This window comes from Ranitomeya imitator, chromosome 6 (genome assembly GCF_032444005.1).
Source record: "Ranitomeya imitator isolate aRanImi1 chromosome 6, aRanImi1.pri, whole genome shotgun sequence".
Lineage (NCBI taxonomy): Eukaryota > Metazoa > Chordata > Amphibia > Anura > Dendrobatidae > Ranitomeya > Ranitomeya imitator.
In genome coordinates this window covers 336,979,326-337,123,504 of record NC_091287.1, presented here as the reverse complement: position 1 = coordinate 337,123,504, position 144,179 = coordinate 336,979,326, and the positions used below count along the sequence as shown (strand labels likewise).

Sequence of the window (144,179 nt, the reverse complement as noted above, 5' to 3'; positions counted from 1 at the left end):
TGCACACTGGGGCAACGCATCCGAGTTCCAGCACCGCCAGCTGGTTCTCGGCAGTGTTCTTGTCACAGGTACTCCCTCGTGCCAAGCCTGGTTTCAGCACCGTCAGCTGTTTCCGGGTTGTGTCAACTTCACTGAGACGCCTATGCTTGCCCCGTCGTGGGGCGGTCGAGTTAGCCAACTCCAGGGTGCCTCCAGTTTAGGAGCTTCCTATGTGGGCTGCGTGAACTGGTAGTCAAGGCTGGTTCTGTAGTGCCAGTAGGCCCAGCTCCCCCTGTAGGACTGTTGGGGTTCGGTAACTGCGGCTGCCTCGCGGCCTAGCTGTTCTCTCCTCTCCTGTGGGCCTTGGGGTCCACCACCTGGTTCCAGCACCGTCAGCTGGTTCCGGGCCGAGCCTTTGGCTAAGGTGCCTCCTCCTGGGTATCCGAGTTCCGCCAACGCCAGGCGGTCCTTGGTAGTGCTTTTAAGCGCGGGCACCTACAGCTTAGTAACCGGGTTCCAGCACCGTCAGCTGGTCCTCGGTCGTGCCATTGGCTCTTGCACACTGGGGCAACGCATCCGGGTTCCAGCACCGCCAGCTGGTTCTCGGCAGTGTTCTTGTCACAGGTACTCCCTCGTGCCAAGCCTGGTTTCAGCACCGTCAGCTGTTTCCGGGTTGTGTCAACTTCACTGAGACGCCTATGCTTGCCCCGTCGTGGGGCGGTCGAGTTAGCCAACTCCAGGGTGCCTCCAGTTTAGGAGCTTCCTATGTGGGCTGCGTGAACTGGTAGTCAAGGCTGGTTCTGTAGTGCCAGTAGGCCCAGCTCCCCCTGTAGGACTGTTGGGGTTCGGTAACTGCGGCTGCCTCGCGGCCTAGCTGTTCTCTCCTCTCCTGTGGGCCTTGGGGTCCACCACCTGGTTCCAGCACCGTCAGCTGGTTCCGGGCCGAGCCTTTGGCTAAGGTGCCTCCTCCTGGGTATCCGAGTTCCGCCAACGCCAGGCGGTCCTTGGTAGTGCTTTTAAGCGCGGGCACCTACAGCTTAGTAACCGGGTTCCAGCACCGTCAGCTGGTCCTCGGTCGTGCCATTGGCTCTTGCACACTGGGGCAACGCATCCGGGTTCCAGCACCGCCAGCTGGTTCTCGGCAGTGTTCTTGTCACAGGTACTCCCTCGTGCCAAGCCTGGTTTCAGCACCGTCAGCTGTTTCCGGGTTGTGTCAACTTCACTGAGACGCCTATGCTTGCCCCGTCGTGGGGCGGTCGAGTTAGCCAACTCCAGGGTGCCTCCAGTTTAGGAGCTTCCTATGTGGGCTGCGTGAACTGGTAGTCAAGGCTGGTTCTGTAGTGCCAGTAAGCCCAGCTCCCCCTGTAGGACTGTTGGGGTTCGGTAACTGCGGCTGCCTCGCGGCCTAGCTGTTCTCTCCTCTCCTGTGGGCCTTGGGGTCCACCACCTGGTTCCAGCACCGTCAGCTGGTTCTCGGCAGTGTCTTTTGCTCTTGTACCTTCTGCTCCCCATCCTGGTTCCAGTACCGTCAGCTGGTTCCGGGCAGAGCCTTTGGCTTAGGTGCCTCCTTCTGGGTATCCAAGTTCCACCAATGTCAGGTGGTCCTTGGTAGTGCTTTCAGGCACGGGTACCTCCTGCTTAGTAACCGGGTTCCAGTAACGTCAGCTGGTCCTTGGTAGTTCCATTGGCTCTTGGACATTCGGCTACCCATCCGGGTTCCAGTACCGTCAGCTGGTTCTCGGCAGTGTCTTTTGCTCTTGTACCTTCTGCTCCCCATCCTGGTTCCAGTAACGTCATCTGGTTCCGGGCAGAGCCTTTGGCTTAGGTGCCTCCTTCTGGGTATCCGAGTTCCGCCAACGTCAGGCGGTCCTTGGTAGTGCTTTTTAGCACGGGTACCTCCTGCTTAGTAACCGGGTTCCAGTAACGTCAGCTGGTCCTCGGTAGTTCCATAGGCTCTTGAACCTTCGGGTAGCCATCCGAGTTCCAGTTCCATCAGCTGGTTCTTGGCATTTTCTCAGCCTTCTTGTACCTTCTGCTACATTTCCAAGTTGAAGACCCTAACGTCGACAACCCGGAAGACCACCCCGATGACGACGACCCGGAAGACCACCCCGATGACGACGACGACGACGACGGCGGAGACGACGACGGCTGAGACGACGACGGCGGAGATGACGACACTGGAGACGAAGACCCTGGAGACGACAACATGGAAGACCGAGAAGCAGAAGAACAAGAGGCTGCAGAACAAAGAGCAGAAGAACATTAAGCATAAGACTTAATATCAGAGCAAAAGATATTATCTAAATTATATGCAGAAGAAGACTAAGCAGTGTATGGGGGTGAGTCCGTTCCTCCTCGTGGTGCCCCTGGATAAAGCCTGATGCTGCAGGCCAAACTGAACGCGGACAAATGTAACTTTTGTGACTGGCAGAACGGAAGGTGTAATCTTCCAACTTTTATAGATAACAACTACGGGAATGCCTGTCACAAATGAGAATATGATGAAGAAGTAGAATAGGAAGAATAATAACAGTGGAATAAAAAGAATATGTAGAATAGGAAGAATAATAATAGTTGAAGAAAATGAATATGAAGAATGTAATAAAAAAAAAAATAGGTAGAAGATGAAGAAGAAGATGAATAAGGTGAAGAAGTTGATGTCAAGGATGCTGATGATGATGAAGATGAAAGTGTGGGAAAAGAAAAAAAAAAAAAAGAAAAAAAAGAAGGGGAAGGGCGTGGAATAGTGAAACATCAATATCTGACAAAATAAAAAAAATTTACATACTCAATATCTTTTTCAATCCGAACTTCTTTAAAAAAAAAAAAAAAACATGCTATTCTATTTGATTGGACTAATCCTCATTGCCTTTAATGTCTCCGCCACCTCCCCCATACATCCTACATTATTCTTAGTTGTTTTCCTTCAGGTAGAATGAACCTACAAGGAAAGAAAGGGTTTATTTTAATTCCGATATTTTGGTCCCATTGACTTGCATTGGGATCGGGTATCGGTATCGGCGATATCCGATATTTTTTGAATATCGGCCGATCCAAACCGATACCGATACTTTCCGATATCGGAAGGTATCGCTCAACACTACTGGTTACCCGCCAAAATCAGTGGCTGCTATCGCTGTGGTGATTGTATGGCCTGTGAACATATATTAGTGGGTAAGAGATTTGAAGGTGTTGATGAGTCATTTGAGATCAGGGACTTTATCAATTGCAGGACCAAGGGCGTCATTTATCGGATTACGTGTAAATGTGGAAAGGCCTATGTAGGCAAAACCATAAGAGAATTAAGGAGGAGGATAGGAGAGCATCTAGGCGATATTCGGAATAAAAGAGATACACCTGTGGCCAGACATGTTAATGTAATGCATAATGGGGATCTGAAGGCCATACAGTTTATGGGTATCGAGAGAGTCAGACCACCAAAAAGAGGGGGTGACTTTGATAGGATGTTGCTTCAAAAAGAATCAAGGTGGATTTTTCGTCTTCAGACCTGTCATCCGCAGGGTCTGAATGAACAATTGAACTATAGCTGCTTCCTCTGAAATTATGAGGAATATATATACATTTCCTTTTTTTTCCCCAGAAATTGGGGTTTATTGCTGCTGTTTTTAAAGAGGTTGGAATCTAGGTCGCCGCTTCTCGGGGGCTTTAAGCCAAAAAAACAGGATGTTTATTATCCATCAGGATCTTTAGGATATGAGCCACTGCCATATCTCATGGCTATATCTATATCTCTGACCCTACTAAATTGGGTACCAAATGGAGATGTTTTGGATTTTTTATGGATTTTATCAGAGGGACACGCCTCCATCTGACTAGTCTCTTCTCCTCTCATGATAATATCTAATAATATAATTTGCATGTCGGCATAGTGAGTTTGTTCTTTTACAAGAAATGAACCAGTGGTATAAGCAGTTTTATTACCAGTATGAGGATCCGGGTTGTTATAACAGGGTATCAACATATATCTGCTGATACATCTGCTGGCGTAATAGCAGAGGCACTGGGGAGTTCAAGTGCCTGCCTATATAGCGCATAGGAGCGGACAAAAAGGCCGCATGCGCGCTGGCATAGAACATCGGACAGATGTGGGTAACCAGGGAAACAGTGATGCAGGTAAATGACAGACCCGGCCAGGATCGGCATTGCGCAATAGCGGACATACTGGGAAGTATGAACCGGAAATGGAGGATGGTGAGAGCACGGACCCAATGGTTGTGTTGAGTCCGCATGCGCAGTAGCAATTAAGACGGACCCGGAAGTGAAGGCCGGTGAGAGCACGGGCCCAAGGGTTGTGTTGAGTCCGCATGCGCAGTGGCAATGGAGACGGACCCGGAAGTGAAGGCCGGTGAGAGCACGGGCCTGGTAGCTAGGTGCTACGTAAATGTCCGCATGCGCAATGGCGGTGGAGACCGATCCATATCCCGGAGAGGCACCCACATGGCAATACAATGCCAGGGATGTCCAATAGGCGAAGCGGTCATAATGACCGACCGGAAATGAGGTAAGACGCCATGCAATTAGGTGGAGAGGGGGAAACACTATATGAGGGAGTGCGGTTCCGCTATTCATCTCACCCTACCATAGTCCACACCCAAAGTCAGGTGCACTGGACACATAGGAGCCACCTGCCAATGCAGGGGCTCGATCTTACAAAATTATATCTATACCCCCGTTTTTCTGTTCCCCTGATGAGTCTCCCCTATGGGAGAGGAAACGCGTAGGGAATTTAACTTGGTTGTGGTGGGTACAACAACTTAGCCTGACTTGGGGACTGCCCTTGTCAGGGCGGGAGCAACACAGGGGCACGACTGGGTAGCATAGTTTTTGCTTATTTCCCCCTCCCCCTAGAACATACAGGAGGATGCTCCCGCGAAACGACTAATGTGGTGAGATAAAACCATTTTTTTATTGAGCACTGGTTATTTTGAGCACTATATGCACCTTCTTCACTGCTTTGTCCATAAAAAATCATTTTAAAGGATACTATTAAAGGTTATGTTTTAGATTTATTCATTAGGTTTCTCCTTGCTTCATACATAAACATTGAAACCTCCCACAAGTGACACTATTTTGGAAAGTAGACCCCCTAAGGAGCTTATCTAGATGTGTGTTGAGCGCTTTGACTCACCAAGTGCTTCACAGAAGTTTATAATGTAGAGCCATAAAAATAAAAAATCATATTTTTTCACAAAAAAGAACCTTTCGCCCCCAATTTTTCATTTTCCCAAGGGTAACAGAAGAAATTGGACCCCAAAAGTTGTTGTGCAATTTGTCCTGAGTACGTTGATACTCCATATGTGGGGGGAACCACCGTTTGGGTGCATGACAGAGCTCGGAAGGGAAGGAGCGCCATTTGGAATGCAGACTTAGATGGATTGGTCTGCAGGTGTCACGTTGCATTTGCAGAGCCCCTGATGTATCTAAACAGTAGAAACCCCCCACATGTGACCCCATATTGGAAACTAGACTCCCCAAGGAACTTATCTAGATGTGTTGTGAGAACTTTGAACCCCCAAATGTTTCACTTCAGTTTATAATGCATAGCCGTAAAAATAAAAATTCTTTTTTTTTCCACAAAAATTATTTTTTAGCCCCCGGTTTTGTATTTCCCAAGGGTAACAGGAGAAATTGGACCCCAAAAGTTGCTGCCCAATTAAACCCCTGTCTGGGCGCACGGGAGAGCTCGGAAGGGAAGGAGCACTGTTTTACTTTTTCAACGCAGAATTGGCTGGAATTGAGATCGGACGCCATGTCGCGTTTGGAGAGCCCCTGATGTGCCTAAACAATGGAAAAACCCCAATTCTAACTGAAACCCTAACCCAAACACACCCCTAACCCTAAACCCAACCCTAGCCATTACTCTAACCACACCCCTAACCTATACATGCCCCTAGCCCTAATTCCAACCATACCCCTAACCCCAACACACCCCTAACCCTAATCCTAGCCCTAACCACACCCCTAACTCCAACACACCCCTAACCCTAATCACAACCATAACCCTAACCACACCCCTAACCCTATTCCCAACCCTAATTCCAACTGTAAATGTAATCCAAACCCTAACTTTAGCCCCAACCCTAACCCTAACTTTAGCCCCAACCCTAACTCTAACTTTAGCCCCAACCCTAACCCTAACTTTTGCCCAACCCTAACCCTAACTTTAGCCCCAACCCTAACCCTAACTTTAGCCCCAACCCTAACCCTAACTTTAGCCCCAACCCTAACTTTAGCCCCAACCCTAACTGTAGCCCCAACCCTAACTTTAGCCCTAACCCTAACTTTAGCCCCAACCCTAACTTTAGCCCCAACCCTAACCCTAACTTTAGCCCCAACCCTAACTGTAGGCACAACCCTAACTGTACCCCCAACCTTAACTGTAGCCCTAACCCTAACTTTAGCCCCAACCCTAACCCTAACTTTAGCCCCAACCCAATGGAAATAAATACGATACGATACGATACGATACACTTTATTGATCCCGTGGGAAATTATGGTATCACAGCAGCACAACTTAAATCATAAAAATCATAAAGGAATTCCATAGTTGACATGACAGTTTGTTGACAGAAGAACATTATACATTAGAATAGGACATACACAACGAGTGAACTGAATGTAGAGAAATAAGTAGACATTCACCTTGGTGGTTTAACCCTAATGTTATTGTTGTACATTCCCATGGCAGTTGGCACAAACGATTTCCTATATTTTTCCTTCTTACACCTCAGAAGTATTAGCCGGTTGCTGAAGGTGCTCTTCTGTCTCATGAATAGCTCATATAATGGATGTGCATTATTGTTCATAATTGCCATACACTTTTTCAGAGTTCTTCTCTCCACTACCTCCCCAAAAGAGTCCAGATTGTAGCCCACAGCAGAACTTGCCTTCTTAATAATCTTATTCAGCTTATTAGCATCAGAGGCCCGCACACTACTACCCCAGCACGTGATTGCAAAAAAGATGGCACTTGCCACCACAGATTGGTAGAACATTTCTAACATTTTGCTACACACATTAAAAGACCTCAGTTTCCTTAGGAAATACAGTCTGCTCATCCCCTTCTTGTAGACAAACTCTGAGTGGCATCTCCAGTCCAGTTTGCTATCCAAATGGACCCCCAAATATTTGTAACTCTCCACCTGCTCTACCTCCTGACCAGCAATAGTGATCGGTAAGCATTCCAACTTTATCCTGCTATAGTTGGCCACCAACTCCTTGGTTTTCTTAACATTTAGCTGCAGATAGTTACCATTGCACCAATCCACGAAATTCGACACCACCCTTCTATATTCCTCATCCCCCTGATCTCCCCTAATGCATCCCACAACCACAGAGTCATCCGAAAATTTTTGAAGATGGCAAAGTTCAGATTTATACTGAAAGTCTGAAGTATACAGTGTGAATAGAAAGGGCGCAAGCACCGTTCCCTGGGGGGCACCTACACTGCTCAATAATCTGCTTGACACCACTGCTCCCATCTGTACAAACTGTGGCCGATCTGATAGGTAGTCAGTTATCCAATTTCTCATCCCCTCCTCAACCTTCATATCAGTCATCATTTTGTGTAGTAAAAGTGGCTGCAGGGAGTTAAATGCACTCGAGAAATCGAAGAACATCGAAGATCGAAGAAAATAATTTTTTTTAAATTGTATTAGTTTTCCCTCACTAAGGGGGTGAGGAAGGGGGGTTTGATTTACTTTTATAGCGGGTTTTTTAGCGGATTTTTATGATTGGCAGCCGTCACACACTAAAGACGCTTTTTATTGCAAAAAAGTTTTTGCATCTCCACATTTTGAGAGCTATAATTTTTCCATATTTTGGTCCACAGAGTCATGTGAGGTTTTGTTTTTTGCGGGACGAGTTGACGTTTTTATTGGTACCATTTTCGGCCACGTGACATTTTTTGATCGCTTTTTATTCTGATTTTTGTGAGGCAGAATGACAAAAAAACAGCTATTCATGAATTTCTTTTGGGGGGGCGTGTATACCGTTCCACGTTTGGTAAAATAGAGAAAGCAGTTATTTTCTTCAGGTCAGTACGATTACAGCGACACCTCATTTATATTTTTTTTATGTTTTGGCGCTTTTATATGATAAAAACTATTTTATATAAAAAATAATTATTTTTACTTTTTTACATTGCCCCAGGGGGGACATCACTGTATAGTGACAGATTGCTGATCTGACACTTTGCAGTGCACTGTGTTAGATCAGCGATCTGACAGGCACTGCAGGGAGGCTTCCCGGTGCCTGCTCTGAGCAGGCGCTTGAAAGCCACCTCCCTGCAGGACCCGGAAGGCCCCCCGTAGCCATTTTGGATCCGGAGCCTGCAGGGAGGAGGTAGGAGACCCTCGGAGCAATGCGATCACATTGCGTTGCTCCGAGGGTTTCAGGGAAGCACGCAGGGGTCCCCTTCCCTGTGCGATGCTTCCCTGTGCCGCTGGAACACTGCGATCATCTTTGATCGCAGTGTGCCAGGGGTTAATGTGCCGGGAGTGGTCCGTGACCGCTCCTGGCACATAGTGCTGGATGTCAGCTGTAATAATCAGCTGACACCTGGCGCCGATCGGCTGCGCTGCCCCCGTGAGCGCGGCCGATCGATTATGACGTACTATCCTGTCACTCGGAATTAAGTCCCAGGTCACCTCGACGGGTCGTACGTCATATGGGATTAAGGAGTTAAAGGGAATCTGTCAACAGGTTTCTGCTATGTAATCTGAATACAGCAGAAGTTAGGGACTGAAACACAGATTTCAGAGATATGTCACTTTTTTGGTTGTGTTCTGTTGTTTACTTACAGGTTTTATCACGAGGAGATTTTCACTGCCAGGACTACAGCTCACGCGACTGTTAGACTGACCACATCCCTTCCTGAGATAAGCAGCTTACTGTCGATAGACAATGTACAGTGGGGCAAAAAAGTATTTAGTCAGTCAGCAATAGTGCAAGTTCTACCACTTAAAAAGATGAGAGGCGTCTGTAATTTACATCATAGGTAGACCTCAACTATGGGAGACAAACTGAGAAAAAAAATCCAGAAATTCACATTGTCTGTTTTTTTTAACATTTTATTTGCATATTATGGTGGAAAATAAGTATTTGGTCAGAAACAAACAATCAAGATTTCTGGCTCTCACAGACCTGTAACTTCTTCTTTAAGAGTCTCCTCTTTCCTCCACTCATTACCTGTAGTAATGGCACCTGTTAAACTTGTTATCAGTATAAAAAGACACCTGTGCACACCCTCAAACAGTCTGACTCCAAACTCCACTATGGTGAAGACCAAAGAGCTGTCAAAGGACACCAGAAACAAAATTGTAGCCCTGCACCAGGCTGGGAAGACTGAATCTGCAATAGCCAACCAGCTTGGAGTGAAGAAATCAACAGTGGGAGCAATAATTAGAAAATGGAAGACATACAAGACCACTGATAATCTCCCTCGATCTAGGGCTCCACGCAAAATCCCACCCCGTGGGGTCAGAATGATCACAAGAACGGTGAGCAAAAATCCCAGAACCACGCGGGGGGACCTAGTGAATGAACTGCAGAGAGCTGGGACCAATGTAACAATGCCTACCATAAGTAACACACTACGCCACCATGGACTCAGGTCCTGCAGTGCCAGACGTGTCCCACTGCTTAAGCCAGTACATGTCCGGGCCCGTCTGAAGTTTGCTAGAGAGCATTTGGAACATCCAGAGGAGTTTTGGGAGAATGTCCTATGGTCTGATGAAACCAAACTGGAACTGTTTGGTAGAAACACAACTTGTCGTGTTTGGAGGAAAAAGAATACTGAGTTGCATCCATCAAACACCATACCTACTGTAAAGCATGGTGGTGGAAACATCATGCTTTGGGGCTGTTTCTCTGCAAAGGGGCCAGGACGACTGATCCGGGTACATGAAAGAATGAATGGGGCCATGTATCGTGAGATTTTGAGTGCAAACCTCCTTCCATCAGCAAGGGCATTGAAGATGAAACGTGGCTGGGTCTTTCAACATGACAATGATCCAAAGCACACCGCCAGGGTAACGAAGGAGTGGCTTCATAAGAAGCATTTCAAGGTCCTGGAGTGGCCTAGCCAGTCTCCAGATCTCAACCCTATAGAAAACCTTTGGAGGGAGTTGAAAGTCCGTGTTGCCAAGCGAAAAGCCAAAAACATCACTGCTCTAGAGGAGATCTGCATGGAGCAATGGGCCAACATACCAACAACAGTGTGTGGCAACCTTGTGAAGACTTACAGAAAACGTTTGACCTCTGTCATTGCCAACAAAGGATATATTACAAAGTATTGAGATGAAATTTTGTTTCTGACCAAATACTTATTTTCCACCATAATATGCAAATAAAATGTTAAAAAAACAGACAATGTGATTTTCTGGATTTTTTTTCTCAGTTTGTCTCCCATAGTTGAGGTCTACCTATGATGTAAATTACAGACGCCTCTCATCTTTTTAAGTGGTGGAACTTGCACTATTGCTGACTGACTAAATACTTTTTTGCCCCACTGTACATAGAGAGCTTGGTGTACAAAGGGGCAGCTTTCTGAGCTCTACTACATGAAACATCTAAAAACTCTGATTGTGTCACAGCTGATGCATCCAGGAAACTAAGTCACACATCACTGGAACTAGGGTCTATTTCCCTACAGTATGATGCTTTTAGAGGAGGTAGCAAAAACCTGGTGACAGATTCACTTTAAGATTTTTTTTATCATTATCTCTCTATTGATCAGCTTAATTTTATATATTTATAGATCGGACTTTAACAGATGATGACATATCATTGATGTGTATGTCTAAAAAAAATTGATTTTTAATAGTGGAATAGAGTGATTCAAACCTTTTTTTACATTATTTTTTCACTTTTTACTGTACTTATACCATATACAGCAATAAAACAGTATTGTTGTGTTTAGCATAGAGGCATGCATAAATATGGGGCACCAAAGTAGAAGAAGTTATAATCCCCACCTCAATTTCCCGGGTAAAGTATGGTGACCCCAACACAGTACGATGCCCCAACTGTGACTCCCACATAACTCTCCATGCAGTATAATGGGCTTACATACAGAATAATAGCTCCACACCTTGTGAAGGAACAAATTATGAAAGATTCTCCATTTTGTGCTTTGACTCCATTTTCTTGTTGGTTAAAGATAAATTCTGTTATTTACTTAGGTAGAAGGTTACAGCTGCTATGAAGTAACTCTGTCCTGTTTCTCACGAAGATAACATTTTGTTATTCAACTAGGCTATGATTTATAATTGGTATAAAGACCTTGAGTGTTCTAACTCGAGCCAGATAAGAGACTCGTGGGTGTATCGCTATACAAGACTGAGGCATCTGTTAAAATCTTTTTTATGCCAAAAAGACACGACCATATCTGTAGTTTCCATTTTTCCTGTATCCTCATGGGTTAAGTTTTTCCTGTATTCTTATAGGTTAAGAACTGTGAGCGTGTTCTTATGCTGATTGGTTGAAGTATAATTTCTATGACTATGAAAACTCATACACAATAAACGGGGGCCCAGAGATCTGCTCGATCCCCCATACAGAGGCACGAGTCTCCGTCTGGTCATTTTCAGTTGCCGGCAACGCCCTGTAGATTAATCTGGAAATAACTAGATCCTCCCTCAACAGCTTGGCGCCCGTAACGTGGGGCCCCAAACAGGAACGCCTCTGCCCCCCGGAGAACAACCAGACAAAGGACCCTCGGAGCGGACACAGGCACTGGAAAATTGGGACTGATCATCCCCCACAACAACCACGGTAAGTTTTCAGTTATACTGTCCAGACTGACCGTTTGGTGTGGTTTTCCTGTGTTTGTGCTGCAAAGAGGATCTGAGGTTTGTCCCCGATGGTGGGGTGATTTTGGGGAGGAATCATATAGAGGTGTAGTTCCGTTGGGAGCCCAGTGCTCGAACCGTACCTCATAAGGGACGGACACCCCGGATTGACCAGTGATTGTAATTCTCTTTATAGTCAAAATATCCTGAATTCCTGATCATTGTTAGAATCAGGCGCGGTGAGGTGATTGAAGATTGGGTAGGATACGTAACTCAGGAATATATAGAAGTATACAGTATATATCCAGAGGTGTCCGGAGGGAAGTTTAAGACGCCCTCCTCCTTTCACTGAGTACCGCGTTTTTGGGTTGTCCCAGTGGGGGACAGAGAGACCCGTGAAACAAACCGTAAGGCCGCTCGGTATTGTGCACAAGTAAAGTAAGGATATTTAGCTCTAAAGGAGAATCATGTTTCCATGGAAGTAAGAGAAGACTTTGAATTTGTGTGATGAATCTGATATTGTTAGCCCAAAGATGCGGAAAATATTCTCAATCATTGGTTTTTCTAAGGTGTTCTGGCATGTGAATTGTGTAATGAAGGTTTTGTAGAAATTAATTAAGTCTGAGAACTGCTGTATTCCGTTTCTGTGTGAAATTTCCAAGATGGGAGGGGTCAAACATCTGCACTATTGCTTTCTTTTGTGTTGAGGAATGCTGTGATGTTCTTATCTGTTCTGTGTCTCTGGTATGGAGGGGGCACAATGCTGCATCCTCTCTGAATTTTCTATCCTTGTGTAGTATGTGCTGGGGGGAGATCTGTGTTTTGTTTAAAACAACAATATTGTATTGAATTAGAAAGAAATATTGTAAGTTTAAAGTAAAAAATGGCGCCTAGTTTTAGAAGGAAACTTGTAATAGATTGTTTGGTTATCAGTGTAATTGAAAGATTGGTAAAAGATTCATCTGCTTCAAGTTGAATGGTTGATATATAGCAAATTAAGGATTAACAGAGGAAATGAATTCGGATTTGTTTTTGTTACGTTGAAAAAGGAAAGTTGTCTATTACTATGACAAAAACTGGATGTTTGTGGTACAAGAAGGAACTGAGAAAGTGATTGAGGGTAATGTGTTAGAAAGACAAATAATTAAAAATAATAATCTGAAACAGGGGGGCTCCCTGTTAGGTAATATGGTCCCTCCCCAGGAAATCAAGCCTCTTCTCCCGACTGTAAGCTCTGTGCCCCTTAACCCCAAAGCTTCAATATATCCTGGGTTGCCAAAACTCAGTGCGCCCCCACCCTATGATCCTGCCGGGTGGATTTGTGATGTATGCAGAGTTACTAATTCTCAGTGGAGACAGGTCTGTTACAATTGTGAAGCAAGAAGACCTGGAGTTGTAGCCCCCACCTTTCCCTTGCTAAACGCTGACGGCACTTATTATCAGCCACCGCCAGCACCAGTCCCTGGTATGCTTAGTATTGCTAGTGGTTATGAGTATCCACCCCCTCCTACTTTAGTTACCCGATTCAGAAACATCCCCCATGGCCTTCTATAGACAAATAGCAGCGAATCGAGAGATTTATTCCACTCCCCGGAGAGATCTGTAACACTCCATGTGAAGGCTGGAGAGGGGTATTTTCCAATTATTGAGGGTGGCATAAAGTATAATGTGAATGGGGGAACCTATGAGAGTGATGTTGATTTCTGTAATGCTTTAAAGGTTTGGGCACAAGATAGACTAGCGGACCAAGCTACCTCCCTCACAAATGTCACACAGGACAAGGGGGAGACTGCCGAGAAGTTCTATGGTCGTCTTATGGTAGTATTTAAAGATTTGGGGTTTTCACTGTATAATAAAGCCTATACACACCTTTTTGCAGTAGCTTTGATGTCCGGCCTTAAATCTGAATTGAAAGAGGCAATAATGTCAATGAGACCCTATACTGAGACTTCCATTCTGGACGATGCATTGAAAAAAAAAAAAAGTAGTACAAAGTTTCCAGAAGAACTTAACCCATTCTGTATCAGCAGTGAAATTAGAGGTTAAATCAGCAGCTGCAGTGATTTTTTACTCGCTCTCTAGCCCCAACCGCAGCCTCAAGGACACAGCTCCGTTCCTTATCAGTGGCCCAAGCAAAAGACTTTAGCTCCTGCCCTCCTCCCACCTTACACAAATCCAGTCCCATACTCCAATATCCATTTTAACCCTATGTCTGGGAATCTCCCTCCCAAGCCCCGCCATGTCAATTCTCAGATCAAGAGTTTGTTTTAACTAGAGGAGATGGCAGACCCAATAAATATACTCTCACAAAACCCATCCCTGTGGGACCCTTCCCTGAAGTTACTGCTAAGTTCATAATCTCTCCCTCATGTCCGGTAAATTTACTGGGGGCAGATTTATTATCACAGTTCCGCTCCAGAATATAATTCCAAGATGATGGTCAGATGGTATTTACGTTATATAACCCCTATGCAGATGAACATAATGAGATGTATATCTTACATGCCCTTTCCACAGTGATGATGGCCCTGATAGGCCCGGATCCACCCCCAATAATGCCTGTAAAACCAGTAAAAGTGTTTCTCAAACCTGGTGCCCCTTTTCCCAAAGTCCATCAGTACCCTTTGAAATATGATCAGGAGCAGGGCCTCAAGGGGCAAATACAAACGTTACTCGATAATGGTGCCCTGGTACCCTGTGTTTCCCCATGTAACACGCCCTTGTTTCCCATTAAGAAAAAGACCCCACCCGACCAACCCCCTGTGTACCGGCTACTACAAGATCTACGGGCAGTTAATGCAGCTACTGTTCTGGAAACTCCGGTGCCTAATCCATATACTCTCTTGTCCCAGATATTTCAGGATGCTGCTTGGTTCATAGTCATCGATCTCGCCAATGCCTTCTTCAGCATTCCATTACACCCAGATTGCCAGTTTCTGTTTGCATTCACTTATCAGTGACGACAATTGATGTGGACAGTTATGCCACAAGGGGCCCAAAACAGTCCCAATCAGTTTGCAAAAAATAGGGGCCAATGTCTTTTACCCTGGCAGTTAAATGACCCCTATGTCACGCTGCTTCAGTATGTGGCTGATCTTTTGTTGTGTGCACGGACAGAGCAGGAAGCCATTGTTGCCACTGTTAGCCTCCTCAAGTATCTGGCAGATCTGAACTGTCAGGTTTCAGCCTCAAAACTTCAGTTCTGCCTTGGTTAAGTGATATTTTTGGGTCACTGTCTCCTTCAGGGTGCCAGACACCTCACAGAAGAAAGAAAAATAGCCGTCAGCTCCCTTCCTTTCCCAAAAGATGAGACTGAACTCCAGCGTTTTCTTGGACTATGTACTTATTGTTGTCAGTCAATACCGGATGCATCCCGCATAATGTAACCTCTCTACAATGCCCTGAAAGACTGTTCAAGATATGGTGATGATTTGGGCAGATTCCACACCGGACACACTGTTACTACGGAAGACACTGTAGTGCACGGAGCTGCACTCAATCCCTCACTGTCAGCACAAGAAGCAGAACTTCAGGCTCTGTCTACTGCATGTGTTCTGGCCAAAGACAGGCGGGCTAATATATACATGGACTCACAGTATGCATTTGGTATTGCTCATGATTTCGGAGCCCTATGGGCCAATCGAGGGTTTGTTACTACTGCCGGGACTCCAGTGAAGAATGCTGAAGCTGTTAAAACCCTCATGGACTCAATCAAATTACCTACCCAGGTGGCCATTATCAAAGTTAAGGAGCATGGTACTATGGAACAGTCCACAGACTGTTGGTAACACCTTTGCGGATATGCAAGCAAAAGCTGTTGCTCTCCTACCCGTTGAACCGCCCATACCAGCTATGGTGACCACACGCTCTCAGCGTAAACAGTTACAAGAAACACTGACTCTACAGGAACCTGATGATCTACGACAGACTGAGGTTTTCTGCCGGACCCCGCGAGACCGGTTAATGACGATGCAGAGAATGTCCCAAAGGAAGAAATGAAACAGTGGAAGGCTGATGGAGCATGTATGGACAATGGTCTCTGGAAAAAGGACCAACTTGTGTGTTTCCCTAAGCGGATGTACCCTGCTATTGCCACGTGGGCACATGGGCCCACACATCGAGGAAAAAAAAAACAGGCCCTTGCCCTGGTACAAAAATTCTACTGGACTCCAGGTATTTCTACAGTCCTGACAGCACTCAACCGTGCATGTAACATCTGTCAGACCTGCAATCCCGGTCAACTTCAACGTGTACCCCCGAAGCACCTTGCTAAGCCCGACTATCCTTTCCAAAGGCTCCAGGTGGACCACATCACGTTGCCTAAGTCTGGAAGGTATGAATATTGTCTGGTGGTTGTCGACATGTTCTCCAGTTGGCCAGAAGCATTCCCCGCTACCAACATGACTGCAAAAATCACAGCAAAGAAACTGGTGATGGAAGTTATATGCAGATATGGTGTTCCAGAAGTTGATGAAAGTGACCAAGGCCCGGCCTTTTCTTCTCATGTATATCAGGAGGTTCTGACAATGCTTGGAGCCACTGTAGCCCTCCATACTCCATACTCCATCCACAATCTAGTGGGAAAGTTAAGAGGCTGAACGGCACACTGAAGGGACAATTGACCAAAAATGATGCAGGAGACTACGGCTCCATGGCCAGAGCTCCTACCCATTGTACTGTACCACATTTGTACTGCCCCTGTTGCAAAACATGGCCTGTCCCCATATGAGATATTGTTTGGTGCTAGGCCCTCAGTTGCAAATTTCAAGCCTCAGTAGTTATCGAAGAAACTGACCGTGCTGTTCAATATGTTATTCAGCTTAGTAAAAATGTTGCTAACACCCATGTTTTAGTTTCTTCTTCCCTTCCAGATTCAGCAGAAACCGACACTTGTCACAATTTGAAGCCTGGTGGTTTTATGGTCGTGAAAAGCTATGTCAGAAAACACGGACTAGAACCCTTGTATGACGGTCCCTACCAAGTCCTCCTCATTACTCCTATGTCAGTAAAGCTGGAAGGAAGGCCGACGTGGATGCACGTATCGCACTGCAAGCTGGTCAAACAAACTAGTAGCAAATAAGGGAACATAATGTTTTGGTTTTTCATATTGCTATATAATAATATTGAAAACCGAATGGGACAGTCTAAATTCCCCAACATCCTTGAATAATAAGTTTGTACCATATCATGAAAGATTAGTAGTACAGATGGGTATAGCCAATAAAATTGTCAGTTCTATTTCCATTTACCCTATGATTACACAAATGTGGGATAAATTGGTTAGGGCCGCAGACTATCTAGATGATCAAATTTGGGGATATATTGGATATACTTAATACTACTGTTGCTGTCCAAAACTAACTTATCATAGTCACTAATCAATATACTGTAGTACTGGACTACTTAACAGGAGCACAGGGTGGTATGTGTCAGATTATTGAACCCGCATGCTGTTATTATACAGATCCCAATAGTACTCTAAAGTTAAAGTTAGAAGATATTCAAAAAGTCAGAGATCAATATGATAAAGACAATGACTGTAATAAGGACAGTTGGTGGGCAGACACCTTCTCCTTTCTTAATCCAGCCAATTGGTTTGAGGGACTTGCGGCTGGATAGCTGGAATCTTGCAAAGTTTGTTACACATCGCTGCCTTTATCGTTGTTATGTATGTAATAGTAAAACTTGTTCTTTGGTGTATTTCTGTATGTATTAGAAAATTCTGCACTAAGACAACTAATGATGAAACCAAAAGCGTTGTCACCCCTGCTCTTCTCTACACCGATTTCACAAAGTTACCTGATGAAGATGTTGAAGCCAAGCGTATGGCTATCTTCAAAAGATCCTCACCACAGTTATCAATAATTGTTATTCGTAAATTCTAGTATACAGGGGGGATGGGTACGCCGCAACAGCCATGGCTGGTAACATGGCACCAGTCATGTGAAGACCAGTACCCCTCGAGCTTATAGCTTGGGATAGTACCTCTGATGCTGGACATTAATTAACAAAATTTATCTAGGGGGGAATGTGAAGGAACAAATTATGAAAGATTCTCCATTTTGTGCTTTGACTCCATTTTCTTGTTGGTTAAAGATAAATTCTGTTATTTACTTAGGTAGAAGGTTACAGCTGCTATGAAGTAACTCTGTCCTGTTTCTCACAAAGATAACATTTTGTTATTCAACTAGGCTATGATTTATAATTGGTATAAAGACCTTGAGTGTTCTAACTCGAGCCAGATAAGAGACTCGTGGGTGTATCGCTATACAAGACTGAGGCATCTGTTAATATCTTTTTTATGCCAAAAAGACACGACCATATCTGTAGTTTCCATTTTTCCTGTATCCTCATGGGTTAAGTTTTTCCTGTATTCTTATAGGGATCCGAGCCCTGTCACAGGGAGATAGAAGGGAAGGAAGCGGACAGCCGCCATTGTGAGAGGATTTTCATTGCATTTCTAGGAAGGCAAGTTGCCTGAGAGAAGAAAACAGCTTTGCCACTGAGGTGTAACTGAGTGAGGGTCTCCACAGAGAGAGAACCTGAAAGCAGCAGCTATCACACTGAGAAACTGCCTGTCTGCAAATGTTCATCTGTAAGGAATAGGCTTACCTGTTTACCTCACAACTGTATATAGTTATCTACCAGATTACCTCCAGTAAAATCTAAATACAAGCTGCCTCAGTCATCTCTGGGGAAATATCTACATATAGTCGGTCGGCTCATCGCATTTTTTTTTTTAGTTTGTCACCACCATTGAACTGAACATACTCTACTGTTTGATCTGATTTAAAGGAGAAAAATGCCCCGACAGTGTATCAGTCATCCAAACAGAGTTTGCTATGTGTGTGGTTCTTTTACACCAAAAAGCCAAGTACATTCAATCACTCATGATATTAAAAAGATGTATCAGATGTACTTTAAGTGTCCACTTGGTGATCAAGAAAAGCTGGGCCCCTCATGTGATATGCTCAAGTTGTTCAAATGGTCTTCGAGACTGGTGGAATATGAGGAAAGTGGCTATGCCATTTGCAGTTCCCATGATTTGGAGAGATCCCAAAAATCACAGTGATGACTGCTACTCTTGTTTTGTCAAACTGAAGGGCTTTTCTACAAAGAACAAACATAAGATCAATTACCCTTAACTTGAATCTGCGATTAGGCCAGTTCCATATAATGGTACCTTGCCAGTTCCTGTACCACCATTGTCTGGATTGGATGAAAATGAAGTAGATTATGAAGACTATGGAGCTGAAGCTAATGGCGAAGACATGGAGACCTCAAGTCAAGATGAGTATGTAACCGATGGAGCAGCCGAGCAGCCAGAATGCGTTAAGGTACCATCACACTCAGCGACGCTGCAGCGATATAGACAACGAGCTGAAACAAAAGAAAAAAAAGCGAAGGTCATACAGATGGGGATCACCACGCATTGGATTTAGCAAAAATAGAACAATTTTTATTACACTGCAATATACATGAAACAAGCAATACAGAAAACAGACAATTTAAAAACAATTAAAAAAGGCAACACACTTGTTCCTTAGAAACAGAGCCCATAATAAGGCCTACACCTGCGCTAAAGCAAAACAGGCTATACCCAATAGGAAAAATGCCTATATGGACACCACTGTGCATACACTTGTAATACAACTGAATAGACCCATAGGTATGTATAGATGGACAAAATAAAGGACAATCCTATAACATAATCGCACTTGCACGTTTTTCACCACAAGATGCTGCCGTAAATACAGCCATAAATGCTAACCCTCATGTCGGCATGTCCCTTGCTTTGGCATACACAGAGGCAAAAAGCCTCACTCATATCACCAGATAAGACTGCAGGCAAATAAGCCTGCACAAAGTCCCATGTGCAGCCATGTAATACAATACCAATAACGTGTATGACGCAGTCAAAAGCGCAGGTGAAGCGGAGACCCAATGCGTGTCGCCCTACAAAGGAGGCTTCGTCAGGGGAAGCCTCCTTTGTGGGGCGACACGCGTTGGGTCTCCGCTTCACCTGCGCTTTTGACTGCGTCATACACGTTATTGGTATTGTATTACATGGCTGCACATGGGACTTTGTGCAGGCTTATTTGCCTGCAGTCTTATCTGGTGATATGAGTGAGGCTTTTTGCCTCTGTGTATGCCAAAGCAAGGGACATGCCGACATGAGGGTTAGCATTTATGGCTGTATTTACGGCAGCATCTTGTGGTGAAAAACGTGCAAGTGCGATTATGTTATAGGATTGTCCTTTATTTTGTCCATCTATACATACCTATGGGTCTATTCAATTGTATTACAAGTGTATGCACAGTGGTGTCCATATAGGCATTTTTCCTATTGGGTATAGCCTGTTTTGCTTTAGCGCAGGTGTAGGCCTTATTATGGGCTCTGTTTCTAAGGAACAAGTGTGTTGCCTTTCTTGATTGTTTTTAAATTGTCTGTTTTCTGTATTGCTTGTTTCATGTATATTGCAGTGTAATAAAAATTGTTCTATTTTTGCTAAATCCAATGCGTGGTGATCCCCATCTGTATGACCTTCGCTTTTTTTCTTTTGTTTTTGTTTGATATACTTGGTTGTAGGTCAGGGTGATCCCACTGTATAGCCCGCGGTGCCCCCTTCTTATTTATTTTTTATAGACGAGCCGATCGCTGCAGCGTCGCTGTTTAGGTCGCTGTAGAGACGTCAAACACAGCAGCTCCAGAACGATGCAGGAGCGATCCAGTGACGTAACGGCGACTCACTTATCGTTGTAGCTGGTTGTTAGCTCCATGTAAAACATTGCTGGCATCATTGCTTTCGCTGTCAAACACGACGATACACGACGACCTGATGACCAAATAAAGTTGTGGACTTCTAGCTCCGACCAGTGATATCACAGCAAGATCCAGATCGCTGCTGCGTGTCAAACACAACGAGATCGCTATCCAGGACGCTGCAACGTCACGGATCATTGTCGTTCTCGTTGTAAAGTTGCTGAGTGTGAAGGTACCTTTACTCACCATGAATTAAATGATCTCATCAGAGACATTTCATTGTCAAAAGATAAAGCTGAGCTTTTTGCATCTAGGTTGAAACAGAAGAATCTTCTTCATTATAATGTCAAAGTGCGTTATTACTGAAACAGAAGTAACACTTTAACACAATTTTTCACAGTTGATGGACCAATGGTGTACAGTAACAAGGTGAATGGCCTCTTTGAAGAACTGAATCAAGAGTATTTTGTTGCAGATTGACGATTGTTTATTGACTCATCCCAGAGAAGTTGGAAAGCAGTGTTGCTTCACAATGGAAATAGGAAACCATCAATCCCTAATGCTCTCTCATGTCATCTAAAGGAAAGTTATGAAAATCTTTCAGTTGTTTTGGATGATATACAATATGGAATAAATGACGCTATAACAATAAATAATAATAATAAGCATCATCAATGGATTATCTGTGGAGATTTGAAAGTGATTGGCCTGCTAATCAGAATGCAAGGAGGTTTCACAAAATATTGTTGATTCTTGTGTTTATGGGACAGTTGAAATAGAGTAGAGCATTATGTTCGTCATAATTGGGGACAGAGAAACATCTGTGCTTCAGGTAGAGACAATGTTCAGCATAATTCTTTAGTTGCTCCAGCAAAAATCTTTCTTCCTCCACTACATGTAAAGTTGGGATTGATTAAAAACTTTTTGAAAGCCATAGCAAAGACAAATTGACAAGGGTTGCAGGACATTTCACACATTGCATATTAAAGGGACACTGTCACCTGAATTTGGAGGGAACAATCTTCAGCCATGGAGGCGGGGTTTTTGGGCTTTTGATTCACCCTTTCCTTACCCGCTGGCTGCATGCTGGCTGCAATATTGGATTGAAGTTCATTCTCTGTCCTCCGTATTACATGCCTGCACAAGGCAATCTTCCCTTGCGCAGGCGTGTACTATGGAGGACAGAGACTGAACTTCAATCCAATATTGCAGCCAGCATGCAGCCAGCAGGTAAGGAAAGGGTGAATCAAAAGCCCAAAAACCCCGCCTCCATGGCTGAAGATTGTTCCCTCCAAATTCAGGTGACAGTGTCCCTTTAAATTTCCCAGAGGAGCATTGCACGGCGAATAAGCCTCCTTACCTTGACAAGCCAGAGCTGGTATGTCACTCTCCATAAGGAGAAACCTTACCCCTTAGACCCCAGTCTAGAGCCTCTCACCTAGCCAAATCAGTTCTCATGCTTCGTACTGACGAGGGCCAACAGCCCGAAACACCGTGTCTGCGAATTGAGATACTGATTTGGCTTTTATCCTAAGTCATATTGCAAGACTCGTTAAAGAGTTGATTGTGACTTGTAGGATCGCTACTTTGGACAGGTGCCGCTATAGAGTTCAAGTCCTCTTTTTCTCTGAAGAGGCAATTTGCATAGTACATTTCACAGAAATTCTTCAGCATTTCACCAGCAAAACTGAAGGAAGTCCTCAGATCAGAGAGCTTATGAGAGATGATGTGTTTGAAGGAACTATGAATGATAAGCGATTGAGATCTTGGAAAAGCTTCAAGTGGATCTGTGAAAACTTCTTAGGAAAAATAAAACCTCCAGAATAGGTTGAAGGTATTGAGGAACTGCTAAATGCATACCAATGTCTTGGATGTCGCATATCTCTGAAAATGTACGTTTTGCATTCATTTTGCATAAGTATTGAGGGAGTATTTGTTGCATGTGATTTTCTAATATTTTTGTAGCAATTTATAGTTATAGTTTCATAGGTTTATATTGCTGTAGGAAAGTGGATCTGTGGTGCCATTGTCTGAAGCTGTTACTATTTAATATTGATGTAGTTTGTATGCAATCATACGACTGTATAAATCAATAATGGTCTCTTAGATCATAACAGAATAGTCTTCCTAAGCAGATACCACTCTTTTTGTTGGTAAAGTTTTAGACAAAATCAATCTAAAACATTAGACCACATTTCTTATAGACCATATATGTATTTAACAATCTATTCCCTTCTATATAGTGCACACAAATAGAAACAACGTTGCCTCCAATGGGGCAATATAGTGGGAAAAACCATTGCAGTCGTTCACTCTCCTGACTGTCCACACTGTGGCGCTGTGGTTCTACAATTTGCATGAAAGTGTTTTCGTGTTCTGCAAGAGAATTCCCCTTAGAAAACAGTGAGACGCCTCAGGCTCTGGTAACCTGTTACTATTCCAGCTCGGAGGTTTCTATTACAGCTCTGATAAGTCACTTTAACCATTATGAAGTTGTTTTGAAGAAGTTCCAGTGATTTTAAAATGTTCACCAAAGTTCTCCAACTTGCAAGAATTGGAAAAGACAAAAAAAACAACTTTATAAAGTCTAAGGCCGGAGTCACACTAGCAAGGAATACGGACGAGTGCTATGCGAGAAAACATCGCATAGCACTCGGACCAGTGTTAATCTATGGGGCAGCTCACATCACTGTTTTTTCTCGCATGCTGCGATTTTACGCGTATAGCGTCTGAGATTCGCCAATGCAAACCTAAAGGTGCGAGAAAAACTCGGTCACCACACGGACCATCTGTGTAGCTTGTGACAAATAAACACATTTTCCTCATTTCAGCTCACTGAGCCATTAAATTAATTGGGGAAAAGCAGTGAAACATGTAAAACCATACGGGTGTCATACGGATATATATAGGTGTGAGGAAATTGCATCACCGCATTGCAAACGCATTACACACGGATGACCATATGGAGAACATTTGTGCGACTCTCAGCCAAGAGAAACAGACTGATTTTTCATACGCTAAGTGTGACGCCAGCCTAACAGCTCGCCTCACCGCCTGACCAATAAACTATGCCTTAGGCCATGTTCACACAATGCGTTTTTTTACTGCGGAACCGCCGCGATTTTGCCGCTGCGGGTCCGCAGCTGTTTTCCATGCAGGGTACAGTACAATGTACCCTATGGAAAACAGGAACCGCTGTGCCCACATTGCGGAAATGCACTAAAAAAGCCGCGCTGAATAGCTGCAGTAAAAAAGAAGGACCATGTCACTTCTTTTTGCGGAACTGCAGCGGTTCTGCACCCATTGACCTCCATTGTGAGGGTCAAACCCACAGTAAAACCCGCAGACGAAAAAAATATCTGCGGGTTTTCTGCGGTTTGTGGTGCAGAACCGCTGCAGCAGGAAGTGCGTGAGCGGAGTGTGGCTGTCCCCCCGTGCCCCAATCCCACCCCCCCATGCTCCGATGCCACCCCCCCCCATGCTCCGATGCCCCCCCCCCTTGCCCTCATCTCCCCCCCTTATACTTACCGGGCCTCCCGGTGTCCGTCCGTCCGTCTTCTCCCTGGGCGCCGCCATCTTCCAAAATCGCGGGCGCATGCGCAGTGCGCCCGCCGAATCTGCCGGCCGGTAGATTCGTTCCAGGCACATTTTGATCACTGTGATAACCTCACAGTGATCAAAATAAAAAAAAAAGTAAATGACCCCCCCCCCTTTATCACCCCCATAGGTAGTAACAATAATAATATAAAGAATTTTTTTTTTTTTTCCCCCACTACAGTTAGAACTAGGGTTAGGGGTAGGGTTAGGGTTAGGGGTAGGGTTAGGGGTAGAGTTAGGGTTAGGGGTAGGGTTAGGGGTAGGGTTAGGGGTAGAGTTAGGGTTAGGGGTAGGGTTAGGGGTAGGGTTAGGGGTAGGGTTAGGGTATTTTCAGCCATTTTAACCCTAAAAAAACTTCCTAGAAAACACACAGACTCTGCAGAGAAAACTGCATAAAAAACCGCACTAAAAACCGCATCAAAAAAACGCATCAAAAAACGCACCAAAAACGCACCTGCGTTTTCTGCCAAGAGCTGCGGTTTTTAGTGCAGAAAAAACAGCAGGGAAATCAGGAACGTGTGAACATGGCCTTAGGCCTCGTTTTTCATGCACCATTATAGTCTACTAGACTGTGGCCCGATTCTAACGCATCGGGTATTCTAGAATATGCATGTCCCCGTAGTATATGGACAGTGATGATTCCAGAATTCACGGCAGACTGTGCCCGTCGCTGATTGGTCAAGGCAACCTTTATGACATCATCGTCGCCATGGCAACCATTATGACATCTACGTCGATACTGTGCCCGTCGCTGAATCAGAAACGTGAGATGTCTACGTCCTTTATGACATCATCGTCGCTGTGCCCGTTGCTGATTGGTCGAGGCTTGGCGGCCTCGACCAATCAGAGACGCGGGATTTCTACGTCGATGCCAGGCCTCGACCAATCAGAGACGCGGGATTTCCAGGACAGACAGACAGACAGAAAGACAGACAGACAGACAGACAGACAGACAGACGGAAAAACCCTTAGACAATTATATATATAGATTACACCTCTATAGACCCCTGCAGACTATCACCCGATTCTAACGCATCGGGTATTCTAGAATATGCATGTCCCCGTAGTATATGGACAATGATGATTCCAGAATTCGCGGCAGACTGTGCCCGTCGCTGATTGGTCGAGGCAACCTTTATGACATCATCATCGCCATGGCAACCATTATGACATCTACGTCGATACTGTGCCCGTCGCTGAATCAGAAACGTGAGATGTCTACGTCCTTTATGACATCATCGTCGCTGTGCCCGTTGCTGATTGGTCGAGGCCTGGCGGCCTCGACCAATCAGACGCGGGATTTCTACGTCCTTTATGACATCATCGTCGCTGTGCCCGTTGCTGATTGGTCGAGACCTGGCGGCCTCGACCAATCAGAGACGGGGGATTTCTACGTCGATGCTGTGCCGGTCTCTGATTGGTCGAGGCCTGGCGGCCTCGACCAATCAGAGAGCCGGGATTTCCAGGACAGACAGACAGACAGACAGACAGAAAGACAGACAGACAGACAGAAAGACAGACAGACAGACAGACGGAAAAACCCTTAGACAATTATATATATAGACTAGATTGTGGCCCGATTCTAACGCATCGGGTATTCTAGAATATGCATGTCCCCGTAGTATATGGACTATGATGATTCCAGAATTCGCGGCAGACTGTGCCCGTCGCTGATTGGTCGAGGCAACCTTTATGACATCATCGTCGCCATGGCAACCATTATGACATCATCGTCGCTGTGCCCGTTGCTGATTGGTCGAGGCCGCCAGGCCTCGACCAATCAGAGAGCAGGGATTTCCAGGACAGACAGACAGACAGAAAGACAGACAGACAGACGGAAAAACCCTTAGACAATTATATATATAGACTAGATTGTGGCCCGATTCTAACGTATCGGGTATTCTAGAATATGCATGTCCCCGTAGTATATGGACAATGATGATTCCAGAATTCGCGTCAGTAGACTGTTCCCGTCCCTGATTGGTCGAAGCAACCTTTATGACATCATCGTCACCATGGCAACCATTATGACATCTACGTCGATACTGTGCCCGTCGCTGAATCGAGGCCTGGCGGCCTCGACCAATCAGAGACGCTAGATGTCTACGTCCTTTATGACATTATCGTTGCTGTGCCCGTCTCTGATTGGTCGAGGCCGCCAGGCCAGACAGACAGACGGAAATACCCTTAGACAATTATATATATAGATCAGGAGGACTGATCAATATAGAAGTGTCAGGAGGACTGATCAATACAGAAGTGTCAGGAGGACTGATCAATATAGAGGTATCAGGAAGACTGATCAATATAGAAGTGTCAGGAGGACTGATCAATATAGAAGAGTCAGGAGGACTGATCAATATAGAGGTATCAGGAGGACTGATCAACATAGAGGTATCAGGAGGACTAATCAATATAGAGGTATCAGGAGGACTGATCAATATAGAAGTGTCAGGAGGATTTATCAATATAGAGGTGTCAGGAGGACTGATCAATATAGAAGTGTCAGGAGGACTGATCAATTCAGAAGTGTCAGGAGGACTGATCAATATAGAGTTATCAGGAGTACTGATCAATATAGAGGTGTCAGGAGGACTGATCAATACAGAAGTGTCAGGAGGACTGATCAATACAGAAGTGTCAGGAGGACTGATCAATACAGAAGTGTCAGGAGGACTGATCAATACAGAAGTGTCAGGAGGACTGATCAATATAGAGGTGTCAGGAGGACTGATCAATATAGAAGTGTCAGGAGGACTGATCAATATAGAAGTGTCAGGAGGACTGATCAATATAGAAGTGTCAGGAGGACTGATCAATATAGAAGTGTCAGGAGGACTGATCAATACAGAAGTGTCAGGAGGACTGATCAATATAGAAGTGTCAGGAGGACTGATCAATATAGAAGTGTCAGGAGGACTGATCAATATAGAAGTGTCAGGAGGACTGATCAATATAGAGGTGTCAGGAGGACTGATCAATATAGAAGTGTCAGGAGGACTGATCAATACAGAAGTGTCAGTAGGACTGATCAATATAGAAGTGTCAGGAGGACTGATCAATATAGAAGTGTCAATCAGAGACGCGGGATTTCTACGTCGATGCTGTGCCGGTCTCTGATTGGTCGAGGCCTGGCGGCCTCGACCAATCAGAGAGCCGGGATTTCCAGGACAGACAGACAGAAAGACAGACAGACGGAAAAACCCTTAGACAATTATATATATAGATGATCCTTGTACATGTAATAATGTATCTTTAGTATATGTTGTATGCATCGGGTATTCTAGAATATGCATGTCCCCGTAGTATATGGACAATGATGATTCCAGAATTCGCGGCAGACTGTGCCTGTCGCTGATTGGTCGAGGCAACCTTTATGACATCATCGTCGCCATGGCAACCATTATGACATCTACGTCGATACTGTGCCCGTCGCTGAATCAGAAACGTGAGATGACTACGTCCTTTATGACATCATCGTCGCTGTGACCGTTGCTGATTGGTCGAGGCCTGGCGGCCTCGACCAATCAGCATCGTCGCTGTGCCCGTTGCTGATTGGTCGAGGCCTGGAGGCCTAGAACATGCATGTCCCAGAAGTATATGGACAATGATGATTCCAGAATTCGCGGCAGATTGTGCCCGTCGCTGATTGGTCGAGGCGACCTTTATGACATCATCGTCGCCATGGCAACCATTATGACATCATCATCGTTGTGCCCGTTGCTGATTGGTCGAGGCCTAGAATATGCATGTCCCAGTAGTATATGGACAATGATGATTCCAGAATTCGCGGCAGATTGTGCCCGTCGCTGATTGGTCGAGGCGACCTTTATGACATCATCGTCGCCATGGCAACCATTATGACATCATCATCGTTGTGCCCGTTGCTGATTGGTCGAGGCCTGGCGGCCTCGACCAATCAGAGATGCGGGATATCTACGTCCTTTATGACATCATCGTTGCTGTGCTCGTCGCTGATTGGTCGAGGCCTGGAGGCCTAGAATATGCATGTCCCAGTAGTATATGGACAATGATGATTCCAGAATTCGCGGCAGATTGTGCCCGTCGCTGATTGGTCGAGGCGACTTGTGGCCCGATTCTAACGCATCGGGTATTCTAGAATATGCATGTCCCCATAGTATATGGACAATGATGATTCCAGAATTCGCGGCAGACTGTGCCCGTCGCTGATTGGTCGAGGCAACCTTTAGGACATCATCGTCGCCATGGCAACCATTATGACATCTACGTCGATACTGTGCCCGTCGCTGAATCAGAGACGCGGGATGTCTACGTCCTTTATGACATCATCGTCGCTGTGCCCGTCGCTGATTGGTCGAGGCCTGGCAGCCTCGACCAATCAGACGCGGGATTTCTACGTCCTTTATGACATCATCGTCGCTGTGCCCGTTGCTGATTGGTCGAGGCCTGGCGGCCTCGACCAATCAGAGACGCGGGATTTCTACGTCGATGCTGTGCCGGTCTCTGATTGGTCGAGGCCTGACGGCCTCGACCAATCAGAGAGCCGGGATTTCCAGGACAGACAGACAGACAGACAGACGGAAAAACCCTTAGACAATTATATATATAGATAGGGCAGGTCACTTGCTCTAATTTTTTGTGGACCGTGTGCTCAGCAAAAAAAGGAGACATGTTTGTTTTTCATCCGAGTCAGAGATCAAACTATTTAATACAAGTTTGTGGGGCCGTTTTTAACATTGTAATGGGCAGAAGAAGCTATGCCATTTTTATTAGAATCTGAAAATATCACTGATAAAACACTGATGTACAGACTGACACACTGACCAAACACTGATGGTATAGACTGACACACTGAGCAAACACTGATGGTATAGACTGACACACTGATGGCATAGACTGACACACTGAGCAAACACTGATGGTATAGACTGACACACTGGTATAGACTGACACACTGAGCAAACACTGATGGTATAGACTGACACACTGGTATAGACTGACACACTGTTGTGAATTCTGTGGCAGAGCTCCTTCCTGTGGTCACAAGTGGTACTTCAGCTGATTCTCTCTGTGAGCTTCTGAGTTTCCATCCTCAGGTGTTGTGGTGAAGTCGTTAGGTGCTGCTCTATTTAACTCCACCCAGTGCTTTGATCCTGGCTTCCAGTCAATGTTCTAGTATTGGACCTGCTTCCTCCTGGATCGTTCCTGTGGCCTGCTGCTCTGCATAGCTAAGTTCCGCTTTTGCTTTTTGTTTGCTGTTTTTTTCTGTCCAGCTTGCTTATTTGTTTTCTCATTCTTGCTGGAAGCTCTGGGAAGCAGAGGGTGTACCTCCGTGCCGTTAGTTCGGTACGGAGGGTCTTTTTGCCCCCTTTGCGTGGTTGTTTGTAGGGTTTTGTGTTGACCGCAAAGTTACCTTTCCTGTCCTCGCTCTGTTCAGAAAGTCGGGCCTCACTTTGCTAAATCTATTTCATCTCTGCGTTGGTCTTTTCATCTTAACTCACAGTCATTATATGTGGGGGCTGCCTTTTCCTTTGGGGTATTTCTCTGAGGCAAGGTAGGCTTATTTTCTATCTTCAGGCTAGCTAGTTTCTCAGGCTGTGCCGAGTTGCATAGGGAGCGTTAGGCGCAATCCACGGCTGCCTCTAGTTGTGTTGGAGAGGATTAGGGATTGCGGTCAGCAGAGTTTCCACGTCTCAGAGCCCGTTCTATGTTTTTGGGTTATTGTCAGGTCACTGTATGTGCTCTGACTCCTATGTCCATTGTGGTACTGAATTACCAGATCATGACAGTACTGGAAGCCATAAGTACTAATGATTCTCAATAGAGGGAAAAAAGAAGTTCTGAGACCATTTTTTTTTCTCTGCACTGTGTTTTGCCTTTTTTTTCCCCTAGACATTTGGGTGGTTCAGGACACAGGTGTGGACATGGACATTCAGGGTCTGTGCTCTTCAATGGATAATCTCGTTATAAATGTACAAAAGATTCAAGATTTGGTGGTTCAGAAGCCTATGTTAGAACCAAGAATTCCTATTCCTGATTTGTTTTATGGTGATAGAGCCAAGTTTGTGAATTTCAAAAATAATTGCAAACTGTTTCTGGCCTTGAAACCTCGCTCCTCTGGTGACCCAGTTCAACAAGTGAGAATTATTATTTCTTTTTTGCGTGGCGACCCTCAAGACTGGGCATTTTCCCTTGCGCCAGGAGATCCTGCATTGAGTAATGTTGATGCGTTTTTCCTGGCGCTCGGATTGCTGTACGATGAGCCTAATTCAGTGGATCAAGCAGAAAAAAATTTGCTGGCTCTGTGTCAGGGTCAGGATGAGATAGAGGTATATTGTCAGAAATTTAGAAAGTGGTCCGTACTCACTCAATGGAATGAAGGTGCGCTCGCAGCTATTTTCAGAAAAGGTCTCTCTGAAGCCCTTAAGGATGTCATGGTGGGATTTCCTATGCCTGCTGGTCTGAAGGAGTCTATGTCTTTGGCCATTCAGATCGGTCGACGCTTGCGTTAGCGTAAATCTGTGCACCATTTGGCGGTATTACCTGAGCTTAAACCTGAGCCTATGCAGTGCGATAGGACTTTGACCAGAGTTGAACGGCAAGAACACAGACGTCTGAATGGGCTGTGTTTCTACTGTGGTGATTCCACTCATGCTATCTCTGATTGTCCTAAGCGCACTAAGCGGTTCGCTAGATCTGCCACCATTGGTATGGTACAGTCAAAATTTCTTCTGTCCGTTACCTTGATCTGCTCCTTGTCATCGTATTCTGTCATGGCATTTGTGGATTCAGGCGCTGCCCTGAATTTGATGGACTTGGAGTATGCTAGGCGTTGTGGGTTTTTCTTGGAGCCCTTGCAGTGTCCTATTCCATTGAGAGGAATTGATGCTACGCCTTTGGCCAAGAATAAGCCTCAATACTGGACCCAGCTGACCATGTGCATGGCTCCTGCACATCAGGAGGTTATTCGCTTTCTGGTGTTGCATAATCTGCATGATGTGGTCGTGTTGGGGTTGCCATGGCTACAAGTCCATAATCCAGTATTAGATTGGAAATCCATGTCTGTGTCCAGCTGGGGTTGTCAGGGGGTACATGGTGATGTCCCATTTCTGACTATTTCGTCATCCACCCCTTCTGAGGTTTCAGAGTTCTTGTCTGATTACCGGGATGTATTTGATGAGCCCAAGTCCGATACCCTACCTCCGCATAGGGATTGTGATTGTGCTATCGATTTGATTCCTGGTAGTAAATTCCCAAAAGGTCGACTGTTTAATTTATCTGTGCCTGAGCACGCCGCTATGCGGAGTTATGTTAAGGAGTCCTTGGAGAAGGGGCATATTCGCCCGTCATCGTCGCCATTAGGAGCAGGGTTCTTTTTTGTAGCCAAGAAGGATGGTTCGCTGAGACCTTGTATAGATTACCGCCTTCTAAATAAGATCACGGTTAAATTTCAGTACCCCTTGCCGTTGTTATCTGATTTGTTTGCTCGGATTAAGGGGGCTAGATGGTTCACCAAGATAGATCTTCGTGGTGCGTATAATCTTGTGCGTATTAAGCGAGGCGATGAATGGAAAACTGCATTTAATACGCCCGAGGGCCATTTTGAGTATCTAGTAATGCCATTCGGACTTGCCAATGCTCCATCAGTGTTTCAGTCCTTTATGCATGACATCTTCCGAGAGTACCTGGATAAATTCCTGATTGTGTACTTGGATGACATTTTGATCTTTTCGGATGATTGGGAGTCTCATGTGAAGCAGGTCAGAACAGTGTTCCAGGTCCTGCGTGCTAATTCTTTGTTTGTGAAGGGATCAAAGTGTCTCTTTGGTGTTCAGAAGGTTTCATTTTTGTGGTTCATCTTTTCCCCTTCTACTATCGAGATGGACCCTGTTAAGGTCCAAGCCATCCATGATTGGACTCAGCCGACATCTCTGAAAAGTCTGCAAAAGTTTCTGGGCTTTGCTAATTTTTATCGTCGCTTCATTGCAATTTTTCTAGTATTGCTAAACCATTGACCGATTTAACCAAGAAGGGTGCTGATGTGGTCAATTGGTCTTCTGCTGCTGTGGAAGCTTTTCAAGAGTTGAAGCGTCGTTTTTCTTCTGCCCCTGTGTTGTGTCAACCAGATGTTTCGCTTCCGTTCCAGGTCGAGGTTGATGCTTCTGAGATTGGAGCAGGAGCTGTTTTGTCGCAGAGAAGTTCTGATTGCTCGGTGATGAAACCATGCGCCTTCTTTTCCAGGAAGTTTTCGCCTGCTGAGCGAAATTATGATGTGGGTAATCGAGAGTTGCTGGCCATGAAGTGGGCATTCGAGGAGTGGCGTCATTGGCTTGAAGGAGCAAAAGCATCGTGTGGTGGTCTTGACTGATCATAAGAACTTGACTTATCTCGAGTCTGCCAAGCGGTTTAATCCTAGACAGGCTCGTTGGTCGCTGTTTTTTGCCCGTTTTGACTTTGTGATTTCGTACCTTCCGGGCTCTAAAAATGTGAAGGCGGATGCTCTGTCTAGGAGTTTTGTGCCCGACTCTCCGGGTTTATCTGAGCCGGCGGGTATCCTCAAAGAGGGAGTAATTGTGTCTGCCATCTCCCCTGATTTGCGGCGGGTGCTGCAAAAATTTCAGGCTAATAAACCTGATCGTTGCCCAGCGGAGAAACTGTTTGTCCCTGATAGGTGGACGAATAAAGTTATCTCTGAGGTTCATTGTTCGGTGTTGGCTGGTCATCCTGGAATCTTTGGTACCAGAGAGTTAGTGGCTAGATCCTTTTGGTGGCCATCTCTGTCGCGGGATGTGCGTACTTTTGTGCAGTCCTGTGGGATTTGTGCTCGGGCTAAGCCCTGCTGTTCTCGTGCCAGTGGGTTGCTTTTGCCCTTGCCGGTCCCGAAGAGGCCTTGGACACATATCTCTATGGATTTTATTTCAGATCTTCCCGTCTCTCAAAAGATGTCAGTCATTTGGGTGGTCTGTGATCGCTTCTCTAAGATGGTCCATTTGGTACCCTTGTCTAAATTATCTTCCTCCTCTGATTTGGTGCCATTGTACTTCCAGCATGTGGTTCGTTTACATGGCATTCCAGAGAATATCGTTTCTGACAGAGGTTCCCAGTTTGTTTCGAGGTTTTGGCGAGCCTTTTGTGGTAGGATGGGCATTGACTTGACTTTTTCCTCGGCTTTCCATCCTCAGACTAATGGCCAGACCAAACGAACCAATCAGACCTTGGAAACATATCTGAGATGCTTTGTTTCTGCTGATCAGGATGACTGGGTGTCCTTTTTGCCTTTGGCTGAGTTCGCCCTTAATAATCGGGCCAGCTCGGCTACCTTGGTTTCACCGTTTTTCTGCAACTCTGGGTTCCATCCTCGTTTCTCTTCAGGGCAGGTTGAGTCTTCGGACTGTCCTGGTGTGGATACTGTGGTGGACAGGTTGCAGCAGATTTGGACTCATGTAGTGGACAATTTGACCTTGTCCCAGGAGAAGGCTCAACGTTTCGCTAATCGCAGACGCTGTGTGGGTCCCCGACTTCGTGTTGGGGATTTGGTTTGGTTATCTTCTCGTCATATTCCTATGAAGGTTTCCTCTCCTAAGTTTAAACCTCGTTTCATTGGTCCGTATAGGATTTCTGAGGTTCTTAATCCTGTGTCTTTTCGTCTGACCCTTCCAGATTCTTTTTCCATACATAACGTATTCCATAGGTCATTGTTGCGGAGATACGTGGCACCTATGGTTCCATCTGTTGATCCTCCTGCCCCGGTTTTGGTGGAGGGGGAGTTGGAGTATATTGTGGAGAAGATTTTGGATTCTCGTGTTTCGAGACGGAAACTCCAGTATCTGGTTAAGTGGAAGGGTTATGCTCAGGAAGATAATTCCTGGGTCTTTGCCTCTGATGTCCATGCTCCCGATCTTGTTCGTGCCTTTCATGTGGCTCATCCTGGTCGTCCTGGGGGCTCTGGTGAGGGTTCGGTGACCCCTCCTCAAGGGGGGGGTACTGTTGTGAATTCTGTGGCAGAGCTCCCTCCTGTGGTCACAAGTGGTACTTCGGCTGATTCTCTCTGTGAGCTTCCGTTGGTGGAGGAAAGTGGTACTGCGGCTTCTGAGTTTCCTTCCTCAGGTGATGTGGTGAAGTCGTTAGGTGTTGCTCTATTTAACTCCACCCAGTGCTTTGATCCTGGCTTCCAGTCAATGTTCTAGTATTGGACCTGTTTCCTCCTGGATCGTTCCTGTGGCCTGCTGCTCTGCATAGCTAAGTTCCGCTTTTGCTTTTTGTTTGCTGTTTTTTTCTGTCCAGCTTGCTTATTTGTTTTCTCATTCTTGCTGGAAGCTCTGGGACGCAGAGGGTGTACCTCCGTGCCGTTAGTTCGGTACGGAGGGTCTTTTTGCCCCCTTTGCGTGGTTGTTTGTAGGGTTTTGTGTTGACCGCAAAGTTACCTTTCCTGTCCTCGCTCTGTTCAGAAAGTCGGGCCTCACTTTGCTAAATCTATTTCATCTCTGCGTTGGTCTTTTTATCTTAACTCACAGTCATTATATGTGGGGGCTGACTTTTCCTTTGGGGTATTTCTCTGAGGCAAGGTAGGCTTATTTTCTATCTTCAGGCTAGCTAGTTTCTCAGGCTGTGCCGAGTTGCATAGGGAGCGTTAGGCGCAATCCACGGCTGCCTCTAGTTGTGTTGGAGAGGATTAGGGATTGCGGTCAGCAGAGTTTCCATGTCTCAGAGCTCGTTCTATGTTTTTGGGTTATTGTCAGGTCACTGTATGTGCTCTGACTCCTATGTCCATTGTGGTACTGAATTACCAGATCATGACACACACTGAGCAAACACTGATGGTATAGACTGACACACTGACCAAACACTGATGGTATAGACTGACACACTGACCAAACACTGATGGTATAGACTGACACACTTAGCAAACACTGATGGTATAAACTGACACACTGAGCAAACACTGACGTATAGACTGACACACTGGCCAAACACTGATGGTATAGATTGACACACTGGTATAGACTGACAGAAAAATATAAAAATAAAATAAAGACCCGGTTGACGGCAAACCAATGGTCATCTTTGGATAAAAACTTGCTAATAAGATGGTAACGATTCAGATAGACATTAAACAGAGAAAACGGGACAAATTCATTCGTGATAAGTCTGATTTCGATTCTGGTCAAGTGTTTTCTTGGAACCGCAATAAAAACATACAAGGGTTCCGCAGGATGTCAAGAACAAAATACAACAGGAAAAGCTCTAAAGAATACTCGAGAAAAGCATTAAAGGGACACTGTCACCTGAATTTGGAGGGAACAATCTTCAGCCATGGAGACGGGGTTTTGGGGTTTTTGATTCACCCTTTCCTTACCCGCTGGCTGCATGCTGGCTGCAGTATTGGATTGAAGTTCATTCTCTGTCCTCCGTAGTACATGCCTGCACCAGGCAATCTTACCTTGCGCAGGCGTGTACTATAGAGGACAGAGAATGAACTTCAATCCAATATTGCAGCCAGCATGCAGCCAGCGGGTAAGGAAAGGGTGAATCAAAAACCCAAAAACCCTGCCTCCATGGCTGAAGATTGTTCCCTCCAAATCCAGGTGACAGTGTCCCTTTAAGCTACTTACTGGTAGCGGCATTTCTCGGAGGCCCATGACAGCACGACGAGAGAGGGGATCCGCCCATTTTGAACAGGAAACCTACAGATACAAAAAGGGCGGCACCTCTCCCTTGCCTCAGTTGTATTTCAGAGTCTTGAGAGGACTACCGCGGTTAGTGGCATAAAAATATACACTATATACAGATTATGTACAAAATTTCAGCCATATATTTGGAACTGGGTATCATATGTGAGATATATACATTTATAGGAAGTGCAACCCCCACGTGAATAGGGAGGGAACTAAGGGTGCTGTCATGGGCCTCCGAGAAATGCCGCTACCAGTAAGTAGCTTAATGCTTTACTCGGACTCCCATGACAGCACGACGAGAGAATTACAGAGATGTAAGGTACCTTAGGGAGGGACTATGGCCTGTAGCACCCTTAACCCGAATGTGAGATCAGAGGAAGCCCCCAAATCCAACCTATAGTGTTTAAAGAAGGTGGACGGGGATGACCATGTGGCCGCCTTACATATCTGGTCGATTGATACTCCAGATTTTTCCGCCCAGGATGTAGCCATGGCCCTGGTGGAATGCGCCCTCAGATTCTGCGGAGCCGGACCCCCACCTGCAGTATAAGCCAAAGAGATAGCCTCCCTAATCCACTTTGCTAGCGTGTACTTTGATACCCTGAGTCCCTTTCTAGGATTTTGGAAAGATAAAAATAACGCATCATCTTTTTTCCATGTGTCGGTAACAGAGATGTATTCTAGCAGGCATCTCCTAACGTCTAATGTATGGAGTAGTTCCTCCTTAGGGTTAGCAGGATTGGGAAGGAAGGATGGTAAAATTATCTCCTGTGACCTGTGAAACCGTGACGACACTTTTGGTAAATAGGCCGGGTCCGGTCTGAGGATTACTCTATCTGGCAGAAACTCTGTATAAGGGGAAACCCTGGAGAGAGCTTGTATGTCTCCTACTCTACGGGCAGATGTAATTGCTACCAGAAATGCTGTCTTAAGGGATAAGGCCTTAATTGAAGCTGATTGTAATGGTTCAAACGACTCTCTAGTCAATGCTGACAGGACTAGGTTGAGATCCCAAGGCATAGATCTATCTTTATGTATGGGTCTAGACCTACTAGATGCTTTAATGAACCTTGAGATCCAATAATTATTGGCGATGTTACAGGAAAATAGAGCCCCTAGGGCCGAGACCTGTACCTTTAGAGTACTAGTGGATAGACTAAGATTTGTTTTATAGGTATTCCCTCTTCTAAATTGAAATCAGAAGAGGCCAGAAACTTCCGCCAGGTCCTAGCGTAGATTGTTGTGGTTATTTGCTTCCTACTTTTCATAAGGGTCTCAATTAAACTCGGGGAGAACCCTTTGTTCTTTAGTAACGCCCTTTCAAAATCCATGCCGTTAAATGAAGATTCTTTATTTGCGGATGACTGATCGGACCCTGGTAGAGCAAATCTGGAATCTCCAGAAGTACCCAGGGATCCTCCACTGACATGATCCTGAGCCAAGTGAACCAGGCCCTTCTGTGCCAGAATGGGGCAATCAATATAACTCAGGCTCGATCTTCTCTTATCTTCCTGACTACTAAGGGTATCAGGCCTAGTGGAGGAAACGCATAAGCCAGCTGAAAATCCCAATTGATCAGAAAGGCGTCTACCGCCAGAGGATTCTCCCTGGGATTTAGGGAACAGAATTTTATTGTCTTCTGGTTGTCCCTGGTGGCAAATAAATCTACTTCTGGATGTCCCCATTTGTGGACAATCTGATCGAACACGCGATTGTTTAGGGACCACTCCCCTTGCCTCAAGGTGTTGCGGCTTAGAAAGTCCGCTTTGACATTTTCTTTTCCTCTTATGTGTAGAGCGGTTAAGGATAAGAAATGATTTTCCGCTGTCTGGAACAGACGATCCGCCACTCTCATCAGTGATTCGGAATGAGTTCCACCCTGATGATTTATGTATGCGACAGCCACCTGGTTGTCCGAGAGGATCTTGACATGATGACCCTGCAGATATATGAGGAATTTTTTCACTGAAAGTTCTACTGCCATTAACTCTTTCTGGTTGGAGGAGGCTGATGTTAGGGGAGGGGGCCATAGACCCTAAACCATCATGTCATCCATGTGTGCTCCCCAACCCGAAGGGCTAGCATCTGTTGTTATAATACGTGTTACCTGTGACACCCAGGGAACTCCCGCCGATAAGTTTTCATTGGCTAGCCACCATCTAAGAGATGTAAGCGCTTTTGGACCTAAAGTAATCTGACTCTGCAGGGACCCATGTAGAATTCTATCATTAACCAGCACCTCGGATTGTAACGGTCTGGTGTGGAATTGGGCCCAACGGACAGCGGGAATGCAAGAGGTTAAAGAACCCAATAGTGACATAGCCTGTCTAAGGGTCATGGATGGTTTATCAATTGCCTTAGACACCTGTTGCTGGATATGTAATAATTTGTCGGGTGGAAGACAACACTGTTGGGATTCTGAGTCTAACAACAGTCCTAAGAATCTTTGTATTTTTGGGGGCTGTAAACAAGATTTCTCATAATTTATGATCCACCCCAGACGCTCAAGTTTGGATGTGGCTGTTTCTAGTTGAGACAGGCAATGGTCTGCTGAGCTCCCTACTATAAGGAAATCATCCAAGTAGGGAATGATCAGGATGTCGGATTCTCGTAAATGCGCCATGACCTCGGCCATTAGTTTTGTAAACACCCTAGGAGCCGCTGATAAGCCGAAGGGGAGAGCTCTGAACTGGAAATGGCGAATCCGACCCCCCATTGACACAGCTACTCTCAGGAACCTCTGGAAATCTTCATGTATCGGAACATGATAGTATGCGTCTTTAAGATCTACAACTACCATGAAACAGTGATTAAACAACATTTTTATTGCCGAATTAATTGTTTCCATTTTGAACGATTCATTAACCAGGAACTCATTAAGACATTTGAGATTTATGATCGTTCTAAAAGATCTGTCTGGCTTCTTGATCAGAAAAAGGGGGGAATAAAATCCCCTTCCTCTTTCTGATTCTGGAATTTCCATCAATACGTTTTTGGAGCATAAGTTCATGACCTCTGCTTCTAGAGCTGCTTGCTCAAGGGGGGAGGAACGTAAAGGGGTTAATTTAAATTTTTCTCGAGGCCAGTGATTGAAGTCCAGCCTTAGACCTTTAGTAATAATGCCTCTGACCCATTTACTGTTCGTAATGTCAAGCCACGCTGAGGAGAATGCTGACAGTCTACCCCCCACAGGGATCGCTAGTCATTGGTCCGCTTTTTTCTGATCTTTTGAGGAACGGCGAAACATGTAGCCCGTACCTCTACCGCGTCTGTCTTCCCATCTGAAACTTTCTCTAGTGGGAGAGGACCCGCGTTTCTTCCCGCGACCAAACCTTCTTCGATTGAAGGGTCGGTGGTAGGATGCTGAATACAGACTGGGAAACTTCTTTTTGTCATCCCCTGCTTTTTCCAGCAACTCATCCAGCATTGGACCAAAGAGATATTGTCCTTCACACGGAATGGTGCAGAGTTTAGTTCTGGACTAAATGTCACCTGACCAGCACTTTAACCATAAGGCTCTGCGAGCCGCGTTAGATAGTCCTGCCGCTCTAGCCGCCATTTTGACAGAGTCCACAGATGCGTCCGATAGGAACGCCGCAGCATTCTGAATTGTTGGTAGAGCTTTCAGAATAGAATCTCTGGATGCACCGTCCTTAAGCTGAGACTCTAATTGATCTAGCCAGACCATTAATGACCTGGCTGTGCATGTTGTGGCCACGGCTGGTCTGAGGGATCCTGCCGCCATCTCCCAGGTACCTTTAAGGAAGATATCTGCCTTCCTTTCCAGAGGATCTTTGAGGGATCCCATATCCTCATAGGGTAATGAGGCTTTCTTTGACGCTTTTGCTACTGCCGCGTCCAACTTAGGGGCTTTATCCCACGTATCCACAACCGGATCATCAAAGGGATACCTGCGTTTTAAAGCTGGCGGTAAGGCCCCCTTTTTTTCCGTTTTTTTCCATTCTCGGAGGATCAAGTCTTGGATCTTCTCGTTTACCGGAAAAGATCTATGTTTTTTACGATCTAATCCACTAAACATCAACTCCTGTTTTGAGGGCTGTGATTTGGGTTCCTCTATACCCATCGTGCCTCTAACTGATTTGACCACCTTGTCAATCTTATCCAAGGGTAGACAAAATCATCCAGACTCCTCATCCGATGAAGAGGAGAAAGGACTAGAGAGATAGGTACTTTCCTCTCTTTCCTCTTCTGAAGAATTAGAGTCCAGAGGGGTCCTATGCTTCGAGCCTTCCGCTTGGGATAGGGACCGTAATGATTCCCTTACTTCTAGCCGGATCATTTCCTTTAAGTTTGCCGCACTCACGGACTCTTCTGCTACCTAGGGGAGGACAATATAGGTGATAACCACTATCTGACCTAAAGTCACTTCCACCCAACCACTCCTGTAGACCTCACCGTCTGTTGTATACAGGGGGCACATAACTTTTTGGAACAAGAGTCAGGTAAGGGGACTCCACAGAGGGCACACTCCTTATGTTTTGACTTGTCCGTACTCTTCTTCCCCTGGAAAGATAAAGTATAAGGGGCCCGCGTCACAGAGTGAACTTTCACGTAGATCACTTACCCGTGCGCCAAAGTCAAGTACCGGAATCCGAGGGGGTTCTTTCCTAGTCGAAGCTCTGGATCCCTGCTCGGATGAGCTTTTACGACTGGGCTGGTCGCCTCTATCTTTCTGCTTGGGCTTCTGACGCACCTCGTCTGACAGCTGCTGCTGCTGCTCACCACCACTCTCCATGATGAATTGCGACCAAAAGCAGGGTTCTATCATTGTAACCCGCTTAAATCCCCCTTGGATCCGGTCAGCAGATGGGCCAGCGCTGTCCCTATTGGCTCCGGACACAGCAAGGAGGGCAGGAGAACTAGCGGACGAACCAGCGTTCAGATGCGATGGGCGCCGCCATCTTGGACCGACCGCACATGCGCAGACGTCCGGCGACCCGGAAGCGGCTACCAGCTCCGCCCCCCTACGTCACTGCACCCGGAAACACTCCAGCACACGCTGAGAGCGGTGCAGGACGCCGGGGATGGATCGGCAGCGCTCCGGGAGCTCACCCACACACCTGAGCCCGACACCCGCAGCCACGCCGCACCGCTGCACCACCAATGGGAGATACTTACCTGCGCCGACGCTGATGGAGGCAGGAAATCCTCCGGACTTCGCTCCCTGCTGCGAACGCCACCGCGTGCAATCCAGCAAGGACCACCGTGGCGTCTCCAGGGATCTCCGCACGGGCCGAGGTAGGAGACCCCCCCCCGCTACCGTAATCGGCCGGCCGGCCTGGGCTCCTTCTGTAGGCACCCGTCCCTTCAGGAACAGGAAACCAACTGAGGCAAGGGAGAGGTGCCGCCCTTTTTGTATCTGTAGGTTTCCTGTTCCTAATGGGCGGATCCCCTCTCTCGTCGTGCTGTCATGGGAGTCCGAGTAAAGATTATTTGACTACAGACTCTGACTCAAGTATCAACAAAGAACCATTGGCTACAACAGGTGTTTTACCTCAAGCATCCACGTCGGCATCAGCAGTCCCTTTAGACGGCGGACACGTCGAGGAGGTAGAAGGAATAGAGCCCGACAATTCAAAGAAAAGAAAACAAGTCTCGTGGAAGCGGACTGGGCAGCAGAAGCACCGCTAATCACAACGATTAATTTAACCTCTCATGAACTGACTCCGGACCACCTGTCTTTATTATTAAAGGGCCTTAATTTTTGTTTACCTGATAATTTTGACATGGTTAATTTTAGAATTGATTTATTTAAAGCATTAAGAAAAATCCATTTGTTTAAATCTTTTGCTTCTCCAACAGGTGGTGAAAAAGTTCCCCCTCCAGGTGAGGTTCCTTGTGCGGTGGGCCCTTTAGGCTTCATGACAGATGCCAGTACTGATACTATTGCCGATAGAGATGCGCAATTGTTGCTCAGCCTAACGGAGCCTAGGGTTGGCGTGCAAAAAGTTCCCTGTAATAACATAAAACCGTTTACTGGGGGGTGCAGTCGACCTTTGTACCTCCAATAAATCCGGGCAGTCTTGTAGAGGTATTTGAGAGACAAGTCTTACAAGACATGGAAGCATTGATACAGTTAGGTCCATATATATTTGGACAGAGACAACATTTTTCTAATTTTGGTTATAGAAATTACCACAATGAATTTTAAACAAAACAATTCAGATACAGTTGAAGTTTAGACTTTCAGCTTTCATTTGAGGGTATCCACATTAAAATTGGATGAAGGGTTTAGGAGTTTCAGCTCCTTAACCTGTGCCACCCTGTTTTTGAAGAGACCAAAAGTAATTGGACAATTGACTCCGAGGCTATTTCATGGACAGGTGTGGGCAATCCCTTCATTATGCCATTCTCAATTAAGCAGATAAAAGGCCTGGAGTTGATTTGAGGTGTGGTGCTTGCATTTGGAAGGTTTTGCTGTGAAGTAAACATGCGGTCAAAGGAGCTCTCCATGCAGGTGAAATAAGCCATCCTTAAGCTGCAAAAACAGAAAAAACCCATCCGAGAAATTGCTACAATATTAGGAGTGGCAAAATCTACAGTTTGGTACATCCTGAGAAAGAAAGAAAGCACTGGTGAACTCATCAATGCAAAAAGACCTGGGCGCCCACGGAAGATAACAGTGGTGGATGATAGGAGAATAATCTCCATGGTGAAGAAAAACCCCTTCACAACAGCCAACCAAATGAACAACACTCTCCAGAAGGTAGGCGTATCAATATCCAAATCTACCATAAAGAGAAGACTGCATGAAAGTAAATACAGAGTGTTCACTGCACGGTGCAAGCCACTCATAAGCATTAAGAATAAAAAGGCTAGACTGGACTTTGCTAAAAAACATCTAAAAAAGCCAGCACAGTTCTGGAAGAACATTCTTTGGACAGATGAAACCAAGATCAACCTCTACCAGAATGATGGAAAGAGAAAAGTATGGCGAAGGCGTGGTACAGCTCATGATCCAAAGCATACCACATCATCTGTAAAACACAGCGGAGTCAGTGTGATGGCTTGGGCATGCATGGCTGCCAGTGGCACTGGGTCACTAGTGTTTATTGATGATGTGACACAGGACAGAAGCAGCTGAATGAATTCTGAGGTATTCAGAGCCATACTGTGTGCTCAGATCCAGCCAAATGCAGCCAAACTGATTGGTCGTCGTTTCATACTACAGATGGACAATGACCCAAAACATAAAGACAAAGCAACCCAGGAGTTTATTAAAGCAAAGAAGTGGAATATTCTAGAATGGCCAAGTCAGTCACCTGATCTCAACCCAATTGAGCATGCATTTCACTTGTTAAAGACTAAACTTCAGACAGAAAGGCCCACAAACAAACAGCAACTGAAAACCACCGCAGTGAAGGCCTGGCAGAGCATCAAAAAGGAGGAAACACAGCGTTTGGTGATGTCCATGAGTTCAAGACTTCAGGCAGTCATTGCCAACAAAGGGTTTTCAAACAAGTACTAAAAATCAACATTTTATTTAAAATTATTTAATCTGTCCAATTACTTTTGGTCCCTTTAAAAACAGGGTTGCACATGTTAAGGAGCTGAAACTCCTAAACCCTTCATCCAATTTTAATGTGGATACCCTCAAATGAAAGCTGAAAGTCAGAACTTCAACTGCATCTGAATTATTTTGTTTCAAATTCTTTGTGGTAATGTCTATAACCAAAATTAGAAAAATGTTGCCTCTGTCCAAATATATATGGACCTAACTGTATATCAAAAGACGACCTCAAATTTATCTATGGCTGAGTGGAAAGCGTTATCAGAAATAAAAGGCTGGTCAGATGTGGTAGTACGTACGGCCGATAAAGGGGGCAATACGGTTCTACTTTAGAAAGAAATGTATATGTTGGAAGCGATTAGACAGTTGTCTAGATCGGAAACATATCTGGGTTTGAGTCCTGACCCTACTACTAAGTATAAAAATGAATTGCGATCATTGTTACGTGCTCAGGTTGAGAGTGGAGTGTTATCACAAAGACAGGCGGAAAAATTATTCCCTGAGTTTCCTAAAAAAGTACTGGTACCACATCCCAAAAAGTCCATAAGTCGCTAACTGAGCTACCTGGCCGTCCAATCGTGTCGGGTATAGGCTGTAAGACTCATGCTGGTGTGGTAGTTGGAGGCAGATATATCTCGCCCAGGTGTTTGTCCTATGTGAATTAGGCCACTCAGTATCTTCAGGGTGCTAATGGGTTAATGGTTGCAGGAATAAAAGATGACCAGCTGGGTGTTTCCAGTGTCTGCCTGGGGCACACAGATTGCCTGCCTGTGTGAGACAAACGTGAGTGAAGAGCTCTGCTCAAGATCTGTGTGATGTTAGCTGGGTGGGAAAAGCCCCCCCAGTTGTTGAGATAGCAACGTATTTGTTTAGTTAGTGCCGGACAGGCTAGGATTTATTTTTATGTTTTGTTTTTTGTGTTGCTTTCACGTTAATAAATCTAATCTGAGGTCAGCCTGCTCAGAAACCTGCTGTACGCCTCAGATTCAATGCACAAACCACGTGACCTTTGACCCCAGCAAAGGCGATCCCAGAGTGTTTTGTCACATTGTGGTGGAGAACGCGGGCATACCGTGGCACAGGCGACAGCATGGAAGACGTGGTGAAAGCCTTAGTACAGTCCACTGCCGTACAGCAGCAGGCCACTGCCGCACAGCACGAAGCTAATCGCTTGATGGCCGCACAGCTGAAGGAGTTAGTGGACATGACGGTTGCAGACCGCCAACTTCTCCAACAGGTGGCGCAGCGCCTGGTGAGCATGCCTGACGCTGACCCGGAAGCAGAATCCAGAAGGATCCATGTGAGTCGATACTGGCAAAAGCTGACTGCAGAAGATGACGTCGAGGCATACCTGACAACGTTTGAGCGGACGGCATTGAGAGAGAAGTGGCCGAAGGCACGATGGGCCGATTTGATTGCCCCGTTTCTCTCCGGCGAGGCCCAAAAAGCTTACCATGATTTGGACCCGGAGGTCGCTCAGGACTTTGAGAAGCTGAAAGCTGAGATCCTGGCCCGGCTGGGTGTGACGACGGCTGTCCGTGCACAGAGGGTACATCAGTGGACATACCAGCAAGATAAACCGGCGCGGTCTCAGATGTTCGACCTGATCTACTTGACAAAGAAATGGCTGCAACCCGAGGTACTGACAATACCCGAAATAATCCAGCGGGTTGTCCTGGACAAGTACCTGAGAGTACTACCCCCAGCGCTGAAAAGGTGGGTAAGCCAAGGAAATCCCACGACAGCGGATCAACTTGTGGAGTTGGTCGAGCGTTATTCCGTGGCAGAAGGACTTCCCGACGACACCGCCAGCCCCCGGTCTGGGCCTCCTCCTCGTGGAACCGGTAAGACTGTTCCAGGGACCACGGGTGAAGGAAAATCGCTTAAAACTGTGGGGGAGGAGTCCGGGACTGCTCGCACTCCGAGACCAAGAGTATTGGACGGTGGTCTCAGTAGGGGACCTGTTAGGTGTTTCCGCTGCCATGAGAAGGGTCATGTTTCTGCGAACTGTCCTGTTACCGCTGAACCCATGCAGTGCGACGTTATAGACTCTAGAAAACGCATGTCTTTGGTTACACAGCTAGTGAGTGTGAATGCGGGTCAAAATGATACAGTGAAACACCTGTGTGAATTATCTGCTGATGGGAAAAATGTTGTGGCATTACTAGACTCTGGAAGTGTGGTGACTCTGGTGAAAGCTAGTCTGGTGGCACTTCCATCTGGTCCGTCTGACAAGTTTTCTGTGACGTGTGTGCATGGTGACACCCGCTCGTACTTAACAGCGGTCATATGGATTTCTACTCCCTATGGGTCAGTGCAGCACAAAGTGGGACTCGTCCCCGCATTGTTACAGGATGTAATCCTGGGCAGGGATTTTCCCTATTTCTGGCAGTTGTGGGAGAATCAGTTGCTCCTTCACGGTAGCTGTACCCGTGAATCTTCTCCCATACCATCTGGAGGTCCCGAGTCCCTAGAGGAGACCCCACAGGAAGATGTTGCTGGGGAGGTTGGTGAATCTAACCTTCAGTACCCCTTCTCCGTCATGGCGGGGGAAACAGAGGAAACTGAGGAACCTCAGCGAGAGGCGGAGGCAGACAGCCATCCGGCACCCTGCCTGCCAGATTTGGGAGTCCAGGTGGATAACTTCCACAGCGAGCAAATGAAAGATCCTACCCTAACTCCGGCTAGGAAAAATGTAAAAATGATAGATGGGGTACCCGTAGAACCTGACACTAGGCTAGCGTACCCGTATATGGTTCTTGAAAATGATTTGCTCTACCAGGTAGAGAAAAAAGGGGAAGACACAGTGCAACGGTTAGTGGTACCCAAACCTTATCGGCGGAAGGTACTGGATTTGGCCCACGGACATATAATGGGGGGACATCTGGGGGTACAGAAAACCACAGAAAGGATATTGCATTGTTTTGTGTGGCCTGGAATACATTGTGATGTGCGTAACTATTGTGAGTCCTGTCCAGAGTGCCAAATCGCGGCCCCTAAATCTCAGTTCCGTAGCCCTTTGGTACCCCTTCCTATCATCGGGGTCCCTTTTGAGAGAATTGGGATGGATTTGGTTGGGCCCCTTCCCCGATCCGCACGTGGGCACCAACATATCCTCGTCATCATGGACTATGCCACTCGTTACCCGGAAGCCGTCCCTTTGCGTAACACAGCTACCAAGACGATCGCCAAGGAATTGGTACAAGTGTTTAGTCGGGTGGGAATTCCAAAACAGATACTCACCGACCAGGGGACTCCCTTTATGTCGAGGGTAATGAAGGAGCTCTGCAGGCTCTTACAAATAGACCCGTTGCGTACATCTGTCTATCACCCTCAAACAGATGGCCTGGTTGAGCGCTTCAACAAAACCTTAAAACAGATGCTCCGGAAGGCGATAGACAAAGATGGGAAGAACTGGGATTACTTGTTACCCTATTTGCTGTTTGCCATTAGGGAAGTTCCCCAGTCTTCCACAGGGTTTTCGCCTTTCGAACTGTTGTACGCCCGTCGTCCCCGGGGACTGCTGGACGTCGCAAAAGAAACCTGGGAAGGTCAAGTCACTCCCTTTAAAACGGTGATCGACCATGTAACACAAATGCAGGATCGTATTGCCGCTGTCATGCCCATTGTTAGGGACCATATGTTACAGGCCCAGGGAGCCCAGAGGCAAAGTTATGATAGAGGCGCTAAGGTCCGTACATTTGCACCCGGCGATAGGGTGTTGGTCCTAATCCCTACGGTGGATAGTAAATTCCTGGCGAAATGGCAGGGCCCATTTGAGGTCCGAGAAAGAGTTGGTGAAGTGAACTATAAAGTGTACCAGCCGGGTAAGAGAAAACCGGAACAGATTTATCATGTGAATCTGATAAAATCCTGGAAAGACCGCTCTGCCCTAACGGCGGATCTGCCCCGTCCGGTTTGTTCACCTACTGTACCAGAGGTGCAGGTTGCTGAGACTCTCTCAGAACGACAAAAATCTGAGGTTAAGCAATTTTTGTTACAGAACCGACAGTTTTTCTCCGAAAAACCTGGCCGGACTAAGTTGGTGAAACATGAGATTGTCACAGATCCTGGCGTCACTGTTCATGTGAAGCCCTACCAGATTCCGGAAGCCCGCCGTGAAGCCGTCTCCCGGGAAGTGATGGCAATGTTGGACTTAGGAGTCATTGAGGAGTCACACAGCGCCTGGTCCAGTCCAATTGTGTTGATACCTAAACCGGATGGCTCCATCCGGTTTTGTAATGACTTTAGGAAACTGAATGCAGTTTCTAAATTTGATGCGTACCCTATGCCCCGGGTCGATGAGTTGATCGACCGGCTTGGTAAAGCCCGATATATTACGACCCTGGATTTAACAAAGGGGTACTGGCAGATTCCTCTGGCCGAGGCGGCCAGAGAGAAGACGGCATTTGCTACACCGGAAGGTCTGTTCCAGTATGTCTATATGCCGTTTGGACTTCACGGAGCTCCCGCAACGTTCCAGAGATTGATGGATCGAGTCTTGAGGCCTCACAGACAGTACGCTTCTGCCTACCTGGATGACATCGTAATTTACAGCATGGACTGGGAAACTCATCTCCAGAAGGTACAAGCGGTGATTGATGACCTGCGAGATGCAGGTTTAACGGCAAACCCCAAGAAATGCCACATCGGGCTTGAAGAAGCCCGATACTTGGGCTACGTGATTGGCCGAGGAGTGGTTAAACCCCAGATCGACAAAATACAGGCAATTCAGGGCTGGCCACAACCAGTGAACAAGAAACAAGTGCAGGCTTTCCTGGGGATTGCCGGCTATTATCGCCGGTTCATACCCAATTTTGCAGCCATGGCTACTCCCTTGACGGATCTTACCAAGGGGAAGGGTTCCGTCATGGTAAAATGGACCTCAGCTGCTGAAGAGGCCTTCCACAGCCTGAAACGGGCTTTGTGCTCTCAGCCCGTACTAGTGACTCCTGATTTCAGCAGCGAGTTTGTGGTACAAACTGATGCCTCTGATACTGGTGTCGGAGCTGTACTTTCCCAGGTGAGGGACGGAGTCGAACACCCGGTCCTCTATCTCAGTCGGAAGCTGAATGTACATGAGCAGAGGTATGCGGTGGTTGAAAAAGAGTGCCTAGCCATTAAATGGGCTCTCGACTCCCTCAAGTATTACCTGGCTGGTAGGAAGTTTAGGCTGGTCACAGACCATGCCCCTCTCAAGTGGATGCACCTCCACAAAGACCGTAATAGTCGGGTAACCGGGTGGTTCCTTGCCCTGCAGGCTTACTCTTTTACGGTGGAGCACCGACCTGGGGTGCAGATGGGGAACGCCGATGCCCTATCCCGAGTGCACTGTTTCAAAAGTGTTCTTGCTCGACCGGAGTGGTCTGAGCAAGGGGGGGGATATGTAAGACTCATGCTGGTGTGGTAGTTGGAGGCAGATATATCTCGCCCAGGTGTTTGTCCTATGTGAATTAGGCCACTCAGTATCTTCAGGGTGCTAATGGGTTAATGGTTGCAGGAATAAAAGATGACCAGCTGGGTGTTTCCAGTGTCTGCCTGGGGCACACAGATTGCCTGCCTGTGTGAGACAAACGTGAGTGAAGAGCTCTGCTCAAGATCTGTGTGATGTTAGCTGGGTGGGAAAAGCCCCCCCAGTTGTTGAGATAGCAACGTATTTGTTTAGTTAGTGCCGGACAGGCTAGGATTTATTTTTATGTTTTGTTTTTTGTGTTGCTTTCACGTTAATAAATCTAATCTGAGGTCAGCCTGCTCAGAAACCTGCTGTACGCCTCAGATTCAATGCACAAACCACGTGACCTTTGACCCCAGCAAAGGCGATCCCAGAGTGTTTTGTCACAAGGCTCATTAACAGAACCTCTCTCACGGTACCTAGACTGGCTCCTTCCTAGAGGTGCTAAAAAGTTTTGACTGGCAAGCAACTTTTGCGCTAGTTTCAATAGACGTGGAGAGTTTATATACCCGGATACCGCAAAAGCCGGCCATCGCTGCGGTAAAATTTCCCATACTAGCACTGATGAGGTCACCATAAGGTTTATCTGTGATGTCTTGCATTTTGTATTAACTCATAATGCTTTCTGTTTTGATTCAAAGTGGTTCCTTCAGGTAGAAGGAACCGCGATGGGTACGCCCGTTGCATGTACGCTAGCAAATTTGTTTTTAGCTGTGTTTGAGAGCAGATATGTTTACACGGATAACAATCCTTATCTGAAGCACATCAAGCTATATCTTAGATTTGTGGACGATGTGTTCATAACCTGGGATGGCGGAGAGCAGACCTTCCATCAATTTGACGAGTATTTGGGGAAAGTTAATACGTTGAATATGAAACTTACTTCAGTGTTTGGTGGGTTAACATTGGAATTTCTAGATGTCAGAGTAAGTGCCAATTGTGGTTTCTTACATACTGAGATCTTTCGGAAATCCTCAGCCTCAAATTCTCTACTGCACTATGACAGCGCACATCCCCAGTATACTAAGAATTCTCTTCCATATAGTCAGTTTTTGAGAGTTAAACGGGTGAATAGTAGCCAGGAGGGTTACCAGAGACAGACGGCGGAGCTCTATAACCGATTCAGGGCTAGGGGTTACCCCAGCTCTGTATTAGACAAAGCTCTGGAAAGAGCAGATAAATCAAATGAGCAAGTTTGTCAAATTGGTGGAGGTAGAATAACTGACAGAACACATAAAAAGAGGTTCGTTTTTAGCTTTGACTATGGGCCCATGGACTCCGTAATAAGAGCAGCAGTCAGAAGGAGTTGGCACATATTGGAAAAAGATCCTGTTCTAACAGAGACGGCTAGTAGGGGTCCCCTGTTTGCTGTTCGTCGAGGAGGAAATTTGAAGGACATTTTGGTACACAATGTTGTTACGACGAAGCAGTCTCACTGGCTTGAGGCAGGGATGCCGCAAGGTAACTTCAGGTGTGGCAGCTGCAGTTTTTGCAGTTACCACATGACAGACAAAATTGTAAGGATTGGGTCCTATACCCATCGGGTCCGTGATTTTATAACCTGTAAGACTACATATACAGTATATGTACTTTTTTGCCCTTGAGGCTTTTTTTATATTGGGAAAACGATTAGACCCCTGCATATTAGATTTAGAGAGCACTTTAGGTCCATCAGTACAGGGAAGGGTGTCCCCCGTTTAATCTCCCACATGCTTAATCAACATGGGGGCAATGCGACATCGTTGCGGTTTATTGGTTTAGAAAGGGTTACTTTACCAGCACATGGAGGTAATCATAACAGGTTGCTGTTGAGAAGAGAGGGCAAATGGATTATGCGCGTTAATGCCATGGGCCCTTTGGGGTTAAATGAAAAACTGGACATGTCGGTGTTTTTGTGAATATTTGTCTCCCGGTAAAACTTGCCTTTTCTTCCCCTTTTTTTCTCTTTTTATTATCCTGTAATTTTGATATCATGGTATTTTTGGCGATATGTTTTTTTGTAATTGATGTTGTTTTATTCAATTTTAGTCATTTCATGTTTAAATTTTAATTGTAAAGTAGGATGTTATGACGCTAAGGGTTGGGGAAGTAACCTAGTGGCAGATATTGTTATAATGGTTCCACCCACCTCTGGTTAGCGTCAAGACCCGTGGAAGCGCAACCACGCGAAACGGCCGTCGTCTTGTGGAAGCCCGTGTTTCCCTGCCTGTCCTGCATTTGACATGTCAGAATAAACTTTGGATTTTATTTGGATGGTGAGTGCCCGCTTTTCTTCTACCTATATGCAGCGGTGATTTGGACTTGTTTTCAGCGTGAGCACCTGATATCCAATTCAGCTTCTGGGTATCTGAGTCACATTTAATCCAATCAGGTGATAGAACCAGCTGTTAGTGCGGTCTTTTTTCTCTGCTTTTGGATTTCTATAGACTGACCTACTGACCAAACACTGATGGTATAGACTGACACACTGACCAAACACTGATGGCATAGACTGACACACTGACCAAACACTGATGGTATAGACTGACACACTGACAAAACACTGATGATATAGACTGACACACTGACCAAACACTGATGGCATAGACTGACACACTGACCAAACACTGATGGCATAGACTTGACACACTGACCAAACACTGATGATATAGACTGACACACTGACCAAACACTGATGGCATAGACTGACACACTGACCAAACACTGATGGCATAGACTGACACACTGACCAAACACTGATGGCATAGACTTACACACTGACCAAACACTGATGGTATAGACTGTCACACTGATGGCATAGACTGACACACTGACCAAACACTGATGGCATAGACTGACACACTGACCAAACACTGATGGTATAGACTGACACACTGATGGCATAGACTGACACACTGACCAAACACTGATGGCACAGACTGCCACACTGACCAAACACTGATGGCATAGACTGCCACACTGACCAAACACTGATGGTATAGACTGACACACTGACCAAACGCTGATGGTATAGACTGACACACTGACCAAACACTGATGATATAGCCTGACACACTGACCAAACACTGATGATATAGACTGACACACTGACCAAACACTGATGGCATAGACTTACACACTGACCAAACACTGATGGCATAGACTTACACACTGACCAAACACTGATGGTATAGACTGACACACTGATGGCATAGACTGACACACTGACCAAACACTGATGGCATAGACTGACACACTGACCAAACACTGATGGTATAGACTGACACACTGATGGCATAGACTGACACACTGACCAAACACTGATGGCATAGACTGACACACTGACCAAACAGTGATGATATAGACTGACACACTGATGGCATAGACTGACACACTGACCAAACACTGATGGCATAGACTGACACACTGACCAAACACTGATGGTATAGACTGACACACTGATGGCATAGACTGACACACTGACCAAACACTGATGGCATAGACTGACACACTGACCAAACAGTGATGATATAGACTGACACACTGATGGCATAGACTGACACACTGACCAAACACTGATGGCATAGACTGACACACTGACCAAACACTGATGATATAGACTGACACATTGATGGCATAGACTGACACACTGACCAAACACTGATGGCATAGACTGACACACTGACCAAACACTGATGGTATAGACTGACACACTGATGGCATAGACTGCCACACTGACCAAACACTGATGGCATAGACTGCCACACTGACCAAACACTGATGGCATAGACTGCCACACTGACCAAACACTGATGGTATAGACTGACACACTGACCAAACACTGATGATATAGCCTGACACACTGACCAAACACTGATGATATAGACTGACACACTGACCAAACACTGATGGCATAGACTTACACACTGACCAAACACTGATGGCATAGACTTACACACTGACCAAACACTGATGGTATAGACTGACACACTGATGGCATAGACTGACACACTGACCAAACACTGATGGCATAGACTGACACACTGACCAAACACTGATGGTATAGACTGACACACTGATGGCATAGACTGACACACTGACCAAACACTGATGGCATAGACTGACACACTGACCAAACAGTGATGATATAGACTGACACACTGATGGCATAGACTGACACACTGACCAAACACTGATGGCATAGACTGACACACTGACCAAACACTGATGGTATAGACTGACACACTGATGGCATAGACTGACACACTGACCAAACACTGATGGCATAGACTGCCACACTGACCAAACACTGATGGCATAGACTGCCACACTGACCAAACACTAATGGTATAGACTGACACACTGACCAAACACTGATGATATAGCCTGACACACTGACCAAACACTGATGATATAGACTGACACACTGACAATATAGACTGACACATTGACCAAACACTGATGGTATAGACTGACACACTGACCAAACACTGATGATATAGACTTACACACTGAGCAAACACTGATGGTATAGACTGACACACTGAGCAAACACTGATGGGATAGACCAGGGGTCCCCAACCTGTAGCTCGGGAGCCACATGGGGCTCGCGGTCCCATGAATTCTGGCTCGTGGCTGGCTGTCAGCTTGGTTCATTAGCTCCAGGTCTAGCAAACAGGTATGAAGAGCAAATCTCAAAATGGTGAATTTTGTGAGCAGCCCTGCACAGAAGAGCAGAACTGGTTTCTCATATACTGGTCTTAGGGGTTTAGAGATGTTTTAGGTATGGAGGATAATATTACCTTTAAGGGTACCGTCACACTGAAACGACGCTGCAGCGATACGACAACGATGTCGATCGCTGCAGCGTCGCTGTTTGGTCGCTGGAGAGCTGTCACACAGACCGCTCTCCAGCGACCAACGATCCCGAAGTCCCCGGGTAACCAGGGTAAACATCGGGTTACTAAGCGCAGGGCCGCGCTTAGTAACCCGATGTTTACCCTGGTTACCAGCGTAAACGTAAAAAAAACAAACATTACATACTTACATTCCGTGTCTGTCCTCCGGCGCTGTGCTTTCCTCTGCACTGTCAGCGCCGGTCAGCCGGAAAGCAGAGCGGTGACGTCACCGCTGTGCTTTCCGGCTGGCCGGCGCTGACACAGGATGCAGGAGGAGTGCAGAGAAGCAGAGCGCCGGGGACAGACAGCGGAAGGCAAGTATGTAGTGTTTGTTTTTTTTACGTTTACGCTGGTAACTAGGGTAAACATCGGGTTACTAAGCGCGGCCCTGCGCTTAGTAACCCGATGTTTACCCTGGTTACCAGTGAAGACATCGCTGAATCGGCGTCACACACGCCGATTCAGCGATGTCAGCGGGAGATCCAGCGACGAAATAAAGTTTCAGACGATCTGCTACGACGTACGATTCTCAGCGGGGTCCCTGATCGCAGTAGCGTGTCAGACACAGCGAGATCGTAACGATATCGCTGGAACGTCACGGATCGTGCCGTCCTAGCGATCAAAGTGCCACTGTGTGACGGTACCCTTAGAGGAGGGTCTTGAAGCTGGATGCGACAGTGTGTTGGGAGTCCTTGATGGGAGAATACTGAATTGGGCCCCTGGATCTTAGTATACTGCTTTGGAGTGATTTCTGTGGAAAAGCTTCGGTTATCATTATACCCGTAATGGGGGCTTTGGTTGACACTATGTTGAGGGGGACAGGAGCAGGATATTGCTCGTGACCCCCTCTCAGAGCTGAATGTGGCTCGTGACCCTCTCTCAGTGCTGAATGTGGCTCTCTAGGTCAAAAAGGTTGGGGATCGCTGGTGACAGACACACTGAGCAAACACTGATGGTATAGACTGACACACGGAGCAAACACTGATGATATAGACTGATGCAATGTCTGATGGTCACAGGAACCTGACCCCATACTGGTGATACCTGCTCTGTGTCCAGGATCTTTGGAATCCCCTGATGAATCCCAACAACTAATAGAGGGGAAATACGTTGGGACAGTTGAATAGGGAATGTAATTGCTTATAGGGTCCTGGGATATGGTTAATGGGACATGTCCCCCCCCCCCCCTTAACTCTGCAGTTATATCAAGCACTATATCAGACCAAGAGGGGTATTATTGCTTATACTACATAATACAGTTGTGCTCAAAAGTTTACATACCTCAGCAGAATTTTTGCTTTCTTGGCCTTTTTTCAGAGAATATGAATGATAATACCAAAACTGTTTCTCCACTCCTGGTTAGTGGTTGGGTGAAGCCATTTATTGTCAAACTACTGTGTTTTCTCTTTTTAAATCATAATGACAACTCAAAACATCCACATGACCCTGATCAAAAGTTTGCATACCCAGGTGATTTTGGCCTGATAACATGCACAGAAGTTGACACAAATGAATTTGAATGGCTACTAAAGGTAACATCCTCAACTGTGACCTGTTGCTTGTAATGAGTGTGTGTACATAAGAGCTGAGTGAGTTTCTGGGATCCAGGCAGACTCTGGCATCTTTCATCCAGCCACTGATGTTTCTGGATTGTGAGTCATGGGAAAAGCAAAAGAATTGTCAACGGATCTACAGGAAAATAGAATTATTCTTACCGTTAATTCGGTTTCTAGGAGCCTTCCACGACAGCCACCAGGAGGTTGTCTCCATTCCCTAATGGGGGACAGGAAGCACAAGAGGTTAAAAACCCCTCCCACCTCCCATTAACCAGTGACTTACAACAGAACCCATAGCACCGGTTACCTTTAGGTTCTCAGAAAAATATCCAAGAACATCGGGAGGGAATTAATGCTGTCGTGGAAGGCTCCTAGAAACCGAATTAACGGTAAGAATAATTCTATTTTCTCTAGTAGCCTTCCACGACAGCCACCAGGAGGAATGCCAACCAATTCTGTATTTAGGGAGGGACCACAGCTTGAAGAACCTTTCGGCCAAAAGCAAGATCCCGATTGGACCAGAAGTCCAATCTATAATGCTTAGTAAAAGTGTGTAGGGAAGACCATGTTGCTGCCCTGCAAATCTGCTCCGATGAAGTGCCAGCCCTTTCAGCCCAAGAGACAGAAGTAGATCTGGTGGAATGGGCTTTTAGGCCCGCAGGAACAGCAATATTCTGAGTTGAGTATGCTTCAGAAATGGCCTTTTTTATCCAGTTGGCAATGGTACTCTTCGCTACCTTCTTGCCTTTGTTTCTGCCAGAAAGATGAACGAAGAGATTTTTGTCAATTCTAAATGATTTAGTATGTTCTAAGTAATATAACACTATACGTCGTACATCCAAAGTATGGAATCTGTGTTCTTCCGGATTTGAAGGATTGTGACAGAACGATGGGAGGACTATATCCTGTGATCGATGAAATTCTGACACTACTTTCGGTAGGAAACAAGGATCTGGACGGAACACAATGGAATCATCTCTTATGGTAAGATAAGGTTCTCTTATTGAAAGGGCTTGTATTTCCCCTACTCTTCTTGCGGTAGAAATTGCAACCAAGAAGGCCGTCTTGTAGGACAGAAGTTGCGAGGAACAAGATGATAATGGCTCAAATGGAGGAGCCGTAAGACCTTTTAGGACTATGTTTAAGTCCCACGATGGCACGAAAATTTGTCTTCTTGGACAATGTCTTGATGCTGCGACCATAAACCTCTTTATCCAACGATGACCCGCAAGGTCCCGATCAAAGACGGAACTTAAGGCTGACACTTGAACTTTCAAGGTACTTGGCTTCAGCCCCAACTCTAATCCTTTTTGTAAAAAATCTAATATTTGTGAAATATTAGGATGAAAAGGGTCAGGTTTATGAGGATGACACCACGAGGAGAATCTATTCCAGATTTTGCCATATATGGCATTGGTAATAGGTTTTCTAGATTTCTGTAGAGTAGATATTACCGACTCTGAAAGGCCCCTAGCTCTTAGTACCTGGGCTTCAATAGCCAGGCTGCCAGTTTGAACTTCTGTGGTTCTGGATGATAAAAGGGGCCCTGGCAGAGGAGATCTTCTGATACTTGAAGAAAGACTGGACCGTCCACCTTCAGTTCTTCGATGAGGTGGTACCAGCTCCTCTTCGGCCATGCTGGAGCTACTAAGATAGTCTGGACCTGATCGTCCTGGATCTTCCGGAGGGTCTTCGCAAGTAACGGTATTGGAGGGAACCCGTATGCTAGATGGAACCTCCAAGTATGAGCAAAGGCATCTACTCCTTGAGACCTGTCCTTGGGGTTTAGGGAGAAGTAGTTCTCGACTTGTGCATTCTGGGTGGACGCTAGAAGGTCTATATCGGGAAGACCCCACCTGTCTGTCAACATTTTGAAAACGTCCGCCTTCAGGCTCCACTCTCCTGGATGTAAGACGTGACGACTTAGGCGATCTGCCTGAACGTTCACCGACCCCTTGAGGTGTATCGCTGAAAGTGAGAGGAGATGTTTCTCTGCCCAGCAAAATATTCTGTTTGAAATTGCTTTCAGTTGGTTGAACTTTGGACTCCCCTGGTGTTTTAGATGCGCAACAGTCGTCATATTGTCCGAGTACACTCTGACATGTTGACCTATAACGAGACTGCTGGCTGCCAGAAGGGCCCTCTCCACTGCCAACAGTTCTCTGGAGTTGGAGGAACCGGAGCTTTCCTTCTGATTCCAGAGACCCTGGAATGGAATTTGCGAGACCACTGCTCCCCAACCTTTTTGACTGGCGTCCGTTGTTACTGTAATTAGCGGATCTTGCACCCAGTCGAACCCCTTCAGTAGGTTTGATTGGATCGTCCACCAGGTTAACGAGGCTTTTACCTTCCCTGGAGTGTAAACTCTTCTGTTTAGGGAATTTGGATTCCCGTTCCAGTTCCCTAAGATGTGCGCCTGCAAAACTCTGAGCCCACTGGACTGATTGTATACAGGCCGTCATCGAACCCAGAAGAGACATCGCAACCCGTAAGGTCGGAGAACGTTGTTTCCTGAAGTGTGAGACCTTGGAAATTAGATTCATCCGATGTTCCTCTGGTAGGAAGGATTTTTGACCTTCTGAATCCAAGAGGACTCCGAGGAATTTCCTCACCTTTGATGGTGATAGCTGAGACTTTTTTAGATTTGGAATCCAACCCAAAAGCTGTAAGATGTTCAGAGTTTTGGAAATTCTCTGATTGAGAACTTCGGCGGAAGGACCAATTATTAACAGGTCGTCCAAGTATGGTACTATAGCGATGTCTTGGCTCCTGATATGGGCGACTGCTTCCGCCATGACTCTGGAAAACACCCTTGGGGCTGAGGAGATCCCGAAGGGGAGAACATTGTACTGGAAATGTAAGATTTTTTGGTTGAATTGGACCGCAAATCTCAGGTATTTCCTGTGCCGAGGATGTATTGGAATATGGAAATAGGCATCCTTGAGGTCTATTGTTGCCATATATGAATGAGGAGCTATTAGAGGGATGGCTGTTTTTACTGATTCCATCTTGAACTTGCGGTAGGTTATGTATTTGTTATTAGAGCTTTCATATTTATTATAATACGAGATTGCCCGGAAGGCTTTTTTATCATGAAGATACGGGAATAGTGTCCTTCCCCTTGCTCGTTCACCGGGACTATGGATATAGCTCTTGAGTCTAGCAAGTCCTGTATTCCAGCCATCATCAACTTTTGAGTCTCCCGAGATGACGGGGAGGTGACTCTTAAGATCCTGGGAGGAGGCGCATCGAACTCTATCAGTAGACCCTGTTGGATTACACTCACCACCCAGGGGCTGTTGGAGATATTCTGCCAACTGTGAACGAAGTTCGAAAGCCTCCCCCCCACCGGATTGGAGTCATTGCTTTTCTTGTTGTGTTTGTTGGGGAATAAGGATGTTTTTAGGCTTCCCCTTAGCATAACTCCACCTCCCGGTTTTTCCTTTCCCTTTACCCTGGGAGGGCTGGGGCTGGGAGGGTCGAAAAAAACGCTTCCTGGGAGGTCTCTGCTCAGGAAGGGTTTTCTTTCTGTCTGTGGCTTTCTCTAAGATGTCATCTAAGGAGGGCCCAAACACGTAGTCACCCTTAAAGGGAATAGAACACAGTTTTATTTTTGACGTAACGTCTCCGCTCCACATCTTTAACCAGAGAGCTCTTCTGGCTGAATTTGTCTGGACCAAGGATCTGGCGGCCACCCGGATAGATTCCAGTGAGGCATCTGCAAGGAAACCTGTTGCCCTGTGTAAGATAGGCAAAGAGTCCAGTACCTCCTCTCTTGGGGTACCCTGAGAGATGTGGCTTTCTAACTCTTGTATCCAACGAAAGAGAGAGCGGGCCACGCAGGTGGATGCTATATTGTATCTGAGGGCTGAGGTAGACGTTTCCCAGGATTTTTTGAGAAGGCTCTCAATCTTCCTATCCAAGGGGTCTTTTAATTGGGAGGAATCCTCGAACGGCAGAGCCGTCTTTTTAGCCACTCTAGCCACCTGGACATCAATTTTTGGAATGTCCCATTTTATTAGGTCCTCCTCAAGAGGGAACCGATGCTTAAAGTCTGGAGGCGTTGTTAGCCGTTTCTCAGGCAATTCCCATTCATTATTAATCATATCAATTATGCTTTTATGGACGGGGAACCCGGGTTGTTTTTCAGTATGTATGCCAAACAGTTCGTCTTGTATAGACTGAGGAACTGATTCCTCTTTTAGCCCCATAGTGTTCCTCACTGCAGATACCAATTCCTCAATATATTCAGAGGAAAAAAGGTATTTCCTAATTTCCGCAGATTTACGTGGTACCGCATCTTCCCATTTGACAGAGGAAGACGTATAAGACCCCTCAGACTCTGACTCAGAGTACTCCTGGATTTTCCTCTTTTTAGGGAGTGATGGACCAGGTGAGGATGGTGGTGGCGGTGGAGGTGGGGCGAGTGTGGCCAAAGAGGTTTGAACCTCCTGCCTAACCAAGGAGCGAATTTCATCAATCAAAGAAGGGTGTTCCGCTCTGACGATTTTATCCGTGCAAGGTTGGCATAACTTTTTCTCCCAATCTGGTGGCATTTTTACATTACAGGTGGCACATTTGCGCTTGGTAATGTTTTTAGGGCCAGGCTTGACTCCCTGCAATGAGAGAGGAAGCCGTGTAAGAAAAGGTATATTGAAAAATGTGCCTTTAAATGGGACCCCCTCTGCCGTACTTACTAGGGCTTGGGGAGCGCTGGGCTCTGCAGCTGCAGGGCAAGACGCATCCATGCTTACAGCAGCTTACCTGAGACGTCTTCGCAGCTTATGTAGAAAATAAGCCTGCACCAGCGCGTGGCAATTAGCCGCCCCTCCCCCTCCGGAGTCCCAGGCAGGCGTGCGAGGATGCAGCGTGCCTCGCACGCCGTTCGGTAATCCATTTCTCTGGCCTGTATCGCTCCTGCACAGGAGCGCCGACCCGGAAGTGGAGCGTCACCTGACTTCCGGGTCGCCGAACAGCGCGCGCTAGGAGGGGGAAACGCCGGAGAGCTCAGGGAGGCCTCCGGCGGGCACCCCGACCAGCTTTATCCCCGCAAGAGGACGCAGGAGGCCGGGGGAATGCGGTCCCAGAATCCCGAGGAGACGGGAGGCACAGCGCAGGAGGAAGCCGCGGGGGGCCCGACCTTAAGTGCCCGGCAAGAAATTTAACACAGGTACTCTGCTTAGAGCCGCCGCAGCAGCGCACCAGGAACCTCTCCATGCCCCATGGGGGACAGGAAAGACACTGGTTAATGGGAGGTGGGAGGGGTTTTTAACCTCTTGTGCTTCCTGTCCCCCATTAGGGAATGGAGACAACCTCCTGGTGGCTGTCGTGGAAGGCTACTAGAGAAAAGGTAGTTGAACTGTATAAAACAGGAAATGGGTACAAAAAGATATCCAAGGAATTGATAATGCCCGTCAGCAGAGTTCAAACTGTGATTAACAAATGGAAAATCAGGGGCTCTGTAAAAACAAAACCACGTCAGGTATACCAACAAAAATGTCGTCCACAACTGCCAGGAAAATTGTTCAGGATGCAAAGAAAAACCCACAAATAACATCAACTGAAATACTAGACTCTCTGAAAACTAGTGATGTGACTGTTTCTAGATGCACAATAAGGAGGCACTTGAAGAAAAATGGGCTGCATGGTCGAGTCACCAGAAAAAAAGCCATTACTGCTCAAATGACACAAAGTATCTTGCCTAAGATATGCAAAACAGCACAGGGACAAGCCTCAAAACTTTTGGAACAAAGTAATTTGGAGTGATGAGACCAAAATTGAACTTTTTGGCTACAACCATAAACGCTACATTTGGAGAGAGGTCAACAAGGCCTATGATGAAAGGAACACCATTCCTACTGTTAAGCATGGAGGTGGATCACTGATGTTTTGGGGATGTGTGAGCTACAAAGGCACAGGAAATTTGGTCAAAGTTGAAGGAAAGATGATTGCAGCACGTTATCAGCAAATACTGGTGGCAAATTTGCTGTCATCAGCCTGGAAGCTGCGCATGAGACGTACTTGGACATTTCAAAAAGACAATGATCCAAAACACAAGGCCAAGTCGACCTGTCATTGTCTACAGCAGAACAAAGTGAAGGTTCTGGAGTGGCATCTCAGTCTCCTGACCTCAGTATCATTGAGCCACACTGGGGAGATCTCAAGCACGCAGTTCATGCTAGACAGCCCAGGAATTTACAGGAACTGGAGGCTGTTTGCCATGAAGAGTGGGCAGCTTTACCATCTGAGAAAATAAAGAACCTCATCTACAGCAACCACAAAAGACTTCAAGATGTCGCTGATGTTAGAGGGTGCAATACACGGTATTAAGAAATGAGGTATGTGAACTTTTGATCAGGGTCATGTGGATGTTTTGGGTTGTCATTATGATTTAAAAAGAGAAAGTACAGTAATTTGACAATAAATGGTTTCACCACTAACCATGAGTGGAGAAAAAATTTCAATGTTATCATTCGTATTCTCTGAAAAAAAGGCCAAGAAAGCAAAAATTCTGCCGGGGTATGTAAACTTTTGAGCACATCTGTATGTTATCATTCCATGAGGTCCCCACCGACTATTTCAGTGAACTATTTATATTTACAATTATATTTATAACTATGATGCATACCTTTGTATATCTACATTGAACATGGAGCCAAGTCGTAGACATTTATTCGTGTACATTTTAACCTCTGGGGTAAGGCAGGGATTACTGAGGGGTATTTAGGGTTAGTTACTTATCTTAGTATTTTACCAACTTTTTTCAAATAGTTAATTATATACAGTGGGGAAAAAAGTATTTAGTGAGCCACCAATTGTGCAAGTTAATCCACTTAAAAAGATGAGAAAGGCCTGTAATAGACACCATAGGTAGACCACAACTATGAGAGTCAAAATGGGAAAACAAATCCAGAAAATCACCTTGTTTGATTTCTCAAGATTTATTTTGCAAATTATGGTGGAAAATAAGTATTTGGTCACCTAAAAACATGCAAGATTTCGGTCTCTCCAGACCTGTACCTTCTTCTTTAAGAGGCTCCTCTGTCTTCCACTCATTACCTGTAGTAATGGCACCTGTTTGAACTTGTTATCAGTAGAAAGGACATCTGTCCACAACCTCAGTCACACTACAAACTCCACTATGGTAAAGACCAAGAGCTGTTGAAGGACACCAGAAACAAAATAGTAGCCCTGCATAAGGCTGGGAAGACTGAATCTGCAATAGACAAGCAGCTTGGTGTGATGAAATCAACTGTGGAAGCAATAATAAGAAAATGGAAGACATACAAGACCACTGATAATCTTCCTCGATCTGGGGCTCCACGCAAGATCTCACCCTGTGGGGTCAAAATGATCACAAGAACGGTGATCAAAAATCCCAGAACCTAGTGAATGACCTGCATAGAGCTGGGACCACCGTAACAAAGGCTACCATCAGCAACACTATGTCGGCAGGGACTCAGATCCTGCAATGCCAGACGTGTCCCCCTGCTTAAGCCAGTACATGTCCGGGCCCGTCTGAAGTTTGCTAGAGAGAATTTGGATTATCCAGAAGAGTATTTGGAGAATTGCATATGGTCTGATAAAATAAAAGTAGAACTGTTTGGTTGAAACAAAACTTGTCATGTTTGGAGGAGACTCAATGCTGAACTGCATCCAAAGAAAACCATACCTACTGTGAAGCATGGGAGTGGCAACATCATGCTTTGGGGCTGTTTCTCTGCAAAGGGGACCAGGACGACTGATCTGTGTACATGAAAGAATGAATGTGGCCATGTATCGTGAGATTTTGAGTGCATACATCCTTCCATCAGCAAGGGCATTGAAGATGAAATGTGGATGGGTCTTTCAGCATAATGATCCCAAGCACACCGCCAGGGCAACTAAGGAGTGGCTTCATAAGAAGTATATGAAGATCCTGGAGTGGCTTGGCAGTCTCCAGATCTCAACCCCATAAAAAATCTTTGGAGGGATTTGAAAGTCCATGTTGCCCAGCGAGAGGCTCAAAACATCACTGCTCTAGAGGAGATCTGCACGGAGGAATGGGCCAACATACCACCAACAGTGTGTGCCAACCTTACGAAGACATACAGAAAACGTTTGACCTCTGTCATTGCTAACAAAGGATATATAACAAAATATTGAGATGAACTTTTGTTAATGACCAAATACTTATTGTTCACCATAATTTGCAAAATAATTCTTGCCAAATCAGACAAGGTGATTTTCTGGATTTTTTTTCTCATTTTGACTTATAGTTGTGGTCTACCTATGATGTCAATTACAGGCCTCTCTCATCTTTTTAAGTGGGATAACTTGCACAATTGGTGGCTGACTAAATACTTTTTCCCCACTGTACTTATACATGGTTATTAGATCGCCCCTCAGTCGTTTTTTTTTCTAGACCATATAATCCTAATTTTGCTAATCTCTCCGGGTATTGTAGTTCCCCCATCCCGTTTATTAATTTTGTTGTCCTGCTTTGTACTCGCTCTAGTTCCATTATATTCTTCCAGAGCATCGGTGCCCAAAACTGTACACAGTACTCCATGTGCGGCCTAACCAGAGATTTGTACAGAGGCAGTATAATGCTCTCATCATGTGTATCCAGACCTCTTTTAATGCACCCCATGATCCTGTTTGCTTAGGATCCCAAAGTCCTTCTCCATGTCAGATTTACCCAGTGGTTTCCCATTCAGTGTGTAATGGTGATATTGATTCTCTCTTCCCATGTGTATAATCTTACATTTATCATTGTTAAACCGCAACTGCCACCTTTCGGTCAACACAAAAAAAAACGAAATTTTGTTGGTAAAAATTTAGTTATTTTTTCTTCACTGCCTAATGGTATAAGTCTGTGAGACCCCCTGGTGTCAATATGATCACTGCACCCCTATATGGATTCATTGAGAGGTGTAGTTTGTCAAATGGGGTCACTTATGAGTTCTGCTGTTCTGACACCTCATGGGTTCTCCCAGTGAGTCATGGCACCTGCAAACAATAACAGTAAAATCTCGCACTCCTTGCCTTCTGAGCTTTGCACTATGGCTGAAAAATATTTCCCGATTACATGTAGGGTTATTGGCACACAAAAAAAGATGAACCTCAGTTTGTTGTAAAAAGAAAAAAAGTCCTATTAGTCCCAAAATTAAAAACTTGGGATTGAAAACATTTTACTGGTAAAAAATGTAATTTATTCTTTCTTCATCGCTCAGTGGTATAAAATTCTGAGGCACATGAGGTGTCAATATGATCACTGCACCCCTAGATGAATTCACTGGGAAGTGTAGTTTGTAAAATGAGTTCACATGTAGGGGGTTTCTGTTGTTCTGGCACCTCAGGGGCTCTGACAATGTGACATGGCACCCTCAAACCATGCCAGCAAAATCTGAACTCCAATATGGCACCTCTTCCCTTCTGAGCTTTGCACTGTGCCTCAAAAGTAGTTTTCCCCTACATATGGGGTGTCATCATACTCAGGAGAAATCGCACCACAAACTGTGTGGTGCAATTTATCCTGTTACCCTTATAAAAATGCCAAATTTGCGGCCAAAATAACATTTTTGTGGGGAAAATGTGATTTTAATTTTTTTTTTCACAGCTCAACATTATAAACTTCTGTGAAGCACCTGGATGTGCAATGTGCTCATCATGCATCAAAATAGATTCCTTGAGGGGTCTAGTTTCCAAAATGGTGTCACTTGTGGGTGGTTTCCACTGTTTAGGCACATAAGGGGCTTTCCAAATGGGACATGATGACCGCTAATTATTCAAGGAAATTTTATATTAAAAAAGTCAAGTGTCGCTCCTTCCCTTTCGAGCCCTGAAGTGCGCCCAAACAGTAGTTTTGTCCCTCATATTGGGTATCCGCGTCTCAGGGGAAATTGCACAACGAAGTGTATGGCGCAATGTCTCGTGTTACCCTTATGAAAATGCAATATTTTGTGTTAAAAACACTTGTGGGGAAACTGATTTTTTTTTTTAATTTTTTTATGGCTCAACGTTATAATCTTCTGTGAAGCACCTGGGGGTTCAATGTGCTCACCACATATCTAGATCAATTCCTTCAGGGGTCTAGTTTCCAAAATAGTGTCACGCGTGGGGTATTGTCACTGCTTAGGCACATCAGTGTCTCTTCAAATGCAACACGGTATCCGCCAACTGTTCCAGCAAATTTTGCATTCATAAAGTCAAACTGCGCTCCTTCCCTTCCGATCTCTGCCATGCGCCCAAACAGTGGTTTTCTCCCTCACATGGGGTATCGGCCTGAACGGGAGGATTTGCACAGAATTTTGGGGTCCATTTTTTTTGTGTTATCCTTGTCAAAAAAAAAAAAAAAAGTATCTGAAAACATTTAACTTTTTTTCCACACAAAAAAACAAAAAATCTTTTTTCCCCCCACATTCGAAGAATTCCTGTGAAGCATCTGAAGGGTTAAAATAAATCTTGAATGGGATTTTGAGCACCTTGAAGGGTGCAGTTTTTAGAATAGTGTTACTTTTGGGTATTTTCTACCATATAGACCCCTCAAAGTGACCTCAAATGTGATCCCTAAGGCTATGTGCACACTTTGCAGATTCCACTGCGGAATTTTCCGCAGCGGAATTCCAAAATCCGCAGTCAAAACCCGTCGCGGTTTTTACTGCGGTTTCTTATGCGAATTTTCATCTGCATTTTCCTATTGGAGCAGGTGAAAATCCGCAGTAAAGAAGTGACATGCTGCAGAATGTAATCCGCTGCGTGTCCGCGCGGTTTTTTCCGCAGCATGTGCACAGCGTTTTTTGTTTCCCATAGGTTTACATTGTACTGTAAACTCATGGGAAACTGCTGCGGATCCGCAGCGGTCAAATCCGCAGCAAAATCCGCAAAGTGTGAACATAGCCTAATAGTGATGTGTCGTTGCTGGCTCCCTGCTGTGAACGATTGGAGCCGGCAACTCAGCGATCCACTAAATTCTCTGAACGGCTCTCACTGAGCGTAAAATCACAATTTTTGCCAAATTTCCGTTGTGTTTATTTATGAAAAAAAAACAAACAAAGTCATACTGAAGACATTTTACCACTAATGTGAAGTACAGTATGTTACAAAAAAAAAAAAATCACAGGGATCCATTGAAGTGTTCGAGTCAGAGTGACAGTGGTTGACGCATCCCATAGGTTCAAGGTTGGGAAGGGGTTAAGGTTAAGTTTACTATGTATGTATGTATGTATGTATGTATGTATGTATGTATGTATGTGTTTGCACAAACAGACACCAGCATTGTAGAAAAACATGGCAGACATTTGCACCTCTACCATAGTCTCATACATCGCTAGGGTTGCACAATTTTTCCAGCTAAATAAAAAATGAAGGCTTTTTCCTAAAACACATGATCCCCTCCATTTTTTCAAAAATCCCTCAACAATGCTGAAACAACTTTTTTGTAAAGTTTTTATTTTCTTTTTACAAAACGCACCAACTGTACACTTTTTTTCTTTTTAGGTAGGTCACATTTTGAAACAATACCTATGGTTGCTCAGAGCTGTGATAGCCATGCCGCTAACCAATATTTTCAACAGATATCTAACCACCAGTAAAATGGAGAGTGGATTCCTGTGCATGCAAAAGCATAGGTTAGACAATAAAAAAAAAATAAGTTGAGAATGCATCCACAGTTTTTTCTCTTGTAAAGGCCAAAATGGCTTGAACAGACAGCTCTATAGTGGGGGATGATGGCACAGGTCTGCGCTCACTCTTTCCCATCAGCTCTGACCATAGCAGTCCACTGTGCAGCTTTGCTCGTGCTCGCCCTCTAGTGGACATCTGGGGAGCGGCACGTTACAGGTGCTAGTTTTTGGCAACATAAAAGATGTCTCTCTAGAGAATTAATAGCCTCTATGAGCAAAGCAAGCAGCTGAAAATGAACGAGAACACTTGACAGATTTTCTTGCAGCATATAGAGAATAATCAAATCACTCTGTTTTCCAGCTTTTGATTCTTAAATTAAAAAGAATTAACCAATTTTATACATTAAAAAGGTAGAATATTTAACAAACAGATAGCTTCAGACACAAACCTATTAGAACTACAGGTATCTACATTGCATACAACTTAGTTCCACACGGAGTAACGCTCACTGCAGAAGCAGCTCCACGACGGCAGGTCGGCTTTATTGCTCTGATGCATATGGTGCTCTCTGAAGGCACTGGAGGATGGATTACAAAAGTTGGAATGACTTTGGTGGCACAGTTTGGAATGACTCGGATGATCGCGGTTTACGTCGTCATTCTGGAACAGGCAGTTGTGTGAAATCTGGTTTTCGTTGTCCCAATTAACAGGAAAATAATAAATCAGAGTCCATGTTATACTTCACAGGAAAATTGTAACGTCTGGAGAAAGGTTTACATGCCCATCCTAATGCTCTGCACGTTATCAGCAAATACTGGTGGCAAATTTGCTGTCATCAGCCTGGAAGCTGCGCATGAGACGTACTTGGACATTTCAAAAAGACAATGATCCAAAACACAAGGCCAAGTCGACCTGTCATTGTCTACAGCAGAACAAAGTGAAGGTTCTGGAGTGGCATCTCAGTCTCCTGACCTCAGTATCATTGAGCCACACTGGGGAGATCTCAAGCACGCAGTTCATGCTAGACAGCCCAGGAATTTACAGGAACTGGAGGCTGTTTGCCATGAAGAGTGGGCAGCTTTACCATCTGAGAAAATAAAGAACCTCATCTACAGCAACCACAAAAGACTTCAAGATGTCGCTGATGTTAGAGGGTGCAATACACGGTATTAAGAAATGAGGTATGTGAACTTTTGATCAGGGTCATGTGGATGTTTTGGGTTGTCATTATGATTTAAAAAGAGAAAGTACAGTAATTTGACAATAAATGGTTTCACCACTAACCATGAGTGGAGAAAAAATTTCAATGTTATCATTCGTATTCTCTGAAAAAAAGGCCAAGAAAGCAAAAATTCTGCCGGGGTATGTAAACTTTTGAGCACATCTGTATGTTATCATTCCATGAGGTCCCCACCGACTATCTCAGTGAACTATTTATATTTACAATTATATTTATAACTGTGATGCATACCTTTGTATATCTACATTGAACATGGAGCCAAGTCGTAGACATTTATTCGTGTACATTTTAACCTCTGGGGTAAGGCAGGGATTACTGAGGGGTATTTAGGGTTAGTTACTTATCTTAGTATTTTACCAACTTTTTTCAAATAGTTAATTATATACAGTGGGGAAAAAAGTATTTAGTGAGCCACCAATTGTGCAAGTTAATCCACTTAAAAAGATGAGAAAGGCCTGTAATAGACACCATAGGTAGACCACAACTATGAGAGTCAAAATGGGAAAACAAATCCAGAAAATCACCTTGTTTGATTTCTCAAGATTTATTTTGCAAATTATGGTGGAAAATAAGTATTTGGTCACCTAAAAACATGCAAGATTTCGGTCTCTCCAGACCTGTACCTTCTTCTTTAAGAGGCTCCTCTGTCTTCCACTCATTACCTGTAGTAATGGCACCTGTTTGAACTTGTTATCAGTAGAAAGGACATCTGTCCACAACCTCAGTCACACTACAAACTCCACTATGGTAAAGACCAAGAGCTGTTGAAGGACACCAGAAACAAAATAGTAGCCCTGCATAAGGCTGGGAAGACTGAATCTGCAATAGACAAGCAGCTTGGTGTGATGAAATCAACTGTGGAAGCAATAATAAGAAAATGGAAGACATACAAGACCACTGATAATCTTCCTCGATCTGGGGCTCCACGCAAGATCTCACCCTGTGGGGTCAAAATGATCACAAGAACGGTGATCAAAAATCCCAGAACCTAGTGAATGACCTGCATAGAGCTGGGACCACCGTAACAAAGGCTACCATCAGCAACACTATGTCGGCAGGGACTCAGATCCTGCAATGCCAGACGTGTCCCCCTGCTTAAGCCAGTACATGTCCGGGCCCGTCTGAAGTTTGCTAGAGAGAATTTGGATTATCCAGAAGAGTATTTGGAGAATTGCATATGGTCTGATAAAATAAAAGTAGAACTGTTTGGTTGAAACAAAACTTGTCATGTTTGGAGGAGACTCAATGCTGAACTGCATCCAAAGAAAACCATACCTACTGTGAAGCATGGGAGTGGCAACATCATGCTTTGGGGCTGTTTCTCTGCAAAGGGGACCAGGACGACTGATCTGTGTACATGAAAGAATGAATGTGGCCATGTATCGTGAGATTTTGAGTGCATACATCCTTCCATCAGCAAGGGCATTGAAGATGAAATGTGGATGGGTCTTTCAGCATAATGATCCCAAGCACACCGCCAGGGCAACTAAGGAGTGGCTTCATAAGAAGTATATGAAGATCCTGGAGTGGCTTGGCAGTCTCCAGATCTCAACCCCATAAAAAATCTTTGGAGGGATTTGAAAGTCCATGTTGCCCAGCGAGAGGCTCAAAACATCACTGCTCTAGAGGAGATCTGCACGGAGGAATGGGCCAACATACCACCAACAGTGTGTGCCAACCTTACGAAGACATACAGAAAACGTTTGACCTCTGTCATTGCTAACAAAGGATATATAACAAAATATTGAGATGAACTTTTGTTAATGACCAAATACTTATTGTTCACCATAATTTGCAAAATAATTCTTGCCAAATCAGACAAGGTGATTTTCTGGATTTTTTTTCTCATTTTGACTTATAGTTGTGGTCTACCTATGATGTCAATTACAGGCCTCTCTCATCTTTTTAAGTGGGATAACTTGCACAATTGGTGGCTGACTAAATACTTTTTCCCCACTGTACTTATACATGGTTATTAGATCGCCCCTCAGTCGTTTTTTTTTCTAGACCATATAATCCTAATTTTGCTAATCTCTCCGGGTATTGTAGTTCCCCCATCCCGTTTATTAATTTTGTTGTCCTGCTTTGTACTCGCTCTAGTTCCATTATATTCTTCCAGAGCATCGGTGCCCAAAACTATACACAGTACTCCATGTGCGGCCTAACCAGAGATTTGTACAGAGGCAGTATAATGCTCTCATCATGTGTATCCAGACCTCTTTTAATGCACCCCATGATCCTGTTTGCTTAGGATCCCAAAGTCCTTCTCCATGTCAGATTTACCCAGTGGTTTCCCATTCAGTGTGTAATGGTGATATTGATTCTCTCTTCCCATGTGTATAATCTTACATTTATCATTGTTAAACCGCAACTGCCACCTTTCGGTCAACACAAAAAAAAACGAAATTTTGTTGGTAAAAATTTAGTTATTTTTTCTTCACTGCCTAATGGTATAAGTCTGTGAGACCCCCTGGTGTCAATATGATCACTGCACCCCTATATGGATTCATTGAGAGGTGTAGTTTGTCAAATGGGGTCACTTATGAGTTCTGCTGTTCTGACACCTCATGGGTTCTCCCAGTGAGTCATGGCACCTGCAAACAATAACAGTAAAATCTCGCACTCCTTGCCTTCTGAGCTTTGCACTATGGCTGAAAAATATTTCCCGATTACATGTAGGGTTATTGGCACACAAAAAAAGATGAACCTCAGTTTGTTGTAAAAAGAAAAAAAGTCCTATTAGTCCCAAAATTAAAAACTTGGGATTGAAAACATTTTACTGGTAAAAAATGTAATTTATTCTTTCTTCATCGCTCAGTGGTATAAAAGTCTGAGGCACATGAGGTGTCAATATGATCACTGCACCCCTAGATAAATTCACTGGGAAGTGTAGTTTGTAAAATGAGTTCACATGTAGGGGGTTTCTGTTGTTCTGGCACCTCAGGGGCTCTGACAATGTGACATGGCACCCTCAAACCATGCCAGCAAAATCTGAACTCCAATATGGCACCTCTTCCCTTCTGAGCTTTGCACTGTGCCTCAAAAGTAGTTTTCCCCTACATATGGGGTGTCATCATACTCAGGAGAAATCGCACCACAAACTGTGTGGTGCAATTTATCCTGTTACCCTTATAAAAATGCCAAATTTGCGGCCAAAATAACATTTTTGTGGGGAAAATGTGATTTTAATTTTTTTTTTCACAGCTCAACATTATAAACTTCTGTGAAGCACCTGGATGTGCAATGTGCTCATCATGCATCAAAATAGATTCCTTGAGGGGTCTAGTTTCCAAAATGGTGTCACTTGTGGGTGGTTTCCACTGTTTAGGCACATAAGGGGCTTTCCAAATGGGACATGATGACCGCTAATTATTCAAGGAAATTTTATATTAAAAAAGTCAAGTGTCGCTCCTTCCCTTTCGAGCCCTGAAGTGCGCCCAAACAGTAGTTTTGTCCCTCATATTGGGTATCCGCGTCTCAGGGGAAATTGCACAACGAAGTGTATGGCGCAATGTCTCGTGTTACCCTTATGAAAATGCAATATTTTGTGTTAAAAACACTTGTGGGGAAACTGATTTTTTTTTTTTATTTTTTTATGGCTCAACGTTATAATCTTCTGTGAAGCACCTGGGGGTTCAATGTGCTCACCACATATCTAGATCAATTCCTTCAGGGGTCTAGTTTCCAAAATAGTGTCACGCGTGGGGTATTGTCACTGCTTAGGCACATCAGTGTCTCTTCAAATGCAACACGGTATCCGCCAACTGTTCCAGCAAATTTTGCATTCATAAAGTCAAACTGCGCTCCTTCCCTTCCGATCTCTGCCATGCGCCCAAACAGTGGTTTTCTCCCTCACATGGGGTATCGGCCTGAACGGGAGGATTTGCACAGAATTTTGGGGTCCATTTTTTTTGTGTTATCCTTGTCAAAAAAAAAAAAAAAAGTATCTGAAAACATTTAACTTTTTTTCCACACAAAAAAACAAAAAATCTTTTTTCCCCCCACATTCGAAGAATTCCTGTGAAGCATCTGAAGGGTTAAAATAAATCTTGAATGGGATTTTGAGCACCTTGAAGGGTGCAGTTTTTAGAATAGTGTTACTTTTGGGTATTTTCTACCATATAGACCCCTCAAAGTGACCTCAAATGTGATCCCTAAGGCTATGTGCACACTTTGCAGATTCCACTGCGGAATTTTCCGCAGCGGAATTCCAAAATCCGCAGTCAAAACCCGTCGCGGTTTTTACTGCGGTTTCTTATGCGAATTTTCATCTGCATTTTCCTATTGGAGCAGGTGAAAATCCGCAGTAAAGAAGTGACATGCTGCAGAATGTAATCCGCTGCGTGTCCGCGCGGTTTTTTCCGCAGCATGTGCACAGCGTTTTTTGTTTCCCATAGGTTTACATTGTACTGTAAACTCATGGGAAACTGCTGCGGATCCGCAGCGGTCAAATCCGCAGCAAAATCCGCAAAGTGTGAACATAGCCTAATAGTGATGTGTCGTTGCTGGCTCCCTGCTGTGAACGATTGGAGCCGGCAACTCAGCGATCCACTAAATTCTCTGAACGGCTCTCACTGAGCGTAAAATCACAATTTTTGCCAAATTTCCGTTGTGTTTATTTATGAAAAAAAAACAAACAAAGTCATACTGAAGACATTTTACCACTAATGTGAAGTACAGTATGTTACAAAAAAAAAAAATCACAGGGATCCATTGAAGTGTTCGAGTCAGAGTGACAGTGGTTGACGCATCCCATAGGTTCAAGGTTGGGAAGGGGTTAAGGTTAAGTTTAGTATGTATGTATGTATGTATGTATGTATGTATGTATGTATGTATGTATGTATGTATGTATGTATGTATGTATGTATGTATGTATGTATGTATGTGTTTGCACAAACAGACACCAGCATTGTAGAAAAACATGGCAGACATTTGCACCTCTACCATAGTCTCATACATCGCTAGGGTTGCACAATTTTTCCAGCTAAATAAAAAATGAAGGCTTTTTCCTAAAACACATGATCCCCTCCATTTTTTCAAAAATCCCTCAACAATGCTGAAACAACTTTTTTGTAAAGTTTTTATTTTCTTTTTACAAAACGCACCAACTGTACACTTTTTTTCTTTTTAGGTAGGTCACATTTTGAAACAATACCTATGGTTGCTCAGAGCTGTGATAGCCATGCCGCTAACCAATATTTTCAACAGATATCTAACCACCAGTAAAATGGAGAGTGGATTCCTGTGCATGCAAAAGCATAGGTTAGACAATAAAAAAAAAATAAGTTGAGAATGCATCCACAGTTTTTTCTCTTGTAAAGGCCAAAATGGCTTGAACAGACAGCTCTATAGTGGGGGATGATGGCACAGGTCTGCGCTCACTCTTTCCCATCAGCTCTGACCATAGCAGTCCACTGTGCAGCTTTGCTCGTGCTCGCCCTCTAGTGGACATCTGGGGAGCGGCACGTTACAGGTGCTAGTTTTTGGCAACATAAAAGATGTCTCTCTAGAGAATTAATAGCCTCTATGAGCAAAGCAAGCAGCTGAAAATGAACGAGAACACTTGACAGATTTTCTTGCAGCATATAGAGAATAATCAAATCACTCTGTTTTCCAGCTTTTGATTCTTAAATTAAAAAGAATTAACCAATTTTATACATTAAAAAGGTAGAATATTTAACAAACAGATAGCTTCAGACACAAACCTATTAGAACTACAGGTATCTACATTGCATACAACTTAGTTCCACACGGAGTAACGCTCACTGCAGAAGCAGCTCCACGACGGCAGGTCGGCTTTATTGCTCTGATGCATATGGTGCTCTCTGAAGGCACTGGAGGATGGATTACAAAAGTTGGAATGACTTTGGTGGCACAGTTTGGAATGACTCGGATGATCGCGGTTTACGTCGTCATTCTGGAACAGGCAGTTGTGTGAAATCTGGTTTTCGTTGTCCCAATTAACAGGAAAATAATAAATCAGAGTCCATGTTATACTTCACAGGAAAATTGTAACGTCTGGAGAAAGGTTTACATGCCCATCCTAATGCTCTGAATTATTTGGAAAATTGCTGTAAAGGAGAGAAAAAAAAAAAAAAGTTTAATGAAAAATATCACAGAATGCAAGACAATTCCTGTAAATACAAAATGTAGAAGACATCTGTAAATTCCCATTAAGATGTAGAGACCAGCCGCTTCCATATGGTGGGGGCCTGCCAATACAGTAATGTGTGCCTGCTCTAGGGATCACAGGACCCCTTTAAGTGTCTCATGGTTGTGGTCTGCCTAAATATTACCAATCCCCCTTATGCATGTAACACGACTGGCATCTTGTCTTCTGCCAGCCGCTATAGGGTACAGCGCTCCATAGGGAAACAGGAGATGCAAAGGTCACGTAAGAGGTTTCCTGGAAGGGGATGAAGAGACATTGAGGAACTTATGGTGCCAGGCCCCCCACCAGTAATGATGCGCAGTGTCCTGTGCTGAGCTGTCATGTCACCACTGCACACAATCATTGCCTGCAGCAGTAACACATCAATGACACTGGTCACAGCTGCAGCCAGTCATTAGCTAAAACAGGCATGGGTAAAGATATCACTGGAGCGGGAATCCTAGAAAACCGGCAAAGGATCACTGATACCGGAGCACAATGGAAGGAGAACTTCGGGACTAGACGTTTATCAAAGCTGGTGCAGAGGAAACGCAGAGAAGTGTCCCACAGTCAACTCTACGGGGATTCTGTGAAACGTCAACACCTACGTCTGATAGGCAGCTATGGGAAACTACTGCGCTTTTCCTTACAGTCAGTTTTGATTAGTCTCCATTTACCGCATTTCTTTTTTTTTTTTTTTTAATAGAATTGTGAACTATTAACTTTTTTAGTTCTATGTGGCAGCACAATCCTTAACGGTGACCGAGCACCATAGACTGCAATGGGAAACCGGGAGTCACCACACAAGCACCCATGTAATCAGCACCCAACATGTGTTACTGTACAGGAGAGCAAGATACTAAGCCTTCGCCCAAATCTGAGGCAAGAAACTCCTTGTGATGCCGCTCCACTCAAAGCCCCACAGGACCGAGCCCCAGCTGTTGCCTGCACCTTCAGCGCCCCCCCAAGACCACCAGCGCCCCCATTACCATGTACCTCCAGCCCTCATCAGAGCTCCACTGTGCAGACATAGGATGTTGTAATCCCAGAGACCCCAATAATACAGATAATATGCCGCTCCTACAGCAGCACACACCACATCACGGGGAGATGCCTTTCCATATGGCATAGACGTGTCGCCTGTAAACCACTGTAAAGTCTCACTACACATAGCCGTGTACTGCACGCCTGGCATAGAGGGTCCATCATCACCGGTATTTGACCCCAGTACTCAGACATCGATGTCTGGGACCCTACAGGCCGGCACGTGCCACCAGCACCACAACTCCCAGCAGATTTCCCCCATTACCTGGACAGCTGTCAGGACACCATGCAGAGATCACATCTCCCGATAAGTCACTAATGGCAGATAATCCCTTCCTTCCAGACCTACGTGTGACCCTAATGTCAGCAATGGAACCACTCTGCGGGCGAGGAGCGGACGATTACTAGGCCAGGTAGCAAGAAACAGCAGTCTCAGCCGGGGAGGAGACAGTCAGCAGGAAGGAAACTGCCATCAGGATGTCTAGGCCACAGGTCCCAGCCAGGGCAGCAGGAACGTGGGACACGTCTCCATCCAGTGATGGGATCCGGGCGGTCTCCAGCTTGCTGACTGTTTCCATGGCCTGTGTGCTGGCAGGTGGCACACGATGGCCGGCAGATTCCCAGCGCGGGTCATCTGTAGGCGCAGACAAGCCACAGCCGAAACAGTTTATATCAGTGACCCCCCTCTGCTGATGGCACTACAACACCCAGCACGTCCTAACAACCCCAGCTGGGAGTTGTAGTGCTGCAACAGCTGGAGAGCTACACTCCAGCCTGACATCACAGCTCTGGGGGAACTACAACTCCCAGCAGGCCCTGACAACCTGCAGAACGTATGGCATGCTGGGAGCTGTAGTGCCACAGGCGTCCCTAAGCCCATGTCAGACACTAGTCACATGTGGGGCTGGCGCAGCCCTGCTGGGAGTAGTAGTACCACAGAGCAGCACATCACTGACAGGCAGCTGTCACTCACCGGAGCCGCACACCACGAAGATGAAGAGCGCCAGTAACCAGGGTCCCACCGAGGACTTCTCATCCGTGGGGTTCCGCTGCAGGAAGGAGAGACACGTTACACGAGCAGCCCACCCGGCGCCACCCTCCCCCGGTCCGCACACGTACCGAGGTCTTGGCCACGTTGCCTCTCTGTGTGATGTTCTTGCTGTGTTTCTCGTTCGCCATCCGGATTCTCTGTTTGGCCACCATGGCGGCTGCTGACGTGTGAGCGGAGGGATAACGGACAGCAGGCAACGGTCACCGGCCCCTTCCCTACTGGGTGTGTGAGCAGTAAATACCGAACCGCCGAGCTGCCAGCGTAGGCAATTCCACAGACCCCGCCCCCAACGGAACTACGTATCACACTACTGCGTACACGTCATCACTTCTTGTCAAATAGTCCGCGGAGTTACACGTGTGTTTGTAGCGCCCACGGGCGGAAGGATTCCAGACACTTCAGCGGATGTGTCTCCTGAAGTGCGTGATGCGGCCACTAAGGGTTACGTGTATCGCGTGAAGGCTCCGCCTCTGCCCTCGTTACGTCACCAGTCTCTTTCCGGCTCAAGATGGCGCCTCCCATGCCGCTTCTGGCAGGTCTGTTACATCTGCACGGATAGTAGCCGGTTCCTCCTACGTGTGTGTCCCGGTACGCTGACCGGTGCAGGGAGCAGGGCCAGCGCCCCGTACTGTGTGTTACTGGCGCCTCACTTCTGCACCACGTGGTGTGGAGTGTACTACAGACTGACACGTGATAGGTGCAGACTCCAGTCCTGGTCACATCTACAGGAGGGCGCCCCCGAGCGGCGGTGCTGGGCCCACACTGCAGCGGGAATGATGGGATCTCGCCCTCCATTACTACAGGGGCTTCTCCGTGACCCGTTATGGGGCTGAGAACTTACAGGCAATTCCTAACTACCTGCCCCGTCACACAGCGCTCCTGCTGGCCACCATTCTGCGCCATGTTTCCCCGTGACTGCCCACGTCATGCTGACTGACAGCCGCCACTCACTGCGGGTAACTGCCTGCCTGCGGTGCCGCTGTCTGCCCAGTCACACAGCGCTCCTGCTGGCCACCATTCTGCGCCATGTTTCCCCGTGACTGCCCACGTCATGCTGACTGACAGCCGCCACTCACTGCGGGTAACTGCCTGCCTGCGGTGCCGCTGTCTGCCCAGTCACACAGCGCTCCTGCTGGCCATTCTGCGCCATGTTTCCCCGTGACTGCCCACATCATGCTGACTGACAGCCGCCGCTCACTGCGGGTAACTGCCTGCCTGCGGTGCCGCTGTCTGCCCAGTCACACAGCGCTCCTGCTGGCCATTCTGCGCCATGTTTCCCCGTGACTGCCCACATCATGCTGACTGACAGCCGCCGCTCACTGCGGGTAACTGCCTGCCTGCGGTGCCGCTGTCTGCCCAGTCACACAGCGCTCCTGCTGGCCATTCTGCGCCATGTTACCACGTGACTGCCCACGTCATGCTGACTGACAGCCGCCACTCACTGCGGGTAACTGCCTGCCTCCGGTGCCGCTGTCTGCCCAGTCACACAGCGCTCCTGCTGGCCATTCTGCGCCATGTTACCACGTGACTGCCCACATCATGCTGACTGACAGCCGCCGCTCACTGCGGGTAACTGCCTGCCTGCGGTGCCGCTGTCTGTCCAGTCACACAGCGCTCCTGCTGGCCACCATTCTGCGCCATGTTACCACGTGACTGCCCACGTCATGCTGACTGACAGCCGCCGCTCACTGCGGGTAACTGCCTGCCTGCGGTGCCGCTGTCTGTCCAGTCACACAGCGCTCCTGCTGCCCATTCTGCGCCATGTTACCACGTGACTGCCCACGTCATGCTGACTGACAGCCGCCGCTCACTGCGGGTAATTACCTGCGGTGCCCGATCCCGCTGTCTGTCTAGTCACACACCGCTGCTGCTGGCCATTCTGTGCCATGTTACCACATGACTGCCCACATCATGCTGGCTGACAGCCACCGCTCACTGCTTCACTGCGGGGGATCAGCTGTCAATCAGCATGACGTCCTCAGTGATGCCCCTCTACAGAGCAGACTGGAAGAGGAAGAGCTGCTCTGGTAAAATGAGGTCAAATGAAGTCTCAGCTCAGCAGGCAGGTAGTTAGCATTTGCCTGCCTATAAGTTCTTGGGCACATATGAAAAAAAAAGTTGTAAATCCCTTCCAAGACATAATGTCATGGCCATACTGCTGTAGTTGGATAATAGGAAAACAAGCAGGCTTGTAATTGCTTTGCTTTATACGATCTCTGTGATTCTCCTGCAATGAAAGCCTTTATCTTACATGGTGTACAGCTCATTTCCATGGAGCTGGGCCCAGTGTTCACAGTAGGTTACTCCTCTCATCCCAGTCAGCTCTCTCCAGTACATTGATTTCTGCACAGCTGCTCACAACATCTCTTCTGTCATGGCTCTTCTAACAGCAATATCTCCCCCTGTTATTCCTATGTGTAAATATAGTGGTAACAGTGTAGACCCAGAACAAACTCCCATTAATTTGTAGTAGTAGCATGCAGCTTCTCACTCAGCACTGTCACCCCCAAGCAACCAACAAGTGAGGAGAGCATGCGTGGCTGTGAGACAGTTTGAGAATACCTGTTCAAAGTAAATCAGTCCGGGAGATCGTCACCCACCCTCTTTATGAGCACGCAGGTCTCTGAAAGCTAAATCCATTGACCTTATATCTAGGTCCTGTGGCCATGACAGAACAGTTAGAGAGGACGTCATCAGGTCAGAAGCCTACAGGTTTGCTCTTCTGCCATATGGTTCCAGAGATATGGGTTTTTGTATTTAATCCTTACAAGGGGCTGTGCTCACAGATTCTCTATGGCTCTGTCTTTAGGCTGTCCTGCATAATTACTCTGTGAGCAACACTCCCTTACTACGGTTCCAGAGCGGCCTTTATAAAAACAATAAACGACATACAGGGGAGCAGTAGGAGGAGACACTATAATAAGAGGAAACACTGGCCAATTTTGACCTAGCGACAGACTCTTTAGCTGGCCTCTTCTCTGCAGGATGTTTCCCCACACAGCTCCTGCCTGTTTGATTGACACCTCGCTGTCTATGTGAAATCATGTACCGGGCAAACACAGCAGACAGTGAGTGATCAATCAAACTAAAGAGCCTGGCGCACTTAACATCACATTACATATGAATGAAAACTCTAGTCTCTTGAGAATGCAGCAACAGATACAAAATATAAAGGTGTAGATGGATTTTTCTTTCAAAGACCTGCATGCACTTCTTTGATTTGAGGGGGGTAGATCTAACTGCCAGATTCCCTTTAAATAACAGTTTTCTTTTTTAGGAAGAACTATCGGATAATATATTAATGTTTCCATCGCTGCCTGTGTTGCGGCAGTAGACAGCTGCAACACATGCTGGGATTTCCTGTTTTTTTTTTTTTTTTTGGGGGGGGGGGGCAATCCCTGCATGTGTTGCTGCTGTCTACTGCTGCAAAACATTGAGCCGCAGGGAGTTGAATATATTATCCGGCTCCAGTTGAACTGAATAGAACCTTGTGATGATCACAAGACCAGGACCGAATATAATCTTTTGGAAATAAAAGTTAGTTACTATGCAGCCATTACACGCAGTAATCTAATTAGAACAAAGTATTGAAGACTGCATATACTTTCAGTACAGTGGGAGAGATTTCCTGAAACATAAATATATGTGGTTCATGGTGGGTGATGCATTGGCGCATCTGTAGGGTGTGTGCACACGGGTATTTGTAGCAGACATTCACAACTCATTTGAATTGGTGAAGCACACTGGAAGAATTGACGTTCTGCTGATTTTAAGCTGCTTCAAATCTGTAGGAAAAAGAATAAGCAACATGTGGGCCGAGTTGGCCTTTTGTACAACACCATCCATTTTTACCATACAATGTACTGGAAAATGTGGAAATTTCAAGTATGGTGTGAGACAAATGCAATTTTCCATCGGTTTTTGGGTTTTGTATTTATGGTGTTCATTGTACAGTAAAAATGACCTGACAATACCATTATTTAAGTCAGTACGATTATGGCAAAGTGGTGGATATTTTAAAAATTCTTGAAAAAAAATTGTGCTTGTGCTACCATTTTCTGAGACGTGTACCATTTTCCTTTTTCAGTCAATGGAGCCATGTGAGGGCTTGCTTTTTGCATGCTGAGCTGATATTTTTATTGATACCGTTATGATCAGTACTTATTGCATTTTTTTTGGTGTTTCATCAGCCAACAAACTGTATTTCTGCAGTTTTGGATTTTTTTTTCATTTTAGTCCCTTAGAGCACTTGAACCTGCTATCGTTTGATCACTTGTACTTTATACTGTACATCTATATTATAATTGGTAGAGACAAGTTGAACTTGATGGACCTAGGTCTTTTTTCACCCTATGTAATTATGTAGTACAAGTGTTGCAGTATATAGTACAAAAATATTTAGAATTGAGAGTCCTCAGTGGTTGATACCTTTTAATGGCTAACTGTAAAGATGGTAACAAATTGCAAGCTTTCGAGACTACTACCCGCTTTCGATCTACTGCCTAACGCGGTACCAAGATATATATCTTTGCAGTATATAGTAGAAATCACGGTTTCCTATGAGCACCAGACACAGGTTATTCTTCATAGGAGCACCTTCATGGCGGGCACGGGAGCTTCAGAATACCCCTGTATGCCTTGGAACTTATCAAATACCCCCTGAGGCGATAGGTTTCTGGTACGGCGCCCTGTAAATGCCACTGTCAGTGACTGACTTCAGCCTTTAACAGGTTGACAGACGCAGACAAAGTTTGGCTCCACCCGCGATTATGACAAACGGTATTGCACTCTGACTGATTCTAGTCAATGATTGTGTTCATCTGTGATGTTTTTTTTCACAGCTCAGATCACACTGAGAAAAAAATCTCAGCATGCTGCGAGTGTCTGCATTTATCGGACGAGACTCGTCAATGTAAGTCAGTGGGTGCGAGAAAAAAAATCACACGGCACACGGACCATGTGCAGTCCGATTTTTATGCACCCATCTCATAGGAAACCTGACATTTCATCAGCCAAGTACAGTAAATTCCCAGCGTGAATAGATAGATGTCAGTGAGATATATAATGTATATGTAGTGATGAGTGAACATGTTCATATAAGGTGTTATCTGTGCATGCTCGCGTGCTGTGTTTTGTATCTGTTCAGCCCTTGCAATCACTAAATAAGGGCCGAAACATATCTTTCATGATTATTGTATTTATCATCAGTATTTTGTGTATCATATTATTAAATAGTGTGGACTACTGCTCTCTTATGATCTTGTCCATTTGGTCTTTTATACAGCCAATGGGCTTTTTTAAGTATGTATAAAGGGAATCTGTCAGCAGGTTTTTGCTATGTAGTCTGAAGACAGCATGAGGTTTGCATTATAGCACCGATTTCAGGGATGCCTCCCTGATCAAGCTCCAGGTTTTGTTTGCTTACAATGATTGTTTTAGCACCAGGAGCTTATCACGCCCCCTCCTGTGATGGGCAGCTCACTGTCTATGGACATTGTAAGTAGAGAGCCTGGTGTGGGCGGGGTTAGCATTCTCAGCTCTGCTTAATTGCTTAATCTAAACACTCTTTGCACCCAGTAATGTAAGTGATACATCGTTGGATTCAGCTTCTCTTTGCCTACATCAGGCTGCTCTCAAATGAGGTAGAGAAAAACTGCCGACAGATTTCCATTTACCGGTAATTGTTTTTGTTTTAACGTATAATTATTTATAGGTGATTCCTTTGTTTGGCATTATTCTTTGTTGCCAGAGAGGAAATGATGCAACGATTTTTCTTTATTGTATGATGACCCTCTTGAATACAGACAATTCTCCCACAGTGTCAGTGTTGCCCATAGAAATTTATCAGATGACCTCTTTTACCTCCGTACCATTAGGGCAATTGTACAGGCATTATAATAAATATTTAAATCTGTCCTGATTTTGTTTCTACAGTCCGGGGATCTGATGGACTTCACATGATCCAGGGGCCACCAAACTTTGCAAATTTGGACTTGTTTGAACGGTAAACGTCACATATTTTCACGCTTTTGTACACATAAAATGTTCGGGCTGCATCTTTATTTTAAGAGTGTGCCTCAGAAATATGGTCCAACTTCAAAGAAGTGCTTACAAACTCAATAGAACAGAGCTTGTAAGCACTGCGCATATTTTGCCACCACTGCTAGACAGCAAGAGTAATCAATTTCCTAGGCAATGAGCTGGAAACAAGTGTTCAAAATTCCAAACTTTGTTAAAAAAAGCAAAAAAAAAAAAAAAGCGCAATTTTCCGATACCCGTAGCGTCTCCATTTTTCGTGATCTCGGGTTGGGTGAGGGCTTATTTTTGTTTTTTTGCGCGCCAAGCCGATATTTTTTAATGATACCATTTTGGTGCAGATATGTTCTTTTGATCGCCTGTTATTGTATTTTAATGCAATGTCGCGCCAAACAAAAAAACGTAATTCTGGCGTTTTGACTTTTTTCTCACTACGCCGTTTAGCGCGATCAGGTTAATCCTTTTTTCCAGTTCACCACCTGACAGCACACTGGAGGACGTCCTTCTTATCCTTGATGGGACAGGAAACACGAGAGGTTAAAAGGACCCTCCCCCTACCACCCATCAGTGTTTTTCCTGTCCCATCAGGGATAGGAACGGACGAGAGGATCTACCGTTCTGTGCGGGGGGATGTGGATCGGGGGGCTCGGCCTCACCCTTCCCTCCATGAGACACCCGCTGGCTGACACCCGCCCGAGGGTCCCTCGGTCTACCAGTGTAGCGCTTCTCCCTGACGGAGGCTCTCGATCTCTCCGTCCCGTCCCCTGGTGCGCGCGATCCCAGCGGCGGCCTCTGCAGATGCCGGCGTCTCCATGCGGCCGCTGGGGGAACCAGATCATCGCCGCACCTTCCTCTCTTTCCGGCCGCGCGTCACTTCCGGTTTGCGGCTGAGGGGGATGGACGGCGTCTCTGCAACAGGAAGTGCAGGGAAAAGAGCGGTGGAGAGCGCTGGTTTTGAACATGAGGAACAGAATAAAAAGGTATGGTGCAGGGGCAGTAGCGATCTCTAGAGCATCATGGAGGACGCAGCTAGAGCAGAGGGGCAGGAGTCGGCAGCGCTAGTAAGTAGGGAAGCCCTGTGTAAAAAAAAAAGGAGAAACGCTAGTGTTTGCTATATATATATATATATATATATATATATATATATATATATATATATATATATATATTTATTATTATTATTATTATTATTATTATTTATTTATTTTTTTTTTTCATAGGCACCCTCTTTGACCGAGAAATCGGTAAAGAGGCCCGGTAGGAATAAGAAGTGTCCTATCTGTGCGGTTAAGCTAAAAGATTCCTGGCAGAAACCCATATGTGAAGCATGCACTTGCAAAATCATAGGAGAGGAACAGGCGTCTCTTATGTCAAATATGAGAGCCATGATAAGGGAGGAAGTTCAGGCTTCAGTTTCAAGTCTGGTACTCCCTCAAGTCTCACCTTCACCTTCTGAGAGGCCAAGGAAAAGGCCGAGGGTCGAGTACTCTTCCGAAGACTCATCATCCTGTGGGTCGGAGGTAGAGGAGGAAGATGAGAGTAGAGATCCCCCAGAGAAAGGGAGAAGATATTTGTTCCCCGCCACAGACACAGGAGAACTGTTGGAAGCAGTGCGGCATACCATGCAGATTGAGGAGCCTCATCCATCTTGTTCCGTTCAAGATGAAATGTATGGGGGCTTGCGCTCACAGACCTCTAAAGTCTTCCCTGTAAACTCCCATATCAGATCCATGATTCTGGAAGAATGGGAGGAAGCCGAGAAAAGACTGACTATCCCTAAGGACTTCAGACTTCGCTTGCCATTTGATCCAGAGGAAGTCAAAGAGTGGGTCGATATACCAAAGATAGACATACCTTTGGCTAAAGTATCTAGAAGGACGGCGATTCCTTTTGAAGACTCTTCCAATTTGAAAGAGCCCATGGACAGGAAGGCAGACGGCCTTCTAAAAAGGGCCTGGGAAAGTTCTTCGGCGATCATTGGGGCTAATATTGCAGCGACATCCTTGGCCCGCTCCATGGACCTTTGGTTAGATGATCTTCAGGATCAACTGGTAGCCAAGACTCCCAGAGAAACTATCCTGAAATCCCTACCTTTGCTAAAATTAGCAACAACCTTCTTGGCAGACGCATCTGCAGAGTCTGTTAGGTTCGCGGCTAGGGGTCAATCTCTATCTAATGCAGCCCGTAGGGCTATCTGGCTTAAGAGCTGGTCGGGGGACTTGCATTCTAAAAATAAATTATGTTCTATACCCTTTTCTGGGGGCAGGATCTTCGGACCTGTCCTCGACGATATTTTAGAAAAAGCCGCAGATGTAAAGAAAGGTTTTCCGGAAGAAAAGCCTAAAAAATTCCAGCCCTTTCGGAGACCCCGCTATTGTCAAAAACCCGATTACAGGGGTAAGGGAAAACAGGGTAGATGGAGCTACCAGAAAGGAGGGGATAACAGGCCTAAAAGTAAAGAAGCGAGCTACTCGGGACCAGGGTCTAGCTTCCGCAGGAAATGACGCCTTCAGAGTAGGGGGTCGTCTGACAGGATTCCTGGGAGGATGGAGGGAGATTACAACAAGTCCATGGGTCTTACAGATTGTATCCCAGGGGTACAAAATAGAATTTACATCCCTTCCTCCCGAAAGATTCCTGTTGTCCAACTCCCATCTAAAGCTATCATCCCCCATGTGGTCAGATATTCAAGACCTTTTAAAAATGGCGGCTATTGTTCCGGTACCCCCTCGGGAAGAGTGCGGGGGTCACTACTCCAATCTCTTCTCGATAACAAAACCATCGGGAGAATCGAGAACGATTATACATTTGAAACATCTGAACAATTTGGTCCTTTACAAAAGGTTCAAGATGGAGTCGATTCGGTCTACCATCCCTCTGTTGGGAAAAGACATGGTAATGTGCACTCTAGACTTAGAGTGCATATTACTATGTACCCATTTATCTAAGTCATCAGAGGTTCCTGCGGTTCGCGGTAAACTTGGAAGGAAAGATCTACCATTTCCAATTCCGCTGTCTCCCCTTCGGCCTGGCTTCCGCTCCCAGGGTTTTTACAAAACTTATGGTGGAAGTAGTCGCTTTCCTGAGGAATCAGGATATAATGGTGATTTCCTACTTAGACGACTTCTTAATAGCGGCAAACTCAGAAGTCCAGCTCAGGATCAACTGTCAGTCCCTCATCTCAACTCTAGAGAATCTGGGATGGATTATAAATTGGGAGAAATCAGATCTAATCCCAAAACCCAGAATAAAATTCTTGGGAGTCATGCTCGATTCGCAAGCAAGAATGTCCTTTCTTCCAGAAGACAGGCTAAAGGGCATAATAAAGAAGATCCGTCACTTTTCTCGAGGCCGAAATACGATCAGAGACGGGATGAAAGTACTAGGTCTGATGACGGCCTGTATCCCTTGCGTAAGATGGAGCCAGTTTCATTCTCGACAGCTTCAGAGGGGAGTTCTGAGGATCTGGAACAGGAGGCAGAACTCTCTGAACCGGACCCTGAGCCTTACTCCGTAGGTCAAAAGATCTCTGGTGTGGTGGACTCTTCCCAGAAACCTCCGACTGGGGGTGCCATGGCTTCAAACACCGAGCGTATCAGTTACAACAGATACCAGTCAGCTCGGTTGGGGAGGTCATGTACAGGGAAGATATTTTCAAGGTCGCTGGGAAAAGGAAGACCGCAACCAGTCATCAAACCACAGAGAACTACAGGCGGTTTGGGAGGTCTTAACGGCGGCGCAGCATCTGCTGCAGAACAAACACGTGAAGGTCTTCTCAGACAACACGACAACGGTAGCCTTCCTGCGGCATCAAGGGGGTCCAAGACATCTGGCGTTACAGGACCTGGCGGAACAGATGTTCAGGTGGGCAGAAAGGTCGGTTCTGTCAATCTCGGCGATCCACCTGGAGGGCTCCAAGAACCAGTTGGCAGATTTCCTCAGCAGGAAAAGCGTATCCCCCACGGAGTGGGAACTGAACAACGAGGTGTTCAGAGATCTGTGTCAACGTTGGGGGATGCCGACGGTGGACCTATTTGCTACAAAAGGAAATGCAAAGCTCAAGATCGTCTACTCCCTAAACCCTTGGGAGAGTCCGGCCGCGATCGATGCCTTCTCACAACCCTGGAACCGCGGTTTTCTGTATGCATTTCCTCCTCTAGCGATGATCCTGAGGACACTCAGAAAGATCTGCGAGGACGGGGCCAAAGTCATCCTCATAGCTCCTCACTGGCCGAAACGCAGTTGGTTTCCATTGTTAAGGAAACTGTCAGTGGAAGAACCCCTCCTGTTACCGGAAAGAAAGGATCTTCTACAAGGTCCAGTTCTACATCAGAATCGAAGAGCACTTCAGCTGGCGGCCTGGATCCTGAACGGAAGGTCTTGAGGGCAAAAGGGCTTTCAGATGATGTCATTTCTAACCTTCAAGCCAGCAGGAAGCCGGTGACATCGGCTATCTATACAAAGATATGGAAGCGATTTTGTGGGTTTTGCGGAGAGACGACAGTTGATACTGACCATCCAAATATCCCCAAAATTCTTGACTTTCTGCAGTCAGGGTTTCAAAAAGGTCTTAGACCAAGTACATTAAGGGTCCAGATAGCGGCCCTGAGTGTATTCTTCGATTCTTCCCTATCTGCCAATCCCTGGATTAGCCGTTTCTCTAGAGCAGTCCAGAGATTAAAACCATTAATTAGAAGGTCAGTCCCACCGTGGGATCTGAACTTGGTTCTAAATTTCCTATGTGAACAGGCGTGGGATGTAACAGGGGATATAGAAATTAATAAACTCTCCCTTAAAACCGCATTTTTAGTTGCGATGATGTCGGCAAAAAGATTGGGGGAACTACAGGCTCTGTCCGTGCAGAATCCATATTTGCAGATCTGCGAGGATAAATTAGTACTCAGACTCGATCCGGCTTTTCTCCCTAAAGTCGTGTCAGATTCCAATATGAATCAAGAGATTGTTTTACCATCATTTTGCCAGTCCCCTAAAAATCAAAAGGAAAGATTTTACCACAATTTTGACGTAAGAGACTCGGTGCTCAGGTACCTTGATTTATCCAGACCCTGGAGATGGGACAACAATTTGTTCGTCCAGTTCAGGGGTCCAAATAAGGGTAGAAAAGCGTCTAAAGCGACTATCGCACGGTGGATAAAATCCACAATCAGTTTAGCTTATAAAGCTAGAGGGCAAAATTCCCCGGTCGACATCAAAGCCCATTCATCTAGGGCCATGGCCACGTCATGGGCAGAGAAAGGGGGGGCGACGGCAGATCAGATCTGCAGAGCTGCGTCATGGTCTAGCCTTAGTACCTTTTCTAAACACTATAAGTTAGATGTGGTGTCACCTCAGTTGGCTTTCGGTAGAAAGGTACTTCAAGCAGTGGTCCCTCCCTATATACCAGTCTGCTTTGGTATTTCTCCAGTGTGCTGTCAGGTGGTGAACTGGAAAACAGTAATTAGACCTACTGGTAATTGTATTTCCAGGAATCCATCCTGACAGCACTATTAGTTCCCTCCCTAATGTATGATCTTTATACTCATGTGATGTAACATTTGTATGATTGATTATTTTGTTGGAATAAACCTTTGTTTTTGCATCCATCCAGATGTGTTACTTTGGAAAAGCACTAAAGGGTGGTAGGGGGAGGGTCCTTTTAACCTCTCGTGTTTCCTGTCCCATCAAGGATAAGAAGGACGTCCTCCAGTGTGCTGTCAGGATGGATTCCTGGAAATACAATTACCAGTAGGTCTAATTACTGTTTTTTTTTATTGATAGGGCGATTCTGAACCCAGCGACACCAAATATGTGTATGTTTGAATATTTTGTTTTATTTTGAATGGGGCGGAAGGAGGGCGATTTTAACTTTTATATTTTTAAAAAACTTTTTTTTCCCTTTTGGCATGCTTGAATAGTCTTTATGGGAGACAAGAAGCTGCCATAACCCATTTGTCTTTGCTACAGGCAGGCGATGATCAGATTGCTTGTATGTAGCAGAATTACTCACTTGCTATGAGCGCCAACTACCAGGCAGCGCTCATAGCAATCCAGAAGTGACAACCATTGAGATCTGCAGGAGACCTCTGGTTGTCATGCCAACCCATCGGTGACTCGCGATCACGTGACTGGGGGTCACCGATGGGCAGATTTCTGGAAGCGCGTGTTAAATGCCACTGTCAGAGTTTAACAGCGGCATTTAACTGGTTAACAGCCATGGGAGGGTCACGATTCCTTCTGCGGCTGTTAATGGCAAGAAAATATGTGGGCTCAGCGCCGAAGCCCACATCAAAGGGAGAGTGTCCGACATCGGCGTACTATTACGCCCGATGTTGGAAAGGGGTTAATTCAAAGACCATCTATCAGAAAGACCAACCCTCCCAAGGCTAGGTTCCCATTGCGTTAATGGGACCGCGCTAACATACAGCGTTGCACGGCGAAATTAACGCCGTGCAACGCGTCCGTTAGCGCGCTCATTGGCAGCAATGGGAACGCGCATCGCTAGCGCGTGCCATTTTCGGCACGCGCTAGCGATGTGCCGGTGTTTTGTGACGCGCCTCGGACGCTGCTTGCAGCGTCCAATGCGCGCCCGAGGTCCGTTTCCCCCTCTCGCAGATTTGCGTTAGCGCAATCCGCTAGCGCTTAGCGCTAAACGGATTGCCCTAGCGCAATCTGAACCTAGCCTAAGCAGTCTATATGGGCATTTAGGTCATAGAAAGCAGAATAAGACAATACCTGGACATCTGCGATCCGATGTGTTATTCCAGAAAAATCTACATTTTTTAATGCTGGACTTGTTAATTTCGACTTCCCCATTGAGTTTAATGGGGAAGTCTAAATATGCATGTCCAGAATTAAATGGGGAATTTATGCAACCAAAATGTATCGGCAAGAGAAATTGACATGCAGCATATTGAGAAATCTCTACTGTGGGTCAATTTCCACTTATAAAATAACCACCGCACATTAATGATCATTTTATATTCTCATCCTTTTTACTGCTATTGTAAAATGCTGTGGATTTTCTGCCAAGATGTCAGGATAGAAAATCTGCTGGCCAAACTGGTGCCTGTTACAGTAGTTACTTTGTCCCACATTGTGGTAGAATTCTCCATGTCCCTATTGCTGGCCATACACATCACAGGCATCAGTGTAGGTAGGTACCAATGGGGCGAATACACAGAATAATAAAGCAGCAAAGTAGAAGAGATTTACTGCAATTTACATTATATGGTGCTTTATATGTTTTTGTTTGCTTTCTGCAATTTTAGGGACTGGAACAAAAACTGCAAAGTATGCATGTTCAGCAAGGATGGCAAGCTTTTTGCATGGTGCAATGGAGAAGTGTAAGTCGTATTACTGTTCTAGGTGTTAGCCCTCGTCGTGGGGCTTAATTATTAATATATGAAGTCTCAATGCTTTAAAATGACCCTTGTGTTTTCAGAACAAATATAGTGAGCACGACTGACAGCAAGTTGCTGCACACCTTTGATCTCCCCAAAGTGGTTGGCCTTGGATTCTCTCCAAAGAACACAATCCTGGCAACCTGGCAGACGTACATCAGTAAGTAACGCTCCCTTTAGGCTCAGATGAACCTATGCAAAATTGTAGAGGTTTTTTTTTTCTGGATGAAAACGCAGATGATTTTACATGCACTCGTCTAAGTTTTTGTCCTTAAGGGGTTTCTAAGGCTAGGTTCCCATTGCGTTAATGGGACCGCGCTAACGTACAGCGTTGCACGGTGAAATTAACGCGTCTGTTAGTGCGCCCATTAACAGCAATGGGGACGCGCATCACTAGCGTGTGCCATTTTCGGCACACGCTAGTGATGTGCCGGCGCTTGCAGCGTCCGAGGCGCGCCCGCGGTCCGTTCCCCGCTCTCGCAGATCGGAGATCTGAGAGAGCGGGGACGTTTAACGCGACCCATTTATATCACATTGCGTTAGCGTAATCCGCTAGCGCTGAGCGCTAAACGGATTGCACTAACGCAGTCTGAACCTAGCCTTAGTCATTTGTATGCACTTTTTTTTTTTCATCCGTATGACAACAATTTATAGTTGTTATAATAAAAGGCCAAAAATAAAAACTTCTTTTCTGTGTCAGTAATTGCAAAGTATCTGTAAAAAATGTATGGCAAATTAAGGTTCCTTCATACATTCCATTTTTTAACACACCCATTGAGTTTGAGAGTCTGATCAGAAAGAAAAAGTCTGAGAATAATGCAGATATTTTACACGAAAAACATCAGTTCGTGTAGAAAAACACTTATGTGACCAGATGTCAGAACCTGCTGATCATACAGAGAGGAATGCTGTCACATGATGGTTCTTCCTGCAGAAGAGGTATCACATAGGACTTTTGTAGGACATTCCTTCTCCTGGACCAACCACTGATTGATGGACATAGTATGAGTACCGTATATACTCGAGTATAAGCCGAGATTTTCAGCCCAAATATTTGGGCTGAAAGTTCCCCTCTCGGCTTATACTCGTCAAGGTGGGTGGCAGGGTCGGCGGGTGAGGGCGCTGAGGCATACTTACCTAGTCTCAGCGATCCTGGCGCTCCCCACCTGTCCCACGATCTTCGGTGCTGCAGCTCTTCCACTGTTCAGCTGTCACGTGGGACCGCTTATTAGAGAAATGAATAAGCGGCTCCACCTCCCATAGGGGTGGAGCCACATATTCATTTCTCTAATCAGCGGTAACGGTGACCGCTGATAGAGGAAGAAGCTGCGGCACCGAAGACAGCTGTCCGGGAGAAGGAGCCGGACGCCGGGAGCAGGTAAGTATCGCATATTTACCTGTCCACTTTCCAGCCGCCGGGCGCTACTCCATCTTCTCGGTGTCTATCTGCACTGACTGTGCAGGTCAGAGGGCGCGATGACGCATATAGTGTGCGCGGCGCCCTCTGCCTGATCAGTCAGTGCGGAGAGACGCCGGGACCGGACGCTGGGAGCTGCAAGCAAGAAAGGTGAGTATGGCATTTTTTTTTTAATTGCAGCAGCAGCAGCAATGGCAGAGATTTATGTGGAGCATCTATGGGGAAATATGAACGGTGCAGAGCACTATATGGCAGAGCCATGGGGCAATATGAACGGTGCAGAGCACTATGTGGCAGAGCTATGGGGAAATATGAACGGTGCAGAGCACTATATGGCAGAGCTATGGGGCAATATGAACGGTGCAGAGCACTATATGGCAGAGCTATGGGGAACTATGAACGGTGCAGAGCACTATATGGCAGAGCTATGGGGCAATATGAACGGTGCAGAGCACTATATGGCAGAGCTATGGGGCAATATGAACGGTGCAGAGCACTATATGGCAGAGCTATGGGGAAATATGAACGGTGCAGAGCACTATATGGCAGAGCTATGGGGAAATATGAATGGTGCAGAGCACTATATGGCAGAGCTATGGGGAAATATGAATGGTGCAAAGCACCATATGGCACAGCTATGGGGCAATATGAACGGAGCAGAGCACTATATGGCACAGCTATGGGGAAATATGAACGGAGCAGAGCACTATATGGCACAGCTATGGGGAAATATGAACGGTGCAGAGCACTATATGGCACAGCTATGGGGAAATATGAACGGTGCAGGGCACTATATGGCACAGCTATGGGGCAATAATGAACATGCAGAGCACCATATGGTACAGCTATGGGGCAAGAATTATCTATTTTTATTTTTGAAATTCACCGGTAAATGCTGCATTTCCACCCTAGGCTTATACTTGAGTCAATAAGTTTTCCCAGTTTTTTGTGGCAAAATTAGGGGGGTCGGCTTATACTCGGGTCGGCTTATACTCGAGTATATACGGTACTTCCGCTTTCTTTAAAAAGAGGATCTTCCGTATCTTGAGAGTTCTCGACATGGCTCTGGAGTTGGTAAGCCAAACCTCCGACTCCTCAATATCCATGACACCGACTCCACCAAAATGGACTCCGACTTCACAGCCCTGGTTCTCGACCAAACAGTGAAATGCAGTTTCTGAAGACCTTGATAGTACAACTTCTATGGCTATTATGGAATATGTCTGAGAGGACAGGTACCTTAATGACATCAGCGATGCATACGTAGGCTGGAATCCACCAGCCCTACATTTACTGCATATTAAGTGAATTGTTGGTAGAGGAATTTATCTGTTTAGTGCAACTGCAATTATTCTCTTGGCTATTAAAAGTAAAGAACTGGTTTAGCAGGGTAGATGGATTAGCATTTTAAGAATCCTGGATAACGGAACTTGTATGTTTTCTCTGCTTATTTTAGGACTTGAGCAAATATAAGAATTGGATTAGGATAGAATTTCCTGATCTTACAGAACAGGATCTAGTCTTTGTATTGGCACTTAATATGCAATCATGTGCATACAGACTAAAGGTACCGTCACACTTAGCGACGCTGCAGCGATACCGACAACGATCCGGATCGCTGCAGCGTCGCTGTTTGGTCGCTGGAGAGCTGTCACACAGACCGCTCTCCAGCGACCAACAATGCCGGTAACCAGGGTAAACATCGGGTAACTAAGCGCAGGGCCGCGCTTAGTAACCCGATGTTTACCCTGGTTACCATCCTAAAAGTAAAAAAAACAAACAGTACATACTTACCTACAGCCGTCTGTCCTCCAGCGCTGTGCTCTGCTCTCCTCCTGTACTGTCTGTGTGAGCACAGCGGCCGGAAAGCAGAGCGGTGACGTCACCGCTCTGCTTTCCGGCTGACCGACGCTCACAGACAGTACAGGAGGAGAGCAGAGCACAGCGCTGGAGGACAGACGGCTGTAGGTAAGTATGTACTGTTTGTTTTTTTTACTTTTAGGATGGTAACCAGGGTAAACATCGGGTTACTAAGCGTGGCCCTGCGCTTAGTTACCCGATGTTTACCCTGGTTACCAGTGAAGACATCGCTGAATCGGTGTCACACACACCGATTCAGCGATGTCTGCGGGGAGTCCAGCGACGAAATAAAGTTCTGGACTTTCTTCCCCGACCAGCGACAGCACAGCAGGGGCCTGATCGTTGCTGCCTGTCACACTGGACGATATCGCTAGCCAGGACGCTGCAACGTCACGGATCGCTAGCGATATCGTCTAGTGTGACGGTACCTTTAGGAGAAATTTTTCCTCTGTATTACTTTGGCACTTTTGAACAGCTACTCATTAACATGAAATGGTAAGAATTAAGGAGCGGTGTCGTACCGTAGAATATGTTCTCACTTCCACATCAATCAACTGAACTGAACGGGAAAGAGGCTAAGTGAATGGAGCGGTGTTGACGTCACTGGTCAGAACGTTATCGCACATCTTAGAGATCACTTCTAATAGTGGGACAGCCCCTTGAACAAATCATAATATATGACCCTTATTGATCTTCAGAATGATCTGTCCAAGCTCACTGACCAGAGCAAATTTTATAGTGGAATTCTGTGGTATTTCTGCGCAAATCCTTGTCTTTCTTCGTGTATGATGTTGTGATCAGGGTTCTGTGGAGGCCTTCACTTTCCTGCCTTGTTTTTCTTTCTGCTGATGATAGCTATGAATGACATTGGCTGTACGTTTGTGATTATTATCCTGCAGCAGAATAAATTTGGAGCCAATACGATGCCTCCTTGATGGTACTGCATGATACATAAGGACATGACTATAGTTCTCAGCATTGCAGACATCAATAAAGAACCGTTCCAGCCTTTGTTTTTATTGCAGCGCTAGCCTTGTGCTTCTATTCTAACTTTCCTGCCCCTAATAATACACTTACCAGCTGCCATCTTCATCTGTCATTGGCGCCACTCCGGTCATCTGCAGATTGTCACCTGCCGGATCGCTCCAGTGTTTGTTGGGCAATCTGGAAGTCACAGCTCTATGCAAGTCTGAGAGCCAGAACGAGGCCTTAGACTTACATCGAGAGCTGATAGCCGGCGTCATCGACAGTTCTTTTAAATCTAGCGCATGTGTGCCGCTCATTTTGACAGTGTCGCTGCGTCTCTGAAGGCAGGCGTACGTTTCCCGCCTGCACATGACCGGAAGTTCAACAGTAGGCTGTCTGGGATTACACGAAGAGACAGAAGGATTTGCACCAGTCTACATCCACAGATCATCTGTGCTTGGTTCTTAATAGTGCTTGAAACTACCTCCAGAAACGAAGTGCAAGTGTACCAAGAAGAATCATTGCTTTAATGCGGTTCTGAACACAAACTGCAATCACACCAAATATTCATCCTATTGACATTTCTCTTTTTTCTTGCTTCATTGGGGGACACAGGTAACCATGGGTGTATGCTGCTGTCGCTAGGAGGCTGACACTATGCAAATAAAGAAGAAATAACTCCTCCCTGGCAGTATACACCCTCCGACAGGCACCAGGCAACTCAGTTTTTCCTTAGTGTCTGTAGGAGGCGGACCTGGATCTAACAATAGATCCGCATTTGTTTTTTCTTTCATGTTTTGTGTGTGTTTTATTAATCTTCTTTTTTCCTTTTTGTTTCAGATGCTTCTTCTGGGGCTACAGGGTGCAGTTCTCTCACCCTGATTCCCCACAGTGAGCGACCGAGAGAGCAGTGTGGTTTCACCCACATCGCACCCTCTCGGATCCGCTGGGCAGGACTTCGATTCATGTCACCCTGGGGTGTTCATGCTCGCTGTCGGTGGCTAGTCCTTGCCCTGTTCTCCCCCTCCCCCCCCTCATCCCTCTCCTCGGAGTGGGCTGGGAGGAAGACGGTGGTCACTTCCAGTGTCCCCATCCCCCTGTTTAGGGGTTGACACAGTCTTCTGCGCTGGCTGAGATAGCGTGGGAAGGAGGACTTCATTTCTAGGACCCTTTCCGTGGTACGAGGGCTCCTGACGCGTTCCTCGTCTTCAGGTAGGGGGATCTTGAATCAACGGATGCCCCCACTCCCCCCCAACCTATCTCACCTCTACAGTGGCAGGCATCTCTTAGCAGGCACTGCAGTCCGGCTGCCCCTGGGTTCCTGCGCTGCACCTGTCAGCGCCGATCTTCTCCCTTTTTTTTTTTTTTTCGGTTGCTAGCGCGACATGCAATAGCCCCTTCTTCTTTTCAAATTTCGCGGCCGGCTTCTTCTGTTCTCAGAAGTTTGGCTATCGGTAGTCGACGACGCCTGGGTCAGGGAGATTGTCACCTCAGACTACAAGATAGAATTTTCTTCACCCCCAGGAAGACGTTTCTTTCTCTCTCGTTCTCCCAAACAGTCCTCCCATCTCCCAGGGCTTCTCCAGGCCGTCGATTCTCTCCTTGCCTCAGGAGTCATAGTTCCGGTTCCTTATCGCTAGCGGTTTTCGGGTTTTTACTTAAACCTGTTCGTGGTGCCAAAAAAAGGACGGCTCTCTCTGTCCAATTTTGGATCTCAAGCGGTTAAATCGCCATCTCCGAATTCGACACTTGAAAATGGAATTGCTATGCTCGGTGATCGCGTCCATGGAACTAAAAGAATTTCTGTGTTCCGTGGACATCCGGGATGCGTACCTACACATCCCGACTTGCGTACAACATCAGAGGTTCCTCAGGTTCGCGATCCATGCCATCATTACCAGTTCACGGCTCTCCCTTTCGGTCTGGCGTCTGCTCCCAGGGTCTTTACGAAGGTCATGGCAGCGGTTGTGGCCATTCTACGTTCAAAGGGGATTCTCGTAATTCCATACCTCGACCTACTCCTGATCAAGGGGTCGTCTCGTCGGGATTGCAGCCAGACCCTCCATCTTACCCTGGACACGCTTATTCGCCTCGGCTGGGTAATCAACTATCAGAAGTCCTCCTTGATTCCAACCCAACGTCTGGAGTTCCTGGGCATGGAATTCAACACCTCTTAGGCTCAGGTCTTCCTCCCCAAGGAGAAGTTCCTTTCTCTTCGTCGGGAGTCAGAGCACTAAAGGGCCCGAACCCTCTGCCTCTCCGCCTTGCCATGAGGGTTCTGGGGAAAATGGTCGCTTCCATGGAAGCAGTCCCCTAAGCTCAGTTCCACTCTCGCCATCTCCAGCTGGCCCTTCTGGCTGCCTGGGACAGGAACCCACTTTCCCTGGACCGCCCGCTTCACCTCTCTCCCAAGGTGAAGGAGTCTCTCACTTGGTGGACGCTATCCACCTCCATTCTGCGCGGGAGGTCATTTCTTCCCCCTCCGCTGGCAAGTCATCACCACAGACGCCAGCCTCCAGGGGTGGGGAGCGGTCTTTCCCCACCTCACGGCTCAGGGCCGCTGGACTGCTCAAGAGACACGGCTTCCTATCAACCTCTTGGAAATCAGAGCCACCTTCCTAGCCCTCATCCACTGGCAGTCCCTCGGACAACACCACAGCCGTGGCTTACATAAACCATCAGAGAGGGACTGGCAGCAGACAGGTCATGACGGAAGTTGCAAAAATTCTGCGTTGGGCGGAGAGCCATGTTCCCTCTATATCAGCCGTCCACATCCCAGGGGTGGACAATTGGGAAGCCGACTTCCTCAATCGCCAAGAACTCTTGGCAGGCGAGTGGTCTCTTCTCCCCTCAATCTTCAGTCAGATTTGTCAGAGGTGGGGCGTTCCAGACGTCGACTTAATGGACTCCAGGGCAAACCACAAGGTTCCCCAGTACGTTTCAAGATCTCGGGATCCGATGGCCGTCGGATGCGACGCTCTCGTGATTTCGTGGGCCCAGTTCCAAATGCCTTATCTGTTCCCACCCCTCCCCTTGATCCCAATGGTCGTAAAAAAGATCAAGACAGAAGGGGTCCCTGTACTCTTTGTAGCTCCAGATTGGCCTCGCAGAGCGTGGTATGCGGAACTAGTGAACATGCTGTCGGACGTTCCATGGAGACTACCGGATCGTCCGGATCTTCTTTCGCAGGGGCTCCTCTTCCACCCGAATTCTCGGTCTCTGGATTTAATGGTATGGTCGTAGGTTGAGGCCGCGTTCCTGAAGGACGCGGGTTTTTCTCACAGCGTCATCCAGACTATGATAAAAGCGAGAAAACCGGCTTCTTCGCGTATCTACCATAGATGTTGGAAGGCCTTTTTCCGGTGGTATGAGGACAACAGTCTGTTTCCTATAATCTTTTCCCTTCCATCACTTCTCGATTTCCTTCAAGCGGGTCTTGATTCGGGACTTTCCCTGAGCACCTTGAAGAGTCAGATTTCCGCTCTGTCCATCCTTTTTCAAAGAGACCTGGCCTCTACCACAGGTGGGGACCTTTTATTCAGGGGGTTGCTCATATAGTTCCCCCTTATCATCCTCCTGTCGAGCCTTGGGACCTCAACCTCGTGTTAGACGCTCTCCAGTGTGCGCCTTTTGAACCGATTCAGGACATCCCCTTCTCGCTTCTTTCATGGAAGGTGGCCTTCTTGGTCGCCATCACCTCAATTAGAAGAGTGTCCAAGCTGGCAGCATTATCCTGTTGTTCTCCCTTTCTAATCCTGCACCAGGACAAGGTGGTTTTTCGGCCGGTTCCTTCCTTTCTACCAAAGGTAGTTTCGGCATTTAACATCAATGAGGACATTGTCCTCCCTTCCTTGTGCCCTTAGTTCATCCTTTGGAGAAATCTCTTCACAAGTTGGATGTGGTCAGGGCTATCCGGGTTTATCTTTCCAGAACTGCTTCTTTTCGTCAAGCCGATCCTCTGTTTATCGTCTCGGAAGGGCGTCAAAAGGGACTTCCTGCCTCCAAGTCCACAATTGCTCGTTGGATCAGTTCGGCGGTTCTGGAGGCATACCGTGTCTGAAACAAACGGCCTCCTTCGGGGGTGAAGGCTCACTCTACCCGGGGAGAGCTTCCTGGGCAGTTCGTCGCCAAGCTTCGGCCTCGCAGGTTTGCAAGGCCGCAACATGGTTATCCATTCACACCTTTGTAAAATTCTACAAGGTGCATACTCAGGCTTCTGCGGACGCGAGCCTGGGTAGGAAGATATTGCAGGCAGCGGTTTCTCACCGGCCGACCTAACTCTTTTTCTTCAGAATATCCCGCCCTAGGGACTGCTTTTGGACGTCCCATGGTTACCTGTGTCCCCCAATGAAGCGAGAAAGAGGGATTTTTGGTTCTTACCGTAAAATCTTTCTTGGAGCCTTCATTGGGGGTCACAGCACCCTCCCTTTAGGTTTTACCGTGTTGGCCTACGTGCCGTTGTGGTTTGGTACATAGGTTGAGTTTAAATTTTTACTTGTTCCTACTACTGCTTTTGCACCAACTGAGTTGCCTGGTGCCTGTCGGAGGGTGTATACTGCCGGGGAGGAGTTATTTCTTCTTTATTTGCATAGTGTCAGCCTCCTAGCGACAGCAGCATACACCCATGGTTACCTGTGTCCCCCAATGAAGGCTCCCAAGAAAGTGATTTTTACGGTAAGAACCAAAAATCCCTCTTTGTTCATTCACTTTGCATTTTGGTGATTTAGGATATTTTCTATATCATCACTTCTATCTTTGAAAGCCTTCTTTGCATCATTTTACTCACACTTGTCTAACCTTTGTACAGTATGTAGGTCCTAAGAAATATAGTAACTGTACCTAATAAATGAAACCTGTAGCACTTTAGCGGCCCATGTTTTTTTTTTGTTGTTTTGTTGTGCTCCATGACACTTAAATAACTATATTATTTTGACCGGCTGTGCCATAAATGTCTGATAGGTCAGGTCCCAGAGATCGGGGCTAACGTGTGTATAGAACTGGGGGCCCATTGTGCAACCTGATAAGGTGCCAGTTTTCCATTCATTTTTCTCTGGTGGGACAGGAGTCAGGGACCCTGATTCTACAGTTAAGTACATGTCCCAGATGTGGGACATGCCATAAATGTCTGCGGTGGGGAAAACCCCCTCTAAGGAAACCTTGATATCTCCAGCCATATATTGTGAAACACTGACGGTACTCGTTTTAATAACAAAACTTTAACCGTTCTTGGTTTTATCGCAGGTGGAAAAGATGGCGCAGCAGGAGTCCCTAACCTCCAGTTATATGACTTGAAAACAGGAAAGTGTGTGAAGTCATTCATCCAGAAGAAGATGGAGAACTGGTAAATATCTCAAAAACAAATCTGCAGTGCTCTGTCATAATTAGAGAAGTCTAAAAGTATGTGAACTCCAGGATATATATATTTATATACACACAACGACTCATTTCATCGCCACTGTTTTATAGCTGACGATATGACCTTCGCTTTATATCCTCTAGGTCTCCTCGCTGGTCTGTAGATGAGAAGATTTGTGCCAGGAATGTGAATAATGAAGTTCACTTTTTTGAAAACAACAACTTTGGTATAACGGCCATTGGTTTGCTTAGCTGATTTCGGTTGTCTGACTCGTACTAAGTAGCCTTTATTCTTTTCCAAAAATTCTCCTATGAGTATGTACAATGTGTTTTATTTCATCGGGCACTCTGTTCCAGTTTCTTTTAGAGGGTAATTTCCATTTTGAATAGAGCGGAGATGCTGATGCTCAGCATCCTCTCCATGCTTATGAGATTGCTGGAGAAAGCCGAGTACAACAATCGGCTTTTTTCATCAATCCCATAAACAATGAATAGAGCAGATCTGCATTCTCGGGAAAACTTGCTTTTTTTGGGAGTAACCCTCTAACGTTTATAGCAAACATCCGTGGTGTCCTGATATATAATTTCATTGTTTCTATGTTTTGCCATTTTTTGTCAGATACCATTGCAAATAAATTGCACTTACAGAAAGTCAGTGATTTTGAGTTGTCACCTGGAGAGCATCCCTGCAAGGTATACTTTATCATGCTCTGTAAATATTCATCTGATTTCCACAACCCTAAACTAACCAATGTGGACTAACCTAGGCTAGACTATATATATATATATATATATATGGACCCCATCATCAGAACCACCCTGGCACAGGGTTTTTTCTTTAGGGCTTATTCACATGACCATACAGTGACTGAATTTTATGGTTCATCTCTCGACCTGACTGCTTCTTTTCTTACCCAACTAACAGTGTCATATATGACTGTGAGACAGGTCAGGGTTGAGAAATGTGAATGTAATGTAGAACATAAAAATCCATCGGTCAGACAGTCACGTGAATAAGCCCTTAGGTTGGTGGTGTTGTGTTTGATAGTACGGCTTAGCCACAGTCACTTGGTGATATTTATAACCAGGGCTGTGGAGTCGGTAAGCCAAACCTTCGACTCCTCAATTTCCATTACACCGACTCCACCAAAATGGGCTCCGACCCCACAGCCCTATTGATAACATCATTATTTTACTTCTGGAAACCTTTAATAAATGTTCAAGTGCTAAAATACAGAAAAGGCATTATTATGATAATCCTATAATCCATTGTCGCCATTAGTGCTAAGGTATTCCGACTACTGAAACTATTCTACTGGCCCGTTTTTTTTTTTCTGCTGGAAATAATTGTGAACTTGCTTGTGGCCCATATAGGTCTTTGCTAGGCTATCTTCTTCCACTTTTTTGTACCTGTGAAAACGTGCTATAGTTGAGATAAGCTGTGTTTGGCCTCAAGGTTTCTTCAATTGAATTTTGTTGAGTTTGTATTGAAAAACACAAATCCTGGTTACATCTCGATATGACATTGCCAACTACTTCTCAAGCTCGACCGGCCAGAAGAGCAATGAAGGAAATTATTCCTTTGGCAAAATGAAAAGCACGTTCCAAATATTGAAAACACCAAATGAACAGAGAAAAAAGTTATGGACTTATTTTTGGAAATGTCGGTTACTTTCTATTGACTTATTGTCTTTTCTTGAAAATTTTCAATTTTTTTTAAAAGTAATTTCTGGAGCAGAAAACCTAGCTCCCTCCCCCCCCCCCCCCCCCCCCCCCCCCCCATCCTCTTCAAACAGTGGAATACTCCCCTTCAATCACCCCCAAGATGGAACCATTGCAGGATGCTACGGAGGTCTGTGCCATCTAGATGTAAGGAGGACTGCTGAAGCCTGAGATTTGGCTGCAATAGTCATGTGACTAAAAGCGCTTCATCAGAGAAACAACTGACCACAGCAGACAATCGTAGGCTTCAGTTGTTCTGTTGATATCTGAACTTCGGACACCTCTGTTGCACCCAGTTCTGGATTCATGGAGGTGACAGAAGGTGATTATGTCTACGATTTAAAAAAAAAAAAAATTCATTCTTTTAACCAAGGGGTGGGGAACGTCCGGCCCACGATATCATCTAGTGTGACCCGCAGCCACTTTTCCCGTTTTTTGGCCATGGGCCTTTTAATTCTTTAGAGGGCGTGGACGCCCGCTATGCGGCCCGGCGCCGCCCCCATTGCTCATTCAACTTATCGGCATCATAGACGCCGACACAGTTGAAAGCAGTGATGGAGAAGAGAGCGTCAGACGCTCCCTCTTCCATCATTCCCCCTTTGCGTGTGACTCAGCGGGCGCACAATGACGTCACTTCATCGTGTGCTACACTGTACCAGCAGAGGAGCCGATGAGACCGGAGCAGCAGAGCCTGGAGCAGCGCATGGACAAGGAGTGGTGAGTATTGTGTGTGAATGCATCACTGTGTATCTGTGTGAGAGTGTGGGGAGAGCTGCACTATACTGTGTGTTGGGGGGAGCGCCACTATACTGTGTGTTGGGGGGGAGCGCCACTATACTGTGTGTTGGGGCGGAGCGCCACTATACTGTGTGTTGGGGGGGGGAGCGCCACTATACTGTGTGTTGGGGCAGAGCGCCACTATACTGTGTGTTGGGGGGGAGCACCACTATACTATATGTTGGGGGAGCGCCACTATACTATATGTTGGGGGGAGCACCACTATACTGTGTTGGGGGGAGCGCCACTATACTGTGTGTTGGGGGGAGCACCACTATACTGTGTGTTGGGGGGAGCACCACTATACTGTGTGTTGGGGGGAGCACCACTATACTGTGTGTTGGGGGGAGCACCACTATACTGTGTGTTGGGGGGAGCGCCACTATACTGTGTGTTGGGGGGAGCGCCACTATACTGTGTGTTGGGGGGAGCGCCACTATACTGTGTGTTGGGGGGAGCGCCACTATACTGTGTGTTGGGGGGAGCGCCACTATACTGTGTGTTGGGAGGAGCGCCACTATACTGTGTGTTGGGAGGAGCGCCACTATACTGTGTGTTGGGGGGAGCGCCACTATACTGTGTGTTGGGGGGAGCGCCACTATACTGTGTGTTGGGGGGAGCGCCACTATACTGTGTGTTGGGGGGAGCGTCACTATGCTGTGTGTTGGGGGGGGACAACTATACTATGTGTTGGGGGGGCGCCACTATAGTGCGTGCTGGGGGGAGCACCACTATACTGTGTGTTGGGGGGGCGCCACTATACTGTGTTGGGGGGGAGCGCCACTATACTGTGTGTTGGGGGGAGCACCACTATAGTGCGTGTTGGGGGGGGGGGGACAACTGTACTGTGTGTTGGGGGGGCGCCACTATACTGTGTGTTGGGGGAGCTGCAAGTTATTTAAATGTTTGAATAAATATACGGTAGTTGGCTAATGTTTAAGTTAATAATTTTATAAGGCCCCAGAACACTATTATAAAATTCCAAATGGCCCTTGGCCGAAAAAAGGTCCCCCCAATAATCAGTAAATCTCTGGGGTCTCTGCTACCAGGTGTAGCTGAGACCCTGCAAAACACGATCAGATCTGGCTTTTGCGGTTCCTGATCATGTGATAACCGTTATTCCAAGAATAACGATCACTTTAAAAAAATTTTTAAAAAATAGATCTAATAATTTCTTTCTTGTGGCATGTTTATACATGTCACAGGAGAGAGACATGATGTCCCCAAGTCCCCCTCTGTACCTTCACCATCCCCCGGCCCTCCTTCATCCAATGCCTCCTCTTCAGTGCGCCTGCCGAGATCTGCCAGCAGGAACCCGGCTGCAGATGGGATTTTTCTTATTGGTTCCTGACTTTTGATTATTGCAATAGACCCTATCACAGTAATCAAAAGGCCAAAATTTTCTCCAAAATTGTGATATCTTGATTTTTACAAATGATCGCACATCAAACAAATTTTACGACCATCATGGAGTACAATATTTCACAAAAAAATCATTCTCAGAATCACAGTTTTCAGCTTCAGACAACCCCGTTGCGGTAATTTGGCATGGATCGGTTGACCTATAATAATGTTTCTCTTTTCCAGGTAGTAGTATATGTTCCTGGAAGTAAAGGTGCCCCATCGTTTGTGAGGTTGTACCAGTACCCCAATTTCACTGGCCCTCAATCTGCCATTGCTAATAAAAGTTTCTTCAAAGCTGATCGAGTGATGATGCTGTGGAATTCTAAAGGTAATGATCAGGTTGTGTAGGTGGCACTGCCCGGATACTTCTCAGTATCTGACATCAACAATCACAGACCTTACACTAATGGATCCTAATGTGGACAACCATGCATTTTCCTAAACATATGGTTTATATTGTGTCAATTGTCTTTTTATCTTTGTGGTGGTGGGATTTTTCATCTTCTATTTTCCCGTCTCCCATGACAGCACACCTGAGAGAGGGATCCGCCCAGTCGGGACAGGAAACCTACCGAAACAAAAGGGCGGTACCTCTCCCTCGCTTCAGTTGGGTTTCCTGTCCTGACGGGAACCCTTGTGCTGAATCATGGCGGTACTTTTTTGTTTTTGTTTTTTCGTTGATAGAAGATCCACTTACCCACTCCCGTCCCGGCACTTGAAGAGCAGGCAGGACGCCTGTAGGTCGGCCTTCGGGACGCTGGTAGCGCCGTCCACAGATCCTTCGGGCTCTTGCGCACGTGCGGGCGTCGGTCCAGCGCAGTCCGGATCTCTGGAGCCATTCTGCGGCTGCCACGCCGCTCTCTCCCCCTCTGCTGGAGCGACTTCCGGGTGCGCGGCTGGCGTTCAGTGAAGGGGCGTGCCTGTGTGATGTCAGAGAGGCGCGCCGGATCCAAGATGGCGGCGCCCATGGTTTGAAACGCCGGTAATTATGTGAGCTCTCCGGCGGTGTTCTGGAGGGGGAGAGGATCAAGAATTGTTACCGGAAGAGGCGGGGAGCGCTGTGGAACGACCCCTTATTAAGGGGGTGGCTGCAATAGATCGCTGCTCATTCCCATACAGTCCAGAGATGGAGGGTATGGAGCAGCAGCAGCTATTACAGCAGCAGCAGCAAGAGCCCTTATTAGGCGATACATCTGCTCGTCATCATCCTAAGAAGAATAGCCGCTCAAATGGAAGGAGCAGCAATCATCCTAGTCGGACGTCTCAGGACTTTTCGACATCCAGGAGGAATGTTCCCCGTGCTCCCAGTCCGCCTCGGAATCCGGTACCCTTTATGGTCAGCGGGTGGTGAGTGATCTACGTGAATGTCACCCTGGTGGTAATGGGCTACATTTTCTGTTTACTTGGCAGGCGCCGAGGAAGGCTAGTTCCAAGACAAAGAATAAAGAATGTGCCCTCTGTAATGTCCCATTGGCAGTTCAGTGGCAGAAAAGTCTTTGTATAGATTGTATTCAAAAGACTATCCAGGAAGAGACCCCTGACTTTGCCTCTAGTCTTAGAGCAATAATCAGAGCCGAAGTACAAGACTCTGTTAAAGCAGCCCTTAAGAAAAAGGGTAGTAAACACCCTGAACCAGTTTCGGCTTCTGAGGTATCTCCTTCTGATGAGGAAGGTCAGGAGGAACCGTTATCTCCCTGCTCCTCTTCTCCTAAGTCCTCTGACTCCTCTTCTGATAGTGATGTGGGGGGCCGTCCGTGCTTTCTTACTGAGAACACGGACAAGCTAGTAAAAGCCGTTAGAGCTTCAATGGGCCTTAAAGATGAGAAAGCGGCCAAATCCCTGGAGGACATAATGTTTGGGGGTTTAGAGGAAAAGAGAAAACGCACCTTCCCAGTCAATTCCAGAATAAAAGCCCTTATAGAAAAAGAGTGGAGGAAACCAGAAAAATCGGGTAATCTTCCCTCGGCTTCTAAAAGACGTTACCCCTTTGAGGATAAAGATTCAGAGACTTGGGATAAGGTTCCGAAAATCGATGGTGCGGTGGCTAGATCGTCTAAAAAAATTATCCCTTCCCTTAGAAGATTCTGGCGTATTAAGAGATCCTTTAGATAAAAAAGCGGATGGGTTCCTAAGACACACCTGGGAAGCAACCGCAGGGGGCTTGAAACCAGCAATCGCAGGAACCTGTGTCTCGCGCTCCCTTATTGTCTGGCTGCAGCAGATAGAGGAGCAACTGAAGTCTAAAGCCCCGAGAGATGAAATTCTAACCAATGTAACTTTAGCTAAAGGTGCAGCTGCCTTCGTAGCGGATTCCTCTGCAGACTCTGTAAGACTGGCAGCTAGGGCTGCAAGTTTATCCAATGCAGCTAGACGTGCTCTCTGGTTGAAGGGATGCCCGGGGGATCTACCTTCAAAAAATAGACTTTGTTCTATACCATGTGACGGCCATTTCCTCTTCGGTCAAAAATTGGAAGACATTTTAGAGAAAGCAGGAGATAGGAAAAAGGGATTCCCTCGTTTTCCTGTGGACTTTAGAAGGCCTTATTTTCGGAGGGGCAAATTTAGTAGAGGCCGCCCCCCAGGAGATAGAAGGAATTGGGACTCCAGAGACAGAAGGGGATCTGGATACATGTTTAAAGGTCCCTCAACATCGGCGAAAAAGCCCTCCCAATGACGCCAGGCCAGAGGTGGGGGGAAGGCTTTCATCTTTTCTCCCAGCCTGGGTAGACATCTCCCCCAGTCATTGGACTCTAAAGGTTATCGAACACGGCCTAAGAATAGATTTTGTTTTTCCACCGCGACAAACTTTTGTTTTAACGCCCCAAAGAAAGACTCCAGAGGAGCAGCTAGCCTTGGAGGCAGAGGTACTGGAGCTCGTATCAAAATGGGTTCTTGTGGAGGTCCCGGGGGAAGAGCAGGGAAAAGGTTTTTACTCTCCTCTTTTTCTCATACGAAAACCAGACGGGTCCCTGAGAACTATTATCAATTTAAAAAATCTAAATCGGTCAATAGTAAACTGCTTCTTCAAAATGGAGTCAATAAATACGGCCATAAAACTCTTATTCCCAGGTTGCTTCATGGCAGCCATAGACCTGAAGGACGCCTATTACCACGTCCCAATTCATCAAGACCACCAAAAATACCTAAGGGTGGCGGTTTATGTACAAGGCTGTCTCAGGCACTATCAGTATGCTGCCCTACCATTCGGCCTATCAATAGCACCAGAGAATTTTTACAAAATTAATGTCAGAGGTCATGTCTTTCCTCCGCTCTCAGAATGTAGTTATAGTTCCGTATCTGGACGACTTCCTCATAATAGGGAACTCATCAACACATTGCCAAACACAAATAGAACAAGTCATATCAACGCTACAGCGGTTGGGGTGGAAAATAAATCTTGCCAAATCAAGGTTGATGCCGGAGCTAGTGCAATCTTTTCTGGGTTTAGTCCTGGATTCCAGGCGTCAGCTTTGTCTTTTGCCAGAAAACAAGCTGATCAAAATTCAAAATCTTGTAGAGTCAGCATTTCATCACCCCGCAATGACATTGAGAAGGGCAATGTCCCTGTTGGGTTCTCTGACGTTCTGTATACCCGCAGTAAGATGGGCACAGTTCCATCTAAGACAATTACAATGGGAGGTCCTGGCAGCACAGAGGTGGTTAAAAGGGCATTTAGAAGGAAAGCTACGCCTTTCATTAGAGGTAACAGATTCCCTAAAATAATGGACCATAATAGACCATTTGACATCAGGGGTCCAGTGGATAACTCCAATAGACCAGGTCATCACCACAGATGCAAGCGGTTCAGGATGGGGAGCTCATTTGGGGACACTCTCAGTTCAGGGATCTTGGTCCCATTTAGAATCACAAGCAGCGTCAAACCTAAGAGAGTTGTGGGCTGTAGAAAAAGCTGTAAAACATTTCCTTCCCATCCTCCAGGGTCATCATACCAGGGTCATGTCGGACAATCACGCAGTTGTTGCATACATCAACCACCAAGGGGGGACGAGATCCCCTTCCCTGATGAAGTCAGCATCTGTCCTCCTACAACTAGCGGAGCGCCACCTACTATCCCTCTCGGCTCTCCACATAAAGGGAGTCGAGAATATAAAGGCAGACTACCTAAGTCGCAAAACACTGAGGCAAGGAGAGTGGTCTTTGAATCCCCGGGTGTTTCAACAGATAGTGCAGGCTTGGGGCTTACCTGTGATAGATTTATTTGCCACCCTAAGCAACAGGAAGGTAGAGAGCTTCTGTTCACTAGATCCAAGAGAAAAACCCTTCGCGGTAGATGCTCTCCAAATACAATGGAATTTCAGCCTCGCATATGTGTTTCCACCAATAGCGATGATTCCGACGGTAGTAAGAAAAATCAGAATGGAGCAGGCGAGAGTAATTTTGATTGCTCCATTCTGGCCAAAAAGACCTTGGTTCTCCCTCCTGAGACAAATGTCAGTGACCGATCCATGGATTCTGCCAGAAGTTCCGGACCTGCTTACTCAGGGTCCAATATGCCACTCTCAAGTGAAGGGCTTCCATCTTGCAGCCTGGAATTTGAGAGGGCATTACTGAGTAGGCAGGGGTTTTCACCAGGGTTAGTCTCCACCTTGTTAAAAAGTAGAAAGCCAGTAACATCAAGGATATATGGCAGAACATGGAAAAGGTTTCTGGAATTTTCGGGGCAACCTGTGGGGGACAGGGCTCCTGTGGGTACTATTTTAGAATTCCTACAGGCGGGGTTGCAACTAGGGTTAGCAACTAATACGCTCAAGGTGCAAGTGTCGGCATTAGGAGCCTTGTATAATTATAATCTGGCCTCCAATAGATTGGTGTCCCGCTTTATAAAATCATGTAGTAGGTCTAGACCAGTGGTAATTCAGAGGGTTCCTCCATGGGATTTGAATCTGGTGTTAGAGGCTCTGACTAGTGATCCATATGAACCCTTGCAGGAGTCATCAATAAAAATACTTACTCTTAAGACTGTACTTCTGGTAGCGTTGACATCAGCCCGTAGGGTGAGTGACTTGCAAGCCCTGTCTATCTCCCCTCCTTACACGCAGATATTTGATGATAGAGTAGTGCTCAGGCCAGATCCGGCATATCTGCCGAAAGTAGTACTTAAATTCCATAGGAGCCAAGAAATTGTGTTACCCTCTTTTTGTGATAATCCCAAGAACCCAGGGGAAGAGAAATTTCATACACTGGATGTGAGAAGAGCTATTTTGCAGTATATATCTCTGACTAGTCAGTGGAGGAAGGATCAATCCTTATTTATAGCTTTCCAGGGTAGCAGGAAGGGATATGGGGTATCCAAGGGTACTATTGCTAGATGGATTAGGGAGGCCATTTCCTTATCCTATTCTTCTCGTGGTGCTCCGATCCCTGAAGGCATCAAGGCTCACTCCACCAGAGCCGTGGCTACTTCCTGGGCAGAAAAAGCAGAGGTATCGATTGATCAGATTTGTAAGGCCGCTACCTGGTCCTCACCGTCTACCTTCTTTAGACACTACCGGCTCGATCTATCCTCCTCAACTGACCTTACCTTTGGTAGAAGGGTACTACAAGCGGTGGTCCCTCCCTAAGGTGTTCTTTCTCCAAAAATCTCTCAGGTGTGCTGTCATGGGAGACGGGAAAACACCAAGGTTACTTACTGGTAGCCGGTTTTTCCGGAGCCCATGACAGCACCTGTATATTCCCTCCCTTTTGTCACCCTTTGGTGCGCACTTTTAGTTGGGTGTTTTTTGTTATTATTATAATGTGGTGATGGATTACCATGTGTACTAACCAAGGAGGCCTCTCATGCTCTGAAAACCAACTGAAGCGAGGGAGAGGTACCGCCCTTTTGTTTCGGTAGGTTTCCTGTCCCGACTGGGCAGATCCCTCTCTCAGGTGTGCTGTCATGGGCTCCGGAAAAACCGGCTACCAGTAAGTAACCTTGGTGTTTCTTTGATCCATTTTGCTGTTTATAGAAATTATAATATCTCTTAAAGGGAACCTGTCAGTAGGCTTTGCTATGGAATCCGAAAATAGCATAATGTAGGGGCAGAGACCCTGTTTCCAGTGGTGTGTCCCTCGCTAGGCCGTGTGGTGTTGGTTCAATAAAAAGTGTTTTATCAGCAGAAGATTATCACTACATGGCTAGGTGTCTCATGCCTCGTAGTCAACTTCTGTGTAACTTTACCCCCACCACTAATTATTGTGCACAGAAAGCTGCCAATCAGCCGTGAGGGTGGGATTATACAGAGCTCAGCATTCTGAGTACCGCTAGCTCTAGAGCAGCATCAGAATAACAACGTGCAAACCGGAAAGTGACACGTCACTGGAATTGAGGTCTCTGATTACATAGCAAAAACCTGCTGACAGATTCCCTTAATAAAGGGATAAAAAGTAAAGCTATGGTGAAACCACCCATGCATGCAAACAAGACCCTTGTATTATCCTGCTGGACATGAGCAGCATATTGTGAGTTTCTGCCATTGCTGTAATCGCTTTACATTTGTGCTGACCCCAGTGAATTGCCGTGTGATCTGGTTGGACAGTGACTGTGGAGGAGTGCGCTCGGCTCCGTTACTCTCCTGTCCTTAATGTTGTTATTTCCTGTCCTGTAACAGCCACTGCGGTACTAGTGACGGCCAGCACTGACGTCGACAAAACGGGAGCCTCGTACTATGGGGAGCAGACGCTGCATTACATTGCGGTGAATGGAGAAAGCGCAGTTGTACAATTACGTAAGTCTAAAACCGCACGTCAAGGTTCAGATCCAGCACTTTATTCCTTACATCACAGCCTATTCACACTCCTCTTAATCATAGCCACAATAACACAAAGGCTATCATTGGCTTCTGGTTATGGGCAACCTTGTCTTTTTTTGTATATATTAATCTAATGTTAATGACAGTCGGATAGGAGTAACATCACCTAGAAAACCCCTTGTTCCCCCATGTTTCTCTGCAGCACTCGCCATGCTCATTATGTGTGTAAAGGTTTAGGTGCAGGAGAGTAATCTAGAGAATTTCTGGGATGGTGCAAGACCCCGGTTGTCACTAGGTACATAAGTGGACGATCTTGAGCCTTTATTTATATAAGGTCATTGTGACCTGTCGTATTGGCAGCACAAATGTGACCATCATTAATAATTAGTAACTATTATATCGGTTAAAAATATTAATCAGAACTAATGTATTTCCATGGTGTTAGCGCACCTGTAACTATTGAAGCCTGTTGCAGAGAGCAGTCCTGGCCATACTTACTTGCTATTAGCTTACAGATACCAATACGTTAGTGACATAAGTGCTGCCAATGTGTGAAAGCTTAAACTCATCTGGGCATAGATCGTAGTTTCTGCTCTCTGGTAAGCACTGTATATGTTTTATTTTTTTTTACTCCTAGTCCTTTGAACCTGTACTGTATAATTCCCATACCACAGTATTGACATATACAGTACAAGTCGCTGAATCCTGCTCAACCTACAGCTGAGCTTCAGAGGAGTACCAAGATGGCAGCAAAGGGGAACCTTCAACAGACCCCTGGCTGTAAGGGTTAACCAATCAGTGTCACTAGGGGGTAGGTGGGGCTGACACATTTCTATTTAAATGCCACTGTCAGAGATTGTCATGTTAAATGATTAACAGCAGCAATAAGAGCTCTGCTCCAGCTGTGGCTGTTAGACACAGATGCCAGCTGTGTAGTGTAGCCAGCATTTTCTGGGTGTGGAGGGATCTCCACTCATGACCCCCTCCACACACAAGCACCACAGCACAAGGTGCACATGTGCGCCCATATGCCTGAAGGGGTTAAATGGTTAATAAAATGACATAGTCTTCAGTATGTATCCTAGGAGGCACATATTTTGTTTGGATAAAGATGTAAAGCGTTAAGGAAAGAGGCTTGCGTCACTTTATCTCCCGTTAGGAGGCGGCATGTTATATTATAGACACTGGGGCAGGAGGCTACAAATGTGCCGATATCGGGCCCAACGTGCCTGGACATTTGGCCTAGTTTCTTGTGACGCTTTTGTCTTGGCAGTATATATGGCTTGTTCACTTGCCTTTTTTGTACTTAATTAATTTTTTAAAATGTTCTTTTCTTCCAGCTAAAAATGGTCCAATCTATGATGTGGTGTGGAACAAAAATGCGACCGAGTTCTGTGTGGTGTACGGCTTCATGCCTGCCAAAGCCACAATTTTTAATCTGAAATGCGATCCCATCTTTGATTTCGGCACTGGCCCCCGGAACGCTGCTTTCTACAGCCCTCAGGGACATATTTTGGTTCTAGCTGGCTTTGGTAACCTGAGGGGACAAATGGAAGTGTGGGATATGAAAAATTACAAACTCATTTCCAAACCAACAGCTGCCGATGCCACGTTTTTCTCCTGGTGCCCCGATGGGGAGCATATAGTCACTGCTACTTGTTCTCCAAGATTACGAGTCGGCAATGGATACAAGATTTGGCACTACACTGGCTCGATACTACATAAGTACGATGTGCCAAACAACACAGAACTGTGGCAGGTGTCCTGGCAACCATTTGCCGATGGCGTCTTTCCAGCAAAACCCATCCTTTTCCAGCCTGTACCGGGGGAAATGCCAGCAGAGGACAGCAAGCCAGCGCAAGCTTACAGGCCGCCTGCCCTGAGGAACAAGCCGGTGACTAGTTATAAATTGGTAAGTAAGCCTGGTCACAGTTCACATAATGTCTGTACAGGAGACACATTCAGACACCATGATGCATAACCCGCCAGAAGATCAAGGCGATTTGGCGCTGTATGCATCATGATGTATGGAGTTTGGTTTAGGTTTACGCAAATAGGAAATTCTGTGATTTTTTTTTTTTTTTTTTTTTTTTTTTTTAAATACAAAAAAGGATCTGTTTCTACTATTGATGTGATAAAAGGTACCTTCACACATAACGATATCGTTAACGATATCGTTGCTTTTTGTGACGTAGCAACGATATCGTTAAGGACATCGTTATGTGTGACAGCGACCAACGATCAGGCCCCTGCTGGGAGATCGTTGGTCGCTGAACAAAGTCCAGAACTTTATTTCGTTGCTGGATCTCCCGTGGACATCGCTGGATCGGCGTGTGTGACGCCGATCCAGCGATGTCTTCACTGGTAACCAGGGTAAACATCGGGTTACTAAGTGCAGGGCCGCGCTTAGTAACCTGATGTTTACCCTGGTTACCAGCGTAAAAGTAAAAAAAAACAAACACTACATACTTACCTACCGCTGTCTGTCCCCGGCGCTGTGCTCTGCACTCCTCCTGTACTGCCTGTGAGCGTCGGTCAGCCGGAAAGCAGAGCGGTGACGTCACCGCTCTGCTTTCCGGCTGCTGTGCTCACAGTGAGTACAGGAGGAGTGCAGAGAAGCAGAGCGCCGGGGACAGACAGCGGTAGGTAAGTATGTAGTGTTTTTTTTTTTTTTACTTTTACGCTGGTAACCAGGGTAAACATCGGGTTACTAAGCGCGGCCCTGCGCTTAGTAACCCGATGTTTACCCTGGTTACCCGGGGACTTCGGGATCGTTGGTCGCTGGAGAGCTGTCTGTGTGACAGCTCTCCAGCGACCAAACAGCGACGCTGCAGCGATCAGGATCGTTGTCGGTATCGCTGCAGCGTCGCTTAATGTGAAGGGGCCTTAAGCATCACTTGGAGGGTTCCTATGTCACCATTGTGTCAGTGCACAATGACATACCCTCCAGTGGTAATAGAAGGCTGAATTCGATTAACTCCTCACATCCAGCTTCCTGTCAGTCATTGCAGGGACAAGCCTAGGGAGCAAACTACTGATCACCATATATAAGAACTAACCCCTCCACTATCTGGACCACAAAGGATATTGGTATTAATCCCTTTAATTCACAAAACCCTTTCACTGTAGCACATCATGAAGGGATTCGGTCATTAGCCCCTGCACTATTCTAGACTATCAGGGAAGCTGGAATTATCCGCCCATATACTGAACCAGCAGGACTGCTGGAAATAAGGGCGTAGGCCACTTACGGTAAAAAGAATATAACATTTAAACAAAAATATAGAGAAAATTTAATTTAAAGTTTAAATCCCCCCCCATTTTCCAAAACGCAAGTACGGAAGTCTATAAGAAAAAAAAAAACACATATTCCGCATCGTTGGTGCAGTGAGACAAAATTTAAAATGGTGAAATCATTGGGTTTTTTTTTTGTTAGCTCAAATCCACCAAATAATGGAATAAAAAATAGATCAGAAAGTTTTCTATAGACCCCAAAATGCTATCAATTAAATCCGCACATCTCACTAATGGAAGCAAGGTCCCATAGAGTTCTGTCAAGCAATCAATAAAATGTAAGTTTCTCAGAGTATGGCTACTAAAGCCAGGACATTTTTTTTTTTTTGCAGTTGTTAGGCTAAGTGCACATTTGCGTATATGTGCGCAGCGTATCTGCATACGCAAACGCACGTTTACGCAGCGTTTTTATCCGCATCAGCTTACGCATGACGTTAAAAAAACACTGCTTGTGCATGCGTTTGTATGTGTTTTTGTTTGCGTTTTTTATGCACGTGTTCGATATTTCAAGGAGGGCGTGTCTCAATGGGAGTGTCTAAATCAGTTCCTGGACATGCGCAGTACGCAAGGACATGCATGCGTTCCCATAGACAGTAATGCTTTTTTAACGCACTCATGCGCATGCCTGCACATATTTGACGGATTTTTGACGCCTCCAAAAATGCTACATGTTGCGTTCACAGCGCCACACTGCGAAACGACGCATGCGTACACAAAAGCAGGTGAATGCATACAAACGCATGTCCATGCATACATCATGTTAAATATATGTATGCATGACGCATCGGATCTATGTGGATGAAATGCTGCACGCACAGACGCAAATGTGAGACCAGCCTTATTCATTTTCAAAAAGTAGTTAAGCAAAAAAATAATATAATATATACCGTATCTACTATATAATTGTCTAAGGGTCACTTCCGTCTTTCTGTCTGTCTGTCCTTCTGTCACGGATATTCATTGGTCGCGGCCTCTGTCTGTCATGGAATCCAAGTCGCTAATTGGTCTCGCCAGCTGCCTTTCATGGCTGCTGTGACCAATCAGCGACGGCCACAGTCCGATTAGTCCCTCCCTACTCCCCTGCAGTCAGTGCCCGGCGCACGCTCAATACTCCCCGCAGTCAGTGCCTGGCGCCCGATCCATACTTCCCGCAGTCAGCGCCCGCTCCATACTAACCGCAGTCAGCGCCCGCTCCATACTTCCCGCAGTCAGCACCCGCTCCATACTCCCCGCAGTCAGTGCCCGGCGCCCGCTCCATACTCCCTGCAGTCAGTGCCCGCTTCATACTCCCCGCAGTCAGTGCCCGCTCCATACTTCCCGCAGTCAGTGCCTGACGCCCGCTCCATACTCCCCGCAGTCAGCGCCCGCTCCATACTCCCCGCAGTCAGCGCCCGCTCCATACTCCCAGCAGTCAGCGCCCGCTCCATACTCCCCGCAGTCAGCGCCCGCTCCATACTCCCCGCAGTCAGTGCCCGGCGCCCGCTCCATATTCCCCGCAGTCAGTGCCCGGCGCCCGCTCCATACTCCCCGCAGTCAGTGCCCGGCGCCCGCTCCATATTCCCCGCAGTCAGTGCCCGGCGCCCGCTCCATACTCCCTGCAGTCAGTGCCCGGCGCCCGCTCCATATTCCCCGCAGTCAGTGCCCGCTCCATACTCCCCGCAGTCAGTGCCCGGCGCCCGCTCCATATTCCCCGCAGTCAGTGCCCGCTCCATATTCCCCGCAGTCAGTGCCCGGCGCCCGCTCCATATTCCCCGCAGTCAGTGCCCGCTCCATACTCCCCGCAGTCAGTGCCCGGCGCCCGCTCCATATTCCCCGCAGTCAGTGCCCGCTCCATACTCCCCGCAGTCAGTGCCCGGCGCCCGCTCCATATTCCCCGCAGTCAGTGCCCGCTCCATACTCCCCGCAGTCAGTGCCCGGCGCCCGCTCCATATTCCCCGCAGTCAGTGCCCGCTCCATACTCCCCGCAGTCAGTGCCCGGCGCCCGCTCCATATTCCCCGCAGTCAGTGCCCGCTCCATATTCCCCGCAGTCAGTGCCCGGCGCCCGCTCCATACTCCCCGCAGTCAGTGCCCGGCGCCCGCTCCATATTCCCCGCAGTCAGTGCCCGCTCCATACTCCCCGCAGTCAGTGCCCGGCGCCCGCTCCATATTCCCCGCAGTCAGTGCCCGCTCCATACTCCCCGCAGTCAGTGCCCGGCGCCCGCTCCATATTCCCCGCAGTCAGTGCCCGCTCCATATTCCCCGCAGTCAGTGCCCGGCGCCCGCTCCATACTCCCCGCAGTCAGTGCCCGGCGCCCGCTCCATATTCCCCGCAGTCAGTGCCCGGCGCCCGCTCCATACTCCCCGCAGTCAGTGCCCGCTCCATACTCCCCGCAGTCAGTGCCCGGCGCCCGCTCCATACTCCCCTCCAGGCGCCGTTCACACAGGGTTAATGCCAGCGGGTAACTCACTCCGTTACCGCCGCTATTAACCCTGTGTGACCAAGTTTTTACTATTGATGCTGCCTATGCAGCATCAATAGTAAAAAGATCTAATGTTAAAATAATAAAAAAACAAAAAACCTGCTATTCTCACCTTCCGTAGTCCGACAATGCGCTCCCACCAGCTTCCGGTCCCAGAGATGCATTGCGAAATTATCCAGAAGACTTAGCAGTCTCGCGAGACCGCTAAGTGATCTGGGTAATTTTGCAATGCATCCTGGGAACGCAAGATGGCGGCAACCGCGCGCATCGCCAGAGGTTCGCTAGAGGTTCGCTGGATCTACGCTGGATCCCGCTGGGTGAGTATATAACTATTTTTTATTTTAATTATTTTTTTAAACAGGGATATGGTGCCCCCACTGCTAAATACTGCGTGGGCTGTGTTGGATACCGCGTGACTGCTATATACTACCTGGCCAGTGTTAGATACTGCATGGGCTGCGTTGTATACTACATGGCTGCTATATCTTACGTGGGCAGTGTTCTATACTGCGTGCTATATACTACGTGGCCACTGTTAGATACTATGTGGGCTGTGCTATATATTACTTGCGCTGTGTTATATATTACGTGGGCTGTGTTATATACTGTGTGGCTGCTATATACTGTGTGGGCTGTGTTATATACTACGTGGGCTGTGTTATTTACTGCGTGGCCTATATTAACGCATCGGGTATTCTACAATATGTTTGTATATAGCAGCGACATGGTGTATACCACAGGCCACGTAGTACTCCTATATACTACGTGGCCTGTGCTATATACTATGTGGCTGCTATATACATACATACATACATATTCTAGAATACCTGATGCGTTAGAATCAGGCCACCATCTAGTATATAATACATATTTGGTATCACCATAATCACATTGACACACAGAGCAAAGTCATCTGGTAATTTTTTATCACAAAGTCATAGAAAACAGAAAATAGTAGAGCCCGAAAAAATGGCAGCATTTCTGCTTTTCTTCAGTTTCTCCCAACTTGGATTTCTCTGATCGCCCATGACGGCACCACGGAGAGAGGGGATCCGCCCACCAAGGACAGGAAACCTACGGATAAAAAGGCGGTACCACTCTCCTGCATCAGTTGGTTTCCTGTCCTTGATGGGAGACCTACGGACTTACCAGTTCGTCGTTGGAATTCCGGGGCCAACCAGTCCGATTCAGGCAGCTGGGGTCCCTCTGCCTCGGCTAGGGTGGTGACCCGAAGCGCCACCGCTGGGGCCAGTGGGCCGAAAGGGTGTGCGGGGGAGGTGACAAGGAGTTCGCGGTCACCTCCCCAGGTAAGATGCAGCAGCGGCAACATCCAGGGGGGTCCCTCTGTGGTTGCGGGAGGTGCAGCGCGAACCCTCCCTAAATCAAGCGTCAGTCTGCACACTGCACCGCCATCGGGCGTGCAGGAATCGCGCTTCAGGGGCTGCATAGGACCGGGGGTGCCGGTCAGCAGCGCCATATCTGCTTCCGGGCGCCGCTTTTGCGCATGCCCGGTATCCAGCTGGTCTCGCGAGGACACAGGCTCTGAGGTCGTGCGCCGGTATGCGCAGGCGCCGGCGGGGCTTCCGGCTGCGCGCTGGGTGCGCTCTGCGCAGGCGCCGGAGGGGCTTCTGGCCGGGCGCTTGATGCGCTATGCGCAGGCGCCGGTAGGACTTCCGGCGGGCGGTTCGATCTGCGCAGGCGCCGGCGGGATTACCGCTAGAGCGCCTTTGAGCAGTGTGTGGCTCGGATTATTGCGCAGGCGCCGGCGTTCGGCGCTCCTCCTACGACCGTCGCTACTGCGCAAGTGCAGGGAAGCGGCGGGAGGATTCAAATAGAAGAACCCTCATCCTCCCAGTGGCTCTGCAGTAGTAGGCAGGAGCCTCAAGGGGAATAGGAGCGCCAACTCAGCCGAGTTTCAAGGCACGCAGACCAGCAGCAGTATGAGCGACCCGGCATCACCTCTGCCCGAATCACCTCCACCTGCAGTATCGCCGCAGCAGCAGCAAAAAAGGCGACAGCAGAAGGGGCACCAGGACACCAGCAAAGAATGCCAAAGGTCTCAACACAGTAAGGAGTCCAGTACGGCGTCGGGGAAAAAGCCAGAGGCAGAGAACCCCCAATCGGTATTTATGGGTCCTGGAGGTGGTAAGTGGATCTTCGTGAATGTCAGAGACAGTAAGAGTGTTATTTGTCTCTTTTAGGGGAGGAAAAGCGTAGCTAAAACTAAACACAAAAGTTGCGCCATCTGTAGAGAGGATCTTCCACCTACATGGGATAAGAGACTATGCAATACTTGCATTCAGCAGACTGTATCTGAAAACCTTCCAGGGTTTGCATCAGATCTTAAGAGCCTAATTAAAGAGCAAGTAGAGGACACTTTTAAGTCACTAAAAAGTGGGAAAAAAAGGAGAAAGACCAGGCATAGGTCTCCATCTCCAGTCTCAAAATCCGAAAGTGATAGTGAGAGTTCAGTGTCCTCCGACTCCTCCGACTCATCTTTGTCATCTACTTCTTTCTCGGGGGGACATAACTGTTTCCCTCTGGAGGATACTGATGGCCTCATAAAGGCAGTGAGAAGTACTATGGGATTGGTAGACTCCCATCCTAAAAAAACAGTACAAGACATCATGTTTGGGGGCCTAGAACAGAAAAAGAGGAGAGCTTTTCCGCTTAACGAAGCAATTTCAGCCTTAATTAAGAAGGAATGGAAGAAGCCCATGAGGAAGACCCTCTTAACTCCAAAAAGGAAATACCCCTTCGAGGAAGAATCGTGCTCCTTTTGGGAAAAGGCCCCCAAATTAGATGTAGCAATTGCTAAAGCCTCAAAGAAATTCGCCCTCCCGTTTGAGGACATGGGGGTTCTAAAAGACCCCATGGACAAGAAGGCAGATGCCTTTCTCAAAGGCTCCTGGGAGGCAGCGGGAGGAGGCCTGAAGCCGGCAGTTGCAGCAGCATACACTTCTCGCTCTCTGATGATCTGGCTGAACCAACTAGAGGGTCAATTAAAGGGGAAAACTTCCCGGGACTCAATTCTGAACACATTACCTGTAATGAGGGGGGCTGCGGCTTTCCTAGCAGATGCCTCGGCCGACTCCATCAGGCTATCCGCCAGAGCAGCAGTGTTTGCCCTCTGGCTTAAGAATTGGCCGGGCGACCTTCAAACAAAAACAAAACTCTGTACCATCCCCTGTGAAGGAGAGTTCCTGTTCGGGTCGACTCTAGATGACATCTTGGAAAAAGCCGAGGACAAGAAAAAATCCTTCCCCTCTCTGGGTCTCCCCTCTTATCGGAAGCCCTTTCGGAACAAGAGGTTTTTCCGTAAGAACCCAGGGAGAGGCCAGGGGAAGTGGGAAGATAAGAAAAATAAGAATAAAGGATTTATCTTCAACAAAAACCTCAATGACAGCAAAAAACCTCCACAATGAAGGTTCACCCCAGGTGGGGGGGAGATTATCTCTCTTTCTCCCAGCCTGGAAAAAGATTACCTCCAGTCAATGGATCCTAAACATCATAGAATCAGGACTGAGGTTAACATTCAAGAAGTACCCTCGTCCCTCTTTCAAGATGACATCTACCAGATCCTCGGCAGAAGAACAGCTAACACTAGAAAACGAGATTGTGGGGTTAGTAAAAAAAGGAGTACTCCTAGAAGTTCCCCCCCAAGAAAGAGGACAAGGGTACTATTCACCTCTATTCCTGAGAAAGAAACCAGATGGTTCCTTCAGGACCATTATCAATCTGAAGAATCTAAACAATTACTTAGAGGTTCAAGCATTCAAAATGGAAACGATAAAGTCATCGATCAAAATGCTTTTTCCTCAGTGCTTCATGGTGGTCCTGGACCTGAAGGACGCATATTATCATGTCCCAATACACAAGGAGCACCAAAGATTCCTCAGAATGGCAATCCACATCAAGGGAGTCCTAAGCCACTTCCAGTTCACAGCCCTTCCATTTGGCCTAGCAATAGCCCCGAGGGTCTTTACAAAGCTGGTCGCGGAGGTAATGGCTCACCTCAGGGAAAAAAACACCCTGATCGTACCATATCTGGACGATTTCCTGGTGATAGGCTCCTCCCCGCAACATTGCAAGAATCAACTAGATTTAGTGATTCATTCTCTAAAAGACCTGGGCTGGCTAATAAACCTAGAGCAATCCAGACTAGTGCCTTCTCAGGTTCAGGAATACCTAGGTCTCACTCTAGACTCCAGAAAAATGGAATGCCGGCTCCCAGAGAGCAAATTACAAAAGATAAAAAGCTTCGCATCAAGAGTACAATCTCTCCCCTCTATAACTCTCCGACAGGGTATGTCACTGTTAGGCTCTATGACCTCTTGCATCCCGGCAGTCCAGTGGGCCCAACTACATTCGAGGGATCTCCAATGGCAGCTACTGTCAGAGCAAATCCTCCTAGGAGAGCATTTAGACGGGCGGTTAACATTGTCTCCTCGCACCAATCTCTCTCTGACTTGGTGGACATTGCAGGAAAATCTTTCCCAGGGAGTCCCATGGGTAATCCCGATATCAAAAGTCCTAACCACGGACGCAAGCCCCTCAGGGTGGGGGGCTCATCTGGGCGACCTAGTAGCTCAGGGCATTTGGTCTCCATCCCTTGCAAACAATTCCTCCAACATGAAGGAACTCCTGGCAGTAAAACTTGCCCTTCAGGAATTCTTGTGAGTCCTTCAATCTCACCATGTAAGGGTGATGTCGGACAATCAGGTGGTAGTATCTTACATAAACCATCAGGGGGGAACCCGTTCCAAAAGTCTAATGGAAGTGGCCAACTCGATCCTTCAAATAGCCGAAAACAACCTTTTATCCCTGACAAGCCTACACATAAAAGGGATAGACAATTACAAGGCAGACTTCCTCAGTCGATCCAGCCTAAAACAGGGGGAATGGGAACTAAATCCAGAAATATTTACCCAGATCACGCAAAAATGGGGTGTTCCCAAAATAGATCTCTTCGCGAGCCATTTAAACAAAAAAGTAGCCTCCTTTTGCTCCCTATCTCCCCTGGGGAACCCAGTAGCTGTGGATGCTTTCCTGATTTCTTGGGGTCACCATCTGGTCTATGCCTTTCCTCCTCTCATTCTGATTCCAGCAGTGCTGAGGAAGATTCGGGAGGACGGGGCGCTGGTCATCTTAATTGCCCCGTTTTGGCCGAAGAGACCTTGGTTCTCATGGATGAGGAAGATGTCAATATCCGACCCTTGGGTATTACCAGACCTCCAGGGTCTGTTGTCACAGGGCCCAATCTATCATCCGCAGGTCAAGAACTTACACTTGACAGCCTGGCTCTTGAGAGGAAAATATTAGAAAGCAGAGGATTCTCTTCAGGGTTAATCTCAACTCTGTTGAAAAGTAGGAAGGCGGTTACAACAAAACAGTACGGCAAAATATGGAAAAAGTTCCTGTCCTTTTCAGGTACTAAAATAGGGAAAGAAATTCCCATTAATGCCATATTAGAGTTCCTACAAAATGGATTGGAAATGGGTTTAGCCACCAGTACCCTAAAAGTTCATGTGGCAGCATTAGGTGCCCTATTCAATTTTGACTTAGCTTCAAATAGGTGGGTCTCTAGATTCATTAGGGCGGCAGGAAGATCTAGGCCTCTGCCAGTAAAAGTGGTTCCTCAATGGGACTTAAATTTGGTCCTTAATGCCCTGACTAGTTCCCCATTTGAACCATTACATGAATCTACAATAAAAACGCTATCTCTCAAAACAGCTCTTTTTGTCGCCCTCACTTCTGCCCGTAGGGTCAGCGACTTACAGGCCCTTTCAGCCAATCCCCCTCACACACAATTTCTAGAGGATAGGGTTGTTCTAAAAACAGACCCAGCATATCTCCCGAAAGTGGCTTCAAAATTTCACAGGTCTCAAGAGATATCTCTCCCCTCCTTCTGTCCTAATCCTAAAAATGAGGAACAAAATCTACATACACTAGATGTAAGGAGATGTCTCTTACATTACCTAGAAGTCACTAGCGAGAGTAGGGAGGATTCCTCTCTGTTTGTGTGTTTCCAGGGTCCCCGGAAGGGGAAAAAAGCATCTAAAGCCACCATAGCAAGATGGATCACAGACGCCATCAGTCTCTCATACTCAGCAAGTGGGATGTCCGTTCCCGGGGAGGTTAAGGCTCACTCAACAAGGGCAGTAGCGACTTCCTGGGCGGAGAAGGCTGGAGCTTCCATAGACCAGATATGTAGAGCTGCTACCTGGTCCTCACCATCCACATTCTATAGGCACTATAGATTGGACTTAATCTCCTCTTCAGACCTTACTTTTGGTAAAAGGGTTCTGGAGGCGGTGGTCCCTCCCTGAATGTACTATCTATGTAATTCTCTCCGTGGTGCCGTCATGGGCGATCAGAGAAAAATATAGTTCTTACCGATAACGGTATTTCTCTGAGCCCATGACGGCACCCGTACATTCCCTCCCTTCACTTATGGGTGCACACGTTGAAATAGTGCCATAGTCTATTATAAGTTTAAAGTCACGCGGTATCTTGTTATGCTAAACAGTTAAAATTTTACAAATGTCTTAGTAGTCTCCCATCGTTATCTATGTAAACAACTGATGCAGGAGAGTGGTACCGCCTTTTTATCCGTAGGTTTCCTGTCCTTGGTGGGCGGATCCCCTCTCTCCGTGGTGCCGTCATGGGCTCAGAGAAATACCGTTATCGGTAAGAACTATATTTTTTTTCCCCATTTTTCAATACATTGGATAGTAAAATGATTGATGTCATAAAAAATGTCAACTTTTCCCACAATAAAACAAGCCCTCATATGGCTATGTCAATGGAAAAATAAAAGTTATCGCTCTTCGAAGAAGGGGAGTTCAAACCTAAGCACTAAAATCTGCTCAGTCCTTCCGAGGTTAACAAATGTTTGAAAAGAGGCATATATTAAGTTGCTTGTAGAGAGTCTGTCTCTGTATTGTGTATGGGGGGATTCTGGATCCTCAAACAATGACAGGTTTTAAAGAAAAGGGCCAGACATGTTAGATTTTCCCAGAAAACTCCAAATGTGTGGGCCTCAAAACACATAACCTGCAATACAGAGAAGCCACCAAAGCTCTTTTATCAGAAAATGTAGAGATGAATATCGTATTTGTGCTCATAGTTGTTTCTGTTCGTTTCAGCATGAAGAGGAACCTCCGCAGAGCACAAAGCCTCAGTCCACCGACAAGCCGATATCCAAAACTGCTTTAAAGAACCAAAAGAAGAGAGAAGCAAAGAAAGCTGCTAAGCAGGTATTCCAGGCCTGGTGCCAATGCTGTGTTCCGACCAATGGGGACGAGACAAGTCGTACAAGGAGGACCTGTTGCCACACCACCAAAATGTGTGTGATGATAGTCACTGCATTCCTTATGACGTTGTCCTGGGTGTTGCTTTGGAGATCCCATTTCAAATCCTTTTTCTCCTCTATACGTAAAATATGACCCATAAAATGCCAGAAAGTTTGTCACACGTAACATGGCATTTAAAAAAAACAAACAGTTGGCATCTGAAAGACCTGCTGCCATTTTATCAAAGGGGTCTGGATGGTTTTTTTTTTCTCACATTTTAGATACATGTCATTGATTTCTATTATAAGAAAAAATGTTGTCGGTCCTGTTTTGAAAAATTCTGCAGTTCATGTTTTTCAATACAGTGACAGAAGCAGACCTTGGCAAGTGCATGGCCAAATTCCAGCTCGGCAGATTCTTTTTTGCTAAGATGTATATTAGCAAATGTATGGAAAAATGTAATGTCAATTTAGCCACATGAAGATTGCATTTCTTCTTCCAGGAGGCCAAAGCAGATGAACCGACTGAGCCAGTCTTGCAAGTTAGCCAGAACATTGCCCCAACCACTGTAATAACTGGAGACCCCGAAACTGATAAAAAGATTAAGAATCTGAAAAAGGTAAGCAGCTACTACCTATGATTCCTCAGGGCTGGTTTTCGGGAAGTATAATTCGGACATCTATAGTACCAATTTCCATCAGTTTACCTTTATTTTGTCCGCCCTTATCATGTCCTAAAGAAAAAGCATTCCTAAAAATGTTGTCGTAATTGCCAGCATTATTTACTCTGAGCTATGATAATTACTTTCAGAATAAAGAAATGCTCCACTTAGTTTTCACTGCTTTCCGTTTCAAAAAAGAAGTGTTACTGACATGCTAATCATGCTGATACCATATACTTCTAATTTTAGCAGTATTGTCATAGTGAGTTGTGTGTGTGGCCAAAATCCAGGTCATAGTCCTCTTACTAATAAAGGGAGTTGTGTGTGTGTGGCCAAAATCCAGGTCATAGTCCTCTTACTAATAAAGGGAGTTGTGTGTGTGGCCAAAATCCAGGTCATAGTCCTCTTACTAATATAGGGAGTTGTGTGTGTGTGTGTGTGTGTGTGTGTGTGTGTGTGTGTGTGCGTGTGGCCAAAATCCAAGTCATAGTCCTCTTACTAATATAGGGAGTTGTGTGTGTGTGTGTGTGTGTGTGTGTCCAAAATCCAGATCATAGTCCTCTTACTAATTCCCTTGAATACTGATTATAATTTTTACCAATAAAGAATTTCTGTGATTTTTCTTAATCATTTATGACTCTGCCACTCCTGTTATGTTCTTTTGACTTTGGGGCTTTCAGCTGTAGTTTGTCCGTCTGCTATTAACGTAGATATTGTTTTAGAAACAAAAACACATGGGCTACTTGCACAGTGAACAAGTCTGTAGAAACCTGTTCACACACCACCAAGAAACTTGAAGACACAAAAGCGCACAGCGAGGTCAAAAATACTCTGTTGTAAAAAAAAGTCACAGTAAATAAGCAAGTGCTAGTCAAAAAATGAAAAAAATACAGGGTATTTAGTTAATGTTTTTTTGCAAAAAAAATGTATATTAAAGGGACTCCTGAATTTGTCACCTGAATTTGGAGGGAACAATCTTCAGCCATAGGGGCGGGGTTATCTGGTGTTTGATTCACCCTTTCCTTACCCGCTGGCTGCATGCTGGCTGCAATATTGGAGAAGTTCATTCTCTGTCCTCCATAGTACATGCCTGCAATTCAGGAAAGGGTGCATCAAATACCAGAAAACCCCGCCCCTATGGCTGAAGATTGTTCCCTCCAAATTCAGGTGACATCTGATGTATTTAAAACCTGATCATCTGTATAGTACCTGTATAAGCAGGGTTCAGAGAGAAATTATCCATGTGGACATGCGAGATGGAACAGCTTTAGTGCAAATGGCCCACAGAGGAGTGGTGGACTCCCCAGTCTTGTAGTCCTCTTACTACCGTAATTCCCTTGAATGCTGATTATAATTTTTACCAATAAAGAATTTCTGTGATTTTTCTTTATCATTTATGACTCTGCCACTCCTGTTATGTTCTTTTGACTTTGGGGCTTTCAGCTGTAGTTTGTCCGTCTGCCATTAACGTAGATATTGTTTTGCAGAAACTGAAAGCTATTGAGCAACTGAAAGATTTACAAGCATCTGGCAAGTCATTGGAAAAGAACCAGGTAAATGTGTCCTTCCCTAGGCAACCATTCATCTTAGAAAATGTGTCCTTAGAAAATGATTTATGGTTTAAATGATGTTTTTGTATTAAATGTATTCTTTTATAACATTTTGCAATACTTAAACCTGAATTAAACCTATAAATTAGGAAGCTTACACTTTTCACACTCCTTCCTATGTATGTAACCCAAAATGGTACCAATAAAAACAAGACTCGTCCCACAATAAAACAAGCCATCATGCAGCGCCACTGACTAGGTTACAGGTCTCCGAATTTGAAGACCCAATCAAACTTTTTTTTCTTAATTATGTTTTATAAAAGCAGTAAAGTATAATAAAAAAAGGACCTCAAATTTGGTAACGGTGTATTTGTACTGACTAATGATGAGCGAACATGCTCAGATAAGGTGTTATCCGAGCATGCTTGGGTGCTAAGCGAGTGACTTCGGCGTGCTCAATTTATATGTTCGAGTTCCTGTGCCTGTGTGTCTCGCAGCTGTTCGGAGGCCTCAACACGTGCAGGGATTGCCTAACAAGTAGGAAATCCCTACATGTGTTGCGCCTGTCGAAAAAGCCAGGGGAAATGGAGCCACGAGGTCTCGAACATATTAATCGAGCATGCCAAAGTCACTCGGTTAGCACCCAAGCATACTAGGATAGCACTTTATCCGAACACAAGCGCTCATCACTTGTACTGACTTGTAGTATGAAGTCTCTAGGCCAATTTTACTACACAGTGAACAATCTAAAGACTAAACCAGAGGAAAAATTATGAAACTGACATTTTGTTTCACTGTTTTTCTCCATATTGAATTCTATTTTCTGTTTTCAGTACATTACATGGTAAAGTGAATGCTGACATTGAAAACTATAACTTGTACCATAAAAAATTCCCTTTACAGCCCCCAAAAGTTTAACATAATTTCCACCATTAGTTACATTGCATGCGTGCATATTAATTGGTAGGTAAGATATTGTTATGATTTTTATCTAATTGTATGCTCCCATTCACAGATTGATAAGATGCAGAAGGAGGACACACTTCTGAAGGAACTGGAAGACTTAGAGCTTGGAGTATAATATCAGTATTATGATTGACATACGAAGACGTGTTTTGTACATGGAAGCAAAGGATTAATGGACATTGTTTAAAGTTTTATCTTATGTTGGATTTACAATATAGACATGCCAACCACATGGGAGTAATGTTTTTTTTTTGTCTGTTTATTTTTTATAAAGAAAAACTGCCAGAATATCCTTCATATACATTATCTACTATTCCACTCAAGGAGACGTGGAGCACATAAACAGATGTGAGGAAAAGTTTAGGCAATTTCCTATTAATAGCACTGTGAGACACAGAACCATAGGTATACGTCCTGCCACCTATGAGTCTTGACATTTTGTAAAAAAGAAATCGTTGTGTTTTCTCTGCCAGGTAAGCTGTACTCTATAGTAGTGTAGTTTCCTTCATTAATGGGAGGATACACCGTGCACTCCTCAGTAGCATTCCTCCCTGCGGATGGCACATCTACTCCTGCAACATTTCCCTGAGGGTATTGTTGCAGCAGAGTGTTAGTGACCCACAATCATGAGCGGTCACCTGCTGACAACTGAAGACATTGGGAAGGTGAGTATAATAGCATCTCTCTTCCCCAATTCTTTTTTCCTCCCCCCTATGGTCTCTCCGGGGCATCCTTGGGTTACAATCCTGCTCTTTATTCTCCCACCGATACTGTCCACAGGTGCACCGCTGCCTCTTGTGGCAGCCTGCACCTCTTTTGGCTGTATACATGTGACTGTTGATACTTTCTTAATGCATTTTTTAAGCAAATTTGTTGTTTTCCTTCTACTGTTGGGGTCCTCTGGGGCCCATTCTGGTCCTTTTTGTCAATTCCTTGTCTTTTTTCTGGGCTTCTGTCTCTAATATTTGCACTGGTGGGAGACCTAATTACATAGTAACATAGTAACATAGTTAGTAAGGCCGAAAAAAGACATTTGTCCATCCAGTTCAGCCTATATTCCATTATAATAAATACCCAGATCTACGTCCTTCTACAGAACCTAATAATTGTATGATACAATATTGTTCTGCTCCAGGAAGACATCCAGGCCTCTCTTGAACCCCTCGACTGAGTTCGCCATCACCACCTCCTCAGGCAAGCAATTCCAGATTCTCACTGCCCTAACAGTAAAGAATCCTCTTCTATGTTGGTGGAAAAACCTTCTCTCCTCCAGACGCAAAGAATGCCCCCTTGTGCCCGTCACCTTCCTTGGTATAAACAGATCCTCAGCGAGATATTTGTATTGTCCCCTTATATACTTATACATGGTTATTAGATCGCCCCTCAGTCGTCTTTTTTCTAGACTAAATAATCCTAATTTCGCTAATCTATCTGGGTATTGTAGTTCTCCCATCCCCTTTATTAATTTTGTTGCCCTCCTTTGTACTCTCTCTAGTTCCATTATATCCTTCCTGAGCACCGGTGCCCAAAACTGGACACAGTACTCCATGTGCGGTCTAACTAGGGATTTGTACAGAGGCAGTATAATGCTCTCATCATGTGTATCCAGACCTCTTTTAATGCACCCCATGATCCTGTTTGCCTTGGCAGCTGCTGCCTGGCACTGGCTGCTCCAGGTAAGTTTATCATTAACTAGGATCCCCAAGTCCTTCTCCCTGTCAGATTTACCCAGTGGTTTCCCGTTCAGTGTGTAATGGTGATATTGATTCCCTCTTCCCATGTGTATAACCTTACATTTATCATTGTTAAACCTCATCTGCCACCTTTCAGCCCAAGTTTCCAACTTATCCAGATCCATCTGTAGCAGAATACTATCTTCTCTTGTATTAACTGCTTTACATAGTTTTGTATCATCTGCAAATATCGATATTTTACTGTGTAAACCTTCTACCAGATCATTAATGAATATGTTGAAGAGAACAGGTCCCAATACTGACGCCTGCGGTACCCCACTGGTCACAGCGACCCAGTTAGAGACTATACCATTTATAACCACCCTCTGCTTTCTATCACTAAGCCAGTTACTAACCCATTTACACACATTTTCCCCCAGACCAAGCATTCTCATTTTGTGTACCAACCTCTTGTGCGGCACGGTATCAAACGCTTTGGAAAAATCGAGATATACCACGTCCAATGACTCACCGTGGTCCAGCCTATAGCTTACCTCTTCATAAAAACTGATTAGATTGGTTTGACAGGAGCGATTTCTCATAAACCCATGCTGATATGGAGTTAAACAGTTATTCTCATTGAGATAATCCAGAATAACATCCCTCAGAAACCCTTCAAATATTTGAGGCCGTGGTTTAATTGCTGCAACCGTTGCCCATACTACCTCTAGGCAGCCCACTGTCACACTGGTCACCTATTTCTGTGGTTTGTACTGTAACAAATGTTTACCGTGAGACCAATCATGCTCCTTATGTGTCCAGTGCCTTAACCTTCTGCCTCCTCAGAAATCCTCAGATTAAGCTCTCCCTTCTCAGAATGGGTCAGGTGTTTGAACCAGTCTATAAGTAACTTGGCCAGCTTCTCCCAATCTATCATAGATACCCTGGAAACCTTGCCAGCCCTTGCATGTCGGTGTTCTCTTGCCCAATCAGTCCAGTCCCTCGTCTGCTCTATCTCTGTCTCCCTCCTACCCAGAGATGCTCTTACTGGTGCTGTATGATGTCTTTCCATAGATTCTTTATGATTTTTGGTTTTCTCGTAACACCCAAGGCAATGCTACAGCAGATGAGACCACTTCTCACTTTGCCAAGTCTGAATGACTAGAATGCTAAACTAGCCTTGGCCATGCAGGACCTTGTCCTTAAATTGTAAAGTATCCCTCACTGCACGAATGAGTCCGCCTTTCTTTTGCAAGAAACAGTTTCCTTCCATCAGAACCCCCAACAACGCATTACCTTTCCCAGCCACAAATATTTTGGTAATATTCTTAAAAAGTGGAAACAGTAGGATAGAACCATGCTCATCAAGTTGCAACATGCAATCTGTGGATTTTTGCCCCTTTATTATGTGGAGTCCCTCAATAACCCCCATCTGTGGACGTCGGACACTCAGACCATCCTCATGGAGTCGGTTTCTAACCGTTTGTGCAGACACATGCACATTTGTGGCCTGCTGGAGGTTATTTTGCAGGGCTCTGGCAGTGCTCTTCCTGTTCCTCCTTGCACAAAGGCTGAGGTAGTGGTCCTGCTGCTGAGTTGTTGCCCTCCTACGGCTCCCTCCACGTCTCCTGGTGTACTGGCCTGTCTCCTGGTAGCGCCTCCAGCCTCTGGACACTACGCTGACACACAGCAAACCTTCTTTCCACAGCTCGCATTGATGTGCCATCTTGGATGAGCTACACTACCTGAGCCACTTGTGTGGGTTGCAGAGTCCGTCTCATGCTACCCCGAGTGTGAAAGCACAACCAACGATTCAAAAGTGACCAAAACATCAGCCAGAAAGCATTGGTACTGAGATGTGGTCTGTGGTCCCCACCTGCAGAACCACTCCTTTATTGCGGGTGTCTTGATAATTGTCAATAATTTCCATCTGTTGTCTATTCCATTTGCACAAAAGCATGTGAAATTGATTGTCAAACGGTGTTGCTTCCCAAGTGGACAGTTTGATTTAACTGAAGTTTGTTTTACTTGGAGTTATATTCTGTTGTTTAAGTGTTAACGCCAAAGAAGATCAGATATGTAAAAGGGAAATTATAAACTGTGTAACATATTGTCCCCTTAAAAATATAGTTTTAATTAAATTACCATAAAAATACCGATACCCAGTGAAACAAACAAAAAATACTCAAAGAATCTAATAGTGCACCTAGCCTATTACAATGACCCTACGCTTAACTGCTGTCCCTTCCTAGCAGTGGAGGTTGGCACCCGGATAGAATTTTTGGCGCCCCCACTCCGCGGCGGCTCTCACCTTCTCACCCTGTTAAATAACTAGCAAACTATAGGTGGGAAAACAATGAGCATATAAAACAAATGAAAACAAGCGTAAGGTAAGAAAAACTAAGGTGCTCAGGACAAATAGGACAACTTTTGCGGTCAAATTTCTCCTGCTACCCTTGTGAAATTAAAAATTTGGGGGCTAAAAAATCATTTTTGTGGGAAACAATGATTTTTTTATTTTTCACGACTCTGCGTTATAAACTTTAGTGAAACACTTGGGGGATCAAAGTTCTCACAACGCATCTAGATAAGTTCCTTGGGGGGGGTCTAGTTTCCAAAATGGGGTAACTTGTGTGAGGGTTTCTACTGTTTAGGTACATCAGTGGCTCTGAAAACGCAACATGATGCCCGCAGACCATTCCATCAAAGTCTGCATTTCAAAACGCCACTACTTCACTTCTGAGCCCCGACGTGTACCCAAACAGTAGTTTTCTCCCACATGTGGGGTCCAATTTCTCCGGATACCCTCGGGAAATAAAAAATTGTGGGCTAAAAGATAATTTTTTGTGGAAAAAAAATATATTTTTTAATTTTCACAGCTCTACTTTATAAACTTTAGTGAAACAATTCGGGGTTCAAAGTGCTCACCACACATCTAGATAAGTTCCTTAAGGGGTCTACTTTCCAAAATGGTGTCACTTTTGGGGAATTCCACTGTTTAGGCACATCAGGGGCTCTTCAAGCGAGACATGGCGTCCTATCTCAGTTCCAGCCAATTTTGCATTGAAAAGTCAAACGGCGCTCCTTCTCTTCTGAGCTCTGCCATGCGCCCAAACAGTAGTTTATCTCCACATATGGGGTATCAGTGTACTCAGGACAAATTGCACAACAACGTTTGGGGTCCAATTTCTCCTGTTGCCTTTGGGAAAATAGAATTGGGGCAAAAATACATTTTTGTGAAAAAAAAAATATAACATTTTATTTTTACGGCTCTACATTATAAACTTCTGTGAAGGCACTTGGGGGTTCAAAGTGCTCACCACACATCTAGATAAGTTCCCACATATGGGATATCGGTGTACTCAGGGCAAATTGTAAAACAACTTTTGGGATCAAATTTCTCCTGTTACCCCTGGTAAAATAAAACAAATTAGGTCTGAAATACTTTTTTTTGTGAAAAAAAGTTATGTTCATTTTTTTTTTAACAATCCAAAAATTCCTGTGAAGCACCTGAAGGGTTAATAAACTTGAATGTGGTTTTGAGCACCTTGAGGGGTGCAGTTTTTAGAATGGTGTCACTTTTGGGTATTTTCTATCATATAGTCCCCTCAAAGTGACTTCAAATGTGATGTGGTCCCTAAAAAAAATGGTGTTGTAAAAATGAGAAATCGCTGGTAAAATTTTAACCCTTTTACTTCCTAACAAAAAAAAATTGTTTCCAAAATTGTGCTGATGTAAAGTAGACATGTGGGAAATGTTACTTATTAAGTATTTTGTGTGACATATCTGTGTGATTTAAGGGCATGAAAATTCAAAGTTGGAAAATTGCATAATTTTCAACAAATTTCCATTTTCTCCAGTAACCTTCGGAGGATGTCTCCCCGCCCTAATAGGGGACAGGAAACAAAGAGGTTAAATACCCCTCCCCTTCCTGCAACCACCAGTGTTTTTCCTGTCCCCTATGGGGCATGAAGAGGTTCTCTGATAGTGCTGCCATGGCCGGCGATCGGGAGCACTGTTACCTTAGTAGCCGGGCAGTAGAGGTCGGGGGCTCCGCTCTCCTCCTCCATTCAGACTGCTCCCATCTCCGTGTCCTCCACGCGACTTGGGACCTGCACCCGCCCTACCCGCGCCTCTTTCGGGAGGCAAAGCAGGGCGGTGAGGTGCTCCGGGGTCCTCCTGCAGCTCCCCGGCATCCTCCTTCCTCCATGCTGGCGCGCGTGCGCGCACTGGAGGTGACGCGCACCCAAACTTCCGGTTTTCTTCCACGGCGCCATGCGCTGCAGCTCCCGCGCATGCCGATCAGCGTCCCGGTCTGGGACATCCAGCGGCAACCCGGACGGGCGTCTCTGACCTCCCTTCCCCCCCCCCAACGGACCCTAACGAGGAGGAGGAGCACCACCAATCTCGCTGGGAGCCTCGGTATATTATTTATTTCTGGCTAGGGAAGCCTCCAGGTAAGACCTGTCTGTGACCCTCTGTAGTCAGGACCTCTGACTATATGGACGGCGACAAGTCCCTTCACTCTGCTTCTGCGGAGCCCAGCGCTCACCCCCCTGCTGTAAGTAGTGGGATGATGTCCCTTGCTGTCCATTTTTTAATTTTAAGCGACTTAGTCCGACTTTCTCTTTTTAGGGAGACAAGGTCTCTGCCCCTAAGAAGGATAAGGTGCCCAGCCGCAAGTGTGCTGCATGTGCGTCCAATAGGGTTGAGCGAAACAGATCGGCACTTTTCAAAAGTCGCCGACTTTTAGCAAAGTCGGGTTTCGTGAAACCCAACCCGATCCCACTTTGGGATCGGGTCGGCGATCTCTACTTAAAAGTCGGGTTTCGTTTTATTTATATATATATATATATATATATATATATATATATATATATATATCATTCAGACACATCCAGCAGGGGGCGCATCACCGCGAATGAAGGTAACTACAGGTCATTGACCTACATTACCTTCATTCGCTGGGGTTTACAGCTACGAGCAGCGCTGCATTAGCAGAGCTCCTGGCTGTAAAATATTTTAACCCCTTCAGATCGATTTACAACGTGGAACGTTACAGATCTACGGAAGGTATGGATATTTTTGGTTTATTATTTTTTATTTGCTACAGAGCGAGGGTCTTCAGCGAGTGGATTGAGCGTACAATAAAATATTACAACAAACGGTGTGTTTATTTCATTAAAATATTTTTTAATATTGTGTTTTTTTTTAACTCTTTCATACAATTGGATTAATAATGGATAGGTGTCATAATTGACGCCTCTCCATTATTAATCTGGCTTAATGTCACCTTACAATTGCAAGGTGGCATTAACCCTTCATTACCCCATATCCCACCGCTACACGGGAATGGGAAGAGAGTGGCCAAGTGCCAGAATAGGCGCATCTTACAGATGTGCCTTTTCTGGGGTGGCTGGGGGCAGGTGTTTTTAGCCAGGGGGGGCAATAACCGTGGACCCTCTCCAGGCTATTAATTTCTGCCCTCAGTAACTGGCTTTACTACTCTAACGGCCCTACCCTTCGAAGATTCCTCCCAGCTGAAACCTCCCATGGATCGCAAAACTGAGAGCTTTTTGAGGAAATCTTGGGACACTTCAACAAATTTATTGAGATCCAACGTGGCCTCAACATGTGTAGCCAGATCCTTGTTTCTCTGGCTGCGTACCTTGGAGAATCACCTTGTTCAAGGTACATCTAGGGAAGAGATCCTTAATTCTCTCCCTCTGCTCCAGAAGGCAACTGGATTCCTCGCGGACGCCTCCGCCGAATCCGTACGAGTTGCCGCTAGATCAGCGGTTCTCACAAATTCAGCTAGAAGGGCTTTGTGGCTGAATTCCTGGGGAGGCGATATTACCTCAAAATCTAAGCTTTGTGGTATTCCCTTCCAGGGTCATTATGTATTTGGGCCAGTTCTGGACGAAATCTTGGACAAAGCCTCAGATAAGAAGAAAGTCCTTCCGGAACAAAAGAACCCTAGAAAGCGTTTTTTTCATTCCCCCGTGACCAGACCCCCCAGCAAAATTACAGGGGTAAGGGCAAATCGGGACAGTGGAGTTACCCCAAGGGAGGGAAAGCCAGAAATATCCTGGTCCCCCAGCCTCAACAGACCTCTGAGAAGCAATGACTGCTCTCCGGTCGGAGGTCAACTCTCGGGATTCCTCTCCCAGTGGCAGATGATCACCACAAAGCAGTGGGTCCTGCGTACCATACGAGAAGGCCTAAGATTGGAGTTCGAGAGTCCTCCTCCTCACCGTCTGACTATCACTTCTCTACAATCCCCAGGACTTCGGGAATCTATGATGCCGGATATCTTAAACCTGCTTCAAGCAGAGGTGATTTCCCAATGTACCACAACGGGTAATAGGAGAAGGTCACTATTCCCACCTCTTCTTGGTGAAAAAACCCTCCGGGAAACACCGTATCATCATAAACCTGAAACCTCTAAATCAGGTAATAAGATACCGAAGATTCAAAATGGAATCGATCAGATCAGCAATTCCGCTGATCGGTCAGGACTGGGTGATGGCGACGTTGGACCTGAGGGACACATACTACCATGTGCCAATACATCCAGACCACAGGAAGTTCCTCAGGTTCGCAATTTCCCAAAACAAGCGGATCAGCCATTACCAATTCAATGTTCTTCCGTTCGGAGTCTCGTCTGCTCCACGAGTCTTCACCAAGATCATGTCAGAAGCGGTAATCTTTATTCGTCAACAAGGGGTCCTTGTCATTCCATACCTGGACGACTTTCTTATTGCCCCATCCGCTTCACGCCTCAATCAGGATGTGACAAGAGTCCTCGACATCCTAGGATCGCTCGGGTGGATCCGGAACGTGGCAAAATCAGACCTCCGGCCTTCTCCACGGAAGAAATTCCTAGGAGTCCTTTTAGACTCGGAGAAGAGAATATCCTTTCTACCCAAGGACCGTCAGACCGATCTTGTCCACAGGATCTCCAGGTTCAGAAATCAAAAAAACCCGACTCTAAGAGACTCTATGTCAATCCTGGGTTCGTTAACATCATGCATCCAGGCAGTCTCCTGGGCCCAGGCCCATACGAGAATACTCCAATCGCACATCCTGACGTACTCAAGAGGACGCCAGATGGCTTTAACCAGGAAGATTCCCCTTCCCTCTCATGTGAGATCCTCCCTGTCATGGTGGCTGAACTCCCAAAATCTACATCGGGGAGTCAGCTGGGATCAGACTCCTCTCAGAATACTCACAACAGACGCAAGTCTGAGAGGTTGGGGCGCCGTGATAGAAGGCTCCCACTTTCAGGGGTTGTGGCCCCCAAATGTAAGACACAGTTCCTCAAATCTGAGGGAATTGAAAGCAGTGGAAGAGGCGCTAAGAGCCGCATCTGTCATCATCCAAGATCACCATGTACGGGTGATGTCAGACAATATGACCACTGTGGCCTATCCGGCACCAAGGGGGCACAGGACACACGAGCCTGAAGCTAACTGCTAGAAGGATTTTTTCCTGGGCGGAGAATCACCTTTTGTCAATCTCTGCAGTACATATAAAGGGATTGGACAATTCCCAGGCAGATTACCTCAGCAGGAGGGACTTCCATCCAGGGGAGTGGTCTCTAAACCAGGATGTATTCCTAACCCTAGTCCAGAGGTGGGGATCTCCAGGTTTGGACTTGTTTGCCAACAATTGGAACAAAAAATCAAACACCTTCTTCTCCCTGACCCCCTCAAACGAGGCACAGGGACTGGATGCTTTCTCCCACCCCTGGGAGTTTACCCTGGCATATGCTTTTCCGCCAATATCATTGCTACCCAGAACGTTACAGAAGATCTGGATAGATCAAGTTACAACGATTCTGGTAGCCCCATTGTGGCCAGGAAGAAGCTGGTTCAGCGCATTGACAAGCATGTGTCTAGAAGGCCTGATTCTGCTTCCTCAGAGACGCGACCTTCTTCAACAGGGTCCCCTGACCCATCCAGACCTACACAAGCTCAAGTTGACAGCCTGGTTACTGAAACAGATCCTGAAAGCCAGTGGACTCTCGCAGGAAGTAATCGAAACCCTACAAAAGAGTAGGAAGCCAATAACTAACGCCATTTATGGCAAAATTTGGAAAAGGTTCTCATCATGGTGTTCCCCAAACAGACTGGATCCTTTCAACCCAAATATTGCACAGATCCTTCAATTTCTCCAGAAGGGCATTGAACTGGGGCTTTCACCTAGTACCCTAAAGGTTTGGGTGTCAGCTTTCGGGTCTTTCTTCGACCAGGATCTAGCAAACCACCGATGGGTCAAACGATTCATAACATCGGCAACTAGAATCCGTCCAAGACTCCAGGTCCACACCCCTCCTTGGGACTTGAACCTGGTATTAAAAGGTCTGACCGGGGACCCCTTTGAACCCCTATCAGCTTCCAGCTTAAAGATCCTGACCCTTAAAACCGTCTTCCTGGTAGCTATCACTACTGCCAGGCGTATAGTGGAATTACAGGCCTTATCAATCCAGGAGCCATTCCTGACCATAACCACGAATAGTATAATCCTCAATGTAGACCCTGCCTTTACACCTAAGGTAGTTTCAGATTTTCACAGAAATCAGAACATCATATTACCCAAAAGAGGTCTTTCACACCCTGGACGTCCGCAGGGTGGTCCTGTTCTACCTCCAACAGACGGAAGGTTGGATCAAAACCTGTTCATCCAGTGGTCAGGACGAAATAAGGGCAAGAAAGCTGCCCAAAACACGATTGCTAATTGGATTAAGCAAGCCATTAAGGTACCATCACACATAGCGACGCTGCAGCGATACCGACAACGATCCGGATCGCTGCAGCGTCGCTGTTTGGTCGCTGGAGAGCTGTCACACAGACAGCTCTCCATCGACCAACGATCCCGAGGTCCCCGGTAACCAGGGTAAACATCGGGTAACTAAGCGCAGTGCCGCGCTTAGTAACCCGATGTTTACCCTGGTTACCATCCTAAAAAGTAAAAAAACAAACGCTACATACTTACCTTCTGCTGTCTGTCCTCGGCGCTCTGCTTCTCTGGTCTGGCTGTGAGCGCCGGGCAGCCAGAAAGCAGAGCGGTGACGTCACCGCTCTGCTTTCCGGCTGACCGACGCTCACAGCCAGAGCAGGAGGAGTGCAGAGCACAGCGCTGGAGGACAGACGGCTGTAGGTAAGTATGTAGTGTTTGTTTTTTTACTTTTAGGATGGTAACCAGGGTAAACATCGGGTTACTAAGCGCGGCCCTGCGCTTAGTTACCCGATGTTTACCCTGGTTACCAGCAAAGACATCGCTGAATCGGTGTCACACACGCCGATTCAGCGATGTCTACGGGGAGTCCAGCGACGAAATAAAGTTCTGGACTTTCTTCCCCGACCAGCGATCTCCCAGCAGGGGCCTGATCGCTGCTGCCTGTCACACTGGACGATATCGCTAGCGAGGACGCTGCAACGTCACGGATCGCTAGCGATATCGTCTAGTGTGACGGTACCTTTAGCCTGGCATACTCATCTCAGATGCTTACACCTCCAGCTTCACTGAAAGCCCACTCCACCCGTTCAGTCTCGACTTCCTGGGCAGAGAGGGGAAGCGCATCAGCAGAGCAGATATGCAGAGCCGCCACCCGGTCGTCAATCCATACATTCACCAGACACTATAGGCTCAACTTCAACAGGGACCTATCGTTTGGCAGACGCGTTCTGCAAGCAGTTGTCCCCCCTAAAGAAATTATCGGTTGGTATCACTCCGATACTGCTGTCGTGGAAGGTGACTGGAGAAAATAGAATTAGTTCTTACCGGTAATTCGGTTTCTAGGAACCTTCCACGACAGCACTAATTTCCCTCCCGATCTGATTTATTTATTTCATGACTCCTGCACTTAAGTGGTAACTATACATGCTACTGTGTCCGGAAAAAACACTGGTGGTTGCAGGAAGGGGGGGGGGGGTTTAACCTCTTTGTTTCCTGTCCCCTATTAGGGCGGGGAGACATCCTCCGATACTGCTGTCTTGGAAGGTTCCTAGAAACCGAATTACCGGTAAGAACTAATTCTATTTTTTTCACAAATACAGGTCCTTCTCAAAAAATTAGCATATAGTGTTAAATTTCATTATTTACCATAATGTAATGATTACAATTAAACTTTCATATATTATAGATTCATTATCCACCAACTGAAATTTGTCAGGTCTTTTATTGTTTTAATACTGATGATTTTGGCATACAACTCCTGATAACCCAAAAAACCTGTCTCAATAAATTAGCATATCAAGAAAAGGTTCTCTAAACGACCTATTACCCTAATCTTCTGAATCAACTAATTAACTCTAAACACATGCAAAAGATACCTGAGGCTTTTATAAACTCCCTGCCTGGTTCATTACTCAAAACCCCCATCATGGGTAAGACTAGCGACCTGACAGATGTCAAGAAGGCCATCATTGACACCCTCAAGCAAGAGGGTAAGACCCAGAAAGAAATTTCTCAACAAATAGGCTGTTCCCAGAGTGCTGTATCAAGGCACCTCAATGGTAAGTCTGTTGGAAGGAAACAATGTGGCAGAAAACACTGTACAACGAGAAGAGGAGACCGGACCCTGAGGAAGATTGTGGAGAAGGACCGATTCCAGACCTTGGGGAACCTGAGGAAGCAGTGGACTGAGTCTGGTGTGGAAACATCCAGAGCCACCGTGCACAGGCGTGTGCAGGAAATGGGCTACAGGTGCCGCATTCCCCAGGTAAAGCCACTTTTGAACCATAAACAGCGGCAGAGGCGCCTGACCTGGGCTACAGAGAAGCAGCACTGGACTGTTGCTAAGTGGTCCCAAGTACTTTTTTCTGATGAAAGCAAATTTTGCATGTCATTCGGAAATCAAGGTGCCAGAGTCTGGAGGAAGACTGGGGAGAAGGAAATGCCAAAATGCCTGAAGTCCAGTGTCAAGTACCCACAGTCAGTGATGGTGTGGGGTGCCATGTCAGCTGCTGGTGTTGGTCCACTGTGTTTCATCAAGGGCAGGGTCAATGCAGCTAGCTATCAGGAGATTTTGGAGCACTTCATGCTTCCATCGGCTGAAATGCTTTATGGAGATGAAGATTTCATTTTTCAGCACGACCTGGCACCTGCTCACAGTGCCAAAACCACTGGCAAATGGTTTACTGACCATGGTATTACTGTGCTCAATTGGCCTGCCAACTCTCCTGACCTGAACCCCATAGAGAATCTGTGGGATATTGTGAAGAGAAAGTTGAGAGACGCAAGACCCAACACTCTGGATGAGCTTAAGGCCGCTATTGAAGCATCCTGGGCCTCCATAACATCTCAGCAGTGTCACAGGCTGATTGCCTCCATGCCACGCCGCATTGAAGCAGTCATTTCTGCCAAAGGATTCCCGACCAAGTATTGAGTGCATAACTGAACATTATTATTTGATGGTTTTTTTGTTTGTTATTAAAAAACACTTTTATTTGATTGGATGGGTGAAATATGCTAATTTATTGAGACAGGTTTTTTGGGTTATCAGGAGTTGTATGCCAAAATCATCAGTATTAAAACAATAAAAGACCTGACACATTTCAGTTGGTGGATAATGAATCTATAATATATGAAAGTTTAATTGTAATCATTACATTATGGTAAATAATGAAATTTAACACTATATGCTAATTTTTTGAGAAGGACCTGTAAATGCAAGTTATATCAAAGAAATTTTACCACTATCACAAAGTACAATATGTCACGAGAAAACAGAATCACCAGGATCCATGGAAGCATTCCAGAGTTATTACCTCATAAAGGGACAGTGGTCAGAATTGTAAAAATTGGCACGGTCATTAACGTGCAAACTACGCTTGGGGTAAAGGGGTTAAGCAGGCTTAATTATCAGTTCCAGCTGTAAGTATTAGCTGACACCCTGTGGCATCGGTTCTGATCGCTTTTGGAACCAATCAAAGCAAATTTACCCCTTTAGATAATGTCAGTCATGACCGTGACATTTAGATGAGGAAGAGGGCTCCATCTTTAACCATATTGGCACCCCTGAGTAAAGTTGCCGATACTTGCGGTGGCTAATTCGATCTGCCATCAGCTCAGAAAGGTCTAGCAGACTGTGTTAGGCTAGGTTCACATTGCATACGTTAAACTGACTGCGGTAACGCAAGTGCCAACTTTGCACAGTGCTAGCACAGATGGAGCATCTGCTAGCTCCATCTGCGCTCGCAGTGACGGACCTGGAAACGCTGCAGCCCGCGTCTCGGGTCCGTCACTCAAATGATGGCACATCGCTAGCGCACGCCCATTGTGGGCGTGCGGTAGTGATGCGTCTGACATTGCATTCAATGACGGCGTTAACGGACTACGTTACACCGCGTTATGCCGCGGTGTAACGTAGTCCGTTTAACGGAGTCAATGAAAGCAATGTGAACCTAGCCTTAGTGAAAGGTGGTCAGTTCTCTTGCACTCAAGCGCATGAGACCATAGATCAAAGTGAAAAATATTCAAGTCCTTCACCATACTGGAACTAAGTATGTTAAAAAAAAAATAATCCCAAAAAGCTGTTTTCCCTCTACTAACCCCTTAGTGATGGGGCCAAATTTTTGAAATCTGACCAGTGTCAATTTACGTGGTAATAACTCTGGAACGCTTTTTAACATATCTCATTAATTTGAAGATTGTCTTTTTCGTGACACATTATTCTTTTTGAATGGTAAGTTTAGATTGATATGTTTTGTTTATTTTTTAAAACTATCAGCAATTTGACAAAAATGTAAAATAACATTTTTCCATCATACATGACGGCACCACGAGAGAGGGGATCCGCCCTTCAAAGACAGGAAACCATCAAGATTAAAGGGGCGGTTCCTCTCACCACATCTGTTGGTTTCCTGTCCTTGATGGGGAACCCTCAAGATGGACTTCTGAAGACAGAAGAGGATGCCGGGGTTAGAAGGATTTGGGCAGGTGCTAGTCTGCTGCACCCGTCACCAGGTACCGGTAGTCGCCTCGGGGCCATGTATTTCCATATCCCCCCTGACTGAAGCATGGCCACAGCCCGTGAGGCAATGCCAGGGTAAAGATTGAGCCAAGGGGGCCGCATGTAATGTTTCCCCCCTGTTGCTGCAAAATCCTGCTGTCCACGGGGGTCACTATTAGGTGCCCCCCCACTGACCTAAAGTGGCCATGCAGCCTGTAAGGCACATCGGTGCCCAGGCTGAGTAAGTCTTGGTGGTGTGGGGGCATCCCTGTCGAGCATAGAAAGCAGGTTCTCCCCCCTCCTCCCTGGTCGGTACCTGAGGCTGCACAAAGGAAAGGTATGGAGCGGTGTCCGGAGAAGGCAGCACAGACGTTGGAGGTGAGTGCTGCGCTGCCTCCTGGAGTCCGTGGCGTGGACATTCCCGGCGCTGCAAGCTCCTTCCCAACCAGCGCCGGGTACCCGGAAATGGTGGGTACGCGCGTGCGCACATTACCCCGCGGCAGCACTTGGAACGTTTTGTACAGGACTAAGGGGCAGGGGGGTCGAAAAATCCTTTAGAACACCTGTGGAGAGATCTAAAAATGGCAGTTTGGAGAAGGCACCCTTCAAATATCAGGGACTTGGGGCAGTTTGCCAAAGAAGAATGGTCTAAAATTCCAGCAGAGCATTGTAAGAAACTCATTGATGGCTACCGGAAGAGGTTGGTCGCAGTTATTTTGGCTAAAGGTTGTGCAACCAAGTATTAGGCTGATGGTGCCAATACTTTTGTCTGGCCCATTTTTGGAGAAATGATCTATGTTTTGCTTCATTCTCTTTTGTGTTTTTTCATTTAAGACAAATTAAATGAAGATAATAATAACAAAGAATTTGTGTTTGCAATCATTTTCAGGAAGAAACTGAGTATTATCTGACAGAATTGCAGGGGTGTCAATACTTTTGGCCACAACTGTATTAACCAGCTGAGGCTGGACCATTACAAAGGCACGATCAGCCAGGTTATTGATTGCACATAACTTGCAGGTGCGCACATACACCTGATTGTAGCACAAAGTGCTGAGCGGCCAGTAAAAAGCAGGATCAACCAGGTTATCCATTAAAAAAAAAGAAAGGAGAAGGAAGTGAGTCTATTTAAATGAACCAGAAGTGCTGCCCTGTGTCACTAACCAGGCCAGTTTGAAGGTGACTGCTCTTGTTACGTGGTAGTATGTAAAGGTACCTTCACACTAAACGATGCTGCAGCGATCCAGACAACGATCCGGATCGCTGCAGCGTCGCTGTTTGGTCGCTGGAGAGCTGTCACACAGACCGCTCTCCGGCGACCAACGATGCCGGTAACCAGGGTAAACATTGGGTTACTAAGCGCAGGGCCGCGCTTAGTAACCCGATGTTTACCCTGGTTACCATCCTAAAAGTAAAAAAAACAAACACTTCATACTTACCTTCTGCTGTCTGTCCCCGGCGCTGTGCTTCTCTGCACTGGCTGTGAGCACAGCGGCCGGAAAGCAGAGCGGTGACGTCACCGCTCTGCTTTCCGGCCACTGTGCTCACAGTGAGTGCAGGAAAGCACAGCACCGGAGGACAGACAGCGGAAGGTAAGACAGCCAGCCGACACAAATACCAGATCTAGGGACAGATCCAGCCCCTCAGTAGCATCCCAAAGGGACTCCTCAGAGTTGGAGGAAGCCTCAGATAGTTCTCGTTACTCCGAACGTAGCTCAGAGGAAGATGCATTTCCAGTGGAGGCTACAGATAAACTTATAAAAGCTGTCCGTTCTACCATGGGGCTGGTAGACGACAAAGTAAAGACAGCACAAGAACTCATGTTCAGTGGGCTGCAAAAGAAAAAACGTAGATCATTCCCTGTTAACGAACAACTACAAGAACTTGTTAAGAAAGAATGGCAAAAAACAGACAAAAAGTCCCAGATAATCAACTCCCTAAAAAGGAGATATCCTTTTGAGGAAGAGGCGTCCTCATCTTGGGATAAAGCTCCAAAAATTGATGTGGCAATTTCAAAAGTTGCCAGAAAATCCTCCCTGTCATTTGAGGTTTTAGGTTCTCAAAAAGAGCCTCTGGATAGAAAAATGGACAGTTGCCTGAAGACAGTATGGGAAGCCTCGGCAGGGGCACTAAGGCCAGCTATTGCGGCCACTTGTGTAGCCAGATCCCTTAAAGTGTGGATAGATAACCTGGAGGATCAGGTAGAACAAAAAGTTCCCAGAGAGACTATCCTAGAGGCAATACCGGCCATGAGAGCAGAGGCAGTATTTCTAGCTGAAGCATCAGCAGACTCAGCTAGACTGGCAGCAAAGTCAGTAGCTTTAGCCAACACAGGACGCCGTGTGATGTGGCTTAAATGCTGGCCAGGAGATACACAGGCAAAGATGAAACTTTGCTCTTTGCCATGTGAAGGGAACTTCCTGTTTGGACCGGCATTAGATGAGGTGTTGGAAAAAGCCGGTGACAAAAAGAAAAATTTTCCGAAACAGCCATTTCAGCCCTTTCGGCGCTCCTTTCAAAGAGGCCGAAAATTCCGAAGGCAGCAGTATAGAGACCGAGACAGGAGCAACTGTGACAAGCGATCCAGGGGAGGAAAAGGCTTCAATTTTGGCAAGAAACCCTCCCAGTGACGGTCCTTCTCAGGTGGGAGGCTCTCTCACTTCCTTCCAGCCTGGGAGAGGATCTCATCCAGCGCATGGATCAGACAAATTATAGGATCGGGCCTAAAACTAAAATTCCACCACTGGCCTCCAAGAAAATACAGGCAGACTCCAGTACAGTCCTCCCAAGAGAAGCAAGACAGTCTGGAAGGGGAAGTAACATCACTCCTAGACAAACACGTCTTGGAAGAAGTCCCAATGGAGGAAACGATAGAAGGTTTTATTCCCCCCTTTTTCTCATAAAAAAACCGGACAATACTTGGAGGACAATGATAATTTTAAAAAGCCTCAACAAATATCTAATAATTCCATCATTCAAAATGGAAACAATAAAATCAGCGGTGAAACCTCTATATCCTCAGTGTTACATGACAGTGCTAGATCTAAAGGACACTTATTATCACGTCCCAATCAGACAACAAGATCGCAAGTTCCTCAGAGTAGCAGTTCAGATGGGGTCCCAGCTACGTCACTTTCAGTACAGGGCTCTGCCCTTTGGGATAGCAACAGTCCCACGTGTATTTACAAAACTGATTGCAGAGGTCACAGCACATCTCACAGTACTCTGATAATACCTTACTTAAGGTACCGTTACACTAAACGACTTACCAACGATCACGACCAGCGATACGACCTGGCTGTGATCATTGG

General features: G+C 46.1%; 3 protein-coding genes across 4 annotated transcripts; 2 read left to right on the top strand and 1 right to left on the bottom strand.

Annotated features, from left to right (window-relative positions):
• Positions 1-73,139: 73,139 nt before the first annotated feature.
• On the bottom strand, positions 73,140-76,698 carry LOC138642604 (stress-associated endoplasmic reticulum protein 1). The gene is made up of 3 exons (XM_069730867.1): positions 76,391-76,698; positions 76,245-76,320; positions 73,140-74,147 (listed from the first exon to the last, which is right to left on the bottom strand). The coding sequence occupies exons 1-3, from the start codon at positions 76,472-76,474 to the stop codon at positions 74,107-74,109; spliced, it is 201 nt and encodes a 66-aa protein (XP_069586968.1). The 5' UTR covers positions 76,475-76,698; the 3' UTR covers positions 73,140-74,106.
• Positions 76,699-76,710: 12 nt separating this feature from the next.
• LOC138642602 (eukaryotic translation initiation factor 2A) lies at positions 76,711-126,467 on the top strand. 2 transcript variants are annotated; one of them, XM_069730864.1, is made up of 14 exons: positions 76,711-76,858; positions 82,257-82,326; positions 89,627-89,701; positions 89,800-89,918; positions 99,243-99,342; positions 99,501-99,583; positions 99,976-100,049; positions 103,443-103,587; positions 109,871-109,987; positions 111,352-111,923; positions 122,914-123,024; positions 123,563-123,679; positions 125,209-125,274; positions 126,287-126,467. In XM_069730864.1, exons 1-14 carry the CDS (start codon positions 76,831-76,833, stop codon positions 126,350-126,352), a joined length of 1,743 nt encoding a protein of 580 aa, XP_069586965.1. In that variant the 5' UTR covers positions 76,711-76,830; the 3' UTR covers positions 126,353-126,467. The 2 variants fall into 2 exon arrangements, with proteins under 2 accessions (XP_069586965.1, XP_069586966.1); XM_069730865.1 differs by having other exon boundaries at positions 76,818-76,910.
• Positions 104,242-105,506, top strand: LOC138642603 (uncharacterized). The gene is made up of 2 exons (XM_069730866.1): positions 104,242-104,583; positions 104,670-105,506. The coding sequence occupies exons 1-2, from the start codon at positions 104,386-104,388 to the stop codon at positions 105,369-105,371; spliced, it is 900 nt and encodes a 299-aa protein (XP_069586967.1). The 5' UTR covers positions 104,242-104,385; the 3' UTR covers positions 105,372-105,506.
• Positions 126,468-144,179: the final 17,712 nt, after the last annotated feature.

Coding starts and splice junctions, on each gene's coding strand:
- LOC138642603 (XM_069730866.1), top strand. CDS start 104,386: ATGGAGGGTATGGAGCAGCAGCAGCTATTACAGCAGCAGCAGCAAGAG. Junction 104,584..104,669: donor CCAGTCCGCCTCGGAATCCG/GTACCCTTTATG, acceptor TTTACTTGGCAG/GCGCCGAGGAAGGCTAGTTC.
- LOC138642604 (XM_069730867.1), bottom strand. CDS start 76,474: ATGGTGGCCAAACAGAGAATCCGGATGGCGAACGAGAAACACAGCAAG. Junction 76,321..76,390: donor GCAACGTGGCCAAGACCTCG/GTACGTGTGCGG, acceptor TCCTTCCTGCAG/CGGAACCCCACGGATGAGAA. Junction 74,148..76,244: donor CTTCGTGGTGTGCGGCTCCG/GTGAGTGACAGC, acceptor TCTCCTTTACAG/CAATTTTCCAAATAATTCAG.
- LOC138642602 (XM_069730864.1), top strand. CDS start 76,831: ATGGCGCCTCCCATGCCGCTTCTGGCAG. Junction 76,859..82,256: donor TCCCATGCCGCTTCTGGCAG/GTCTGTTACATC, acceptor TTGTTTCTACAG/TCCGGGGATCTGATGGACTT. Junction 111,924..122,913: donor CGGTGACTAGTTATAAATTG/GTAAGTAAGCCT, acceptor TGTTCGTTTCAG/CATGAAGAGGAACCTCCGCA.